Source organism: Typopeltis vanoorti, chromosome 14 (assembly GCF_054136105.1).
Source record: "Typopeltis vanoorti isolate ZY-2024b chromosome 14, IOZ_Tvanoo_1.0, whole genome shotgun sequence".
NCBI lineage: Eukaryota > Metazoa > Arthropoda > Arachnida > Uropygi > Thelyphonidae > Typopeltis > Typopeltis vanoorti.
Genome location: NC_143562.1, coordinates 10555205 through 10662357, shown reverse-complemented (window position 1 = coordinate 10662357; position 107153 = coordinate 10555205). Strand labels below are relative to the sequence as shown.

General features: G+C 36.8%; 1 protein-coding gene across 1 annotated transcript; it reads right to left on the bottom strand.

Moving 5' to 3' along the window:
* Positions 1-27884: 27884 nt before the first annotated feature.
* LOC150099204 (uncharacterized) lies at positions 27885-99891 on the bottom strand. The gene is made up of 4 exons (XM_090404279.1): positions 99684-99891; positions 81669-82895; positions 48542-48585; positions 27885-29462 (listed from the first exon to the last, which is right to left on the bottom strand). Exons 2-4 carry the CDS (start codon positions 82384-82386, stop codon positions 28575-28577), a joined length of 1650 nt encoding a protein of 549 aa, XP_090260405.1. The 5' UTR covers positions 82387-82895; positions 99684-99891; the 3' UTR covers positions 27885-28574.
* Between the last annotated feature and the right edge of the window lie 7262 nt (positions 99892-107153).

Genomic DNA, 107153 nt, shown 5'->3' with positions numbered 1-107153 from the left:
GCATCTAAACAGAGATCAAACACTAGAACTATTTAAATTAATACTTAAAATATTCGACATAAAATGGCCGGGTTTCCTAAACCTGTACACACAACCAGATGAACCCGAAGGCATCGAGGACGAAGATGAAGAGATCATAGAAAGAAACAACACGACCCCCCCCCGCACCTGAGAACCACAGACAGACAGACCTCACAGAAGAACACACAAGCAAAAGACGCAGAACCGCGGACAACCACATGGAAGACGACACGCACCCTCACAAACAGTGCCGGGAAAAAAGGAAAAGTTCCCCCCCGGTAATCCTCCTTGAAAAGAAAAATGGACCAGAGTCGCACAAAACCTGAGAGAACACAACATTGACTACTACTGGGCCAGAAACACTGACGAAGGGGTGAAAATCCAACCAACAACAATCACAGACTACAGAAGGATAACGAAAAAATGATGGACAACAACAGACTACAGTACCATATCTTCACACTAAGCAACGAAAGAAATCTGAAGGTTGTACTCCTACTCCGAGGTGTCACTGAAGGCATCACCTCCGAGGAGATCGCGGCAGACCTCACACAGCAGGGCCTAACACCAATCAAGGTCAGCAGGATGACCAGATCCGACAAGAGACCAATGCCACTAGTTCTAGTGGAAGTCCCCAACATGCAGAAACAGATCCATGAGACAACCACAGTCTGCGGTCTCAGAATAACCACAGAACCACTGAGAAAGAGAGCATCAGCAGCGCAATGTCACTGCTGCCAAAAGTTTGGCCATGCCCAAAAACTATGCAAAGCTGATTACAGATGCGTTAAATGTGGTGAAAAGCACCAAACCATTACCTGATCCAAACCAAGAACCACACCAGCTAGATGTGCTAACTGTGGTGGACTCCATCTGGCCAACTACAAAGGATGCATAGATCATCCTAAAAACTGCAGGAAGGCAAGAACCCCCACCAAAGGCACCTGCTCCCATGACCACTCGAAGATCACAGATTGAGATTGATCAAATCACAAATCAAAGAAATCTAAGCCAAACAACTCAGGAAAGATCACAAACCACACCACCACCAAAACCTATGCAGAAGCGGCTCGCCCCAAGAATGCAGCACATACCTCCCAAACAACCTTCAACATAACGGCAATTCTGACTGCCTTACTAGCCACTATGCTGCAAGAATTTAGTCAAAGTAACCCATCGCCATCCTCGACGAAGAGATTCCTGCAAAGGACCCACTCCATACTAGCAGCCCTAGACAATGAAAAAAACTAAAATACAACCAAACTCACTCCTGAGAGCAGCATGGAATGCCAATGGCCTCACCAACAAGACGCTAGAACTACAAGAGTTCACACACAGACGAAACCCCTACATCACGCTGATCAGTGAGACCCACCTGAGATCGGCCAATAACCCAAAAGTAAGGGGTATACCATGTACCGAACAGATAGACTGGGCGCTAGAAGGGGGAAGGCACAGCCTTCTACATCAAGCCCTACCTCAACTGCAATACTATACCCAACCCACAAACCACCAACCTGGAAATTAGAGGAGTAGAAGTGCACACCAAGAATGCAGGAGGTCTGAAGATATATGCAGCAAACCCTTATTAATTCCGATCTGGACTCCATCCTCGGCTTTACAGACTCCATTATTATGGCATGGGATCTGAATGCTAAGCACACTGCCTGGTTCAGCTCCACAATTAATATAAGTGACCACACTCTACACAACAGCCAATTCGGCCATAGTTGCGGGACCTGTCGTGCCTACCCATCACAGCCCTATTGGCAGATAGGATGTATTAGACATCGTTGTTTTAAAAAATATCAAATATCGGTGTCAGCTGGAAACGTAAATGAATTGTCTCTAGATCATAATCCTATAGTACTCAAACTAGGCACACTAGATCAATTCACCCCCCCCCCCCTGCATTCATTCATAGCATGGGACCAACTACCCAGAGGATATCGTCCCAGTGCCTATCATACACAAAAAGGAGTTAGACATTGCAGTAAAAATCCTAACAGACCAAATCAAGAAACCAATCGCATCCATCTCCAGAACTACACACACATCCATTCAACCAGCAGAATCCCAGAGGGGATTACAAACTTAATCAGGACAAAAAATAAAGCCAGGAAGAGGTTCCATAATACTAGAGCCCCACAAGATAAAACGATCCTAAATAACCTAAACAGAAAAGTAAGAGACGCACTACAAAAACATAGAAACCAGGAGTGGGAAAAAAGCTAACATCCCTAAACTCAGCTGATCATACTATATGGAAATTCTTAAAGATCCTCCATAGAAAAAATCAACCCTTACCCCCCATGCAGACCATACAAGGAATAACACACTTGGATAGAGATAAAGCTGAGGCTCTGGCTGACATCCTGGAGGAGCAGTGCAGACCTGCATATGTAAACCTGAATATTAGTTACATATATAATATTCATAGGCAAGTCAGGTGTACTCTAAGGCAAACAGAGATCTGCGCAGACTACATCACCCCTACCACCCCAACAGAAATATATAACATCATGAAGCACGTTAACTCAAAAAAAGCTCCTGGACCAGACGGAATTACCAACAAAATCATAAAGATACTTCCCAGAAAGGCCAGAGCTCATATAGTCAATATAATAAACGCAATAATCAGACTATAACACTTTCCCACAGCATAGAAAAAGCCGACATAACACCTATAAAAAAAGCCTGGAAATAATCTGCAACTCCCCCAGAGTTACAGGCCCATCAGTCTACTATGCAAAATCGCAGAGAAAGTAATCCTCTCTAGACTACAAAATGCAACAGAAAAACCTAAAATCATCCCCAAATGAATTTGGTTTCCGAAAGGAGCACAGTACGACTCAACAAATACACTGCCTGGTAGAACACATCACACTCGGCTTTAATCGGAACCAGCACACTGCAGCCTTATTCTTGGATCTAGCAAAGGCATTCGACAAAGTCTGGCACCAGGGCCTACTTTACAAGCTGATAAAAGCCAACATACCCATAAACATCATAAGGCTGATGAAATCTTATCGCTCAGACATTCATGCAGATAAAAATGAATGGAACTGTATCATCCAGACAAAAAAATCCTAGCAGGTGTACCTCAGGGCTCTCTTCTGTCCTACCTACTCTTCTCTATGTAGCTGATATCCCGCAAAACCCAAGTACGACCATCACAGCCCTATATGCCGATGATACGGCAATACTGATCAGATCTCTCACCCCCAAGCTGGCAGTTAAAAGACTCCAAGATAGCATCTCCTCTCTGGCAAAGTGATTCGCGGATTGGAGGATTCAGGTCAATCCACAGAAAAGCTCAGCTATGCTTTTTACCCGAAGAAAAGTGCACATTAATGAAGACATCCAACTCCATGGGAAAAACATTCCATGGCAAACAGAAACCAAGTATCTAAGAGTTCAACTGTACAAAAAACTTAGATTCAACAATAACATTCAATTCATCTGCTGCAAGATATCCAGAGCCATAGCACACTTTATCCCATGATCAACTGCAGAAGTAAACTTCATGTACAAAATAAACTGCTAATATACAATATGGTAATACGTCCGGTAAACACATATGCCTCCGTAGCATGGAGTCACACCTCACCGTCTAATATCCAAAAACTCCAGAGCATCCAAAATAAACGACTACGGATGATTTGGATGCACCATGGTATGTCAGAAACACCCAGATCCATCGATAGACCAAAATCCCATACATCGCCCCCCCCCCTACTACATGATCTAGCAGAGAAATATTTCACCACAGCAATCACTCCTCATAATCCACTGATCAAACAACCCTCAGGGTACGATGAGATAGTCTATAACAAACATGGAAGACCAAGAGCAATCCTGCTCCCAGCTGAAATCAACTAACCACATTGCCCACAAAGGGAGAGCATAAAGCCACAGATTATCCCATCCAACAGTTCACCTACCCAGACAAAGGGGAACATAAAAGCATATTTGCTTTGCCCATCCAGTCAGTAATGTTGAATGATATCTTGTCACTAGCATAAATTAGAACAATATTCTGAAACTATCTCTCTCTCTCTCTCTCTCTCACACACACACACACACACACACACACACACACACAGCTGAAACTGGGAGTTTCCAATATTTCGAATATTTCCTGTTTAGAATGAAACATTGGTATGTGTATTTCTGTCCTCATTGCTATGAAACATAATCTATAATCTATACATAATCTATATGGTAAACGATGTATCTCTAGAGTAGGGTGAGCAGACGTCCCCTTTTATAGTCTCTGGTCTCGTTGTCTCTACAAAACCATAACTGATCGCTAATTGTCCCTTTTTATTAACATTAGTCCCGTTTTGTCCATTTTTTGAATTCGTGGCATGCCTTTATTTTTGTATATTCGAATATGGAAAGGATAAATCGGACAAATCGGCCTTCAAAACACACGCAATTTACAAACAAAAAAATACTATTGTTGGTGGTGATGATGGGCAATGATGGTAGTAGTGTCGTAGTTAGAGAATAAGTAGTAGAGGAGATGATGAGATGTATTTAGCGAAGTAGAGTAGTGTGCCCTCCCACGATGAGTCCTTGGACTCCCTGGAGGTGTCACATAATAATAATGATAATAATGTCTCTGCTGGTGACATGTGATAGCTTGAGATCGAAAACATGCATGCTATGACGATTATCAATCGTTATGAACGCACTCTTTCTGCTATAGGACGAAAATGCTGCAACCAGTGGCAGCACTGCTGCATCCGGACGGTAACAAGGTTATTTCGTCTACCATACCAATGTTTTGTGTTTCATATGCCTGTCTGTTAGTAATTGTGAAAGTTAAAGCGAGTATATATTTTGGTGATATTTCATCCAGATTTTTTATGAAAAGGAAGTGTAGTTTCACTCGGGATTCAAAAGAAGAATATCCCTTCTTGAAAGAAGGCGAAACAACAAACAAATTGCAATGTACTGTGTGTAGTTCGGTTTTTTCAATTGATCATGGAGGCAGTTCTAATATAATATAGCATTTGACGAAGCAAAAACATAGATTGGCAGCCGCTGCTTGCAGTTCAAGTCAAGATGTTATTACATCATTTTTCACGAAAAATTCAAAAGGGAAATTACTGAAGAAAGAAAATGCTACTGGCTGTGCTGCTCATGTTGTTCATAATGGTGTACAGACAAGTGCTGATATTTTGCTTATTGATATCGAAACAATTGTAAATAAAATATTTCAGTATTTACACCGTGAGAGTAGAGGAATTGAGGAATTTCTGCGCATTTACAGAAATTGAATACAAGCGTGTTCTAGGTAGTGTACAAACAAGATGGTTATCATTACCACCAGCTGTGAATAGGATTGTTGACATGTATGATGAACTCGGATCTTACTTTTTATCACAAGATATATGCCCTACATTGTTGAAATTACTTTGACATTTCGTGTATTGACTTTTATGAGTGCATCTTGAAAGAATCAACACTTTTGGAATAATGTCTTCATATAAATATAATAATAATATAATGCTGATACTCCATAATTATAATGCACACTTCAGTCCTGTGTACTAAAATTACAATGATATGTTATTCCATTTTTATGTAGAGCGAACCAGATGTGTCCCGTTTTTGTCCCTTTTTTTAATTGCTGAAAAATTCAAAATGTTCCTTTTTTGTTTTGAAAATCTGGTCACCCTGCTCTAGAGTCAAGTGGACATACGTACACTGCGGCACACAAGTTACAGAATAGAAATCGTATCTATCTTAGGATTCCACACCAGTAGTTTATCTATTCTTGACATTTTTGAAAGACTGGATCACACCGAAACAACTGTAGGCAATATTATCAACTGATGAAAACGTGAGGGCTAAACCTCAGATAGGAAACACACAGCGAGGCTCAGACACATACGCTAAGGGACCACTGGATTGTCGAGAAGTACAAAAACTTGCACCCCAATGTTAACACGATCATTGTTTCAGAGGTATATCGAAATTCAGGTTAGTAGTAGGACACCACATAAAAAGTTAGTTTTGGACTCTGATTACAAAGTCCTAAAAAACATAATCACTGGTCTGCAGAGTGCATGAAGAATGTGGTGCACTTATGATCAAGTCAATAAATGTGAGTGTCATAAATGACTGGGGAAGTATCTTATTCTTTAGAGTATCATCCCAGGTATGAAGTTTGGTGTGATAAGTTTAACTGTTTCTCATCAGATGGAACCGAACTTCTGGTTACAGTGAATGGTAGAAACAGCACGTCTCTTTCGAGAGAACTATGCGATACTTCAGGTGTTCTTTCGACAAATTCCCCCAATCATGTTAGCGGCTACATGATTCGGGCGCTACATTGTTGCTGGGAAGCTGCGTAGCGCCCGAAGTATAGGCGAAGTGCGCGGCCGTCGATTGCCAGTATTGCGTCAGCTCGCCTGTCGACGCACGTCGCAAAAATTCTTATTTTATCGCGCTCGTCTATATTGTTTTCTAATATTGTGTTGTGGTATTTCGGAAAACAAGTTATTTCTTTCATAAAATTTGAAACCCTACAAAATGGAGACAAAAAAAAAAAGTCAAACAGCAAAACCTTTTAACCTTTAGTAGAGGCAAGGACAATATTCAGGAGAAAAGTAGTGATGGTATCGAAATTATGCCAAGTACTAATGCTTCAAGTTTAGAAGAAACAAAGAAAAAGAAATATGTCGATACTTTGGAATGTGCAATACAAACCAAAAAAAGAAAAGGAAACTTTGTTAGGGGTTTCGACAAGGACCATTTAAAGCTTGGTTTCATTGTAGCCCCTAGCAGTGAACTATTGCCACGGCCTTTGTGTGTAGTATGTTCCGAAATCTCTCAAATGACGGTACGAAACCTTCCAAACTTGCTCGTCATTTGCATTCGAAGCATAGAGATTTTACTGATAAACCACTGGACGTTTTTCAAAGATTACGTGACCAGATGAAAAAGTCAGAAAAGTGAAATGAAAATGATGACGACTAGTAACAAGTCGCCGTTTCGAGCGTCTTATTTAGTTGCTCTTCGAATAGCTAAAACGAAAAAACCGTTTACTATTGGTGAGGAGTTAGTAAAGCCTTGCATCTTAGATGTCGTACGAGAAATTTTGGGTCCTCAATCCACTAAAAAAAAACTGGAGTATATCTTAAATATAAAGAGCCAATAGGCTTCATTTCGGCGATATAAATATTATTCAAATTAAGGTGATATTAAAGATATTAAATCCCACATTGTTTCAAAACCGAATAAGAAACTCAAAGATTGGAATCAGAGTTTCATGCCGAATATAGTAAACTATAAAAGTATCGGCGGCCACTAGCGTGAGCTAATGCAAGTAGTCCTAGTACGTAGTACAATCTCAGGCAACTCGTTGCAAAGGTGGGGAAAGTTCTGATCGCTAATCTTGGTATTTTCCATAATGTAAAAACACATTTCCTAGGAAATGTATGCTGTTATTACATTATGGTGGGAGGTCACTACCCAGACCGGTTTCAGCCTTTTTTGAGGCTTCATCAGTGAGTAGCTAGACCAAATTAATACCAAAGGGTATAGCGAAAAGAACTTATGTACTCTGCTATACGAGTTGTCAAATAGGTGCAACTATTAAGTTAATTAAATATAAAGAGCCAACAGGCTTCATTTCGCCGATATAAACTGGAGTATATCGCTTTCCGACACCACCATTCAGAGGAGAATTATTGATATGGCCACCGATATTGAAAAGCAAGTTGTAGAGGGGATAAAGAAATCGAGATGTTTCACGATTCAACCTGATGACTGACATGAGTAATCATGCTATCCTACTTTGCTTCATGAGGTATAGTGAAGATGAAGACTTAAGGGAAGAACTTCTTTGTTGCCTTGACTTACCTGGACAGACTAGTTCAGAGATATTTAATGCTGTTGACGGGTATTTTCAAGCGCACGGTTTAGACTGGAGCAAACGCGTCTCAGGGTGTACGGACGATGCTGCATGACTGGACGTTGCTCAGGAGTAGCTGCGAAAATAAAGGAAGTCGCGCACCCAGAAGTTTTGTTCACTCACTGTATGGTCCACCGGGAGCACCTAGCTGCAAAGCTTTCCACTGAACTAAACACTGTGATGAAGGACGGGGTGAACATCATTAATGAAATTTGTAATCGAGCAATAAACTCCAGGCTGTTCACAACACTGTGTGTGAGAGTATGGACTAACACTACCATCTCCTTCTCCATGCAGAAGTGAGGTGGTTATCGAGAGGAAGGGTTCTTGCATGCCTTTTCGAACTGAGGGAAGAAGTAAAGCAGTTTCTGCAAGAGCAAAAATCTGACCTAATAGAGCCTTTATTGAATGAAGAATGCATGGCTAAGCTTACGTATATGGCGAACATATTTAGCCTTCTTAAAGAATTTAATATTTCTCTTCAGGGGTCTTGTACAAATATTTTTACACTGAGAAATAAAATGGATGCGTTCAAGAAGCTGGCTCTTGGGGATAGTCGCGTACAAGAGGAAGATTTAGAAAGGTTTCCACTTTTGGGAGAATTTTTGATTGCTGCTGATGTCAACAAGAAAGTCATAATCAACATAAGTCAACATTTAAGGGCATTAGCTGAAAACTTTAATAATTATTTCCCTGAAAATGAGGATCCTCGTAAAGGTAACCTCTGGATTAATAATTCCTTCTTGGAAGATATAAAATCTTGCGCACTTGATCCTCGTGAAAAAGAAAAGCTGATCGAGTTGTCTTCTGATGTCACTCTGGTGTTCAGACATAAAATGCAATCGTTGTCCTAATTTTAGATATCACTCGAAAAAGAATATCCATTTCTGAATTATAAAACTATCAAATTGTTGGTCGTTTTTTTGGACTTCCTATTTGTGTTAAAAGATTATTTCAGCCATGTCGGTAATAAAAACCAAACAGAGAAATCCAATGGATGTTATTGCAGCGCAGAGCCTGTGTAGCTCAGTGGATGTGACGTTTGCACACCACCGCGCTTGGCCGCACGAAGGAAGTCTTGGTTTCGAGTCTAGTCGGCGACTAGAGGAAATTTTTCTAAGCCTTTTTTCGACCGGTTCCCGAGTTAGTCGATCTCTGGCACGGGCAAGCAGGTTTTTCCTCCCTGAAACTCGGGTTTTTCGTCCTGTAAACTCAAGAAAATCGACCGTAGAACCCACATTATTTCAGACATTAAATATATTGTGTTAGGGTTAGGGACCACGAGATGGCGGCACATTTGAGCCGTCTCTCTTCACTACGTACCGCTTAATTAGTGATAGCCTTGGGCCATCTGTCTCTGATTGGGTACCAGTGGAGATTGAACTGCCCACTCAGTCTCCAAAAGTTAGATAGGGCTAAATGGCCTCGCCTACTCCCGCATATACGGAATAAAAAGGCGTTAGCTGATTTTTTTTTTTTTGTTATTGCAGCGCTTCGTCTCTCAGAAACAACGCTCCAGCCATGTATATCAAAATTTCTAACCTCTAAGCAGCAGCAGATGTCGCACTAGCTAAAAATTGTAATTTTATAACATTGGATTTGATAAATAAAATACTATCTACATTGGTTAATGTGTCTGTCTTAGCCGTCAGCGAAATATATTTCCTATTTTCCCAGGTCCGCAGCTGTAAAAAGGTTGAAGAAAGCTGGTCTATATCACATCCTTATGAAATGTTGAAAGCTGGTTAGAACAGTAATTCCAACTATAGTACATGACTGGTGGTTATAATACAGGAGGAATCGTTTATCTGATTCATTTTATCTCAAACGGATCGAGAATATTCATAACAGTAGAAATATGGAAAAGAGGACCCATTCGGTATTGAAATGAGTGTAATTTGTTTCTCTTGAAAAAAAAAGAAAAAAGAAAAAAAATGTTGTCTCAATGGTGCTTAAAACTAACAATTGCAGTTTCCAGCTTTACAAGAAAAATATCAACAGGTTCCTATCTTCTAATACTTGTTTAAACACAGCATTGTAGATACTGCAGCCTAAAGTCATCTCGCCAACCGGTTCAAAATAAACAAATTAATTAATAAACTATTTAATTTGAAAATAATGGGAGTTGCAGAGATCCACTGGACAGGCGAAGGAAAAATCGACATAAAAATGTCAGCATATTTTACTCAGGAAGGAAACCCCTAGAGTACATCCCCAGGTTGCTGATCGGGAAATGTCTCTCAGAAATGGGTGGTAGGAGGAAAATGAAACACCTCCTGCGGACCAACAGGTATGCAGCAGAGGAATGGCAAGCCGGCTGCATTAATTGCATAAAATCCTCAAAGATGAATAAGTCAATAAATAGATGTAGAAATAATGCTATCACATATGGGGGAGCTGATGTGTCTAACTCAAGCCCACATAGAGTAGACAGCTATGTGGAACGCAAACCGCATATATAATATTTCAACCATCAGTATCAGAATGTTGTACAAGTCGGGCAAATTAAAACTGACACAGAGAAAGAGATCTCGAACTGTTTAGATGGAAAATAGTGAGAGTTGCTGAGACCCACTGGACAGGTGAGGGAAAAATCGACATAAAAATGCAAGCATATTTTACTCAGGGAGGAAAGATAACGATCACAGAGGTGTAGCATTTTATTTATTTATTCATATAGTTTCCTCCCTTCTCTCCCCCATTCCTATTGGGGAGAGTTGAGCCCCCTCATGGGGGTTAAGAATTTTATGGCTGTAGATCCGTGTGTTCACGGGGTCGGTTTGACTGTTTGCAGGATGAAAACCCCCAAGATAAACTGGGGGGAAACAGATAAACTCTGCTGTCCACGCCCAAGACCGGCTAACTAATCACTAAAAATGGCTACTAAACTCAATACCTGAAAAACCTGCTTGCCCGTGCCAGATATCGACTAGCTCGAGAATCGGTCGAAGAAAGGCTTGGAAAAAGTTCTTCCAGTCGGAGACTAGACTCGAACTTAAGTCTAACTTTGAGCGACCAAGCGCAACTTCCACTGAGCTACACAGGCCTTAATGAGATAAAGTTAAAGAGATAAATAGAAGATACTCACCCATCTCAGTTTCAATATTGCAAAAGGATGGAACTACAAGTAGCAGCAAAACAATGAAAAAAATATGGACTAATCATTTCAAAGAAACATTTGCAGCTGAATTTTCATTTTATGCACGCTTTTTTTATACTTGAAAAATTAGTTCTGGAAACAAACATTAAAAAGAATCTTACTGCTTCATAACCGATGATATGAAGTAATTATTATATAGCAACTCACCATTTTTACATGACACCATGATAAACCTATATCATATACACAATGTTGACAAAAATATTTGGACACCTTGTGTGCCATGGAAATTTCGGATCCTACTACATGCAAATATTCAGGGAGCGTCTGCGTGTCTGGTAATAAAAGGTGGGATTGCACTGTACTCGATGCCACGTTCAGATGAACTGACAGACTTCTGTGGGCCAGTAGTCAGGTGTCACATGTGTTCTTGCTTTCCATGACATTTATACTTGTTTCAGTATATCAAAATCCATTGCTTATGCCATTCGTAGATGAATAATTGATGAATTACCTCACTGGAAAACACTCTGGGAAGCCACTGATACACAGGCTATCACGGCTATGTCTCAACATTCTGCATACTAACCTGGAAAATGCTGCAGGGACATCTGTCAGCCCTAGACCTGTCCACAAAGTTGCATGTTGGGTTACCACATCAGAGCTGTTACGAACGAGCCATATATCATCCCCCTCATTGCCAAATAATGTTTGGAGCATTGTCTTTCACACCATCCCTCGACCTCAAGAAAAGGAATGGTGTGAAATTGGAAAAGGGTTCTTGTGGGGCGACGAATCATGCCTCCAAATGTTTTAATTTATACTAGATGTCTTTCCTCTAACTTTTGCTCTTTTAATTAATGATTTACAGAGAGCCTCCATAGCTCAGCCAGTATAGATGAAGCCGTTTGGTCAGAAAGACCTGGTTTGATTTCCGTCAGTGACGTGACGAATTTATCTGGTTTCTTTCGACTAAAGGTGAGTTAGCCAGTCTCATACAGAGTAGCGGTTTTTTTTTCACCTGGAAACTCGGGTTTTTCATCCTATAGAACAGGCAAACTGGCCCATGAACACACGCATCTACAGACACAGGACATACCAGGAGGCATAGGGCTAACCATCTTATCCTTGATTTAGTTAAGAAATCCGAGAATACTTGGAAGGTCGTGGGCACTTAAGTTCATAAAAACTGATGGATGGAATGATTTCTAGATGTGAAGGATCATTCCTTGATTACTATTGGTATGCCTTTTGAACAAATGACCGCAGAGAACTCCTTGAACAACCTCAAAATAATTCTCTTTTAAGTATAGCATGGAGGATGCTTGCCAATTTACCATGTGATGTTTTTAGAGGATGTGCGTTTTTGTTATTCCTGTTAGTTTTCAACATCACATATATACGTTCCTTGTTGCAGATTTTAAAACGTCTCCCAGTCTGACTTATGTATATCTTCTCACATATCTTGTATACAGCTGGATGTTTATAAAACGTCTTTAAAGTAGTGTAGAAAACTTCGTAAGGTGTTGACTGCCTTTACTATTTTTCTTGATGCATTGCCAAAGTATGGCACAATACCGTGTCTTTGAAATTAATTTCTGTTATCATGGGACGGTTAATCAGAAAATAGTTTTAGTATCTTTTCTGAGTATCCATTTTCGAAGAATTTTGAAGTTTTCGTTTGTTGTCATTATTTTTTAGTTTGCTTAAAGATCAATTTTTCAAGTTTTGATTATACCTAATATCAGATGACTTATTCTCAACTGTACAAAACGCACATCACTTACATTGTATGATGGCTAATTCCATATCTGGGAGATATGGAATTAGCCACACATTTGAAGATCTTAATAATAGACAAAGATTGTGAACACAGATTCGACTATCTTGGAATTGAGACATTTCTGGTAACTTTTTCTTGATTTTATTATCTTTTCTATTTCTTAGTTGCAGTTTTGTAATCCTTTTATGTTCCATTTACTTTTTGTCAGAATTTGAATTTCCCATTCCTCTTCTGTCATTTGATTCATGTATGGTTTCTGTATTTAAATTAGTGCATTTCTGATACTGTTGTCTAATATGGGGATCTTGTAATGTGGTTGGTAGTTATTTTCTAGTTTCTTTATTTTTAGCCATTTTGGTTGAAATTGAATTTTTGCCAATACCATAAAATGATCAGAATTCAAAGCCTTGATATACTCTTACTTCTATGATTAACTTGGCTTTAAAATTGGTGACAATGTAGTCAATGACTGACTTACCACCATATATATCTATAATAAATATAGTTTAATCCTTTATCTAAGTGTGAGCAAACAAAGTGTGCACCTGAAAGTATCTTCAGGACTGGGGTAAGGCAGTACAACACTGGTCAACTCGTTGCAAAGGTGGAGCAAGCTTACTTTCAGGCGCACTCTGTTTGCTCACACTTGGATAAAGGATTAAACTAAATTTATCATGGTCTAACCAAGTGAAAATTAAACTTTCAACATCTTTCTCTAAATCCAGAGTAATTAAAAAAAAAAAGGTGGCACAACTTTTGGCAACTCCTATAGGTGGAGATGACCTTGCTATTGTTTCTGCCTGGCAAATCCACATCTGGGCCTGGCTCCCACTGAAGAGACCTCAATAAAGGTCGAAACTAATCTGGGTAGTGGCCCTTTCCTTAATGCATAACATTATACATATCTGCAAGATGTATTTTGCATTATGGGAGATACTAAGATAGGAGTGATGTAAGCTTGCTCCACCTTTGCAACGAGTTGCCCAGTGTTGTGCTGACTTACCGCAGTCCTGTAGATACTTTCAGGCACAAACTTTGTTTGCTCACACTTGGATAAAGGATTAAACTAAATTTATTATAGTCTAACCAAGTGAAAAATAAACTTTCGACATATATATCTACATATTTCATCATCATCAAATTCCTGCCGTGTACCCTCAAGGGGTGTACAGGATATGATAGTACTACATGAAAAATTTACATCATTACTAAATTCCTATCTACAATTTTCCTCCAAATCAGTCTGGTACTTGTCAAGACTCCAACATTATAAAATCTTATATTTCTATCATCTGAAGCAGTTTATACAGTATCAATCCCCCTATATCTTGGTCTTCCTCTGGGTCGTTTTCCTGCTAACCTGGCAGAGAACACTTGTTTTGCTAATCTTTCCTCACCCATTCTATTTCAGTGACCATACCACCTGAGGTTAGCTCTGCTAACGCATTCCTGGAAGCTGACAATGTCAAGTTCTTTCCTAATATCCTCGTTTCTAATATGATATTGCCATCTGTTCACACCTCTAATCTTTCTCAGGACTCTCGTATCTGCGGTCTCTAGTCTTTGGTCAAGTGTTTTACTTTTGACCCAGCTCTCAGATCAATAAGTTAAAACCGGTTTGAACACTGTCTTGTATACAGCTAATTTGGTGTTCTAATTTCACTCTTATTCCATATGAATTTATTGAATTGAATTCTTACCATATCAGCTTTGTTGATTCTGTTGTCTATTTCCATATTTAATTTACCATCTTCACTAAAAATCGTGCCTAAGTAACTGAAATGATTTACTTGTTCCACAGGTTCTCCGTTCATAACGAAGTTGACATTTTCAACGATTCTGCTTATTTTCATCGTCTTTGTCATTTTATTGCTGACCTTCATACCATATCTATTACAGCAATTATTCAATTTAGTCAGGGAATCTTGCAGATAGCAGATTTATTTAGAAGTATAACATCATCCGCATAAAGCAAAGAGCCGACATTAACATCTCCAATTTTGATATCATGTTTAATAACACTTTCCTTCATGTGATCCATATAGATAATGAATAACAGAGTGGATAATGTTAATCCTTATCTCACACTACATTTAACATTAAACCATCTTCCTGTACTTCCTTCAATTCTAAATGCTGACTTACAGCTCAAATAAAGACTAAGTATTGCTTGATATAATGCTCCATTGACACCATATAACCGTAGCATATTGAATAGCTTCTCTCTTGGCACCTTGTCATATGCCTTTTCCAGATCGACAAAACTTAAAATAGATCTTTGTTATATTCCCATTGTTTCTCAACTATTTGTCGTAAAGTGAAGATCTGAACTTGACAGCCCCTATTTAGCCTGAATCCAGCTTGTTCTTCACCAAGCTTTCATCCGCAATCCTTCTCAACCGTTTCTCAAGTATTGTTGCATAAATCTTGCCAGGAACACTCAGTAGGGAAATACCTCTGTAATTCTCACATTCAATTTTATTTCCTTTTTTATATATGATTACTATGAGAGCTCTACTCCAATCATCGGGAATTCATCCAGGCTTTCTGAACTATGCAGTGCAGTCACTGTAAGAATTTTATATCATCATACTTCAGCATTTCTGGTCGAATATCATCTACTCCTGCTGTCTTTCCACATTTCAAGCCTTTGAGATGGCTTTTTCTACTTCAAGTATAGATATCTATTCCTGACTGCATGCCTGTTGAGTGTTTTTTACCACTGTGCTATCACTGCTTGTTTTCATTTAGCAATTTTTCGAAGTAATTACTCCATACTTCAAGGATATCTTTTCTCCCCATTTTCATGTCACCTTTATCATCTCTAACTCCTTTAACAGCACCTCTTTCTTCTATTTCTAAGTTTCTTCAACAACCTCCAGAATATCTTGCCATCTTCTTTATATTTATTTTCTATGTTCTTGCCAAAGCCTTCCCATGATTTTTGTTCAGTAAGTTTTACAGTGTTTAGCTTTCTTACATTTGTCTCTGTATTCTCTAAGAGCACAAGCTGACTTATTTGCCAGGAACTTTTGATATGCCGTCTTCTTTTCCTTCACTGCCTCTTTAACTTCCTGTCTCCACCATGGAGTTCTGGTTTTTCCATCTTTGCAGACAACCTCACCACATGCCTCTCTGGCTGAATCAAACATGGTTTTCTTCAAGGCTTGCCATTGAATTTTGAAGGTTTGGTTGCTCTTCTCAAACTCTTTCATTTTTTCTTCAATAATCTTTGTGTATTTTAGTCTACAGTTCACATCTGAGAGCTGCTGAACTTTTATTCGCTTTAAAACTTTCTTATATGTTATTCTTTTCAATATGAAATTCAATTTTATCCTGCTTAAGACTAAATAGTGTTCACTTTCAATTTCAAATCCTCTGTACACTCTGGTGTCCTGCACCAGGGAAAAAACATCACTATCAACAATAGCATAGTAAATGAGACTTTTCTTATTCCTTGCCTCTTCTCTCCATGTGAATTTGTGCACATTTTTATATTGGAACATGGTGTTAGTAATAACCAGTCCATGTCCTGAACAGAAATCCAACAAATATTTGCCATTATTATTAGCTTTGCTCTTTTCTCCAAATTTTCCTAAAATATTTTTGTATGTCTGACAATCATTTCCTACTCTATATAGATCCCCAACAAGGACCAACTTTTTCTTTTTCATTGTGTCAGTTACTTTCTGTAAAGCATTAAAAAATCCACTTCTACCTCCACTTCTACCTTAGTAGAACCATCTGTGGGACCATAGGTACAAATAAGTCGTATTGTCCAGTTCCCCATTCTCATATTTGCCCACATCACTCTACTTGAGACTGCCTGCCATTCAAGAAGATTACCTCGTATTTAGTGTTGAATACTATGGCTACTCCTTCTTTTCCTTGATCGTTATTGCCTGAATATAATATTTTGTATTTATTGCTCAGAAAGATCTCGCCAGTTTTTGTCTTTTTTGTATCAGTCACCACTATTATGTCGATCTGGTACTTATCTAATTCATCAGCTAGCTCCATTTCTTTGCCATTCAGGCTTCTTATGTTGATAGTACTGATTGGTAACTCTATGTTTTTCTTTATGTTTAAATACCGAGTTTATTATTCTCATATTATTATAAATGACAATCTTACAGTTTTGTCCATTTTGATTAAATGTATTTCACCAAATCTCCCTGTTTGTTTTGTAATTCCTGTTTCCTATTCGGGCATTTAATGCTGGTTGTAAATAGTCTATTATAGTTATTTTATCCATGACTTTCTGCAGTTATTTTGTAAAAGGTTTTTGTAGAAGAAGTTAAGTCTTGTTCTTTCCCCTCTTCTAGTGTATAACACAATTAATATTGTGTCCTCTTAATAAGAGTCTAATTTCTATTAGCCTTTCAGTCCAATAATTATAATATACAATACTGTTATTCATTGATTTGTGTATCATTATTCCTGCCTTTGCTCATTCTTTTTTTACTCTGCTACAGATTGTATATAGTTATCTGTTTCTTGGGTACCTTTTTGCTTTTTCTTTATTTCTGTTACCATATATATCCTTACATTGGCTTTGTTTAGTTATTCATGTTCCTCTTTTTTATATGTCATGCCCCTTACATTCAAGTTATTGAAATTTTCATTATATTATTTCATTAACAAGCCAACTCTTGGCAGTAAAACTTTACATTTATAAAACTAAATATAAACATATATATATATATTTTCAAAATTCATTTTTACTCGGTTGGAATATTATAAAAAAAGGTTTAATGACTATTACCAAGAGAAAGGATGACAAGATATATTAAAAAAAAAAGAAAAAGATACTACTAGTTTACTAGTTTCGTTACATGAACATCCTCAGGTATCACATTCAAAGAAGTATATAAAAAATTACAGAGACTTAAAATTGTACTAACAGAACAAGTATAAAAAACAGTAGCGTGTTTGAAAAAAATGCAAGTATGAGTTCCAAACAAACGAATACTACGCGCTGTCGCAAGTGCACCAGTACTGAACAGAAGCAACGTTTTTTTTTTTTTTTTTTTTTTTTTTTTTTTTTAAATATATCTTGTCATCTTTTCTCTCGGTAATAGTCATTAAACCTTTTATATATATATATATATATATATATAAGTAGCCTCAGTAATTTTAATATCAAATCTGTTAACTTGCACTTGTTGACATCATCTACTAGGTCTTCATTTCGTCTGATCAAGTCTCCTTTCTTACCTTTATTTACTGTTTCCTTTTCAAGAACTTTTATTTCTGTCCTATCTTAGAATTTGTATACAGGCAAACTAGGCAAGAGAGAGAATATACAAAAAAATACTATTGTGGTGGTGGTAGTATTCATTAAGGAGTGATGGTGAGTTGTGTTTAGTGGAGCAGCATGACCTCCGAGTCCTTGGAGGTGTCACATAATAATATTTATCTTCTCTTATGGATGCTCAACCACTATACTTCCCAAAAATTGAGTTTGCATTGATAAATTCTGATTGTTGTATTGACCCTATACAAGCCTCGCTAGCCAAATGGACAGCACATTCTGTTCTCCAACCAACCATGGGTTTGAATCCCACTCCTGCCATGGTGTTTTGAGAATGAAAACACCAAGTGGTTCAAGGAAAAAAAAAAGAAAAGAATCCACCTTTGGTCTTTAGAACAGAGCTTCATTATCTAACACTTGGCCTACCCACAGTACTTGGGTATGACAGGTCTCCAACCTTTGATGGTTGGGAATCACATGCAAATGACTTTTTTCTACCAACTCTTGATATAAGCATGAGTTTGGCACCTTTCCTATTTTGTATTTTGTTTGGAAGGTAACTGCACTGTAATTACATCCCAATGTTTCTGTGACCAAAGCAAAATATTATTGATTAAAGCTAATTTAATTACTAATATGCATCATGAATATAGAATAAGCAAGTAATCATTACATAGTAATGTTTGATCAATAAGCATTAGAAGGTTTAGTGGAAATGATGTGAACATATGGTTTAAATAATGTGAGCACTGGTATAAAGACCACCTGACAAAATTGATAAAAAGAAACTTAATTCTTCATACTTAACTAACTTCATGTGCCATTAAGTACACTTCTTCAGGAGCATTTTTATTTATTTTTTTCTTGGACAGAGCCCAAGTCTTAAATAGCGTAATATTTAGCAACTCATATCAAAGGGCTGCATTTCGCTATGATCTCAATCACTTCCAAAACTTTTTTTTTAAAGGTGTTGAAAGTTTCAAATGTTATTTAATTGATTATAAAATAAAAATGGAATAAACTATTGAATAATATACAAGGGTGGTTCGTTCTATAAGTTTCTGGCCTACTAACTTTTAGAGGTGATAGAAAGAAAACAACCGCATCACTTTTCAGCATAATCTCCCCTTACTTCAACACACTTTTCACATTTTTAGAATTAACATTTCCATGCCATTGAAAAAAATAGTCTGTACTTTTATCTGGAAAATGGCCTAAAACTGCATCTTTCAGCTCATTGTTATCTGCAAATTTTTCCCCTCATCTTTCTTCAGTTTTGAGATGAGGCAGTAGTCACCAGGTGCCAGATCTGTGCTGTAGGGTGGGTGTTCAATCTCTTGAAAGCCACAGTTCTTCACTGCAGCCTTGGCAACAAGAGCTATATGGACTGGAGCATTGTTGTGAAGCAAGCAAACACAATGACTCAACATTCCTCGTCTTTTCTTCTTTATGGCTTGTGCAGGAGTGAAGCATAATAATTCACGGTAGTATTCCTTTCCTCAAAGTCAATTCCCCAGCAATCCCAAAAGATTGTTGCCATGATTTTCTTGGTGACTGACCTTGGCTTTCCTCGAGAGTGCTTTGCCTGGTTTGTGCTACTTCATGGATACCTTTTTGGAAAGAGGATCATAATAAAGGCCCATGGTTTCATACTCAGTAACAATGGATTCTAGCACTTCTCTCTGATTCCCTGGCAAAGCTCTAAAAACTTGCAGGAACAGGTCACACGATGCTACTTCTGAACTGAAGTCATGTGAAGCTTCTCATTATGAATGATGCAAAAGAAGGTTCTTATAGAAAGCCCCAACATCGCTGATATTTCTATGAGTTTCAGCCATCTGTCACTGAGAGAGAGAGACATTTTCCTCGGTCATCACTTCCAAAGGCCGACCATCACAAGGATCATCTTTGATGCTCTTGCTTCCTAGGCGAAACCGTTTAGCCAATTCCTTAATGGTGGAATATGAAGGGGAAGCTTCCCCATAAACACTATCCAATCGCTGTTTGATAGCATTTGGAGAAAGCCCTTCTTTGGTGAAAAACTTTATCACAGTGCAGTACTCAATCTTTAACACTGCAGCCACTTAGTGTGCCACATGTTAGTCAAACTAGTGCCTCCAACTGAATGAGGCAGGCAGAGAGTTGCAACTGGTGCATTAAGTTTCCCATAGATGGTGCTGTCTGTCATGCATGGTGTTTTAAAATTGGCATGAATTTTGTATGTTAGGCCAGAAACTTTTGGAACCTACCTCGTAGAAACTAATTAAGCTAAATGAATAACACAAAAGAGAGAGTACACATAATCAGAGAAAAAAAACCGTGTTATTTAGTATTCTTGCCCTTCTGCGTGCTTTTATTACATATACTTATTAAAAGGAATTTCAGAAGATTTGTTGCTATGCACACCTGAAACATAGAACAAATAGTTCTTTATACTTTTTGGTAAGAAAAAACATACTGATAACTAAAGTCAATGACATGAAAACAAACAGATATACTCAGCATGTAATATAATGCATTACATTAATGATGTCTTAATTTCATTCTTCAGAAAAATAGTTTTTCTACATGTATCCAAAATGTGTACAGGTGGCTGCTAATTTATGCATAGATACAAATTAGCAATTAAGATGTAAACAGTCATCCATGTTAGATAATATGATTAATATTGATTACATTAACACAGGAACATTAAATAGTAGACTTTTGAAAAGGATTTGCCATAACACAGGTAGAAAGTATGAAATGTTGAGTTGTATCTTATGGCAATATACTGATGTGTATGTTAGCTGAGATAAAGAATCTTAAGGATCAAAGCTGTATAACTGAGAGGAGACCTCCACATAGCCTTTAAAGGAATGCGGAGAACTGACCAGGGCTTCTGACCTAATGTCCAATCTTCACCTTCTCGTGGTGCACCCTGTTGGGTATCTACCTGGATACTGAACGAACGAGGATGGATTGGAAATTTGGGATTTAGTTGACCTAATTGTATTCCTATTGGTTAAACCAAAATACAAAATGATGGTACAACATGACAAAATTTCAAGCCGGCTGGGACATCACCCAGTTAAACAAGGCCCCCGTTGTTTTCGCCACTGAACCAGGGTGAACAGCGAAAAGTCAGCTACCGGAACAAATCTGAAAACACACCCCAACTCAACATCACCAGAGTTAAAGATCGACATAAGAAGCCTGAATGGCAAAGAAATGGAGCTAGCAGAGAAATTAGATAAGTAACAGATCGACATATTATGGGTGACTGAAACAAAAAAGACAAAAACTGGTGAGATCTTTCTGAGCAATAAATACAAAATGTTATATTCAGGCAATGACAATCAAGGAAAAGAAGGGGTAGCCATAGTATTCAACACAAAATACGAGGCTCATCTTCTTGAATGGCAGGCGGTCTCAAGTAGAGTGATGTGGGCAAATATGAGAATGGGGAACTGGACAATACGACTTATTTGTACCTATGGTCCCACAGATGGTTCTACTAAGGTAGAAGTGGAGGAATTTTTTGAGGCTCTAGAGAAAGCTACTGACCAAATGAAAAAGGAAAGGTTGGCCCTTGTTGGGAATCTAAATAGCAAAGTAGGAAGTGATTGTCAGACATACAAAAATGTTTTGGGAAAATATGGAGAAAAGAGCAAAGCTAATAATAATGGCAAATACCTGTTGGATTTCTGCTCAGGACATGGACTGGTTATTACTAACACCATGTTCCAATATAAAAATGTGCACAAATTCACATGGAGAGAAGAGGCAAGGAATAAGAAAAGTCTCATTGACTATGTTATTGTTGATAGTGAGGTTTTCTCCCTGGTGCAGGACACCAGAGTGTACAGAGGATTTGAAATTGGAAGTGATCACTAGTCTCGAGAAGGATAAAACTGAATTTCATATTGAAAAGAATGACATGTAAGAAAGTTTTAAAGCGAATAAAAGTTGAGCAGCTCTCAGATGTGAACTGTAGACTAAAATACACAAAGATTATTGAAGGAAAAATGAAAGAGTTTGAGAGCAGGAAGCAAACCTTGGAGATTCAATGGCAAGCCTTGAAGAAAACCCTGATGGATTCAGCCAGAGAGGCAAGTGGTGAGGTTGTCTGCAAGGATAGAAAAATCAGAACTCCATGGTGGACACAGGAAGTTAAAGAGGCAGTGAAGGAAAAGAAGAAAGAATATCAAAAGTTCCTGGGAAATAAGTCAGCTTGTGCTCTTAGAAAATACAGAGACAAATGTAAGAAAGCTAAAGAGCGTGTAAAACTAGCTAAACAAAAGTCATGGGAGGACTTTGGCAAGAACATAGAAAATAAATATCAAGAAGGTGGCAAAATATTCTGGAGGTTGCTGAAGAAGCTTAGGAATGGAGGAAAGAGTGCTGTAAAAGGAGTTAGAGATGATAAAGGTGAAATGAAAATGGGAGAAAAAGATATCCTTGAAGTATGGAGTAATTACTTCGAACATTTGCTAAATGAAACAAGCAGTGATGACAGCACAGTGATAAAAAACACTGACCAGGCATGCAGTCAGGAATACATATCCATACTTGAAGTAGAAAAAGCCATCAAAGGCTTGAAATGTGGAAAGGCAGCAGGAGTAGATGATATTCGACCAGAAATGCTGAAGCATGGTGGTATAAAAGTCTTACAGTGGCTGAACTGCATAGTTCAGAATGCCTGGACAGAGGGACGAATGCCCAATGATTGGAGTAGAGCTCTCATAGTACCTATATATAAAAAGAGAAATACAACTGAATGTGAGAATTACAGAGGTATTTCCCTACTGAGTGTTCCTGGTAAGATATATGCAAGTATACTTGAGAAACAGTTGAGAAGAATTGTGGAAGAAAAGCTTGGTGAAGAACAAGCTGGATTCAGGTCAAATAGAGGCTGTCAGGATCATATCTACACTTTACGACAAATAGTGGAGAAATCATAGGAATATAACAAAGATCTTTATTAAGTTTTGTCGATTTGGAAAAGGCATATGACAAGGTGACAAGAGAGAAGCTATTCAAGACGCTACAATTATATGGTGTCAATGAGGCATTATATCAAGCAATACTTAGTCTTTATTTGAGTTGTAAGTCAGCAGTTAGAATTGATGGAAGTACAGGAAGATGATTTAATGTTAAATCTGGTGTGAGACAGGGATGTATATTATCCCCTCTGTTATTCATTATCTATATGGATCACATTATGAAAGAAAGTGGCATTAAACATGATATCAGAATTGGAGATGTTAATGTCAGCTCTTTGCTTTATGCGGATGATGTTATACTTCTAAATAAATCTGCTACAAGTTTGCAAGATTCCCTGACTAAATTGAATAACTGTTGTAATAGATATGGTATGAAGGTCAGCATTAAAAAGACAAAGACAATAAAAATAGGCAGAATCATTGAAAATGTCAACTGTGTTGTGAATGGAGAACCTGTGGAACAAGTAAAACATTTCAGCTACTTAGGCACGATTTTTAGTGAAGATGGTAAATTAAATATGGAAATAGACAACAGAATCAACAAAGCTGGTATGGTAGGAAGTCAATTGAATAAATTCATATGGAATAAGAGAGAAATGAGTCGGAACACTAAATCATCTGTATACAAGACAGTGTTCAAACCAGTTTTAACTTATGGATCTGAGAGCTGGGTCAGAAATAAAACACTTGACCAAAGACTAGAGACCACAGATATGAGAGTCCTGAGAAAGATTAGTGGTTTGAACAGATGGCATCAATGGCAATATCATATTAAAAATGAGAATATTAGGAAAGAACTTGACATTGTCAGCATTCAGGAATGCGTTAGCAGAGCTAATCTCAAGTGGTATGGTCACTTAAACAGAATTGGCGAGGAAAGATTAGCAAAACAAGTGTTCTCTGCCAGGTTGGCAGGAAAACGACCCAGAGGAAGACCAAGATATAGGTGGATTGATACAGTACAAAGTGCTTTAGACGATAGAAATATAAGATCTGGTAATGTTGGAGTCTTGACAAGTAGCAGACTGATTTGGAGGAAAATTGTAGATAGGAAGTTAGTAATGATGTAAATTTTTCATGTAGTACTATCATATGCAGGAATTTGATGATGATGATGAGGAATACTTTTTTCTTTTCTTTTCTATTTTTTGAGGGTGAGAAGAGTTAAAGAGATGAGTTATTGCAGCAGCTGGTATACTACAAACTGCTTTAATAGATTGAATAAGCTAAACTTGTCAATGTAACAGCTGTGCAGAGATCTTGATAAAAACTGTCACTGATGAAACTTAATTTGGCTTGAAACATGAAACAAATGAAATCCAGTTCCTGAGAGAAATGGACATTATCAGAAATTGTTAATAATTGCATACCCAAGCATTTCACAAAATTTCAAAACTCATTTGAGAAATCTATCTGTCTCAATAAAGTCCAATTCTCTGACAAATGCATATTCCCTTTTCTGTCTTACAGTGCCGTCTCGTGGGGGTGCTTCAACTTTTGAAATATACATATACACTGCAAGTACAGTGTATACATGTGTGGATGAAATATCAAAATTATGGTAAAAATTTAAAAAAAAATTAAATATGAAAAAATATTGTTTATTACAATAAAATTATACAGTTTAGTATAATTCAAAATTACTTAAAAATTCTGAGGTCATATTTGTCAATAACCCCAGTAATGTTCTAAAATAAAAACTATAACAAATGTTATGTCTTTAATTGTAATGTCCAGATATTTAAGGAGACAGAGCAAACACGATAAGCACTACAAACACTCTACTACTGGCACCATTTAAATAGAATGGGTGTGAAAGGTTAGCAAAACAAGTGTTTGATGCCAAATGGCAAGAAAGACCAAAGTCTAGTTGGATTGATTCAGTCAGAAGTTCCTTAGAAGTACAAAATGTTAGAAATGACAATATCGGAGTGCTCACCAGTAATAGACTAATCTATAATAAAATTGTTGATAAGAGATTAATAATAATAATGCAATCATAATCATGTAGTGCTGTCATAGTAACCTGAAAACCCTCCCTTGGGGATACATATCAGGAAATTGATGATGATGATGATGTTGGGTTTGTGTCTGCTAAGATACACACACATTTTCACACCAGAAGGGTCTATATCTGCTAAGAGGATCTTTCAATCCTCAGGTCACATTTTAACTTTCATCCAATATTTGGTTGCACGATTGTTTGTTTTCTCATAATTTTAGAACTTGGTTTCAGAATAGAGCAGTCCTAACATCAACCACAGATGAAGTGTTCTGTCCAGTTTGATCTGTTCAAAGTCATCCCAACTTACTCTAATATGAAAGTTATTAATATAGAGTTGGTTCATCCTTTGCTGCTGTAACAGTCTCCAATCATCATCGAAGGATTTCCATGAGATTTTGGTATGTTGCTGTTGTAACTTTCATTCTTCCAGAACATCATTAATGAGGTTAGTCAATTCAAGCCTGTCTCACAATTGGCATTCCATAGGTGCTGGACTGGGTTGAGATCAGGGCTCTGTGCAGGCTAGTCATATTCTTCAACACTGATCTCATTAAACCATTTCAGCACAGACTTTGCTTTGTGGAGTGCAGTATTGCCATGTTGACATAGGAAAGGGCCTTCATCAAACTGGTGTCATAAATTTGGAAGCACATAATTGTCTAGAACAGGGTTTCCCTAATTATGAGGTGTACCTCCCCTTGGGGAAGTACAGACAGAGTCCAGGGAATACATGAAGAACCTTTTAGTTACATTGTTACAATGAATCCACCTTTCTCAAAATACTAGTTTCAAGTGAGTAACATGGTTTTATATAATTATTTACAGAATTATATAATTAATTTTCTTTCATTTGAACATTTTTATATCTTTATTAAAAACAAAGTTCATTGTATCGTTTTCATTGTTTTAATTTAGATAATCTTCAGAAAAATTGCTTTCACTGCTCCAGATTCTAATGGTGCAATGGCAAAAAGTCTGAGAACCCCTATTTGTCTAGAATATCATTATAGGCTACAGCATTAAGATTTTATATAGAGTGCATTCTCCATCACTGGAAACTAGTAAACTGAGTGAACCATGAAAGACAGCCCTAGACCATGATGCATTCTCACCAAACTTACAGTTGGCACAATACATTTGGGCAGGTAGCATTCTCCTGGCATCTGGCAGATGGTGAAGTGTGATTCATCACTTCAGAGAAATTGCTTTCACTGTTCCAGATTTCAATGGCAGCAAGCTTTACACTTCTGCATCCAATGCTTGATATTGCTCTTGCTGATGCTAGGCTCATGTAAGGCGTAGTCATGGAAACCATTGGTCTTCAACTCCTGATAAACAGTTGTGGTGCTGCTTGCAGAAGCATTTCAGAACTCAGAAGCAACCATGGATAGGCAATTTTTTTTTTTGTACCAAGCACTTCAGCACCACCTGGCATTTCTGCCCTCCAGTTTTATGTGGCCAAATAGGTCATATTTGTGCTGACATTTTATTGGAGTTTTTCCCAAACTGAGTTGTTGCAAAGGTGGCATCCTATGATTAGAGCTGCATCAAAAGTCACTGAGTTCTTCAGTATGGCCCATTTTACTTTTACTGTTGTCTATGAAGATTACAAGGCCATGTGCTTCCTTTTGTAATTATGTAAGACATGGTTGTAATGTATAACAATATTTACTACTACTAAGAAGAGATATCCAGATGGTTTTGATCAGACAGCATATTAATTATTCCATCCATGCAAGCAATGGCTGCAAACATATCCCACCATGACAGATGCAAATCATTAATCTGACTTCATCTGACCTACAAGCTAGTTTTTACACATGTGAACTATTTTTGTTTATCTTATGCTTAATAAACACAATTCTAATGAATGAATGAATAAATGAAGAAGCAAGGAAATATCATTCATGCTTTTCCTAAAATAATTTCAATGTAATTACTGAAAAGTGTAATGTTAAAATCAAATGATACATTTTGCAGTTTGAAAACTGAAATGTTTTACTGGGCCAAAAAATGCATCAACAATATAAAGCTTTCCAAGTTTGGTTGGCTCAGTGGTTGGTGTATCTGCTATCTGACTAAGAGACTGCATTCATATCCTGTTGTGGGAAAGGATGCTTATTTAGGTGGGAGTTGAATTTCACTTCCTAGTGTGAGACTACTGCCCCTATTGGAGGGAAAATGTGGCTTTGAAAAAGTTCCATGTTTGGTTTCCAGACCCAGGGTTTTCAATTTAAAATAAATAAATACATTATTAAAAAAAAATAAATAAATAAAAATCCTTAGCATAATTGCAATACAAATGTACTACAGGTTTACAAAAATCTTTCATCGGTGGGTGGGTGTCATAAAAAATTAGTTTTACATTACAATACCTTGAGCCATTTCAGAATGGTGAAAACATGTTTTTGGAAAATTCAAAATTCTTGGGAAGCATTTAAACCCCCCAAAAATTCTTTCCCTTTTTTTTAAATCTACCCTCATGAAGCTATTCTTCCAATTGCAGCATTTTCCCGATAAGAAATGGGTGACCATTTCAAACCTATCAAGTCACCTATCCATTCCTTTGCTCAGCAGCATGCATATGTAAATATAAATACAGCATTACTCCCACTATTATATTCCAAATTAATTGTATGACCAAATAATTTTCAAAGCATGCCAAATAATCAAGAGGTTGATGTATCCAGCGTAAACAACAATATGGTCATGACTGCAAATAACATGAAGTAGCTCAGAGTCCTAAGACTGCCATATACAAAATCAAAATTACTCTATGAGAAAATGTAGAGTATACTACTTGAAGAAATTGTTAAATATCCATTCTTTATTTCCAAAATATATTGAAACTTTTGCCAATTTGTAAAGTATACTTTAAGAATAAATTTTGAAGATGACATATTGGTATCATATAGCAAGCAATTTTTTTTCTTGTCCTCTCCCAGAATGTTATATGCCTATATTATTATTTTTTTTTTTTCAGTGAAAGAAATGATTCTTACAATACAACAAACTAGAAAAACTGCTTAAAATGGGTATATTCAGTGATGGAGAATAATCCATCCCCAACATTAAAATCAAAATGTAATCTTTCCACAATCATACTGGAAGATACATTACACAATTTAGTGGTGATTAGGCCAGCAATGCAAATGCAGTGTTGGACTAATCACCACCAAATCAACAAATCAGAATAATCTTACCCCTAAACATCTGATGTAAACTAAAAAGTTTTCGCCGTTGTAGTTATCTAATTGATGTGGTTAATCTAGAAAATGTAAACAAATGAATAGTGAAAATACAAAATGAGACAGATTTCAGGTGTAAAAAGTTTCTGATTAGAGTAACCTGTCCATATATTTCAGGATCAACATAGCATAGCATGCACATGACTCATAATTTCATAGTTAAAATATCAACTGCAAAACATTTAACAGAACTACAACTTGTGTGCAAAAATGATTTACCACAAGTTTTACACACTGAAACTTTCTCATTAGTGTGAACTTTTATGAGTTTTAAGACTTGAATGCTGTGAAAATGATTTCCCACACATTTCACAGATAAAAGGTTTCTCATTGGTGTGAATTCTAATGTGTGTTTTAAGAGCACCTGACTGTGCAAATGACTTACCACATGTTTCACATATAAAAGGTTTTTCATTAGTGTGAATTCTAATATGTGTTTTAAGAGCTGTTGATTGCGAAAATGATTTACCACAAGTTTCACAAATAAACGGTTTTTCATCAGTGTGAACTCTTATATGGCTATTAAGATTTGTAATTTGTGAAAATGACTTGCCACAAGTTTCACACAAAAAAGGTTTCTCATTTGTGTGAATTCTCATGTGTGTTTTAAGATTCGGAAACTGTGAAAATAATTTACCACAGGTGGAACAGCAAAAAGGTTTCTCATTAGTATGAATTTTTGTATGTCCTTTAAGATGATGAGCAAGTGAGAATGATTTTCCACAAGTTTCACAAACAAATGGTTTCTCATTAATGTGAAGACTTCTGTGGGTGTTGAGATTTGAAATATCTGAAAATGATTTTCCACAAGTTTCACAGGTAAAAGGTTTCTCATTAGTATGAACTCGCCTGTGTTTATTAACATCAGCAGAACGTGAAAATGATTTGCCACAAGTTTCACAGGAAAAAGGTTTCTCATTTGTATGGAGTCTTATGTGTCTTTTAAGATCATAGGAATATTTAAATGATTTGCCACAAGTTTCACAAATAAATGGTTTCTTATTAGTGTGAATTCTTTCAAGACTATTGACAGCTGATATTTGTGATAATGGTTTATCACTCATTTTAAAAGTTTTTTTTATTAATGTGAACTCATTTGTTGTGTTCAGGCAAAAATGATTTTTCACAAGTAACACCTTTTTTCATTAGCATTAACTCTCAATTTTGTTTTGGGAAGCCAAATTTTTGAAAATATATGCAGTGTTCTGCATTTATATAATTACTTTACTGAATATTAGAGATTTGCTTCCACAAAAGAACATTATATTTTCATTCATTTCAGAGGGTTATTTCTTCTTTTCAATAATGCAACGTAATGCATCTCCAAGTGTTCTGAATTCTCAGTTTCATGTATATGTTCATACGTTCTGAAGCACAATACATTACTTCATGTTTTCAAAATATAAAACTGCATTTATAAACTATCTCTTTCACAAAAAAAGATTATTCCATATTACTTTTCCATTAAGAAATTCGAGACCTCTCAACATGTCTGGAACATTCAAACAATAGAAAAGGATAATAGGTGGATGGAATTTCCTTCCTTCTCTAAATAAAGCATGATCCATCTAAAAGGGAAAATAAAATTACTAGTTTCTCACTGCTCACCATGAATTACTTATCTTAATATATCAAGATTTTGCAGAAATATTTACGTATAAATTAATAACTTTAAACAAATATTCATATTCAAATACTTTATTTTTTTTTTATTTAGCATAATCAAATATCTAATAATTCATACTTGAGGGGAAGATTTAATACTTTGTCCCTGTATTTTCTTTTCACTTTCAACTGGTTTCTAACTGGGGTGCTTAAGGGTCAAAACTATATAACTGAGAAGAGAGGAGACCGCCACATAGCCTTTAAAAGAATTCGGAGAACTGATCAGGGGTTCTGACCTAATGTTCAATCCTCACCTTCTCGTGGTGCACCTGGATACTGAACGAATGAGGATGGGCTGGCAATTTGGGATTTAGCTGACCAACTATATTCTTATTGGCTTAAACCAAAAAAAAAAAATAAATAAATAAATGATGGTACAACATGACACAATTTCATGCTGCTGGGGCGTTGCCCAGTTAAACAAGGCTCCGTTGTTTTTGCCAGGGAACCAGGGCAAACAGCATAAAGTCAGCTACTGGAACAAATCCTAAAACTAACCCCAACTCAATATTACCAGAGTTCAAGATCAGTACTATCAACATAAGAAGCCTGAATGGCAAAGAAATGGAGCTAGCTGAGGAATTGGAGATGTACCAGATTGATATAATAGGGGTGACTGAAACAAAAACGGCAAAAACTGGTGAGATCTTTCTGAGCAATAAATACAAAATGTTATATTCAGACAATGACAATCAAGTAAAAGAAGGTGGAGCCATAGTATTCAACACTAAATACAAGGTTAATCTTCTTGAATGGCAGGCAGTCTCAAGTAGAGTGATGTGGGCAAATATGAGAATGGGGAACTGAACAATGAGACTTATTTGTGCCTATGGTCCCACAGAAGGTTCTACTAAGGTAGAAGTGGAGGAATGTTTTGAGGCTTTGGAGAACGCAACTGACACAATGAAAAAGGAAAAGCTGGTCCTTATTGGGGATCTAAATAGCAGAGTAGGAAATGATTGTCAGACATACAAAAATGTCTTGGGAAAATTTGGAGAAAACAGCAAAGCTAATAATAATGGCAAATACTTGTTGGATTTCTGCTCAGGGCATGGACTGGTTATTACTAACACAATGTTCCAACATAAAAATGTACATAAATTCACATGGAGAGAAGAGGTGTAAATGGAGGCTATTTATTGCTACTGTTATTACTTTTACTATATATTACTTTCTTATTCTGACTATTCCATCTTACTACTGCATACTTCGTTTATCTACCTTTTGCACTACGAGTTTTATGCCTATGGATACCAGAAAATTTATTTGATAGGACTGCGCCACCAGTATCTTTTAATTGGAATAAAACTCGGTAATACGGATGGTTGATTTCTCTCTCTCTATCTCTAACACAAATTCCTTCAGTAAAACTTTACACAAACAGTCGTGGTGAACTTGCATTTAACTATACGCTTCGGCTATCTTACTTGGTTTCCCGCTCTTAAGTTCACGTTTATTTTTTAGCAACAGTGCATTGTAAAATAAACAAGCAGGCAGCACATTATTGACATATAATTAAAACACATTTATTTACAATAACAACAAAGTACATTAAATAAGTGATAGGGACGTTACTCTCTACCTATCCTTATAATTTTGGTATAAAGAAACAAACTTTCCCTTTTCAATTTTTCAATATTAAATGACTATACAATATAATTACTCTGCTATTTCTCTGCTGAGAAAATCAAATTGCCGACACTAATTTACTCATAAAGAGATTAGCTAGCTATGGCAAGTTATCTTACAATTTATATTCCAGTGAACAACAAATCAGAGGACATTCTTATAGATATTTCTAATTACTATGGATAATATTTCTGGGAAAACTCCCATGTTACTCCTCTTAACAAACTATTATATTTACGGCTATTTTGTCTACTTCTGTTTAGGAGTGCCCCTGTTTAAATGTCATTGGCTTTTTGCTCATGGATTCTTAGGGCATTGTAGATGTATATTTACCATGTGGGAGAATTAAAATAGAAAATGGAAAAAACCCGGGTTTTTTTGTATAATATATATATATATATATATATATATATATATATACACATATATTATATTATTAGGGATGGACAGAGTGTTTTTTTATATTTGTGATTTGAAAACAGCAACTGATTATTGGGGGGGGGGGAAGGGGGTTGACGAGGTGCGGTCCGTTTCGACTATGCTTGGTCGTCGTCTGAACACATGAAGGAAGTGGATGCTATGTCAGGTCGGTTAGGTGCTTCTGCTTTTGAAGTGTTTGTGTTATCGCCTATTGGTCGGGGTAGTGACCTCAATTTTATGTTATGAAGCTTCCAAACCTCGGAGATTATGTACGACCTGTGGACGTTGATAGAGTTTGCATCACATTTTATGACTATTGTTTCCGATATTCTAAGTATTGTTTCATTGTCTTGTTTGTCTACTATGATGGCCTTGTCAATCTGTGGGGTATGTTTCTGTTCAAGGGCATGAACAGCTATTTACGTTTTTCCTGTGCTTTGTATTCAATTTTTCTTTTTGATGTTGCGTTTTTTAGTGTTTAAATATTCTGGAATAGGAATGTTACAATCATGGAAGTGTTCTTGCAGTTTTGCCCATAAAGACCTGATGGTGGAACCTGTGTAGGTGATGTTACAGTCTTTTTAGCAGGGAAATTTATAGACTACATTGTGGTGTTCAAATCTTTCTTTTTGTCTGTGAGATTTAGTGTTTTAGGAGATTTGCCAATTATTGGTTTGTGGTGAATACCAATTTGTAGTCAGTATGTTTGAAGATGTATTTATAGGCTTTGTATGTGTTTTGGGTGTATGGTAGTTTGATCATTTTTAGTGTTGGGAAGTTTATTTTGGTACTTGGGTTGCTTTGAAAGGTTTTGGCCGTCCTGTTTGAGTAATTTATTAGTTGTGTAGGATAGTTGTGATTTTTGAAGATCTGTGTTAGTTTTTTTATTTCTGCATTTAGATTACTATGATTGGTTGAAAATTTGTAAGCATTTATGAATTGTGATAAGATGACCGATTTTTTAATAAAATATGGATGGTATGAGTGGAAATGGAGGTAGTTTCTGATATGTGAGGGTTTGTGGTATATTTTTGTGGCTATTTTGTTGTATGTTCTCATTAATGTCAAGTTTAAGAAATTGATGAATTTGTTCTGTTCGGTTTCTATGATGAATTTTAGTCTGTTGCTGTAACTGTTTAGGGACGCTTTTAAGGTGATGTGTGTAGGATTTCCAATGCACAAAATATCGTCCATGTATCTGCCATAAAAGGTGATGCTGGGGGGGAAAGGGTGGAGTAGGAGTGATTTTATGTGTGCTAGGAATAATTCCGCTAGTTGTCCGCTGATGCTTTGGCCCATAGGGAGTCTGAAGATTTGAATATACATTTTGTTGTTGAACTTGAAGAAGTTTGCCGAGATTATTAGTTTTATTAAGTTAATAATGTCATTGGGCGTTAGTTTAGTACGAGAGTGTAGGGTGTGGTCTTACGTGAGTAGTGTGTGTATGATGTCTAAAGTTTTGGGGACGTCCATGTTGGTGTATAAAGAGGCTGCATCCAATGAAGTGAGGATGTCTTCTTGGGATATGGTTAGTTCTTTTTTTTTTTTAAAAGGTCATACGTGTTTTTTATCATGAAGTTAGACATTGTAATTAATGATTTGAGAAGTTTCGCTACGAATTTTGATAAAAGTGCTGTGGTGGTGTTTTTGTAGGAAACTATTGGCCTCATCTTTGTGGATTTTTATTTGTCTGAACATACAAGGGATGCGTGTGGTGTGGTGAGTTGTGTTTTTCATTGTGGTTTTGTCTATTTTGTTTTAATTTTTTAGGGTGTGTATGGTACTGTTGATTTGTTTAATGAGGTCGGGGGTGGGGTCAATTTGTATTTTTTGGTAGGTGTGTTGGTCATTTAAGATAGCTGTTATATTGCTGTGGTAAACGGTTTGGTTTGTGATGACTACTGTATCCCCTTTATCAGCTTTATTGATCATAATGTCTGGGTTCCTTTTTAGGGATAATAGGGCTTTTTGTAAGTTGGGGTGATGTTTGGTTTTATTATTATTTTAGTATTGATGATATTGTTAATTTTGTGGAATATTGTTTCTTTGTTAGGGTCATTCTCTAATTTCGCTTGGATTTTGATAATGATGTCTCTGTTTTGTATGTATTTTTGGGATACGCCAAAGTTTAGTCCTTTGCTCAGGATGGTGATTTTGTCGGGTGTGAGGTTGTAATGCGATTGATGATGGAATTGTTTTTCGTGGGTTTTAAAGTGGTAATATCCGAAGGGTCGGAAGCAGTGCGACTGCTGTATTGGGTGTTTGTTAGTGCGTACCATTTCTTTGCGTGTTGAGCTTCTATTAATAGCGTGTAGTCGTTGATGCGAGATTGGGTATCATCCCAAAAGACTGCCCATTCGTTTGGGGTCAGCAACATTTTCAATCTGTTTTTTGTTTTGTGAATGTATGAATATGCTTGTTGCTTCTTTTTAAATCTGTTTTTTTATGGGTTGTTTTATGAGAGCACGGGATGCCTGGTAGCAAATTTTTTTTGTTTCCGCGAATTGCGTTATTGCCACGTACTGCCACGAATTTTGGTGTGATGTTGTGATCGAGGCATTTTTTGAGGCAAGTTATGTGTATTTTTTGTGTGCTATATATTAGGATGGTTTTTCGGTATGTACCTTTTGTAAAGTTTATGCACTCATTGAATGTGTGACGTGCAACCATGACATATGCTCGTGTTGGTATGTGCGTTAAGTGAATGCTATTTTTAAAGGTGTTTTTGTGATCGAGGAGGGTGGGGGGTGGTAAGACGGTTATGAGTAGAGAGCCAATGATAGGGGTTGTATGGTTATAATATTATTTCTGGGAAAACTCCCATGTTACTCCTCTTAACAAACTATTATATTTACAGTAATTTTGTCTGCTTCTGTTTAGGAGTGCCCCTGTTTAAATGTCATTGGCTTTTTACTCATGGATTCTTCGGGCATTGTAGATGTATATTTACCAATAAATATATTAAGCATAAAGGAAGAGAAATTTACACATATCTTTTTCTGGGTGTTGTGGGTTTTCTTCTTTCTGCGATGCACAAACTACTGCAGTTAGGGTGTTTTGGAAGGAAGTGCGTGGGGGGGGGTTAGGCAACGTGGGAGAATTAAAATAGAAAATGGAAAAAACCCAGTTTTTTTTTTTTATAATATATATATATATATATACACACACACATATATGTTATATTATTAGGGATGGGCAGATTTTTTTACATAGGGTAGGAAAGGGTGAAAAGGGTTGAAAACAGCAACTGATTTTTAGAGGGGGGTTGTGGGAAAAGGGGGTTGATGAGGTGCGTCCGTTTTGACTATGCTTGGTCGTCGTCTGAACATATGGAAGAAGCTCATGCCCTTGAACAAAAACATACTCCGCAGATCGACAAGGCCATCATAGTAGACAGACAAGACAATGAAACAATGCTTAGAATATCGGAAACAATAGCGATAAAATGGGACGCGAACTCTATCAACATCCACAGGCCCTACATAATCTCCGAGGTTTGGAAGCTTCATAAAATAAAATTGAGGTCACAACCCTGACCAATAGGCGATAACACAAACACTTCAAAAGCAGAAGCACCTAACCGACCTGACATAGCATCCACTTCCTTCATGTGTTCAGACGATGACCAAGCATAGTTGAAACGGTCAGCACCCTGTAAATCCCCTTTTCCAACAACCCACTCCCGTTTAAAAATCAGTTGCTGTTTTCAACCCCTTTCACCCTTTCCCACCCTATATAAAAAAACACTCTGCCCATCCCTAATAATATAACATATATGCATATATATATATATATATATACAGGGTGTTCGGGATAAATTTGACATATTTATAATTAATTATATTTTTCCGTAAGTTACATGTATTAGCACACACTTCTCTTCATTTAAAAGGTTGGACCCTTCTTCATTCATATACAAGATGTCAGAAAGGATGGATAGCTGGAACCCACCTGAATCATGGAAGAGAATAACTTGTATCATGATGATTCGTGCCGGCCATCAAAATAATGGTTCTTTTCCGATGAGAAAAACTTTTGCCAGGATCAAAAACACAACACGCAGAATAACAGATGGCTTGCATACAGTACAAAGGACATTCCTCATGTAATGCAGACTAAATTTACCCAAACTGTGATGGTTTTCGGATGTGTATCCTCTGAAGGCAATGTGATGCCTCCGCATTTTTTCCAAGAGGGCCTCAGGTTGACTTCAGATGGCTACGTGGAGTTGCTAAACACTGTAGTCAAGCCCTGGATAACAAGGGTAGCCAATGGTAGGCCGTATGTATGGCAGCAGGATTCGGCCCCTTGCCACACCTCTGGGAAAAGTCAAAAATGGTTGTCTGAAAATTTCTACGACTTCACCAGTCCAAATGTTTGGCCTCCAAACTCCCCAGACCTTAACCCCATGGATTATTTTGTATGGGGCACAGTTGAAAAAGACACCAATCGCACTTCCAGTAATACAAAAGCCCAGTTAATGGATAAAATTAAAACAGTTTTTGCGGCCCTTCCCAGGGAGACTGTAGCATCAGCTTGTTCGAGGTTCCGAAGCAGGATTGAAGCTGTGATCGATGCTAATGGTGGTTATTTTGAGTAAATCTTGTTGATAGTATTGTAATTAACTCTGCCTGTAATGTTTTTTGTCAATTCATTAAATTTAATAGATACAAAGAAGATTTTCTTTTTCCTTACGAAACTGTCAAATTTATCCCGAACACCCTGTATATATATATATATATATATCATACAAAAAAAATGGGTTTTTTTCCATTTTCTATTTTAATTCTCCCACACTGCCAAACCCTCCCTCCCTCACACACACACATTTCGTTCCAAAACACTCTAATTGCAGTAGTTTGCGCATCGCAGAAAGAAGAAAAGCCACAACACCCAGAAAAAGGTATGTGTAAATTTCTCTTCCTTTATGCTACATATATTTATTGGTAAATATACATCTACAATGCCCTAGAATCTGTGAGTAAAAAGCCAATTACATTTAAACAGGGGCACTCCTAAACAGAAGCAGGCAAAATAGCCATAAATATAATAGTTTCTTATTACTATTTCTTATCAGTCCATCTATGATATATCTCTTAGTTTACAAAAAAAAATGTACATAAAAAGATGGGATACACTTACGGAGGCTGTTTGTCACAACACTTTCCAAAAGTCCTGCATCAAAGTCTCATTGTTTTTCTTTCATCTCAGGCCTTAGGTTTCCGTTTGGATAGTCTTGTTTCGGGGGCGCTTCATCAGAATATTTGGCAGGTCTTAGACTGCAATGTTCCCGGTACTCAAAAGTTCAGGCAAGTGTTTTCAGCACACAGGCTGGAAGATCACTCTGGCTTTTGGTTTCGGTTGAATTCCCACAGCACTAGGACATCTGACTGGCAACTGGCATCAGCTATTCTCCCAATCTTTCCTCTGGCATGGATTTGGTGTAAAATCAGATCCTCTGGGTCCGACTGCTTCTGGTTCTCCGCTGACTGCCTCTGAAACTTCTCTGAAACTAGCGGATCTCTTTGGTAGTAACTTTGAAGGTGTTCATATGCAGAGCTCTCAAACCACTTTCTCACACACTTCATCGTAAACAATTTTCTTGTGCTCTTATATATAGCTATTATACAAAGTTTCCGATGGCAAAGCATTGCCTTTGTTTTTGACATTCTAGAAACTTTAGTTAAAACAGTAAATACAATCAATTCCCATAGGTTTATTTGCATTAATTTTTAACATAAAAATACATACAGAAAAATCAAGGTTATTTTTGTAACAGTTCTCATGAGACTTGACCTCTGTAAACATCGATGTAAAGCGCTTTGGTATTTCTAAGCTACATCGGGTTTTACAGAGGCAAGGAATAAGAAAAGTCTCATTGATTATGTTATTATTGATAGTGATGTTTTCTCTCTCGTGCAGGACACTAGAGTGTACAGAGGATTTAAATTGGAAGTGATCATTTATTCTTCAGCAGGATAAAAATGAATTTCATATTGAAAAGAAAACATATAAGAAAGTTTTAAAGTGAATAAAAGTTGAGCAGCTCTCAGATGTGAACTGTAGAATAAAATATAGAAAGATTATTGAAGAAAAAACAAAAGAGTTTTTGAGAACAGGAACCAACCCTCAGAGATTCAGTGGCAAGCCCTCAAGAAAATATTGATTGATTCAGCCAGAGAGGCATGTGGTGAGGTTGTCTGCAAGGATAGAAAAATCAGAACTCTATAGTGGACACAGAAAGTGAATGAAAAGAGTATATCGAAAGTTTCTGGTGAATAAGTCAGTGTTTGCTCTTAGAGAATACAGAGACAAATGTAAGAAAGCTAAACAGTGTGTAATACTAGTTAAACAAAAGTCATGGGAGGACTTTGGTAAGAGCATAAAAAATAAATATCAAGAAGTTGGTAAGATATTCTGGAGGTTGTTGAAGAAGCTTAGAAATGGAGGAAAGAGTGCTGTAAAAGGAGTTAGAGATGATAAAGGTGACATGAAAATGGAAGAAAATGATATCCTTTTAGTATGGAGTAATTACTTCGAAAAATTTCTAAATGAAACAAGCAGTTATAGCACAGTGGTAAAAAACACTCAACAGGCATACAGTCAGGAATACATATCCATACTTGAAGTAGAAAAAGCAATCAAAGGCTTGAAACGTGGAAAGGCAGCAGGAGTAGATAATATTCCACCAGAAATGCTGAAGTATGGTGAATAAAAGTCTTGCGGTGGCTTCACTGCATAGTTCAGAAGGCCTGGACAGAGGGACAAATTCCAGATGATTGGAGTAGAGCTCTCATAGTACCTATATATAAAAAGGGAAATAAAACTGAATGTGACAATTACAGAGGTATTTCTCTACTGGGTGTTCCTGTTAAGATATATAAAAGTATACTTGAGAAATGAGTTGAGAAGGATTGTCGAAGGGAAAATTGGTGAACAAGAAGCTGGATTCATGCCAAATAGAGGCTGTCAGGATCAGATTCTCACTTTATGACAGATAGTTGAAAAATCATGGGAATATAACAAAGATCTGTATTTAAGTTTTAAAGATCTGGAAAAGGCATATGACAAGGTGACAAGAGAGAAACTATTCGAAACGCGACGGTTATATGGTATCAATGGGACATTTTATCAAGCAATACTTATTCTTTATTTGAGTTGTAAGCCAGCAGTTAGAACTGAAGGAAGTACAGGAAGATGGTTTTATGTTAAACTTGGTGTCAGACAAGGATGTACATTATCCCCTCTGTTATTTATTAATTATGTGGATCACATTATGAAGGAAAGTGGTATTAAACCTGATATCAAAATTGGAGATGTTAATCTCAGCACTTTACTTCATGCAGATGATGTTATACATCTAAATAAATCCAGTATAAATTTAGATTCCCTGACTAAATTGAATAACTGTGGTAATAGATTTAGTATGAAAATCAGAAATAACAAGACAAAGATAATGAAAATAGGGAGAAGCATTGAAAATATCAACTGCATTGAAAATGGAGAACCTATATAACAAGTAAAACATTTCAGCTTCTTAAGCACGATTTTTAGTGAAAATGGCACATTGAATATGGAAATAGACAACAGAATCAACAAAGCTGGTATGGTAGGAAATCAAATGAATAAATTCATATGGAATAAGAGAAATTAGTCGGAACACTAAATTAGCTGTATACAAGACAGTTTTAACTTATAGATCTGAGAGCTGGGTAAGAAGTAAAACACTTAACCAAAGACTAGAGACCACAGATATGAGAGTCCTGAGAAAGATTAGTGCCATGAACAGATGGCATCAATGGCAATATCATATTAAAAAGAGGATACTAGGAAAGAACTTGACGTTGTCAGCATTCAGGAATGCATTAGCAGAGCTAATCTCAGGTGGTATGGTTACTTAAACAGAATCGGCAAGGAAAGATTAGCAAAACAAGTGTTCTCTGCCAGGTTGGCAGGAAAACGACTTAGAGAAAGACCAAGATATAGGTGGATTCAGGGCCGGTGTTACCATTTAGATAAACTAGGCAACCGCCTAGGGGCAAGCCATGAAGGGGTGCAAAACTGCAAGCTATGCTTTATTCATACTTTACTAAAATATCAAAATTAAATAGTGATATATGATTTAGGTATCGATTCCTTATCCCTCATGCATCACACTATTTTACTATTTAACTCTTGGTTAAACAGTAAAATAGTGTGATGAAATAGTAAAATTGTTCCTAACATAAATGATTTGAACTTACTGCTATTTAAAATTCAGTTAAGATAAATATTTTAAAACATTAACATTTTAAAATATTAAATTTCGGTATTTTATAATTTTTTTTTTTTGTAAATGAAGTATAACAGAGAATTTTCAAATTAATTAAAAATTTTTATATTTAAAATTTCATTTTAAAAAATATCCAAGTTGTTAAATAAGGTGCGCACTTGTACACTTTGCCTAGGGTGCAAAATAACCTGGCACTGACAGTGGGTAGATTGATACAGTTAAAAGTGCCTTAGAAGACAGAAGTATAAGATCTGATAATGTTGGAGAGTTCACAGGTAACAGACTGATTTGGAGGAAAATTGTAGATAGGAAGTTAGTAATGATGCACTTTTTCATGTAGTACTATCATATCCTGTACACCCCTTGAGGGTATATATATATCAGGAATTTGATGATGATGATGAACTGGTTTCCAAATCATTACCAGCTCCCTCCTAGCATAAAATCATAACACACAAAGTCTATTGAAAGTGCTGAGACTGACTTTGCTTCTCTGGTAAATTATGCTGCCTTGACATATATGTGACAGCTATAACTTCTGCAGAATGTTTATGTGTTGTTTTATTTGGTTTAGATATTTGGACATCTGTGCGGTAAGCCGAGTGGCTATGTGCTTCGCAACCATATGCCTGGGAAAGGAGTGCCCTTTGTTCGATTCCCGTCGCCTCCATGAGGAACTTAAGGATCTTTCTCAGACATCGCCAAGTTAGCCAGTCTTGGGCCTGGAGACCGCAGACATAAGACCTTATCCTTGGGATGGGTACGGCTTAGAAGAGCTAAATAGCTCCATAACAGGCCACGGCCTAATACATGAAAGGAAAAAGATCTTTGGATAGTTAAGAAGCATGGTGTTATTACATATTTCCATATTTCATTTCTTCAATTAGATGCATATTTGATTTTTTTTTTTTTTTTTGGTACAAAAATTGTGAAGATAACAAATGAGATATGTCAATCAACAAGCCTCCGCAGTTCTGCTGATATTCATAATACCCTTTGGTTGGAGAGAACAGAGTTCAAATCCTGTCTAGTAAGGCTTTCAACTTAAAGTGAGTTAGCTGGTCTCATATAGAGTTGGCAGAGATTTTCCCTCTAGGAAACTCAAATTTTTCATCCCATAAAACCGACAAACTGGGCCAAAAAACATACATAATCCTCTACTATAAGAGGTAATCATGTTTCAAAGAAGCAATGTTACTTGGCCATGAAAGGCCAGTAAGTTTAACATAAAAAAGGAAGATGAGATATATGAATTAATAAAAATATCATTTGGTGACAATGCAATGAACTAGGAATGAGCTATGAGTGCTCATGCAATTTTAAACATGAAAATCTCCATTAACCATGATGCATTATTAGTACATCTTTCTGAGAAACTGACTGAAATTTGTAATGATAGATGATTGACTATCCATTAAATATCTGATGAGACATTTCTTACAGTACAGAGCAGAAAACTTTAATTGAAGCCTTTGTAGATGAGACAAGTGTCTTCCACCATCTCTATTTTTTCTGCTAAGTAGCAAAAAAAGTGCATTCGTTGAAAGCAAACTCCATGCCAATGCTCCAAAACATTTTTGCCACACAGAGGATCCCACTTATGTGACACTCTTACATATTATGCATTAAACATAACTAATTTGTTTTTCTTTGGCATAAAAAGATGATTTACTAGCAAGAGCTAACAATTAAAAAAAAAATGTGATCAGGGAACTTTCAGCAATACCAAACTGGAAAAAAACATACATTCAGGCTGAGCTTATTTTAAATGTAGCCGGCCTGGTTGGCCAAGTGGTTTCAACCTCCAGCCAAAAGGCTGGAGGTTGAAATCCCACCATGGGCATGGATGTTTTTGGTTTGTGAAAATATTATTGGTGGTGGTTGGTGGTAGATAACATTGGTGTCGATAATGAAGGTAGTTGGGTTGGTGGGTGGAAGAGTTGTAGAGTAGGTGCCCTCCCTCGATGAGTCTTGGAGGTGTCAAATAATGATGAATATATCATCCTACCAACATCTGCAACATCTGTTTTTGCAATGCAGGTGATGCTATCAAAATTAAATGCTTGTGGCATCAATGGATGAGCCTTTTAATAAGTTACACTTAACATATAAACACATTTAATTAAATAACATGTAAACATACTTAGATTATTAAATGAAATTATTAGATGACATCGCCTTGATTGAAGAAGATGCAGCAAGGCTGGAAAGGACACTGCAAACACTATACACAGAAGGAAAAAGATATGGACTAAATGTCAATTTTGAAAAAACTAAAACGATGATATTTGGACAGCAGGAGTTACTGAACAAACTTACCATTGAAGGATTTCAACTGGAAAATATGGAACACTTCACATATCTTGGATGCCACATGATGCATGACTTGGACCCAAAAAAAAAGAGGTAAAAATTAGAATAGCCACAGCAACAGTCTATCTTAAAAGCCATGGACAAAATATGGAAGAGCTGAGCTATAAAGATGCATACTAAACTGCATATTGTGAAAACCTGCATTTTCAGCAGCATGCTCTATGGATGTGAGGCCTGGGTACTTGTGAGAGAATATGAAAGGAGGATATTAGCATTCGAGAAGAAGTACTATAGAAAGATCTTGAGGATAAGCTGGATCCAGAAAGTGAACAATGAGGAAATCTATAGATGAATACAACCAAAAGAAAACCTGATACAGAAAATAATCAAAAGGAAACTACATCTATTTGGCCATACATGCAGAATGAACGATGAGAGAAAATTAAAAATGTTGCTGTTTGGAATGATTGAAGGAAAGAACAAAAGAGGAAGACCAAACAGAGAATGGGGCGATGACATCGTCAAATGGTGCTGAAACTCTATACACAAACTGAGTCATCTTGCACAAAACAGAATGCAGTGGAAGAATCTTATCAAGATGGCATCAAACACCTATGGGCGTTGAACCCATGGTTGTTGTTGATTGATTGAAATGAAATATATTAAAATCAAATTATTAGCATTAGATTAATGCTAATAATCACATTATTAGCATTATATTAATGCTAACAATGTGATTTTAATATATTCCATATTTTATTAAGTAGATACAGCAATTAGGTGCAATCAGATAACAAGAGCTAACTGAGCGAGAGAAAGAGAGAGAGAGAGAGACACGGGCATAAAATAGCAATATGGAACTTAACGTACTACTAGTTCAAATGATTAAACCGTCTTGCCACATAATATGGCAAGATATAACATAATATGATTTATCACAAATGTCACAAACTGAAATTTTTCATTAATGTGTACTTATATGAGTTTTGAGACTTGTACACATTTTCTTCTTACAAAATAGAAAGCAATGTATTCTCTAATAAACCTCGAATAAGGGAAAAACATACTAAGTTTGTGTAAGAATTCCAGAATAATGGATTGTGAATATGATTTCAACACACATAGCTACTTTAAAAAAATATGCACGTCAGTTCACAACCAAGAAATTTGTAGCACAGGTCTAACATCAACTTGCAATTCCTTGAAACTATAACAGTGCATCAACAGCAGCTTAACATCTATGTAATTAGAGCTCCACCTGACTGCCATCTTCTATTTCACACCTGTCATTCTCTCAATTCCCTATACCAGTCAACTGAAGAGATTAAAAAGGAGGACTTAGGGACAGTTCACGAGCACATAGAATGCAGGTCAATTGGAACTAGGTGCATGTGTGCATGTATGTGCCTAAGTGCGTGCGTGTCTCTCTCTCTCTCTCTTTGGATTAACAGGGATTCTATACTTTTTCTTTGAGTGCCATCTCCTATCAGAGGTCGGCGACCATCTTGGCAAATTTTGAGTGATTCTCAGCCACTCTGAGCAGTCTCTCAGAGTTCATGCCAGTCCAGTGTCTGATGTCTGCCAGCCAAGATTTTCTTCATCTTCCTTGTCCCCTTCTTCCCTTTTATAATCAATTAAAGTATCTTATATTTTTCATTACGAAGTAGATAACCAAGATATGCAGTTTTCCTTCTTTTTTATGGTATCTAAAAGGTTCACACGATTTCCCCCATTTGTTCCAGTACTTCCTGATTGGACGTTTTTGCTGTCTATGGGATTTTTAACATTCATCTGTATAACCACATCTCAAAGGGCTTCAAGTCTTTTTATTGATGTTGTCTTCAAGGTCAAGGAAATTTATTATTATTATTATTTCGGGCGACACCAGGAGTCCTTAGACTCATCGAGGGAGGCCCTAAACATCATGTCCACACAACTATGCGATTACATTCTCACAGTATCTATCATACCTTGCCCTGAACTCGTTCACCGTCATAGCACCCACAACAGACTCTAGCAGCTTATTCCACTCATTTACCACTCTAAAAGTAAAGAACCCAGCTCTAACACCCCTGCTAACCACACAATTGCCCAGCTTCCATAGGTGTCCCCTAGTTCTCCCACTACCAGTCCTGATCTCAAAAATATCCTCTGAATTAATCCTATAGAATCCCTTTAGCAATTTCAATGTCTCAATCATATCTCCCCTTTTCTGCCTATCAACTAGTTTCTGCAACCCACAAATCCTCAACCTGTTCTCATATGGTTCATTCCATAGACCTGTTATCATCTTAGTCACTCGCCTCTGGATCCTCTCCACCTCCTCCCCATCAAGAAGGAACCGAGGTGACCAAATCTGGGCACAGTAGTCGAGATGAGGTCTTATCAAGACTTGGTACAGAGGTACAATAACTTGCTTGTCTCTGCTCGTCAAGGTATTTTTCAACAACCAAGTGAGTTGATGAGCTGATTTAGCTACTTTTGCAATGTGCCCCCTAAACTTCATCTCCCTATCCACCAACACTCCCAAGTCCCTGGCCTCATCAATCTCTTGGAGTACAGTTCCACCAATGTGGTATGCTGCTGCTAATCTTTTCACCCCAAAATGCATAACCTTACATTTTGTCACATTAAATTGACATCCATTCTCCTTAGCCCAGAACTCAAATCTATCTAAGTCATCCTGAAAGACTTTGACATCTTCTGCATTCACTATTGCCCTACCCAACTTTGCATCATCAGCGAACAAATGAATTGTTCCACTTAGATCCTTCCCTATATCGTTAATGAACAGATTAAACAGCAGTGGTCCAAGAACAGAACCCTGCGGCACACCACTAGTCACAGGCCGTCTTTTGGACTCTACTCCTGAATAAACTACTCTTTGATATCTCTCCATCAACCAAATTTAATAATCGAAAGTTCATGAAGCAATTTAAATATAAATAAATAATAAATTACAAATTATAAAATATATAAAAGTATCAGATGGCTTACAAATAGGTTCAAGGAATATTAAAAGCTTGTATGGAGTTGGAGCATTTGAAGAAATGATACATGAGCTAAACAGATATAAAATGGATAGTAACAATACAAGAGACACAATGGACAGGTGAAGGAAATTTAAAGAAAGAAAATCTTTTGCTACTCTATGGTGGAAGTAATGCTGATAAACATGAATTTAGAACAGGCTTCATCATTAGGAAAAAAATTGTGGCCATCTCTGATTGAATTTGAGGCCTTTAATAAAAGATTAAGCAAGCTAAGAGTAAATGCAAAATGGTTCAAGGTAACCTTTATTAATGCATACGCACCTACAGAAACTGCAGAAGAGTCACTAAAAGATATATTCTATGAAAAACTGGAATTAATTCATGAAAAAATTCTTCCCTGGCAGGATACAATAATTTTATCATGTGATTTGAATGCAAAAATTGGAAAAGAAGAAATTGATTAAAAAAAAAAAAAACTATTGCCATCCTGGTTGGCTGAGTGGTTAGCGTATCTGCTCTCCAGCCAAAAGGCTGCGGGTTTGAATCCCGCCGTGGTCATGGATGTTTGTGATTGTCTGTGAAAATACTTGTGATGGTGGTCAGCAGTAGATGGCATTGGTGTAGATTATAAAGGCAGTTGCGGTTGGTGGAGACGGAGAGCTGTAAAGTAGGTGCCCTCCCTCGATGAGTCTTTGGACTCCCTGGAGGTGTTATGTAATAATAATAATATTGGAAACGAAAGCCTTCACAAAGAGACAAATATTAATGGAGAAAGACCACTTAATTTGGCCACATCCAAAAATTTAATAATAAGCAGCACTATGTTTATGAGGAAGAATATACACAAACCAATATGGAAATATCCTGATGGTCATACATTCAATCAAATAGACCATATCATAATAAATAAAAGACTTAGAAATTGCAATCAGAATATACAGAACTTCAGGTGAGATAAGTGTGATAGTGACCATTTTCTAGTTGGCGCAATACTTAAGATTATTAATATTATTATTATCAACACTCGACCTCCATGGAGCCAGAGACTCAAATTGCTGAAAGAGGAGAGCCGAGATCTAGTTGCTGAGAGAGCAGAGGCAAAGCACTGTTACCGAAGAGAGTCAGAGAAAAATTGGGAGAACATCTGATGCCAAGTGGTGGTTGGATGTCCTAGTGCTGCGGGAAGTCAAAGGAAGCCAAAAGCCGCAGAATGATCTTCAAGCCTGAATGCTGAAACTTCTTGCCTGAACTTTTGAGCACCGGGAAGATTGCAGTCCAAGACCCGCCAAATATTCTGACGAAGAGCCCCCTGAAACAAGACTCTCCGGAAGGAAACCTAAGGCCTGTGATGATAGAAAAACCATAGTGACTTTGATGAAGGACCCATGGAAGGTGTCATGATGACAAAGAGCCTCTGGTGTCCAATCTCTAATGTACATTCTATTCGTAATCTAGGAGATATGTCATAGATGGACTGATAAGAAATAGTAATAAGAAATATCTATAAGAGTCCTCTGATTCGTTGTTAACTGGAATATAAATTGTAAGATAACTTGCCATAAATAGCTAATCTCTAGAGTCCTCTGAAGTGTTGTTAACTGGAATATTAATTGTAAGATAACTTGCCATAGCCAGCTAAACCCATTATGAGTAAATTAATCTTGGCAATTTATTATTTCAAGCAGAAAAGTAACAGAGTAATTATATATATTGTATAGTCATTTAAATTTGAAAAGGGAAAGTTGTTTCTATATACCAAAGGCATAAAGGATAGGCAGTGAAGAGTAACCTCCCTATTGCTTATTCATTGTACTTTATTTTAAATCTAAATAAATGTGTTTTAATTATATATCAATAGAGTGCCGCCTGATTGTTTATTTTATAATACACTGTTCCTAAAAAAAATATTGGACTTGTGAGCAGGAAACCAAACGAGATAGCCGAAGCGTATAAAGTGCAAATAGACCATGACCGTTTGCGTAAAGTTTTACTGAAGGAATTTGTGTTAGAGAAAGTGAGAGAGAAATCAACCGGCCGTATTACTGAGTTTTATGCCAATTAAGATATTAGTGGCACAGTCTAAAAAAATAAATATTCTATTATCCTTCGGTATAAGACTCGTAGTGCGAAAGGTAGATAAACATATTACGCAATAGAATAAGCAAGAAAGGTTACGAGAGAGAAAGCGCGCATTGCTAATTAGAATAACGGTATTACAAAGGTGCAGTAATCAAGCAGGCATATTAATAGCAAGTAATAGCATCACACATATTACACTTCCTTTAGTAAACCCACGACAGCTGTAGAGTACAGCTTGTTTGTCTACCCATTTCTGTATGTTAGGTCTTACCAACTTCTCTAAAATCTTCACTACCACACCAGAAATACTGATAGGTTGGTAGTTAGACACATCAGTTTTTGCACTACCCTTGTACAATGGAACTATCATACAATCCTTCCATTCCTGTAGTATCATTCTGGAGCTAAGACTCAATTAATGGCTACATCATTGCAAGGTAGAAGAAAGCAAGAATCCACCATCTTATTTTCCAAACACTACATAACATGGAAGTTGAACTAAAGGACCATCAATTTAAGAAAATCATCTCTTCTAAGAATTGGAGAGCTGTCCCCAGCAGAAGAGATCACCAGGATCTCTCAGGCCATCAACCAGCAAAATAGGTACTTGGAATCTGAAATTCATGAAGCAAAGTGGAAACCTAGACATCTTAAAGATGGTCAGATAGCGAAGATTTCAGAATGATCTATTTAGGTTCCCCAAATGACATAGCAGATGTTGGATTCCTGGCTAGTGATGTAAAGTCATTAGCCTCTATATACAGTAGCCAAGTCATGAAATTACTTTGATGCACACAAAATTTGTTTGCTTATGCTTGGATAAAGGATGAAACCAAGAATATACTTTCTTGGCATTTGAATTTTTGCTAGGCGTAAATGAAATTACACCTAGATTAGAAATCAGTTTTTAAATTTATTTAATTATCAATTTAATTCTGAAATCTCACCAGTAATTTTTATTACTTGAAATTAAAAGACCAAAGAAAGTTTATTTGTGAAGCTCTTTACTACTATTAATGAAAATAAAAACATCAAACTCAGCTTGTACTTATGTTACAAATAAATGAATGCACTTACCAGTGTTCAAATCCTTGCAAAATGAAAAAACTTCATAATTTTTGCTTGGCACTAGTAGACAGTTGCTCTTCTCTCTAATAGAAAAGTTGTCACCAAACTACCATATGTGTATCAATCAAGTAACTGATTTAACTGGAAGGGATGTCAGCAAGTACCTTATCAACGAAAAATACAATTATCAGAGATCACAATTACAAAAACAAATACCATAGATTCAAATAATTCCATTCAAAATTATGATATTATAATAAGATCAATAATAATTTAGCATATGAATGTGTGTAATATGCCTGAGCGAGTACAAAAGACAACAAATCAGAATGGGATAGTTAGTATAAGGCATCAAAATAGGGATGAGACAAATGGGCTTCTGCAATTCATGTATACTAATGCCAGAAGTATTAGGAACAGGAAGGAAGAATTTTTGGCCTTGGTTGGCACTTCCAGGCCACAGGTTATTGGCATTAGTGAAACATGGCTGACAGAAGATGATATAGCTAGTGGGATTGAATGTGAGGGGTATGGTGTATTCAGGAGTGACAGGGAGAATAAAATGGTGGGAGGGGTGTTATTGATGATAGCTGATGAGCTACAGCCAAGGAGAATGGAAGTTGAACTGTAGGATAGAGAAAAGAGCACATTCGAGACTATTTGGTGTGAGATTGAAACTAGCCGAACAAAATATACAGTTGGGTGCTGCTATAGATCAGGTGATTGAATAGATGGTGGAGATAGTATGCATAAACAAATAGAAGAAATGAGTGGAAGGAGAATAATTATTATGGGATATTTCAAGTATGGTAACATTGATTGGAAGGAAGAGAGGACACATGGGAGGAAGGAATTGGATTTTATGCGGTTATTAAGGGATAACTATCTGCGACAGCATGTAATGGAAAATACTAGGGATCAGAGAGTGCTTGACCTAGTAATTGCATCTGAGAATTCCGTTGTAACAAATATGACCACGTTGCCACCAACTGGTGAGAGCGATCACAGGGTCTTGACTTGGGAGGTGGCTAAAGGTGTGGAATTTACAATTAAGACAGGGTACATGTGGAATTATTGGGTTGGTAAGTATGACAAGCTTAGGAGTTTGATTGGTTATTTTACATGCCATGGCATGTAAAACTGCAAGGGCTAGATGTTGATAGTGCATGGGAGGCAGTTAAAAAGTGTTTGCATGAGGTATACCTAGAGTATACCTCATGCAAACTGTATACCTAGAGTCCGAATAATAAATCAAGCAGGGATTAAATGGATGAATAACACCATTAAGCTTGAGCTGAAAAAAAAAAAGAAACAACTATGAAGGGAATTTAAGGAGAAAGGTGACCGGCAGGCACATGAGCAGTATAAAGCGCAGGCCAGAAGGGCAACGTGTGTGGAAAAAACAAAAACAAAAAAGGATTACGAAAGAACATTAGCCATGCATGCTAAAGAGAATACCAAACATTTTTTTCGATATGTTGCAAGTAAAAGAAAAAATGTATATAGCAGAAGAATGCCGATGGTAGGGAGGTAACCAAATCAGTTGATATAGTTGAATTACTGAGCGAGCACTTTGCAAGAGTATATCATCCAGGTGGTGACACTGCAGCAATGAATGAACCGATAGATTTTACGGGAATTGTGGTGAATGAAGTGGAGGTCAATAGTCTATTACAAAACCTCAATGTCAATACATCTGTGGGATTGGATGGTATACCAGTTTGTGTTGTACGTGAAGCGGCTAAAGAATTGTCAGTGCCCTTGACCATTTTGTTTAATTTGAGTCTAGGGTCTGAGTTAGTCCCGAGGGGGTGGAAAGAGGGAAAAATAGTTACACTGCATAAAGGAGGTCCCAAGACTTCTCTTGTAAATCACTGACCGATTAGCATATCAGGAATCATTGTCAAGGTCTTGGAGAAATTAGTCAAGAGAAAAATACAGGATTGGATAGATGAAAATGGGATACTGTATGGGGGACAACATGGTTTTGTGAAGGGTAGATCACGCCTCAGTAACTTGCTCACGTTTTATAATACAGTGACGGCTGAACTGGATAAGGGTTTACAGTGATTCTACTGTACCTTGCTAAGGCCTTTGACAGGATACCACATGGAATTCTAATCAATAAACTGTAGCATATGGGGATGGATATATTCCCATATGAGATCAATGGTGAGATGGATAGGAGGGTGGCTGATGGAGAGATATCAGAGAGTGGTTTATTCAGGAGTAGAGTCCAAAAGACGGCCTGTGACTAGTGGTGTGCTGCAGGGTTCTGTTCTTGGACCACTACTTTTCAATTTGTTCATTAAAGATATAGGAAAGGATGTGAGAGGAAGTGTTCACTTGTTTGCTGATGATGCAAAGTTGGGTAGAGCAATAGTGAGTGCACAGGATGTCAAAATTTTGCAAGATGATTTGGATAGTTTGGAGGACTGGGCTAAGGAAAATGGATGTCAATTTAATGTGGCAAAGTGTAAGGTTATGCATTTTGGGGTGAAAAGATTAGCAGCAGTATATCACATTTGTGGAACCGTACTCCAGGAGATTGATGAGGCCAGGGATTTGGGAGTGTTGGTGGATAGGGAGTTGAAGTTTAAGGGGCACATCACAAAAGTGGCTAAATCAGGTCATCAAATCACTTGGTTGCTGAAAAATACCTTAACAAGCAGAGAAAAACAAGTTATTGTTCCTCTGTATCGAGCCTTGATAAGACCCATCTAGACTACTGTGCCCAGATATGGGTGCAAGGGTTTATTCTTGATGGGGAGGACGTGGAGAGGATCCAGAGACGAGTGACCAAGATGATAGTAGGTCTATGGAATGAACCTTATGAGAACAGGTTGAAGATCTGTGGGTTGCAGAAATTGGTATAGGCAGAAAAGGGGTGATATGATTGAGACATTCAAATTACTGAAGGGTTTCTATAAGATTAATTCAGAAGATATTTTTGAGAATAGGACTGGTGGTGGGAGGACTAGTGGTGAAAAGCTGGGCAAGAATGTGGTTAGCAAGGGTGTTAGAGCTAGGTTTTTTACTCAGAGAGTGGTGAATGAGTGGAATAAGCTGCCAGAGTCTGTTGTGGGTGCCATGGCTGTGAATGAGTTCAAGGCAAGGTATGATAGATACTGTGTGAATGTAGAATTGTTGTTCTTGATATGATGTTAGGGCCTCCTTGATGAATCTGTCGACTCCTTGGAGTTGCCTGTAATAATAATAATAAATAAAAGAAACTAAATGAACAAAATAGTAAATGTTTCTCATAAAATTAGATGAAAAACAAAACACACCAAACTATTGAATGTATACTAAAAACCAGCAATAATGATTAATTAGAATAAACAGAAGGGGAAAAAGGTCTACAAACCCAAATACTGTAACTGTCAGAAAACCATGACAAAACCAGCTGGACAAACACATCAATACCAGAAAGTATGAAAGAAATATTTTGGATATTTGATTATTTTGATTTTTCTTGTTGGACAATAAACCCAAGTTTTTGGGAGAACTTTGCCATCTCTGTATGAGACTGGCTAACTCACTTTCAGTTGAAAAGTCCCTGAAAGAGGTTCTTCAGGTCCTACACAGGATTTGAATCCAGGTCTTTCTAACTAAAGGGCATCATCAAAACTGAACTACAGATGCTCATGAAAGAAATAAAGAACCCAGTGTGAGAATTTCTGCAATACCATCAGCATCAGATGCTAAAAGAACAAATTTAAACACATTAAAAATTACACCAACCATAAGCTAACACAAAATTAATCCTAAACCATAGACTCTGATGCTCAATAATGATTATGTCTTTTAGCAGTTTTCTCCACAGTTTCTTCTATTATCTGAAAAAATTCTGGAAACTTTCTTGATATGCACTTGCCACATTGAATTGTAATGTTATGCAATCCAGTTCATTTTTTAAAGAGTTCAAATCAGCCAGAACTACCATCAGAAACTTTTATTGCATATTCATCATCATCATCTTTCAATGAGGAAAGTAGAGTTAAAGCTTTAATTTTAATGTATAGGTACTTAGGGAATTCTTTTTCTGTTAGCATTCTATCTGAATTGATAAAAGTCATTCTATTTCATAGGGCTTACATAGCCCTTAGAAATCAAATTTATCATTTGTGTTTATCACTTGTTTCAAAATATTGTGCACTGTTGCCTCATTTAATCAAGTGCAATTTTTGCTTTTTTTTTATTACTACACTCATATCTCTTATTTATTGCAAGTTTTTTCTCTAAAGTGATAACTTTTCACTTCTTTTTTTTATCTTTGGCACTTGCTATTCACCCTTCCTTTCATCCAGTTGTTGAATGATAACTTTTTAATGTAAAAATGTTTATATAAGGAGTAGACAATTAGTCAATGCACTTATTTAACAATGGCTTGAAATGCTTACTATGCTCACATTACGTATGACCATTCACTCTGTTGCCATGGTAAATGGAACTGAGACTGCTCATGAAGTCACAGAAATTGAATGCATCATTTGAAATTATAACGAAACTCTTAGCAAAAACACTGTTAAGTGAATTTTTAACTTATGTTAAATCAAAAAGCATGTAAAGTGAGGGTTTCCTGTACTAATGTACTATTGGTTTTACAACCTTTCATGGATGGGAGTCAAAAATACGTGACATGCAGGTTCAGTATATATATTATCTTACAATTTCAAACTACACTAATCAAACCTGTCTCGATAATACTTGATAATGCACTAGCAAGTAGAAAGATACTTAGCTCTCTAATATACTTTCTTTCTCTTTCTTAATCCTCCTCTTCTACTTTTTATAGTGTTGAGGTAAATATTCTTGCAATCTCAACCATACTTGAGGATAAGGTGGTTAGTCCAATGCCTCCCAGTGTGTCCCATGTCTGTAGATGCGCGTGTTCACAGGGCTGGTTTGCCTGTTCTGGGAAATGAAAAATCTGAGTTTCCAGGTGAAAAAACTTCATATCTCCATATGAGACCAGCTAACTCACTTTTTGTTGAAAGAGAATGGATAAAGGTTCCTCACAACACTGATGGGAATCAAACCCAGGTCATTCTGATGAAAGAGCTTCAGTCAATACTGACTGTGCTACGGAGACTCTCTAATATACAATATAGAAAATAATTTAAATAACAACAATAAACTTATGGTGCTTCATTTAGTCCAATACCATCTTCCACTGCATTTATTTATTTTTTTAAAGATGTTTAATGAGGAGAGGCAAAAATTTGCTTCCCAGTGATGAAGTACTTTTATCAGAAAGAATACATGAGGAGGAAGGTATTTAAAAATCTTTTATCTTGTAGTTTTCAAGGAGAGCAGTTATATACAGGGTGTTCGGGATAAATTTGACATATTTATAATTAATTATATTTTTCCGTAAGTTACGTGTATTAACACACACTTCTCTTCATTTAAAAGTTTGGACCCTTCTTCATTCATATACACGATGTCAGAAAGGATGGATAGCTGGAACCCACCTGAATCATGGAAGAGAATAACTTGTATCATGATGATTCGTGCCCGCCATCAAAATAAGGATATTATGACTGCTGCCCAATGCTCCCTGAATACAGTAAAAACAATCAGGCATGAACTAGAGACTTGCAATGGTGACTACGAGGATGTAGCAAGAAGAAAGATCCCTAGCAGACGATCTGATTGCGTTCGTACAGCAGAATTCCTCGCAAATCTGCAGGAACAGGTGTTGAAGAACCCTGGCATTGGAATTCGGGCTTTGTTCGTGGAGTTGCTAACTGTAGTCAAGCCCTGGATAACAAGGGTAGCCAATGGTAGGCCGTATGTATGGCAGCAGGATTCGGCCCCTTGCCACACCTCTGGGAAAAGTCAAAAATGGTTGTCTGAAAATTTCTACGACTTCACCAGTCCAAATGTTTGGCCTCCAAACTCCCCAGACCTTAACCCCATGGATTATTTTGTATGGGGCGCAGTTGAAAAAGACACCAATCGCACTTCCAGTAATACAAAAGCCCAGTTAATGGATAAAATTAAAACAGTTTTTGCGGCCCTTCCCAGGGAGACTGTAGCATCAGCTTGTTCGAGGTTCCGAAGCAGAATTGAAGCTGTGATCGATGCTAATGGTGGTTATTTTGAGTAAATCTTGTTGATAGTATTGTAATTAACTCTGCCTGTAATGTTTTTTTGTCAATTCATTAAATTTAATAGATACAAAGAAGATTTTCTTTTTCCTTACGAAACTGTCAAATTTATCCCGAACACCCTGTATATAATGAATTATTGACTCGGTTAAAATACATATTGCTATTTGTGTTTTAAATTCGAAACTAGTTGTGTTTTACTATTAAACCCCCTTTTACCTAACTCTCGGTTTAAGTCATTCAACTCTTTTCACAATATATATATATATATATATATATATATATATAAAGAAATGTTGAAACAGTTTAAGTTAATTAAGAATTCTGCATCCAAGTTTTTGCACATTTCCCAAATTTTTCCTAAACATTTCACTGAGGTATTTTCAAAAAACATTATTGCCAACTTCTGCCTCACTTAATATTAAATTATAAAAATGATTAACAGATAAAAGTAAAATACATTATGAAAAATCAGTATGTGCTAATAAAAAAAAAATAAATAAATAAAAAAGGACAGTTTTCAGAACTGAGCAAGAAATAATACAAATGAGTAAAATATTTCTGGTGATAAAAACTATCACAAGCTATCATTAATTTCAAATTATTCAGTCCTAAAGAATTTGGGAATATAATGTCTGAAGAGCTAAATGGAAATTTCCCATTTTGATATTGGGTTTAATGTAATTTTCTATCATAACATAATACATACACACACTATGAATAACCTAGGCAATAGCATGCACCCTTGTCTCACAAATGATGTTACAACAAATGATCATCCTATATCTTCTTCAATTCTGACTTCAAAGCTATCAAAACTATAGGATCGTTTTGATAGCTTTTCTCTCAGCAACTTAATTTATGCCTTTACATCGCCGAAGTGAAGCCTATTGGCTCTTTATATTTAAGTTAATTTATGCCTTTTCCAGATGTACAAAACAAACATCTGTATTAAATTAAACTTGCCAAGAAATTATATTCTTGTTTAATACTTCATCTAAGTGTAAAGAATCAAAGTTTGCTTACACTTGCACAAAGTGTAAGCAAACAAAGTATCATCACGATTAGGCTACTTACACACCTGTTTCGACCTTTATTGAGGTGGAATCAGACTCAGAAGAGATACCAAGGTTATGCATAATTGACAGTATTATGCATATCCAAAACGATGCGTGATTTGCATTATGGAATACTAAGGCAATTAATGCGAAGTAATTAACCTCTATTTCCATCACTTGTTTCGAAAAAAAAATTGATATCATTGGTGTCCTTGAGAGTTTCTTCACACGTTGAAACAGAACGTTTACTTAATATCTCCTTTTATTTACTATTCACTTACCAATCTAAGGATCCACCTTACTAAGATTTATTTTTGAATCCTCTATTAATTTATTTCGTCTGTTAAGTTTGCAAAAACTTCTTAAAACAAAGTTCTCTGGTCTTCATTCTCACACTTCCATTCTCTTCCCCATCTCTCATTCTTGTTTTCTCTCCGTTATCCAGGTATACCAAACGCTCTCTGTCAGCTGTCAATCGTCCATCAGTCTCTCAGTGAGCATGCGCACCTGTTCTATTAAGCGGCAAGCAAGAAGTTACTAATGGCTATTACGTTATCGTTAGCGAAAAAAGTGAATGTCTTTATACGATGATCGACAGATATCACAGTACAATTAACAGCTGTGAATTATAATAAAGAACCACTGAAATTATTACAGCTATTAGATATCTGATAAGTACATTAATTTAAAATACCTGACACTTCTTTAAAAATATTAATTTCTAATCGAGCACATCGAAGTGATGATCATACATGGTTCCGAAACCAAAATTAATAAAATACACTAATATTAAATAAACTAAGGCCTCTGTAGCTCAGTGGAAGAGGCGCTTGCGTCATCTGCGCTTGGTCGATCGAAATTAGACTTAGGTTCAAGTCCAATCGTCGAGTACCGACTGGAGGAACTTTTCTAAGCCTGTTTTCGACCCGATTCCCGAATTAGTCGATCTCTGGCACGGGCAAGTGGGTTTTTCCTCCCGGAAACTCAAGAAAATCGACCCACATTATTTCAGACAGTAACCTATCCTGTTAGGGTTAGGTACCAACGGATGGCAGCACTTGTTTGCCAGCCTCTTCATTGGTGGCTGCCTATAATTAGTGATAGACATGGGCCAGCTATCTCTGATAGTCTACCGGTAGAGACTGAACTGTCCACTCAGTCTCCAAACGCTAGATAGAGTATAAACGCCTCGCCTACTCCCCATAAGGGAATAAAGGGCGTTAGCTGATAGCTGAACTCATTTAGGTTGAGAGTTTTTGACTTTGACGAGAACGGACGCATTTTAGATTGATCCTGATTAGATTGCATATAAGGTTTTTCAGGAATCTCACAATTCACTGGCTCTGATACAGTTTGATTCCTACTGTCTCCCCCTCTGCATGAAACATGCAAGAGGTCTGATGGCTAGCAGGCCCCACCTGCTATGAGGACCAGTGGTGAATTTATGGTATTATAGGGAGGTAGAATCCCAATCTGTAGCCAAGTAGATTCTTGATGCTCTTTTTCCCTATTTCAGGGCAGTTATCTATAAAATTTTGTTGCTGTAGACACCTGTGTCTATGGGATTTACTAGTGGTCCCTCAAAAGTCCACAGAATAATCTGTAACCTGCTCAGGACACCTGAGCAATCTCAATGCTTTCTCTATCTGAGCCTTTATACATTTTTCACCTATTGTTGTCATGGCAAAACCTCTGAACGCGGCCATATTTGAGGAATTCCTCAGATTGAGAAAGCTGCTGAGTGATAACTGGCCAGGGAAAGCTTTTTGATACATCCCCCCCCCACTCAGCAGTCACAGAAGACCAAATGGATGTTTTAAGTGGTGAACACACCACTCAGATGATTAAACTTTGTACACTCCCAAAATTTAGAAGAAGATACATCCCAAGACAGCATCTATCCAACCTTGGAAACAAATACAGAATTCCAAAGAGTGAAGAAGAAGAGGAAAATCTCCACCAACACCGAAGAACCTGAAACATCAGGGATGGAGGCACCGAATGTACCTAAAGAAAAGGTACCACTTATCTTAAGGGATAAAGATAAAGGGATTCCTGTCTCATCATCCCTCAGAAAACAAAACATCACATTCTCATGGGCCAAATATTCTGATGAAGGAGTTAAAATTCAACCTGCTTCAGTCATGGATTATAGACAAATGACCAGATTCGGTCATTTTTCTATAATGGGACAGCCAAAGGTATCACTCCTGAAGAAGTGATCACTGACCTCACAAGACAGGGCCTGTCCCTGGTTAAAGTCAGCAGGAAGCTCAGGTCGGATAAAAGACCAATGCCTTTGGTACTGGTGGAAATCAGCGATATACAAAAGCAGATCTATGAACTGACAGTAGTATGCAGACTCAAAATATCACCTCAGCCATTTAGGAAAAGAGCATCTGCAGGAGAGTGTCATAGATGCCAAAAGTTTGGGCAAGCCCAAATATTATGTAAGGCAGCCTTCAGGTGCTTGAAGTGTGGCGAGAGACACCAGACCATCACATGCACTAAGCCACACTCAACCTCAGCCTGCTGTGCAAACTGCAGAGGACCTCACCCTGCCAACTACATGGGATGCCTTTCCAATCCAAAAAATCGGGGATCAACAAAAGTCAATCTTGCTCCTCCATGTAATAACGTTTTAAACAACCAAGCAGGTCGTCCCCCAGTCCGAAACACCTCACTTTCAGCCGCACAGGAAGGAATAACTATGACCAAAACATATGACGAGGCTGCAAGAACTAAGCCTCCTACATTTCTCGAGCTAGAAAGCTCCAACATAACATCAGTTTTAACCGCCTCGCTTGCCACCATGCTGCAGGAATTCAGCAAGACATGTCCCTTACCATCTTCTGAAAGGGATTCCTGCAAGACACTCAAACCATTATAACAGCCATCTGTCATGAGTACAAAATTTAAACCAAAAACTCTTAAGATAATGGCCTGGAATGCAAATGGATTCATGAACAAGGTCTTTGAACTTCAAGAATTTGCGACTCATCTCAGTGTTGATATCATCTTGATTGGTGAAACACACCTATGACCAGTTAATAATCCAAAAATCCGTGAATACACTATGTACAGAAACGACAGAATTGGCACAAGAGGTGGAGGCACAGCCATATATATTCAGAGTTACTTGAATCATAATACAATAGCCAAGCCCCAAACAGTAAACCTGGAGATGACCAGTGTGAGGTACATACCTGCAATGCTGCGAGTCTCAAGATCTATGCTGCTTATAATCCTCCGAGTATTCTTCTGCTGACAACAGATCTGGACTCCATACTTGGTCCAAATGACTCGAAAATAATAGCAGGAAACCTCAACTCAAAACATCTTGGTAATGCTCTTCAATTAACACCAAAGGCAACACACTATTCAACTTTGCAATGCTCAACTCTGTTGTTGTGGCCGGTCCTACCAAGCCCACCCACTTCAGCCTTTCAGGTAGCTCAAATGTACTAGACATCGTCATCTTTAAAAATATAAGATATCAATTCAAATTGGAATCAGTTAATGAATTATCATCTGACCACAGTCCCACAGTGCTTAATCTAGGTTCATCAGATTAATTCTCTCCTCCACAGACATTCATAACATGGGACAAGTTAGCCAAGGTTCTTTCCAATCATATTGGTCCGGAGCCCAACAGCAGTAAAAAGGAAGAGATAGACTCAGCTGTAAATAACCTAACTCTACAAATGCAGAACGCCATAGAATCAGTCAGACAATCCACTGTCTTCCACCCAACCAACCGTAACCCAGAAGATATCATGGAGCTAATCAGAACAAAAAATAGCTCCAGAAAGAGATACCACAATACCAGAGCCCCACAAGACAGTATTGAACAACCTAAACAGACAGGTCCGGGAAGCTCTTCAAAAACACAGAAACCATCAATGGGAAACCAAATTGATTAACATCGATACTGAACATCATTCTCTCTGGAAATTCTTAAGAGCGATCTGTACCAAAAAGCAAACCAAGAAAGGGACAGTTTACAAAGATGAAGAGAAAGCGAAGCACTAGTAGATAACCTTGAATCTCAGTGCAATTCATCTTATACAAATCTAAATATCAATCTTATATACAAGATTCACCATCATGTTAGGACAACCTTATGACAGAACACTGTTAACTCTGAACATATCACTCATACAAATCGACAGAAATTATAAATATCATCACCCATCTAAACAGTAAAAAAGGTCCAGGACCAGATGGCATAACTAACAGAACAGTAATACTATTCCCAAGAAAGGCCATAGTCCATCTCGTCAACATTACAAATGCCAGATTCCAGCATTTCCCTACTACACGGAAAACAGCCACCATCATGCCATTGAAGAAGCCAGCAAAAAATCCTCACCTTCCCGAAAGCTATAGACCCATAAGCCTGTTGTCCAGCCTCGGAAAGGTGACAGAGGAAGTGATCCTCTCAGGATTCCAAGCTGAAACAGATAAGTTAGGAATTTTGCCTAATGAATAGTTTGGCTTCCGTAAGACCCATTGTACAGCTCAACAAGTACACCAGCTGGTAGAAATCATTACTAAAGGCTATACTGGAAATTCAAGACAGCTGCCATTTTCATCGACGCAGAGAAGGCGTTTGACAAAGTATGGCATCAAGGCCATCTTTACAAACACTGATAAAATTTACCATGCCAATCAAGTTAATAAAAAATAATCCACTCTTACCTGAAAGACAGATATATGCAGGTAAAGGTCGGCGAAACGGTTTCGATCAGACGCAGGGTCTCGGCAGGCGTACCTCAGGGATTTCTCTTCTGGCCCTCTCCTGTTCTCAATCTACATAGCGGACATCCCTCTGAACCCGAGAACAACATTCACTGCATTATATGCAGATGATATGCACTGATGGGAAGATCTCTGAGCCCAAAACAGGCAACTAGAAGACTTCAAACCCATTTTAGAAAAGTGGATGACAGACTGGAGGATCCAAGTTAACCCCCAGAAAAGTTCAACGATACTGTTTACTAGAAAGAAAATCCATAACATGGAGGATATTTATTTATTGGGAGTAAAGATTCCATGGCAGACTGTAGTTAAATATCTTGGAGTGATTCTTCATGGTAAACTCTTATTCAGCAAACATATAAGTTATATTACCTCGAAGACATCCAAAGTCTTAGCACAGCTTGACCCTATGATCAACAGACAAAGTAAACTGGACACACATTCAAAATTAACAATTTACAAGATAGTAATTCGACCGGTCATCACTTACGCATCACCCGCATGGAGCCATACCGCAAATACAAACATTCTGAAACTTCAGAGATTACAGAATAAGTGCCTGAGGATGATTCTGGATGCCCCGTGGTTTATTAGAAACTCCCAGATCCATAGAGAAGTTAATATCTAGCTGAGACGTTCTTTAGCAAGACAAGCAACCATCCAAACCCGTTAATCAAGGAAGCATCGGAATATAATGAAGTGAAAAGTTACAAATATAAAGGACCAAAGTCTATCTTAAGTTCACTTGAACACACCTAATTTCAATGGGCGGGCATGTAGCTCACTAACACTCCATTCAAAATTCTTTCATTACAGACAAAGGGGAATATGAAAAGCAATTTTGCTTCACTCATCTAGCCAGAAATTTTATTCGTTATTCTGAGCTCATCTTCAGCTGAAAAACCTTCTAAAGATTTTTCATATCTCAAATGACGATCAAACCCACTGAATACTACAGCTGCTTCCTTTCCCTGACAATTACTGCCTCACCTGTTTCTTTTCTTCGTTTGGGTGAAAACAGTTGTATCAGTTTACTTCTCTAAACTGCTATCTGCACTTCATTTCTGTTAACTAAATTTATGGCATGTACTTCTGTTCTAAGATGTTGAATTTGAGTTTCGAGTCAAAGCCTTTTTTCGACCGGTTCCCGAGTTAGTCGATCTCTGGCACTGGCAAGCAGGTTTTTCCTCCCGGAAACTCGGATTTTTCGTCCTGTAAACTCAAGAAAATCGACCGTAGAACCCACATTATTTCAGACATTAAATATATTGTGTTAGGGTTAGGGACCACGAGATGGCGGCACATTTGAGCCGTCTCTCTTCACTGCGTACCGCTTAATTAGTGATAGCTTTGGGCCATCTGTCTCTGATTGGGTACCAGTGGAGATTGAACTGCCCACTCAGTCTCCAAAAGTTAGATAGGGCTAAATGGCCTCGCCTACTCCCGTATACGAGAATAAAAAGGCGTTAGCTGATTTTTTTTCTGACTTAGAAAGATGAGCAAGGGAACTTAAATTACAGATAAACCCAGAAAAAACAAAACTAAGCATCTTCTCCACTGATAGAAAAATAGACACAATTACAACCCTTAAATCAAAATATATAATACCAAAATAGAAAAACCCGAGTCTCCAAAATGCTTAAGCCTAACCCTAGATACTGAACTGAGATTTACAACACAAATTACAAACATTTCTAATGAAGCTCTTAAAAAGCTTAATATCATCAAAAGGTTTTGTGGAACAAAGTGGGGGTGCACAACCAAAGACACTCAAAACTACATATACTGCACTCATACGACCCACTCTGGATTATGCCTCACCCATCTGGGCTGCAGCTTCTACTAGCTCTAAAGAAAAACTTGACAGAATACAATCTAGAGTAGCAAAAATTATTATAGGTGCAGTCTCATCCACAAATAATTTAAAAGCTCAACCAAAGTGTGGGCTTGACATATTAGAAGACAGAAGAAAACTCATTATAGTTAAATTTACTAACAGAATTAGGAGCCAACAACTGGATCACATCTCACTCAGGACTTTCGATGTCTGGACAAGAAAATCTAGAGTAAAGAGATCATCCACTTTACAATACGATCATGAAATTAGAAACACATCGGCTAAGAACACCTGTTCATTGAAATAAGCAATGAGCCATTGCTTTCCACTATTCTACTAAAAAACACATGATAAACCTAAATCTCCTAGAATCTTATTCAAAAAAAGGATTCACAGGAAGAATATAAAATAAAATGACTTGATAATATAGATCACTTAAATAATCTAAACCATGTCATTGCCTACACTGATGGATCATCTGATGAATCACTCAACTAAGGAGGTTTAGGAGTTTTTATATCTCTTCCAGGGAGGCGGGGCAACGCAAATCAAAACTAAAGCTGGCAAAATAGCCTCAAACTTCACTTGTGAATTCACAGCCATACTAAGTGCTCTCAAGTTCTATCTCTCTGATACAGTAATAAACATTACAGAAGGAATAACCATCTACAGTGACTCAAAATCTGCGCTTGAAGAATTAAAAAATGGAAAAACAATTCTCACACTGGAAATTCATGAACAACTAACAACGTTAATTTTGAAAAATAAGAACTGTACACTGCAGCGGATACCAGCCCATGTAAATACTGAAGAAAATGAAAGAGCAGACAGACTAGCCAGAGAAGCTAGACATTTACCTCAAAAATTACACCCACTATCACTAACTGATGCTAACTCTGTTGCCAAAATTAGATTGGTAAAACAAATATTCAAGAAGAAGAATGAAATCAGCGAAATTAATGAAAATATAGGAATAACCACAATCATGAGACTAAGGACAGAACATTTTAAAGGCATGAAAATTGAACCAGACAGTAGTAGGAACTATGAAGCATGCAAGAACTGTCCAGGAGTTGAACTGACACCTGACCATATCTATTCTTGTCCAGAAATTGCTGCTACTCTACAGAGAATTGACAATAACCCTAAAGAAAAGCACTACTCCAACAAAGTTCAACAGATTTCCGAAGCAGTTCTACAGATCTACGTTCATATCTAGAAGCTCTTCAATGGATTCGACAAGAACAACAACAACAACAACAAATCACCTAGTATTTAGCACAAATAGAGTCCATTGTCTTAATAGAGTCACTCAATATTCATAATTTATACACTGTTTCGTTAATAATATTTGCGCTTTATCCATTAGAATTTTCTAGAAATCCAAATAACAAATATCATATTAATTAAAGATATGTGCAAGGATGTGAAAAATGTACACTCCAATTAGTAAGTATGATTCTCGTTGCCACTATTACAGCAATATTTGTACCGTTCTTGTCATCTTTTCATTGTGTGGCTGAACTTCAACTTTATCTTCTTCAAGTTTTTTCTACTTTCAATAATAATAACTAGATAATAACCTGATAATAACTAGACTACTTTACAGAGATAGCAGAAAATGCAAACTTTCATGCAATATGATACCGAATAATAGCAGTACCACACATTTCTGTATAATCAATTTAAATTCTTATACTCAAATATATTTGGAGTAACATTATACGTTAATACGCATTACTACACATCATCGTCATCATCATCATCACTAGTCATGGGCTCACTGCCCGTTGATGTCTGATGCCTGTTTCATTATCTTCTTCACCTTTCTTTGTCCAGTGCACAGTGTCACAGTTTTTGTACACCATTCCACACCAGTCTTTTTATACCATCTATCCATTCTCTGTATGGTCTACCTCTTCTGTTTAAACCATCCAAAATACCAAACATAAATGTCTTTATCTTCCGGTCCTCACTCATTCTACAGATGTGTCCAAATAATTGCAGCTTCCGTTTTATAATCTTCTGCGTTAGATTCTGTTTTGGTTGTATCTTCTGATAGAGCTCTTCGTTGGTGATTTTCTGTACCCATCCTATTCTTAGAATCTTCGTGTAACAAGTTCTTTCAAATGACAAAATTCTTTTTCTTGATTCCTTATTTATTACCCACGTTTCAGATCCGTACAGTACACCGCTGAAGATGTATGTTTCCAATACGCTTAGTTTTGTTTGCAGACTGATCACTTTACTTTTCCAGATGTTATCCATGGCCTTCAGATTTGTTTTCTTCCCTTTGCAATCCTGATCTTTATTTCTTTTTTACAGTCCAAGTCATATGTCAGTTTACTTCCCAAATATGTGAATTGTTCTACATTTTCTATATCAGGCCCAATTACTACACAGGCACAAAGCAAAACATATATTATTAACTTTAATTCAATTATATTACTCTTAAAGCTCCAGCCACAAGGCTCTGGTTTCGAATCCCGCCATGGGCATGAATGTTTGTGATTGTCTGTGAAAATACTAGTGTGGTGGTGGTGGTAGGGGCCAGTAGATGGCGTTGGTGCAGATGATGATGATAGTTGTGGTTCGTTGTAGTTGGGGGATTGAGAGGTGAAGACAGAGAGTTGTAGAGTAGGTGCCCTCCCTTGATGGGTCTTTGGACTCTTTGGAGGTGTCATGTAATAACAATAATAATAATTATTGTTACGATAAAGAACCAAGAGGCTCTTTTTTTCCGCCGGCGTAAATTAAGTTAAGGGGATAATAAATCCCTCATTATTTTAAAGCAGGATACGAAATTCGGAGATCAAAATCTAAGCGTTTGATGCCGAAGAACTTACGGCGAGTTAAAGCGTGAGTCAACACCTGCTGGTACAACACTAGGGCAAACTAGGGGTAAAGTGGAGAAAGCTCCATCATTATCCTTAATATTTTCTCATAACGCAGCTCCTAGGAGATGTATTATTGTTTTGCATTATGAGGAGAGGTCACTACCCAGACCGGTTTCGACCTTCATTGAGGTCTCATCACTGAGTAGGTAGACTTCGATTATACCAAGGTTTAAGTGAACCGAACTTACATATCTTTACTATACGAATTGGCAGAAAGGTGTACCCATAAGTTTGGTTCACTTAAACCTTGGTATTATCCAGGTCTACCTACTCACAGATGAGACCTCGGTAAAGGTCGAAATCAGTCTGGGTAGTGACTTCTCCTCATAATGTAAAACAGTAATATATCTCCTAGGAGTTGCGTTTTACATTATGAGAAAATATTAAAGACAATGATGGAGCTTTCTCCACCTTTGCTCCCAGTTGCTCTAGTGTTGTACTACCAGGCGTTGACTTACACTTGAACTCGCCGAAAGTTCTTCAGGATGAAACTCCTAGATTTCGATCTCCGCGTTTCGTATCCGACTTTAAAATAATGAGGGATTTATTATCCCCTTAACTTAAATAATAATAATAATAATAATAATAATAATAATAATAATAATAATAATAATAATAATAATAATTATTATTATTATTATTATTATTATTATTATTATTATTAAAAACGAAATGAACTGTCTGTTTTGTGTTTGGTCTCAAGTTTGGTCTTGTGGGTTTCATGGAAAACGTGAGTAAAAAGAATGGAAGGAGGAATTCTTAAAATAGTAATAGAAAGTAAAGCTCCTAGGAAAAAGAGGAAAGGATAGACCACCAATGAGATGGATGAATGGTGTATCTGGAGTCACTGATCTTCAGAGAGTTAAAGCTTCCAGAAGAGCATACAATTGGACCATCTGGAGATGACTGGTGTGGCACATCACCGATCATTTGAGTGACATACAGCATCATTTGATGTCCAAGGATTAGATGGATGAACGGGTTTCTTGAAGTGGAGAGGATTCCGATACGACTGACCAAGCTAGTGACAGGTCTATGGAATGTTCCCTGTCAATACAACAAAATTCCCTTCAATAACTAACATGATCCTGTCTCTTCTGTTTGCCCAAGTTTTCGAAGCCCACAAACCTTTAAACTCTTCTCAAAGAGAGCATCTGCAACAACCTTTGTTATTCACTTCTAGTTGCTCTCCATTATTCCTTCATCCAACAGAATCCAGATCTGCATATAGTAGTCCAATGTCAACTTATTAAAGGTTTATAAAGGGGAATAATAACCTCCCAATCCCTGCTTATCGATGTGTTCTTCAATAAGCATGTAATCTGACGGGCTGTTTTAGTCAATTTTGCAATATATCCTTGAAACCTCAACTTCCTATCCACAATCACCTACAAATAAATGACTCATCAGTTTTCTAGAGTTCAGTTCCATCAATGTAGTATACAGTTCTGATCTCTTCTTCCTAAAGTGCTTTCTGCTATTTTAATAAACTATCGCTCTTCTCATCATTACTCCATCAGCAAGCAGCAAAATAGGTCCACTCAGATCATTTCCTATATCACTAATGTACAGATCAAACGACATATGATCAAGTACTGATCTATGCAGCACATTTCCAAGTCAACAGCTTTCTTCAGGATTCAACTCCTTCCATAAACCATTCATCGATATCTCAATTAGCCACCACACTATAAGCGAAATCGTCAGATTCATATCCATCTCCATTTGCTCCAATTTCTGAAAGAGAATTTCATGTGTAATCCCATCAGTTGCCTTTGCAATGCTCAGAAATATAAATAAGTCATTTTCTTTATCAACCTCAATTACAACTTTATTACAAAAAGTAAGAAAATTACTAAGAGAAGACATCCTTCACAAAATCTGAATTCTGTCTTTTCACTAACTTCTCCAATACCTTAACCGCCATTCCTGAGATAGTGACTGAACAATTATTTTCTACTTGTTTTGGAGCCTCCTTTCTGCAGTGAAACATTTTGCTCTCTTCCTACTCCATTGGCTCCTTCTCGGAACTGAGGTATTAATTGAACAGTTTGGTCAAATAGGGTGCTAATTCCCTTTCATATTCTCACAATGCACACTTCGATATACCATTTAATCCCACGGCCGGCCGTGCTCGAATTAAACTTCTGAAATCCCACCTTAAGCATCATCATTTTTCAACCTCCATCAGTGAATCACATCTGGCACTGCAGTATCCAATCTGCATTGTAGATCCTTGCAAAATAATCACTTGGTAATTCAGCAATTTTGGTTTACTTTCATTACTTCCTTAAATTTATGCACTTTTAATAAAAGTCATTCTTCCATAGTTATTCTTCCTTTTACCTGCGGTATAGAAAAGAACTCTGAGATTTCTTTTGGACTAATCAGCTAGTTTCCGCTCATAATTATCTTTGGCTTTTCTTACAATACTGATCTCAACTATAACCTTTGACTGAGTTGAATTAACAAATTCCAAAATCTGATCTCTTTGTTTCGAATACTCCTGGCACTAGTATACATAAGCTCCAATGCCTCCTTCATTCCACAATCTCTCTTACAACTTGTGTTGTTTATCGAACTAAAGAACTTGGGCGCAACATTGAACATTATATTCCAAATATTTTTTTCTGTATGTTGCAAATAAAAGGAATGTTCATGGAAGAGTAAATATATCTATATATTTACTAAGATATATTAGTGTATTCATTGATATTTAATAAATACCGATGGCAAGGAGATAACTGAATGAGGCGAAATAGTAGAGTAACCAAATCATAAGCTGACCATACTACCGTTTTGAAAGGGAGAGTACAATTTTTTCATATTTCCCGGCCATCCCGTCGATTTAATAAAATTGTCAATTTTGTCCCGTTTTTAATAAAAACTATAAATATACTTTAATATTGGTCAGTCATAAATTATTATCCATACCATATAATCGTATATCAATATCATGGATATAAGTAATTTGTATAACCATGGCATCGCATTGTTCGATACTAAATATTGATATCTGCAGTGATTTTATTCAGAGAAATTAAAAAAAAAATACATGTTGGCAGCACTTGCGCTTCTCAGAAGCGGCGTCTGTTCTGCTGTACCGTTAATTTTTGTTTTACCTGTATGCTAACCGGTGGCTTTGTTATTCAATGTCGGTGGTTTAAATTTCATAATTTTTAAAGTTTTGAGTTTTATTTTTAAAGCTTATGTCTATCCTTGCAATGCCAAGGGGGCGAAACTGCACTTTTAATAACGATCTCCAGAAAGAATTCAAATTTATTCAAATGGACAAGAAGAGCCTGTGTGGCTCAGTGGATGTGGCGTTTGCACACCATCGCGCTAGGCCGCACGAAGGAAGTCTTGGTTTCGAGTCTAGTCGGCGACTAGAGGAAATTTTTCTAAGCCTTTTTTCGACCGGTTCCCGAGTTAGTCAATCTCTGGCACGGGCAAGCAGGTTTTTCCTCCCGGAAACTCGGGTTTTTCGTCCTGTAAACTCAAGAAAATCGACCGTAGAACCCACATTATTTCAGACATTAAATATATTGTGTTAGGGTTAGAGACCACGAGATGGCGGCACATTTGAGCCATCTCTCTTCACTGCGTACCGCTTAATTAGAGATAGCCTTGGGCCATCTGTCTCTGATTGGGTACCAGTGGAGATTGAACTGCCCACTCAGTCTCCAAAAGTTAGATAGGGCTAAATGGCCCCGCCTACTCCCGTATATACGGGAATAAAAAGGCGTTAGCTGATTTTTTTTTTTTTTTTCAAATGGACAAGCTGTGTAGTGATGGAACAAAAGTGATATGCCAACATTGTGGCATATCACTTTTGTTCCATCACATTTATTAGTATAGAACTTTTCCTTGTCCTGCTTGATGGCTCTTCTGACTTCTCTATGTAATCTCTTGTATTCTTCAGTCCCTGTGCCACTTTGGTTTTCCAACCGTCTTCTTTTCATTAGTTTCCATGTTGAATCTGATATCAATGGGTCTCTTGGTCTTCTTATTGGGCTGAGATACTTCTTCGCTGTATCCTGTATTCTCACATTCACTCCTTCCCAAAGCATTTCTGGTGAGTTCTCCTCATTGGTCTCGAAAAAATCATCAAACCGAGTTGATGTTCCTTCTGTGAATCCATTAGGAATTAATCTAACATCCAATCTAGTAGGATGTGCCTGACCTGGAAGTTTTCGGAGTCTTAGTCTTACTTATGTAGCGACAATTAGTGTAAATTGGAGCAGTAGAGCACTCAGGATTTAACCTTGGATTGGGGGCGAGTTGAATAGACGATTTGAGAATACACACTACGCATGGCATACGACCTATGATTGAGCATCTGCAGTGATCGCTAATTCATAAGTAGTATAGAAATAGAAGACATGACACAACATAAATAAAAAAAAATGAATTTTAATTAGGAAAAGATTTTTGAAAAATTTTCGTTTTTTTTTCCTTTTTCTTTGGGGGGAAGGGCCCGCTGGCCCTCCTCCCATCTGGGTGCACAACTGAATTGGAGGCATCTGAAATGAAAGCGACCCTATCCTGCATAATGATAAACAACTTCCCTCCTGCATATATTATGAGACAACTGAAACAGTGCATCTGTAAGATAAAAAAAATTGCAGTGAGTCTAGGAGGAAAGAGTCATTATCAACTGAATTCCTCTCTGGACAGCATTAAAATGTTTAGGTGTACCATTATTAGGTGTATAAGAAGAGTAGTTGGATGGGTATCAAAGAGCATCTTGAGCAGAAAAGAATGTCTTATTTTGCAAATAAGATTTAACACAAAGCATTGAAACTACCACAACAGTTATATTTAAAACTTTGTAAAATGCCTCCCCCACCGGCGCTCAATGAAGAAGGGACATAATATACCCTCAAGCGAGTCCCCTCTTGAAGGGAAACGCGGGACATGGTAACGCTCGGAGTGAACGTGTTAAAACTACGATAGCTACGAGATACACTGATATTTTGTATTAGATTATATGTCATTTTTGGAAAAACTTATTGGTGACTGCTAAACTGATTTCCGGACCCGCTAACGGAATGACCCCAGGGTTGAACTTATGCGCAGGGTGCACAAAGCTCCAGCCGGGGACCCAAAAATTAGGGCCTAAACAACGAAGCGGGACCCTGGAGCGCTCTAACGCCTCGGGAAAAGTTTAAGTACGCCCTACTTACGCCTCGACGTTTGAAAAACTCTGCCTTAGATACTGATTCCAATACCATCCTTCTGTTATGCAAGAACAATCTGGTCACCTTCAATGCCACCAAAACATGGTTTTGTCTTTTCATTCACCAAAGGGATCTCCTCTGACATATCCTTCCCTCAGTAATACAGAAATCACCAGATGGGATTTGAACACTCGCTTTCTTTCTCCTTGGATTGATATTTACATCCAGCCTCCTTCTGCTATAAGCTTCCTAACAAACTAGACATTCTTTTCTGCTCAAGTTGCTCTTTGACACCCATCCAACTACTCATCTTATACACCTAATAATGGTGCACCTAAACATTTTTAACACTGTCCAGAGAAATTCAGTTGATAATGACTCTTTCCTCCTAGACTCACTGAAGTTTCTTATCTTACAGATGCACTGTTTCAGTTGTCTCTTCTACAGATACTTTCATGGTCGCTGCTTCAGTGAAATTTCAACCATCTTTACTTTTGAAAGAGCCACCCTATCTCACTCACTGTATCTAAAGTAATGGAGAGAACCATCAATTCTCAACCCCCTACAATACCTCGAAGGCACCCACCTAATAAACGACCAACAGAATGAATCTTGTCACTTTCAATGAACAGATCTACTCATATATATATATACTGTATATATCACCCATTTCTGGACAAATGCCAGGGAGAAGTTTGCTGAATATCAAGTGGGCACACTTGATATCTCCAGAGCTTTTGACTGAGTACGGCAGAAAGGTTTATTAAGCAGAATCCCATCATTTTCTTTTTTTTAATATATATCTGATCCACACACGAAAGGCCACAAGACCTACAGCACTAGTGCTGTGTGGACAAGAGGAATAGAAGAAAAGGAGGAATCTGTTCACATTTTGCTTGAACAGGAAAACAGGCAGTAGACAGAATGAAAAAGGAGGTAGTGAAGGTGGTTCAGTGAGTTTTAATAATATTATTATTATGTGACACCTCTAGGAAGCCCAAAGACTCATAAAGGGAGGGTAACCATTCCACAAATCTCTGTCTCCACCAACTTCAACTAACCACAACTACACCACCGCCGACCACCACTAGTATTACCACAGACAATCATAAACATTCATGCCTGTAGCGGGATTCGAACTCGCAGCCATTTGGCTGGAGAGCGGATATGCTAATCACTCGGCCAACTAGGCCAGCATAATATGGACTGGCAAAGGGTGTTGGTTAGCAGCGGCTTTTGTTTTAATGATTTTGGAGGAGAGTGGAAGAATAACAGTAGCCAATTCAGCAGAAGTGTCCATTTAGTAGTCGCGTCCCCTAGTTTGTAGTGACATAATAATAATAATAATAATAAGTAAACGTTTTTTTTTTAATAGTGGTGTTACTCTCTGATTATAATGACAAAAAAAGCAGAAAACAGAAATCAACTTTACTTAAATATTACTGTAAAAACTTTACTGTATTTATATTTAGGAAATCAAATAATGTTTTTTGTTTGCTCATTTTATAAGGGGGTAAATTTTAAGAAATAATAAATTAGTATTACAGCACTGAAAGTTTCGAAAAGAAATTACACTCTAGTAGCACTTCACGTTCAGTTCTATGCACATTCGTACTATTGTTTAAAACTTCAGAGAATCACTTCTATCACACATCCAGTAGACAGATGTCATAACTGGCAGTGTTGACAGCAGTGAAAAGTCGACTTGTGGCACAACCACAAAAGAAACTATTGCATTAAACTGCATAATTCACATTATTAATAAAAAACGATACAAGTCTGAAACGAAATAAAATAATTAGCAAAAAATTATTTTAAGAGATTTCAAAATTTTAAAAACTAGAAACGTTCCATAAATTTTCTGAGGCACCCTAGGGGCAGTGGTCCACCGTTAAAAATCACTGCATTAAAGCATCTGTAGAAGAGGACAAGGAGAAAACTAACTTCAAGACTTCGATCCCTCTCTCAGAGATGTGAGAGAGGGATCATTAATTAGCTGGACGGCTCTCTTCTGGATAGAATCAAACAATCTTAGAGGATTTTGGTGCACCACCCCAATTATGGGAGCAATATTCCATGGCTCGGTATATTTGGGCTTTGTATAGAGTTAGCAGCTGTGAAGTAGTTTGCTTGTGCAAAAGAGTACACCCAAGTTTTGTCAGCTGCAGAAGCTATAGTTGAAATATGGTTGTGCCAGGAAAGATCAGAGGTGCAAGTCAATCCAAGAAGGGAAATCTGGTCGTGTTTGGATATCTCAGTATTACTGAAGGTAAGGAGGGATGCAAGCTTTCTTACAAGAAAGAGCATGCATCTTTTTCCTGGGTTTTGGTGGCATTGAAGTTTGTCCCTGCCCCACTGGGATCTGAGTTCAAGTCACTAGTCATGGTAGATCTACTAGAGCACTAACAGGTTTGTTAAATGAAAAGGCGGAATGAAGTGTACTGCTGTTGGCAAAGCTATAGATAGGACTCTAAGTCTGTTAGAGCAGGTCATATATATATATATATATATATATATATATATATATATATATATATATATATATATATATACATATGAGGAAGAGTGGGTGAAAGAACAGAATCCTGCATTGGTGGAGAAATATAAAGAGAGTAAGCTGTCCACCATAATACGCAGTGAGAAAGTTGATCCAGTTGCAGAGTAAGGCATAGGATGGCAGTTTGATGAGTAGGCCCCCTGTGCCAAACTCGATCAAAAGGGAAACCACGAGTTTCTCCATGGTCTGTATCCATATGTGGGTGATGAAGTCTCATTTCGTCTATCCCAGGACTTCTGTAGTTGGATTGCTAGCTGTCTAGATGCACACTATCTGTGTGATGCAAATTTAACGAAGATAAAATTTGATTTTTAAGTCATGCAGTGAAAAATATATGAGAAGATAAAGGGTAACTATAATTTGTAGAGCATGTCATATCGAAACCGCATTAAGTACCACATTATACAAGGGTTACCTGTATTTCGCTATTACAAACTACAGGTTTGAAAACTGTGGTATTAGTATATACATATTCTTGTATATTCCAATTGACTCTGCTGTGCACCAAGGGACAGTTACTCCCATTTTGTTTCGTCTCAAAGTATTATTTATTTCACCAACCTGCTTTCGTATCTGCAGGTAATCTACAGAAAAATGTTTAACTGAGACATGTTTTTGTTTTCACCATTAATAAAGAAGATTTGAAACAAGCCAAATGTCTGAAATCCTTAAAAGTTCACAAAAGCGGGCAGTCGAAATTTAATATTGAGCAAGCAAAAAAAAAAAAAAAAAGCGTTAAACAAATCCAGTGGCGGCCGGTGAAAATTTTAAGTGGGAGTGCTGCATATATACAGAAAAGAAAAAAAAAGAAGAAAAAATTCTTAATCATTAATCAGTTTATTAATAAATAAATTTACATATTAAAAATTGCTTTATTAAAAATATTTCACCCTCACCACGAACACACACCAATAATAAAAGTTTCGTATCTGACAAAAAAAAAAAAAAAATACAAGCATACAATTTATCTGTAGCGACACTGTTCAGAGAGCAGTATCGGATTCACTTGTGTGTAGTGACAAGTGCAAACGAATATCGGCGCATCTAGTTGCAATTAGCCGAACGCGATAATTCCGACACTGAGTTAGATCACAGTACATTTGTTTCGTGTAACGATAATTGAAATATAAATTCTTTTCATATTTTTTCAACAGTGACACTCCTTATAATTCAGCCTTGTATCTATAATAAACAACTAATTATGTTATTTTAACAGAATAAAATAAGATTTACAAAAAATAGTTTTTTATTATTAATAGTTGTTTATAATAAACAACTAATTATGTTATTTTAACAGAATAAAATAAGATTTACAAAAAATAGTTCACCCTCACCACGAACACGCACCAATAATAAGTTTCGTATTTCAGAAATAACGCGCGGTAGCATACAATTTATCTGTAGCGACACTGCTCAGAGAGCAGTGTCGCTACTGCTCTCTGAGCAGTGTCGGATTCAGTTGTTACGTGCAGTGACAAGTGCAAACGAATATCGGCGAGTCTAGCTGCAATTGGCCGAACGTGATAATTCCGCCACACTGCGATCTAATGTGGCAATTCCGCCACATTAGATCGCAGTGCATTTGTTTCATAATCTAAAGCGTTAATCGAACAATTTCAATTATTAACTATTCGATCAATGTCGAAACATAAGCAGTAACCTTTAACATGTTGTATTATATTTACATATTGTTGTAAGAATTATTATTTATAAACACAAACAAAATTTAATTTTTTCCCTTGGGAGTGCTGCAGTGTTCAGTACTTATGTACAAGCTTGCACTGAACAAATCATACTTCACCACAGACGTAAATTAAAGTATGTATTTTATCTTTAAAAAAAAAACATGTAAACATACTCAAATTTCTTTTTCTTTAATTTTTAAGACATATTCAAAACCAGCAAAATACATGCCACTTCAGTTACCAAACATCCAGATTATCTAATATGTGGAATAGAAATATCATTCATGAGTTATTTATATACACAAAGACTGTATATGTTTTAGCATCATCTCCTTCACAACACAAGCCATTACTGATATATCAGTAATGACTGTTTTAATATTAATAATCTTTCATATTTTGTTTGGAAAAAGAGATTGCATGATTTCCATTGCTCTTACTCATACTTCCTACATGCAGTTCCATATGAATAATTTGTATAAGTCATTTATGCTTTTGAGATTATAACCTTTCAAATATATTCATTTTTACTAATAACAAATATTATTATTAAGGCCTCCAAGGATTCAAAAGACTCATTGCAGGAGGTCCTTCCTAGAAAACACAGTCTATCAAGACTCATCATGGAAGGTCCTGATAGGAAACACAAAGTCCATCATACCACTCCTTAAACTCATTGACTGCTCTCGCTCTCATCACTATCAGGCAATTGTATCATGGTTCAACCACCCTCAATGCAAAGAAACCACTTGTCATCCTCTTGCTCACAGTTTCCTTTCGTAACTTCCAGGGATGGCACCTTGTCATCACTCCTTCCTGCTGTTCAACCAAGTGAAAAAACTCCCCAGTGTCAGCCCTGTAACCACCTCTAAACAGTTTAAAAGTCTCAATCATATCACCTCTCCTTCTTCTATCCACCAAACTCTACAGTTCACATTCCCTCAGCCGATCCGCATATTGTAATTGTACAGCCCTGAAACCATCTTTGTTATCCACCTTTGTACCTTGCCAGTTAATTTATCCCCTTCAAATCCTGTAGACCAAATCTGAGAACAATAGTCCAAGTGTGGTCTGATCAGGATCTTATACAACGGAATGATAACTCTTTTATCTCTGCAGGTCAGAGTCCTTCTCATTATTGCAGCAATCCTCTGTGTTACCTTCACCACCTTTGCAATATGTCCCCTGAATTTCAGGTTTCTATCAATGATCAACCCCAGATCTATCGTCTCCCCTACTTCCTCCAGTACAGCACCTCCAATAGAGCATGCAGCGTCCCATCAATGTTTCCCAAACCTCAAGACCTTACATTTTTCTGCATTAAACCGACACCCCATTTATTTGCCCATCTGTCTAGCTTATTCAAAATCCTCTTACAGGGTTACCACATCTGAACTATTACTAATAATCCTTCCCAGCTTCACATCATCTGCAAACAACTGAATATCCCCCTGCAATCCACTGACAATGTCATTGATGTAAAGATTAAACAATATAGGTCCCAGTACTGAGCCCTGTGGGACCTCATTTGTAACCCTCTGCCTCCTTGAAACTGCCCCACCATACACAACTCTCTGATACTTATCGGACAGCCAATCCTGAATCCAATTGACCAACCTGACATCCAAACCTATGTGCTTATGTGCTGCAACTTAAATATCAGCTTATCATGTGGCACCCTGTCAAATGCCTTCGCTAAATCCAAGAAAATGGCAGTATATGCCTTTCCCTCATCTATTGCTCTTGTAACTTTATTATAAAAGGCTAGCATATTATTAAAATAAGAGCACCTCTTCACAAATCCATGTTGACTCTCACAGATAAAATTACCCTCATCTGCCCAGTGCTGTATACAATCCCTAACTAATATCTCCAAGATCTTACAACTACTGATAACACACACACTGGTCTATAGACACTTCCAGTCTACTACCACCCTTATGCAATGGCACTATCTTACCTTCCTTCCATTTTCTGGGCACCTTTCCCATAGCCAGACTTTCATTGAAAAGCCAGGTCAAGGGAGCTGTCAGTTCTTTAGCACATTCTCTCAAAACTCATAGTGAAATACCATCCAGTCCCACAGCTTTACTGACATCCAGAGCACTCAGTATTTGAAACACGTTTTCCTCCTGCACCTCTAAACCTCGAACCTGTACTATCCCTCTAGTATTAAAATTTACTCCTCCAGGATAAAATACACCAATAAAGTGTTCATTGAACAATTCCACTATGTCCTCTGCATCAGTCACTCTATTCCCATTTTTATCCCACAATGCCATTCTTCCACAATCATTTCTTCTCCTACTGGCCACACAGCTAAAAAATTCCCTAGGATTTTCTTTGGATCTTAGGGCCAATCTCTTCTCAAATATACCCTTATGTAGATACCAAATGACAGACGGGATTCAAGCCCAGGTCTTTCGAACAAAGGAAAATTATTGCTACTGAATGAACTATGGAATTTCATGTTTACCAAGATATAGTTTGGATTTACTGTGTAAATTCAAAGCTTTTCCTTTCAAATATGCTGCAACAATATGACTAACCAATTACAACCCCTAATATTAACACACGAGATAAAGAATGGTTACACCAGAGGTCAAGGGTGCTTCTAAAACATAGAATGTCATAAATATATATAAATCAAATAAAAATATCCTAGAGGAAGAGAAAAAAAAGAATTTTGTGAGTGAAACTATTCTGGACAAAGTTTTTGATTTCCAACCTCATATATAGTTTTGTAAAACTGTATTTCTCATATTCATTTTAACAGAAAATGTATGAATATTTTAGACTCTCCCCCCCCCCCCTTAAGTGACTGAGAGGGTTGTTTGGAATTCTGGTATATTATGGGGACAAAAAATGATTCAGTGACACATCAAAAATATTTACTTAGTTCCTGTAGAACTAGGAAGCTTAGACTTTGCATGGATGTGGCCTTCTGCATGCAAATAATCCTGTCCCATTCCAAAAATGGAGAACTCCAAAATTTTTGAAACTTAACGGTAACAGCATATAATCAGAATCTACCAAAATATGCATAAGATGAATTGCTGTGCACGTCATGAGGGATAAGTCAATCTCATACTATTGAAGGCAGTGAGCAATGCTCATATGCCATTAATACTGCATGTGCAACTCCACAGAGTCCCAGGACTTGTTACAGGGAAGAGTATTCTATACCACCCAATCTGTCTCTCAAATGTATATTTCCCCATTAATTGCACAATATTCTATGGTCAATTCCTCTTCTGTGGGAGGAAAATTTTGAATTTCTAGAAGAAACAAATCTTGTATCATCTTCAACTGAAAAAGCACTTTTAAAGATTTCTTGCATCATGATGAGAATCAAACCCAGGTATTTTCTCATCAAAAGGATACAGCATTCATCCAGCTTCAATATGAAAAGTATAAACATTTTTCCAAATTTGTAAATGTATGTTTCACCTAAAGTAGAGAGAACAGCAATTCCCCTATTTGTAACTTTATGGATTCATGACAGCCAGATTAATGGACTATATACAAGCTGCTAAGTGAGTGAGTGAAATTTTGTATGGAGATAACAGCCAAAGAAGTGGAACCTCTAGAAACACACAAGAAAAATATTTTTACATTATAACATCTTTTTTTTAATACTAAATGCAACCATCAGTTAAATGGCGAAAATATTACCATAATAACAAAAGTTTTCTAAATAAATAGCACACTCCTCATTTTGCAAGAAAAAATAATTCTCAAATTATTATTATTTCAAATAATAACTGCCATTATTCACAACAAGAATGAGAGAAACTAAATGAGAAATTCATTATGAAAATTAAATGAAAGTGTTTATTTTAAAAGCACAGTAGCGATTTTTTTTGGGGAGGGGGATTATTCAGGTATCAACTAAACAAAACTGCATTTTTGGTGATGAAATTAATCAATTCCCATTTTGTTTAGCTTTTTAATACTGAAATTATATACAGTAAAATATTCTGTTATATCACATTAGGGAAAAAAAGTGCATATTAGCCTGAACAAGTTGCAATAAACTAATTTAAATCATTGATATTAAAAGCATGCCGATTATGTTATAACATTTGAAAGAAATTTTAATGCTATCAGAAAGCTGATTAAGATTTCTTTGTATACAATTTTTTGATGCACTTTTAACAAAAATTACATATTCCACTACATGGGTATAATTCTGCTATAAACATTCTTTGAAAATAACCTGAGTGATAAACACATTCATGAGGATTAACAAGTGAATATATGCACAGTACAGAATATGAACTTCTGTACTGTGAGAAAAAATATCTATTGATATTTTTAAAGGATGAATGCGGATGACCTTGGCAAAAGTAAAAGGTGAAAAAAATGCAGTGACTGATGTGACAGGGATCAATATGAAATTAGAGGCAGAAGAATTGGACATGACTAGAATACTATGGAATCTCAATGTAAACACAGCAATGGGACTGGAGAGATATCAGCCTGAATATTATAGGAAAGTGCAAGAGAAATGACAGTGCTTTTAACCAGGCTATTTAGTCAAACTTAAGTCTCCCAAGGAAATCAAAAAACGGGCAAACATTTAGCACTTCAGGAAGGTTAAAGTGTTGGAAAAGAAGTTGTTTAAGGTTGTAGTCATGAAAAAAGACTGTTCTGTGAAGGGGGTCAAGCAGGTTTGCATTTGCAGTTGAAATGAAAGAGAAGATATGCAGGTTCAGTGTACTGTAACTGTACTCTAAAAGAATGTTGAGCAGTTGATGCCTGTATTTTAATAGGTTTAGTGGAAAGAAAGGAATGATGGATGCCATTTCAGATAAACAGCACCCCATGGAACTACCTATGGACTTATCTGAGATAGCAGTTTAAGTGATTTAGTGAGAGAACAGGCTTCCATGATTAGCTGAACTGCCCTCGTCTGGAAAGTATTGGGAATTTTTAGGTAGGTTTTTGGTGTACTTACAATATACAAAGAGTATTATTCTAAAGTTAAATGGATTTCGATATGTAGAGGGTTAGTAACCAGGCAAATGAAAAAGTAGCACCTTTAACAGAAAGAGATGCAATGTTTTTAGAAGCTGAGGAAACCACTAGCATAATGTGTTTATGCTAGGAAATGCTGGTGGTAAATTGCAGTCCAGGAAGACAGATCTGATCTTGTCAGATGAGTCAGGTATTATCAAAAGGTGAATAGATCTTTTGCAAGCTTCAGTGACAATGTTGACGTAGTTCAGCTCTACTTAACACATTTTTTAATAGTAATGATGTTACTGTTTTTTAGTACCTTTATTTTTAATATGATTCTGTCAATGATGTTTCTTTCCTAATTTTTTTGTACTTTCTTATCTATGGTCTCATCTTTGATCATCTATTTTATTTCTAATCTAACTGTGAGATCTTTAAGTTTAAAATGGTTTAAATAATGTCTTGTTCAAACTAACTGTTTTTGCTAACTTGTCACTTTATTCTTATAAATTTAATGAACTGGCTCAGTACCATCGCAGTTTTGCTTATTCTGTTATTTATTTCCACATTTTCATCTTTCTCTGTCAGGACTCCATTATTGTAAAGTCATATGTTTTGGCTTTTAAAGGCTACTAACTCAAATGCACTTAATTCCTGATTTTCCTCTGGTTGTGTTTTCCTACCATCAAAGATCTGTTTCTGCCTTAACCTCTCCTGTTTCCATTAAGTAACTTGCCTTTTAAAAGAGTTAAAATAATAAGAAATATATAAAAGTTATTTGTCTTAATACTGTAATTATTTTGTAAAATGTATAAATCTAGTATTCACATATCAGTCACTATGTGTGTTGCCAACTATTGACACTGAAATTTAACTCAACTGTTTGGGAAGAACTGACCTAGCCATCTATATGATGGTGAGGCAGTTCTTCCCTACCATCATGTAATAATACAAAAATGTACTAAATATATAGAAAGTGAGCTCTTGGTCATACTCATGATCCCAAGCTATATGGATGTTGTAATAAAGTACCTGAAAGAAATGCTTTTTTGTTTACTAGCTTGCCAGCAACTGATCACATATGAATCCTTACATATGCAAACTAATGTTCACAGTAAAAATATCCATAAAGATATTATATTAAATAGGTTGCCACACTATGAATGACAGGGGAACTTATCTTTGTGGGAATTTTTGCATGCATCTTAAAATCAGCTAAATGCAGTATAATTTATTATATTTAAAAAACAGACCAATCTTTGTTCAAAGTTACCGTTTGCAATAAGGCAACAAATAATGGTTAAGCCAACGTTATACCAATTAATATGCAAGTTGTATTCAGCAGAGTTAAGGAAATTTTATGCATGTCTTACATATTATGCCAATGAAAGCAGAAAAATTTGACTTAACAAAAAGAGAAAATAATTTTCATTTCTAAACAGATCTGTTAAGTTTCATGAAATATTTGATCATATTCGGTGCTACCTGTACAGAAATGAATATCTGGTAGACGATTCTAGAACAACCAATACCTGAATGTTTGTACAGCGGTATGAATAACACTTGTTTGGATTTCTTATATAATAGCTGTTACTCGTGACAAAACTTACTCTAAGGATGGGTGAAATATAGGTTAGGAATGTTTTTCTTGAATATCTGTTACAGTAAACTTAAAATATTTAACTGTGACCCAATAAACAATGAGGAAAATTTAGATTTAAATTTCACAGAAATTTTGCTGTGAAACAGTTTCTAGTTAGTATGAATTTTTTTAATTTTTCTAAGAGTATCAAAGTAAGAAAATGATTCAAAAACATCTGACTACAAAAAAATTTCTTATGAGCGTGGACATTTATGTGGTCTTAAACTTGAAAGCTGTGCAAATGATTTACCACACCTTTGACAGATATAAGGTTTCTCTTTAGTGTGAATTCTAATGTGTGTTTTAAGAGCTGGTGATTGTGAAAATGACCTACCACAAGTTTCACAAATAAAAGGTTTCTCATTTGTGTGAATTCTCATGTGTGTTTTAAGAGCTGGTGACTGTGAAAATGATCTACCACATACTTCACAAATAAAAGGTTTCTCATTTGTGTGAATTCTAATATGTGTTTGCAAATTTGATAATTGTGAAAATGATTTACCACAAGTTTCACAAAGAAAAGGTTTCTCATTTGTATGAATTCTTATGTGTGTTTTAAGATTTGCCAACTGCGAAAATAATTTGCCACAGGTAGCACATCGGAAAGGTTTCTCCTTTGTGTGAATTCTTGTATGTCCTTTGAGATGATGAGGGAGTGAAAATGATTTACCACACGTTTCACAGATAAATGGTTTCTCATTAACATGAAGACTCCTGTGGGTGTTGAGATTTGAAATATCTGTAAATGATTTGCCACATGTTTCACAGTTAAAAGGTTTCTCATTAGTGTGAGTACGTTGGTGCTTATTAACATCAGCAGAACGTGAAAAGGATTTACCACAGGTTTCACAGAAAAATGATTTCTCATTGGTGCCAATTGTAAGACTACCAAGAGTTGATGCTTGTGGTAATGATTTATCACACATTTCAAAGTTAAAATGTTTATAATTAGCCACCTTTTTCGTTTTGAAATTATGTGAAAATGATTTTTCACAAATAGATTTATCATTAGCATATACTCTCAGTGTTTTAGAAAATCACCCTTTTGAAAATATTTACTCTAAGTTTTGCAGGTCAAAGCTCAATTTTTCTCTGTATGACATTTAGTGAATTTTAATGTTCTACACTCACCAAAGAAAATGTTCTGTAGGAAGTTTTAAAACCATTTTTCTTTTTCAATAATGAGAAATGACATATCCCTCAAATATTTCACTGAATTCTTTGTTTCATGTATATGTTCTTCAAAATATCTGAAGTTTAACATGTTATTTCATATTCTCAAAATAAAAATAAAAAACTGAATATATATAAATCATCTTATTCAACCAAATAACTCTTCTCTTAGAAACCACACAGCATATCAAGAATAGTTTGCACTAGAGAAAGATGACAAGTTGGTGGAATTCCTTGCTTCTGTATACAAAGCATGAGCAAGCTGAAAGGAGGAAAAAATTATTAGTTTAGATTTAGATAATTATCAAAAATAATGATGACTGCTATATACTTAAGTTACTGTAATTTTTTTTTATTATCCCCCCACATACACAAGTTGCAAAAAAGCTTGCTTTCACCAAAAAGAATTGAACTCTGGTCTCTGAGGTAATGGCAAGCACACTATCTGATGAAAAATATCTGGATACACTTTCATAGCAGATATGGCTATATACATACAACCATAACTCAAATGGTATAAAAGGAAGCACAGTCTTCCAATCTTCAGAGACAAACATTAACAGTAAAATGGGCTATTGTAAAATGTGCTCAATGACTTGCAACACCATCATAGGATGCAATCTTTGCAACAACACAGTTTGGGAAATATTTGTTCTGCTGCAGCTATCTCTATCAACTGTAACTGATGTCAGTGAGAAGTGGAAATGTCATGGAGCAACAACACAATTGTGATGTAGGTGACATAAAATCACAGAGCAGGACCACTGAGTGCTGAAGCAAGTGGCATGGAAAAAACAAAACAAAACACTTGTCTCAGTTGAAACACTCACTACCAAGTTCTGAAATGTCTCTTCAAGCAATGCCAGCCCTGCAACTGTTCATTAGGAGCAAAAGAATGTGGCCAAGCACAAGCCTAAGCAAACGCAATGTCAAATATCAGATGGAGTGGTGTAAAGCTTGCTGCCATTGGACTCTGCAGTAGTGAATATGGATATTCACCATCAGGTGAATGAATATTCACCATCAGGCAGTCGAATAGACAAGTCCACATTTGGACAATGCCAGAATATAATGGATGAATACATATATTGTACATCAATAATTCTACTCCCCAAATATGTGGGTGTAGGAGGTATCATGGTCTGGGACTGTTTTTCGTTTTTTAAGTCCCCCCAGTTCCAGTGAATCTTAATGCTGTGGCCTATAGCTACATTCCAGACAATTCGATCTTTTTGGCAACAATTCAGCAAAGGCCTCCTTTTCTTATCAATATGACAATTACCCCACTACACTTAACACCTGATCTCACTGAAAACTTGTGTGTGTGTGGGGGGGGGGGGGGAGAGTTGGACTGCTGATTATGAATCAGGCCAAATTGCCCAACAGCAACAACACAACTCACCTCACTAATGCTCTTCTGGAAGAATGAAAGGGAATTAGTGCAGTGCAGCAACATACCAAATTCTAGTGGAAAGCCTTTCCAGAAGACTGAAGGCTGTTGTACAGAAAAGGGTGGACTATCTCCATATCAATGTTTTTCATACTGGAGTGAAAGTTGGGATAGGCAAGTGTTTTGCTATTTTTAATTATATTTAAACTGTTGAGAGGTGGTTACAGGGTTGACACTGGGGAGTTCTTTCGCTTGGTTGAACGGCAGGAAGGAATAATGATAAGATGCCATCCCTGGAAGTTACGAAAGGAAACTGTGAGCAAGAGGGTGAGGAGTGATTTCTTTGCATGGAGGGTGATTGAACTGTGGAATGCATTGCCTGATGGAGTGGTGAGAGCAAGAACGGTCAATGAGTTTAAGGAGTAGTATGATAGACTTTGTGTTTCTTAGGGGGGACCTCCCCTCGATGAGTCTTGACAGACTTTATGTTCTTAGGAAGGTCCTCCCACGATGAGTCTTTTGACTCCATGGAGGCCTGAATAATAATAATAATAATAATAATAATAGTACATACTAATGACTATACTACTGAGGATATTAATGCATAATGGTAGTAAGCACTAATATTCAAACATTTCCAATTAGTTTCTTTTATTTAACATAATGAAATATTCAATAATTCATAATTCTGGAATGGATTTAACAACCCTTTTCTCTCTCTGAATTCTTTTCACCTTTCAAGGGATCTCCAAATCCATTACTGACTAATTTTAATTCAGCTAATAATAATAATATAAATGCCAAATCAAAAACTATTAAAAGAGTTATTTCTCTAATTTACTATCACTTCATGAATTACAGCTTGTTGTAGTGGAGAGTTTGTTATAGTGAATTTCTTTTAGCTTTGAACCTATGGGCAAAATGCCTTAAATTTCAATTTATTCACTATTTTTTAATGGGGTGAAGATAAACCAAAGAACTTCAATGCTACCAAAACATAATTTTCCAGCCAGCAAGAAAGATGTCACATTACTTACTCTTACTTTCCATAACTCAGATATCAAAGCATCAAAATATTTCACTTTTTGGGTTGACCTGCACCTCCAGTCTACCCTGGCACAAACACATCTTCAGCCATAGTTTCTACAGCTACTAAAAACTGGTATTTCCACACAAGGAACTACTTTTCATCTGTACAATTGCTAACATTGAATAAATCCTGAATCAACTGAAACATTTAACACTATTTGCACATTTCTGGTGGTGAATTCAACACTTCACTAGCACTACATGATGCTATTTAGAAGAGGGCAATTAGATTAATTGATAACCCCTCTCCCCTCATAGCCATTCTGTTTCCAACTTATGAATAGAAAAAATAAAATAAAATAAAAGCAATGAGTCATGCAAAAGATTTTTGAGTGGCTATGCCATCTTAATGGATGAATACATATATTGTATATCAATAATGATGCAACATAGAAGATGTGTCAACTGCTTACTGGCCTGAGTGGTCAAGTGGACAACATGTTTACTCTCCAACTTACAGGGTGTGAATTTGAATACCACACATCACAGATGCTCATTATTTCTTCAAGCATCCCCTATTCATTAGCACTAGTTAAAGACTCATTATGAGAGGCCCATACACTGTTATGCCTCCTATATTACCTCTCCATGAATTTATTCACTGATCAAGCACTCACAAGCATCTCTGGCAACCCACCTTCCCAAGCAAAGTCTAGTCCTTACACCCTTACTAACAACACTCTTACTCAATTTCTTGGGGTAAGTGACTCCAGGAAATTCAGGAAATTGTGTAAGAGTGTGACCCCCCTCTCTATTTCTGTATTGCATTGAAAAAAAGGTCTTCTGTGTCAATTCTATAAAACTCCTTTAATAACATGTTTCTACTATAGTCCTCTTTTTTCTTGCCTTTGTAACCCACAGACCTTCAATATATCCTTGGAAGGAGTATCCCACAGAGATGTCATATTCTTGCTCACTAACTTTAGATCCTCTCCACCACTTCCACATCTCCAAGGTGACCAGAGATCTGTACACAATGATCTAGATAAACCTTGTAAAGAAGAATAACAACTTCCCTATCCCTGTTTGTTGTTTTTAACATCAAATTCATCTGATGAGCTATTATGGCCACCTTTATAATAAGTCATCACTCTAAACTTCAACTTCCTGTCCCCAATCATGCTCAAATCCATTGCCTCATCAGTTTAATGCAGTGCATTCTATAGCACACAGTATGTAATCCTTTCTTCCCAAAGTGCAGGACCATACACTTTGCCACATTAAAATAGCAGCTGCTATCCTCTATCCATATTATTTAAGGCATACTGCAGGATCACCTTCAGTGATCATAGTTCCTTCCAGTTTTGCACACTGGCAAACAACTGGACATTTTTTCCTTAAAAACATTACTATACCATTGATGTACAAATTAAACAGCAGTAATAAAAGTAGAGCACAATGATACACCACTTGTCACCTGCTTTCTACTAGATTCACTTTCCCCATACACTATTGCCGGCCTGGTTGGCCAAGTGGTTAGCGTATCCGCTCTCCAGCCAAAAGGCTGCAGGTTCAAATCTCGCCATGGGCATGGATGTTTGTGATCATCTGTAAAAAATACTAGTGGTGGTGGTTGGCGGTAGATGGCATTGGTGTAGTTGTGGTTTGTTGTAGTTGGTGGATTGAGACAGAGAACTGTAGAGTAGGAGCCCTCCCTTGATGAGTCCTTGGACTCCCTGGAGGTGTCACGTAATAATAATAATATTCCTTGTGGTATGTCCAACAGCCATCCTCTTATTTACATCACCCTCCATTCACCATTTGCTCGAATTATGTAAGAAAGTTCCATGTAGTATCTTGTTGAATGCTTTCACTAATCCAGCAACATTACTGTGTATCCATTTCCTTTATCCAAATTAGTTATCACTTTATCATAAAAAGTTAGCAGATTACTAAGGCAAGAACCACTCTTCAATTTCAATCCATGATACCATCTACAGAACATACATTCTTGTCCACCATTTCCTGAATTTTGCCTTTTACAAACTTCTCCACTACTTTAACCACCACCACCACTCCTGTAGTGGTGGTATCTAAATTGCGACCTTTGTCACAGAGTCTCCTTTATGTAATGGAAAACTATTTTGCCCTCTTTCCACTCTCTTTGCAGCTTTCCAAGTGTGAGACTTAAAAATTAAACAGCTTGGACAGAGGATTTGCCAATTCTCTTGCACATTCTCATAATACATGGACTGATATCATACCGTGGCCATTATTTGCATTAAGGTTCTGTGCTACCCTAAGGAACTTCAATTCATCCACTGTTATTCTTACATCAGTCAATGTCATGTCTGGCATAGCAACATCTCCACTTGCATGGTATTCTCTTTCAAAATGATCACTCAGTAACTATTTTGTTTGCTTCTATTACCTCTTTACCATAACGATTATTTATTTTACTCATTTTTACTTCAAAAGAATTGGGTTTTCTTTGGCCTACTCGACCAACTTTCTCCCATAATCTGCTTCTGCTTTCTTTATCATAAAGGTTGTCCTTCTTGAGTCTGCTTTATACTGCTCATGAACTTACTGATCATCTTTCTCTTTATATATCATCCAGAACTTTTTCTGCAATAATAAATTTAGTTTAATCCTTTATCCAAGTGTGAGCAAACAAAGTTTGCACCTGAAAGTATATTCAGGACTGGGGTAAGGTGGTACAACACAGGGCAACTAGTTGCAAAGGTAGAGCAAGCTAACATCACTCCTATCTCAGTATCTCCCATAATGCAAAACACATCTCCTTGTGGATATGTATAATGTTATGCATTAAGGGAAGGGCCACTACCCAGACTAGTTTTGACCTTTATTGAGGTCTCTTCAGTGGGAGCCAGGCCCAAGTGGAGATACTAGGCAGAAGCATTAGCAAGGTCATCTCTGCTTATAGGAGTTGCCAAACGGTGTGCCACCTTTTTATTAAATTACTCTGAATTTAGAGAAAGATGTTGAAAGTTTATTTTTCACTTGGTTAGACTATAATAAATTAGTTTAATTCTTTATTCAAGTGTGAGCAAACAAAGTTTACGCCTGAAAGTATATTCAGGACTGGGGTTATTTCTCTAAATCCAGAGTAATTTAATAAAAAGGTGGCACACCATTTTGTCCAAAGTGTTCAAAGAGACTTTCTCTCTCCGCCCTCTGGTGACACTCCTTCAGGGAAAGAAAGTTCTTTGTCACAAAAACCATATTGTGACCTTGTGAATAATTCTTTTATAATTCCATTCCATGGTCTAATTTATAAAAAACATTCTTAGGTTTTTTCCAGTAAGCTATTATACTTGAAAAAAACCTAAGAATGTTTTTTTCAAATGCAAACTTCAAGATGTCTTGTGTCGGAAATCATTTTCATTTTTGCTTGTAAACTTAAACCCTCCTTAGCAAGTTCTCGTTCTTTTTAAAATTTTCTTTTTATTGCACAAAATACACAATCTGAGGCAAATCCAAGAATCATGTATGATCCACATATTATATGCACTGGCAACTTATATTCAATGCAAATGTGTGCTGGCATGTATTCTATAAAACAGTACAAATATCATTTCATTAGATCTTCCATCAGTCTTCATTTCTACATTTTAATTTATATTTGCATCTGCTGTAGAAATTCTTAAAGGCTGATTGCACCATTAACCTGGCTGTTTAGTGAAACTCTTGCAACGGAGCAAGGTTTGCGAGGTGTGGAAAGAAGGTAAGGTAGTACCATAGATAAGGGTGGTAGTAGAATGGAGGTAACAAACTATAGACTGGTTTGTATTTCTTCTGTGGCTAAGATTTTGGAAAAATTAGTAAGAGCTCATATACAGAATTGAGAGATGAAAGCAATATCATTTATGCAGGCCAGTATGGATTTCTTTAGGGTACTCTTGTTTTAGTAATCTGGTTACCTTTTAAAACAGAGTAGCCAGAGCAGTGATGCATACACTGATATTTTTGGATTTCTGAAAGGAATATAACAGGATGATGCATGACAAATTAGTATTTATGATGCAGCATAAGGGTTTAGATATCAGATTAGTGGATTAGTAACTGGCTTTCTAATGATTTTTCAGAGTTGTATATGGAGGTGGGGAGAAGTATCCCAGAGGGCAGGTTACAAGTGGATTCCAGGGTTTGGTATGGGCCCATTACCGATGATAGTGTCATTAGATTATAGGGAGATATTCAGTTGTCTGCAGATGACGTTTTTCCATGGAGAGTGGTAAAAGCATGGAATGTATTGCCTAAGAAGGGAGTGGTGAGAGTGCAAATGGTGGATGAGTTTGAGGAGTGGTATGATAGACATTGCATTGTTTAAGGTTGCCTTCCTATGATGAGTCTTATGATTCTAAGGAAGTCAGGAACAATAATAATAATGGAACACTAGTATATTATAAAAATTATGACTCCAAGTTACATAATTCTAATTTTTTCAATACTTCCAAGAGTATGTTAGTTAACTTCAATGAAGATATCTTCAAATAGTCTAATTATTGTGTTCAATAACTTGCAAGTTTATTGTTCATTACTGATGTTAACATTATTTAAAGTTTTTGGACCATGAGTCCTCTTAATGCTTATTGGTACTTTAGCAATCTGAATGTTCCAAGTGCAGGTAAACTTCAACTAAATGTCATCTAGTACAATCATGCAGAACAAAGGAAAAATTCAAATCCCACTGTATATGGATGTTTGTGTAAGTCTTCAGGTAGTAGATGATTTTTGTCATCCAGTGTGAGGTCATCCCGATACTTAAGGATATATTAACCTTTAGTTTAGAATAGGTTTACTAGATTAACTGCTCATCTACCAATGGCAATAATGTATTACAGGTTTGTGGTCCTTAATGGATGAGATGAGCATATACCTACATATATATGTATATATCAAAAATTCCACATTTGACACCCATAGACATCGTAAGGTCACTCCACTGGGTTTTGGGAGTGAAGCAACCCTATCACTTCTTCTGCTACAAGAAGTTGTAGGGTCACAGATGTCCTTTCCACACAGAATTAGCAGGTCAATCACAAACATCCTTGCCCATAGTGGGATTCGAACCCACAGCCTCTTGGCTGGAGAGCAGATAAACTAACCACTTGGCCAACTATGCTGGCTAAACATACTTGTACATATAAATATATATATATATATAAATTTATATATATATAACTTTTCAGTAGTCATTATGTGAATGTTTATAAATAATGTCTTGCATATACAGATTGACAGCATTCTAAGATAAATTTGTCCTACACTGAAATTTAAAGTTAAAAAAAGAAAAAAAAAAAGCAAATGTTTTCCAGTTTTTGTCTATAAAAAATCTCCAGGTGAAAGCAATATAAGTTCTACATGAATATATCCTTAAGTAATTCATTTTTAATACTAAAATAATTATTCAAATGATTATGCTTTAACTTGGTAAAATTGCCAAATAAAGAAATCTGTGAAAATGGTAAACATAAGAAAAATATAATTACAGGAGGTGCCAGAATGAAATTTCTTGTTTGACTTACATTTACAGAATTTATAGTACAAAACTCATGATGTGGTTATGGGTTAATTACATTTTTGTATATAAGAAACAACTATTAATTAGGTAATCCATGGTATCTGAAAACCTATCAAGGGAAGAGTTGAGTTTTCAGACACCATGGAGTACAAAAACTTATCAAGAGAGGCATATTCATTTCACACTAACACACTTCACCTCTCTTTAGAGGCATTCAGTGTCAATGCACTTGCCACTTGTCAGGCAACATACTCTACTTATTCACTGCTTTACAAAGAGAAAAATCTGCTCTTTGCTCTCTATTAACCATACTCAATGACAACCCTTCATTTATTCCCCCTCTTACCATCTTAATCACCCTGAAGTAATTATGGCAGTTATTTTTTATTGCTTTTTATAACTTTGCATCATCAGCAGGAAACCATGCATCTTTCTTCATAGTATTCTTAATATACAAGTTATTATATTGAACTTACATGAAAGTTAGGACCAATCTCAGAATGCCTTGCAAATGAATTTCTTTTCGGTCAATTGAGTGTTCATTTTTTTCAGTTTTATGGAAGGAAGTTTCCAGGAAAAAGAATTCCTGCTACCCATATATAAAATTGGTTAAACTCACTTCAGATGAAAGTCCTTATGAAGATTTTTTTTTAATGTTTTGAGAGAGAGAGATGCATTTGAACTCGAGTCTTTTCAAACCAAAGGACTCCATCATTAACTGAGTCACAGAGGTTCTAAATCTACAAATTAAATACTCAAATCAGATGAAATACACAAATATAAAAATTAAATACTCAAATCAAATCCATGTCACAAGGTAATATAATAATTTATATAAAGTGTACATGTATATAATTTCATCATTAGATAGAAGACAGCCTGAAGTATTAATGACAATTTTTGAGGAGTCAAACTGGTTATTAATACATATTTTTCTTATTCAATACACATTTAATGTGTAGTGTAGTGTAGTATTCTGTCAAAGGCTTTTCAAAGTCCATTAATTTCACTATGTAGCTATTGTGTTTATGAACTCATCTGTAACTATAATTAATAGAGACCTTCAGAGACTCAGGGACTCATAGAGGGAGGTCGCATATCACCTACACTAGCTGTCTTGCCATTTTGTGAATTCATTCAAACTACCTGAACTCACAACTTCCAAAGGCAATCCATATCAATCATGCACTACTCTATAAGAGAAAAATCTAACTCTCACCCAGTTCTTCACTGCATTTCATTCTCCATTCACCTTTCATGGATGCCCAGTTATCCTTTCCCCACCCTTCATAAAATGAGAAATTTCATTTACTCGTATCCTGTATGGCCCTTTCAGAAATTTATAAGTCTTCTGCTCTAGTGTCTGCAGTCCACAAATTCTCAATCTGTCTTCATAATATGTATTCCACAATCCTGATATCATCTTTATCACTCTCCTTTGTAATCTCTCTCTCTCTCTCTCTCCACTTTATCAACATTACCATGCAAACTATCACAATCAAACAAAATCATAATTCCCATAGTCGAATCTTATTATCTATCCATAACTAAATTCTGTTCTAAACAAAAATAACTAACCACTACTCCAGAAATACTAACTGGCCTATAATTTGCTAGCTCCACTTTGGCACTTAACTGGTTCAATGGGATTATCTACCTTATACTCTGTTTACATTCCTTAGCTGCTGTGTCCGAGTTACAACTCAAACAACATCTTTAACATGTCCATTTTGTTATTCTCTCTTTTACTTGTTACATAACAGAAGAACTCCTTATGATTTCCTTTAGCATACCGTAATTCTCTTATAATCCTCTTTGATTTTCCTTAAAATACTTGTGACTTTTCTCGCCTGAACTATATACTGCTGAAGTTATAGCTTTTCCTTTTCATTATAATTCCTCCATATCAGCTTCCAGTTCATGCAGGTCTTCCTATTTACTTTATTCACAGGAATTACTTACAGTTGTAGCTACGGCAACATAACATATGTCTGAAATGATATTGAGAATGCTGTGTTGATATCTTCTTCTACTGATGATGAAATCCATAAGATCACTGTTAAAATAGCAGACATTACAATTGTGAATGTATATAAACCACCTGCAACTGTTTGGCCAAATGATGTTCTACAGACATACTCCCACCGAACGGTATACTCTGGGGACTTCAACAGTCAATATACTTCTTGGAAATACGATTGGAATGATCAAAACGGGGAAATATTAGCTGAATGGGCAGATCAACACTGTCTCCACTTAGTTTTTGATGCCAAGGAAAAAGGCACCTTTAAATCAAGAGCCTGGAATACAGAATATAACCTAGATTTCACATTCGTCTCCACTGATAGTGAAAATCAACCTCTACAGACTTTCAGACATATTCTTGAGGTTTTTCCAAATAGCCAGCACCGTCCCATCTTTATGGAATTAGGAGCCCAAATATTTGGGCTCCTAATTCCATTCAATGATGTTATCATTGAAAAAATTCAATGATAACATCATTTCCTAGACCAAGATGGAATTTCCAAAAAAACTGACTGGGAAAATTTCACTGAGGATCTAGACGTACGCCTTAGAAGAATTCCCCCAACTCACAAAAACTATACACGGTTCACTGGAGTAGTTATAGCGGTAGCAAAAATATACATTCCTCGAGGAATGTGTATTTTTGAAAAGAAATTTCGAAAAGAATATGTGCCTGGATGGACCAATGAAAGCGAATTCCTGTATCGGAAATTCCTTGAAAGTATGGATCCCGAGATAGGAGAAGAACTGCTCCATAGTCTCAACGCTGCTCATAGGGAAAAGTGGATTCAAATAACTGAAAACATAGATTTCACACACTCTAGCAGAAAAGCCTGGTTGCCTCCCTATCCCAAAGAAATCTCGTTTTGTTCGATTCAAATCAGATAGCTGCTTGTATTGTTTCGCTTTCTAGAACTCTGACAGATAACGAACATACTCTGTAACTCAAAAGAATTGACAATTCTCTTTGCCTTTTTCCCATGAGGAAATATCCTTGGAATTTCAAAATATCAAAACGGGGAAGGCTCTGGATTTGATAATATTCATAATAAATTCCTGATATACTGTGAACCTTATGCAAGATTGTGGCTGGCTAAGTTCTTTAATGATATACTTGAAAGTGGCTGTGTTCCTAAAGAATTTAAAAGGGCAAAATTCATTGTTGTGTTAAAACCAGGTAAGCCAGCAGACAGAACTGAAGGCTATCGCCCCATAGCCCTTTTAAATGCAACCTACAAATTGTTGGAGAGACTATTCAATAGGATCAGTGAGAAAATTTTAGAAAGTGTTCCAATAGAACAAGCAGAGTTCAGAAGAGATCACCGCTGCACAGATCAAGTTCTCAGCTTAACAACTTACATTGAAGCAAGATTTCAAAGATGCCTGCAGACTACTGCAGTCTTTATTGACTTAACAGCAGCTTATGATACTGTTTGGAGGGAGGGACTCGTATATAAATTTCTTAAGGTCATCCCATGTAAAATATTGGGTCATCTCCAAAACAAATTACTATGTGATCAATATTTCAGGGTAGTCACCAGAGGATGCATCAGTAAACAGGTTGCTTAAGAATGGATTACCTCAGGGCTTGGTGCTCACTCCACTGCTTTTAAGCCTTTACATCATAGATATTCCTGAAACAGCCAGCAGGAAGTTTGCTTATGTAGATGATCTAGCTTTGCTGATCAGCGCAAATCTATAAAATAAGAACTGAAGAAATATTGACAAATGATCTGTCGGTTTATGGCAGTTCTATAAAAAATGGAGATTAACACCAAATTCTGGTAAAACCAAATGTTCTTGCTTTCACCTCAATAATAGGCTTGTAAATCAAAAACTAGAGATATATGCTGATGGAACATTAATTGCGTTTAATCCGACACCTAAATATCTGGGAATAACTCTGTCATAAACAGCATATGATTAATATCGCTGCTAAAGTTCACACCAGAAAAAACATAGTTCAGAAGCTTTGTGGTACAATATGGGGCTCAAGTGCCACAACTCTGCAGTGCACCGCCATGGGTTTACAGTGCAGCAGAGTATGGTGCACTGTATGGTGTCTCAATAGTTACTATGTCAATAAACTAGATGCTCAACTTAACTCCACTCTATGTTTAATAACAAGTTGCATTAGGAGTACACCCTTACAATGGCTCTCGACGTTGAGCAATATTGCTACTCCGGAACTGCAACGACAGGAAACCTTGCTTCGTGAATATACACCCACTGTCCAAAAAGGAACCGAACTTTTCGAAAATAGAAGAAACTATTGGCGCAACCTGTTGTATCTTTTTTGTTGTCGAAAGCGGCAACCTTCATTAGTGTTGTGTCAACAATCGTTACTGGTGATAGAACGTGGTGTTTTGAGTATGAGCCTGAAACAAAGCTCCAGAGTGCTGAGTGGAGACCACCAGAAGAGGGGCATCAAATGCTGATTTATTTCTATGATTCCAAGGGCATTATCCACAAAGAATTCATTCTGCCTGGCCAAATGGTCAATGGTTAGTTTTATCTCGAAGTTTTGAAGCAATTGATAGTGAGAATTCGATGCGTACGGCATGAATATCGTGATGCAGGCCGCTGGTCAGTTTTGCATGATAATGCACCATTTCATCTTTTGAACATTGTGAGACAGTTTTTGAGCAAAAACCAAGTTTGTGTGTTGGATCACTCGCTGTATTCACCTGATTTAGCACTCTGTGACTTCTTTCTCTTCCTTGACTTCATTTGCCGATGAAAGGAAAGCGATACAACACCATTGAAAATATTCAAGCAGCAGTAACCACGACCCTAAACAGTATCCCAAAAACTGATAGAAAAAACTCATTTAACGAATTAATTGACCATGTCAAATGCTGTATCAAAGCTGAGGGAGAGTATATTGATTGAAATAAATGATTTGAATAATTATAATTGGTGTGTTTGGCCTTTATATATATATATTTATAATTATAATTGGCCTCTGTTTTATTTTCTATCAAAAGTTCGGTCTGTTTTTGGACAGAGGGTGTAAAAGAATTTTAAATAACCAAAACCTCCCAATACATGAATTTATTTAGCACCTCCGTAGCACAATTGGAAGAACGACAGTATGTTGCGCCCTTTGATTAGAAAAGGCCTAAGTTCGATTCTCATCATGACAGAAGGAATCTTTATACAGACGTTTTCAATCAAAGGTGAGTTAGCCAATCTCATATGGTGGTAGCAGGGCTTTTTCATCCTGCATACAAACAAATCGGCCTTTCAGAACACGTGCAATTTACAGACAAAAAAAATACTAGTTGTGGTGGTAGTGGTGGTGGGTAGTAGATGGCATTGATGTAGGTGATTGGTAGTAGAGGTTCTGTGTAGTAGTGGATACGGAGTTGTACAGTAGATGTCCTCCCACAATGAGTCTTCGGATTCTTTGGAGGTGTCACGAATAATAATAATAATTCCAGATGCTTTATCTAATAGACTAAAATCCAGAAGACCTGCCATAAAAACCACCCATAATCTTCTTAGCTAGAATGACAGTATGGTAAGTAGGTGGGATATACTGTGGTTCCAAGCAGTATCACCTGAAGTTCGTAATTACATAAACATCTTCCAAAAACCATCTAGATTTGACCTGCCCAGGAATATATGGACGACAGCTAATAGGATTCATACCGGCTATGGTGTATGTGGAGACTTACTTTCAAAGTGGGGTAAGATACCAAATCCCCATTGTCCTTGTGGAGCCGAGACCCAAACCATTCACCATATAGTACAGGAATGTGAGATGATGGCATTCCCAGGTAACTTTAAGGATATCTTTGCCCTATCCCCAGAGGCGATCAATTGGAAACGTTCAAGCAGCAGCAGTAATTCAGACCTCCATGGAGTCACAAGACTCATCATGGGAGACCCATCCTAGAAAACACAGTCTATCGTACCACTCTTTCAACTCACGACTGTTCATGCTTTCAACACTTTATCAGGCAATACATTCCACGGTTCACCCATCCTCCATGCAAAAAAACTACCCTCTTGCTCAACAGGGGGAAGGAGCGAGGACAAGGGGATGGCCCCCTTGTCCTCACTCCTTTCCCCTGTTCCACTAAGTGAAAGAACTCCCCGGTGTCAACCATGTAACTACCTCTCAACAGTTTAAAGTCTTAATTATATCACCTCTCCTTCCATCTACCAAACTCTGCAGTCAGTCCACATTCCTTCAGCCTATCTTCATAACTAACATTGTACAGTCCAGATACTATCTTTGTTATCTACCTCTGCACTGTTTCCATGGTTAATTTATCTCCTTCAAATCTTGAGGACCAAATTTGAGAACAATACTCCAAGTGTGGACTGATCAGGACTTTATACAATGAAAACAACTCATCTCTGCAGGTGAGCATCCTTCTCAGTATTGCAGCAATCCTGAGTTGCCTTCACCACCTTTGCAATATGTTCCCTGAATTTCAGGTTTCTATCACTCATCAGCCCCAGATCCAGTTTATTCAAATCCTCTTGCACGGCTATCACATCTGAACTATTACTAATAACCCATCCCAGCTTCACATCATCTACAAACAACTGAATATCTCCCTGCAATCCATTAATAATGTCATTGATATAAAGGTTAGACAATACAGGTCCCAGTAGCCCTGTGGGCCCCCCACTTGTAACCTTCTACCTCCAGGTTACTGCTCCCCCATATACAACTCTCTGAAACTCATTAGATAGCCAATCCTGAATCCAGTTCACTAACACATCTAAACCCATGTGCTGCAACTTAAATAATGGCTTATCATCTGATACCTTGTCAACTGCCTTAGTAATATATATATATATATATATATATATATAAAAGAATATTTTAAATGCTAAGAGGATAAACTGATAATACTCAGTATTACTGATGTCTTTTCTTCCAACATATTACTTCAAATTTTACTATCTTAAGGCCCCCTCTACTTTACTGCTTTGTATTTCCCCACACATATCCATTCCTTAAAAAACTTCCATACTTGACAATTTCACATGTCGTAACGTAATGATTGCTCTCTCTCTCTCTCTGTTCTGCTTTCATTATTAATACTCTTTAATTAATTTAAACAATACTCATTAATTAATTTTCAAAATATAACAAACTCTTCAGCTGTCAGCCTGGCCACACTCATGCCAACAAGTTTTGGACAATTTGTTCACTGAAAACTAATACCATAAAAAAATTCATTTTTTTTCCTAATACCTCTAGCATTAATGAACAAACATAAGAACCTCCTCAGACTTAGAGATAATCTAATTTTTTAGTGTCCTCTGATGTAACAATTGGCTTTCTATTTTATTCCAGCAAAAACTCACTATCAATATAGAATGTACTTGATCAAATTGATGTTCAGAGTTGTCCTTGCCATGCACTACCAACTCATGATAACTCATGCTATTATTATTGCATTTCTCTCCAAGTCACATTTGTCTGACACCGGTTGAATTCCCTGATTAGGGGCTTTCGGTAATTTAATGCAGCTGGCTTGCCATTTGTCTGCTGCATTCCTCTGGGAGCAAGTTTTTTTTTTTTTTAATTTTTTTTATTTGTGTGTGTACACATGTGTTTATAGGGCTGATATGTCTGTTTGTGGTACGAAAAACTTACGATTCTGGGAGAGAAAAATCCTACCACCTTTGTATAAGACCAGCTAACTCACCTTAGTTGAAAAGACCTGAAAAGGGTTATTTGCATTCTGGATGTGATTCAAATCCAGGTTTTTCTAAAGGGGTGTGTCTATACTGAGTTGTTATGAAAGCTCATGCTACTGCATTTACTCTCACCAGAAGTATATTCTTTATGAAAAACCTCTTCAACATTCACATTAGCAGCTTGTTTCCCTAACTACTCTTCATTAAATTAACAGTGACTATAAATTGCTTAATACCAAACCCATTTGACTGGAAATTATCTTTCTGATATAAATCCTTCCCTCAGAATCATTTTATGCCAAAACCATATCGTCTACATAATTATATATTGAATCAGTAGAAATCACAACCTTTCTCGATTCATTATCTTGTATACTCTATATATGCATAATCTTACTACTCATGCTGTTCAGTTTCGCTGTTTCTTACAATTCTTTCATACTCTCTCTCTGATGCCCAATTTATCATCTATTAGAATATGACACTAGTAATGCAATTATCTCTTTCATAGGGCTGGCTCTACTGTCGGTGCAAGACGTGTATTTGCACAAGGCGACAAGTTTTTTGGGGCGGTAAAATTGGCATAAACTATACGAAAAACAAGGAGGGTGATGGGCGGCAAAATACGCTACTGTACGGGGCGAAAAAATTCCTAGGGGTGGCCCTTTCACAAGCGAAAGTGATGAGTAACAGATTACCGTGTAGTAATAAATTACCTTGTTCTCTTTTTTATATAAAGGTATGCTCTATTTGTTTATCAGTAGTTGTTTTGTTTCAAAATATTTTGACATCTGCAGTAAATGCCCGAAAAAAAAAAAAAAAAAAAACATTTGTAACTAATATCCTTTGGAAAACTATACACATGTTAAGTTAAAAACCATTACTTTTAAACTTCATCGATTCTGCTATGCCGATACATAAAAAAAAAAAAAAGTGTTTCGTTTCATTCGCATAATTTCATTTTTAACGAAGAGAGAATGCTTATGAAATGAGTCATGCCATTTGTACTGCATTTAATAGAAATTTATTAGTTAACGCTTATAGTAATATAGTCCAGTAGTAATCTGCATGACCATCGCTTGAACACGACGCCTACGTTCTAAAGCCAAACTAAAGAAACAGTGTGATTTCCGCTAGTAATTCTCAATTAATAAACGAGTCCGCAGAAGTGACAACAGGATGTATTCTAACAGACCCCTTACCCTGAAGTGAGTCACATGGAATGCAACAGCATAGATTGTAATCTGTTGGATGGAATTTTTGACTAAACAAACAAATCAAATAAATATCGGTTGGTGTGCTATCACACAGTCAAAACAAACCAAAGCTGTCCGATTTCATAAATACTGATTAAAATATACACCAAACATTTATTATAAACAATCCATCACCTAACATTTTAACTTGAATATGTGCTATGTTAGAGACACTACAACCCACAGATTAACTACAGTAGAAATGGGTCTCTTCCTTTGGTTCCAGAGGAACCACGAAGGTAATTCACAGTAAAAAGTAACTAGATAACTCACAATGCCCATGGTTATCCATAAAATATAATATTATTTTCTCCACCACTTAGTTTGTTTTACTGCATCAGGCATTCCCAAACCTTTTCAACTGACGCCCACTGCAGAAGTTGTCTTAGCCACTTCATCTCGCTTTCGATATTATTTAATTATTAACAAAAAAAAAAAGTCATAATTTAAAAATATGTGAGATATGAAATTACGGGATGTGTACTTTTTGTGTATGTGTGTGAGAGAGAGAGATGCAAACATATTGAGGAGGAGGCATAAAGCAAAATGCAAACGAAAGATAGAATGAATGAATGTACAGAGAGTGATATTTAAGAAAAATTTGAGGAATTAGAGAAGTTAGAGTGAGGTGTAAAGAAAGAGCGATTGAAGATGTGAAATGGAAAAGTGGAAGAGTAAAGAATTAAGTAGAAGTGGAATTGAGAACACGATAAGAAGGTGGTGGTGGAAGCGGGGAAAGGCAGGACAGACAAACAGTGAAAAGTGAGGAGATGATAGAAAAAAGATGAGTTTGGAATAGCAAGGGAAAAAAGTGTTAGTAAGAGCGGGACGATAGAACTCGAGACAGGAAAGAGAATGAGATGCCAGTATCTGTGAATCAGCGACTGTGAGGAGTACACAACGTATAGAAATTTGATTATTCAAGGTAAGTAGCACAGAATGTTTGATTACGTGTTTGCGAGAAGAAATCGCCTCCGTAGCGCAATTGGAAGAACGACGGCACATTGCGCTCTTCGATTGGAACAGGCCTAAGTTCGATTCTCGTCGCGACGGGAGGAATCTTTATCTGGACGATTTTAATCGAAGGTGAGTTAGCCGATCTCATACGGAGGTAGCAGGGTTTTTTCCCGGAAACTCGGGTTTTTCATCCCGCATACAGACAAATCTGCCCTTCAGAACACATGCAATTTACAGACAAAAAATACTAGTTGTGGTGGTATTGGAGGTGGGCAGTAGATGGCGTTGATGGAGATGATTCGTAGTTGAGGTTCGGTGTAGTGGTTGAGACAGTTGTAGGTGTCCTCCCGCTATGAGTCTTCAGACTCCTTGGAGGTATCAGGAATAATAATAATAATAATAAATCAGCTAACGCCTTTTATTCCCTTATAGGGAGTAGGCGAGGCCTTTTAACCCTATCTAGCTTTTGGAGACTGAGTGGGCAGTTCAATCTCCACCGGTAGCCAATCAGAGATAGCTGGCCTATGTCTATCACTAATTATAGCAGCCACCGATGAAGAGGCTGGCAAACAAGTGCTGCCATCTCTTGGTACCTAACCCTAACAAGATATGTTACTGTCTGACATAATGTGGGTACTACGGTCGATTTTCTTGAGTTTACGGGATGAAAAACCCGAGTTTCCGGGAGGAAAAACCCGTTTGCCCATGCCAGAGATCGACTAACTCGGGAATCGGTCGAAGAAAGGCTTAGAAAAAGTTCCTCCAGTCGGAGACTAGACTTGAACTTAAGTCTGACTTCAAGCGACCAAGCGCAGAGGACGCAAGCGCTACTTCCAATGAGCTACACAGGCCTTTAGGAATAATAATAATAATAATAATAATAATAATAATAATAATAATAATAATAATAATAATAATAATAATAAAAAATGATAGGGCAACTGACTATGATCATTGAGAATAATTGTGGAGAGTATGTAGCAGAAGAATACGAAGGGGAATTGTAAGTGCTTTTCTACATTCTGACAGAATATTTATAAGAAGATTTCAAAAGCTGGAATGTATCTGGTGATAAGGAAAAAATGTTTAATTAAACTGAAATAGTAAGCAGGGGATGGTGATTATAATATCACAGTTCGAAATTTAACAATGGTAATATACAAGGAGCAGTGTCATAAAAACCAAAGAGATAGTTTAAAGTGTCTACTTTATCATCATATGGCACTTTTCAGCATAATCGCTCTCTCTCTCTCTTTTTCAATACATTCTGCCATTCGTAAAAACTGTTTCAAGCCATTGTAATAAAACTTTCATATCTAACCATTTACAAACGTATTATTTGTGCTGCCCATAATTTTCAAAATGAATACTTTCGAGATATGTATTCAACTCAAGAAATGACCAGAAGTCTGGTTGAATGAAGTCTAGGAGAAATGGAGAGTGCTACAAAATTTGAAATCTGATACCCTCATTAGCTGCTAAAGTTCACTAAGTTGTGTAATATCCCCTGGTAGAATAACTTGGCAGAGCTGATTCTCAAATTGTTCCATTTCTAACAGATAAATATGGTTTTTTCCTTCGTGGAAATGCTTTTATCCGCGGAAATCGAAAACATCGACCATTAACCATATTATTTCAAAACTATACCAGTTAGTGTTTAGGATCACAAGATTGAACATTTGCTGTCCTTCTCTCAGCCTTCAAAATAATCATTAGCCATGAGCTCAGCTATCGTCGAAGTACAAGAGTAGAGACTGGCATTCACCCATTTCCAAAACTTTGTTCAGGGCTGAAAAAGGTTCTTCCCTTTGGAGAATAAGAAGACATTAGATAATTTTTATTGACCTTATTACAAGTTCTGTACAAACTCAACGTACATTTTGTTGCAGAAAGCAGAATGTTTTTAATGTTCTTTTCTGATCACGCTGTAACAAACTAAACAGAGTTACAAATTCATCATCATCATAACACTAATTATGGGTATAGACCATATTGGTCTGTTCTGGTCTCATTATCCATCCAATATCCTTTTTGAAGTCTACCCTACCTTCTCTTTCCAATTGGAAAGAGAAGGCAGGTTAAAAATTAATTTATAAAAATAGAATGATAAAGATAATTCCATTTTTATTCGGTAAATACAAATATGTACATGATATATTGTATGCACTACATATATCAATATGAAATGAAAGAAACGAATAAGAAAATGTTTTCAATTTCGCGATTTTTGTGATTTATATTAATAGTTTGTAGAGTACTTTATGGGATATGTTTATTTATGACTGATCGGAAATATGTTGGGACTTCTGGTGAGAAAAGTCATTAATCTATTATGACCAAAAATCAAATCTATAAGTTAACGACTTTGATGAATTATTTTCTAGTGAAGCTATTGTGGATGTTATTTTAGTGCGTGAGGACCTAATGACTCACTGAGTAGTAATATCCGTGAGTAGTATTAATCTGCAGGAATGGGATAGAAAGTCGATTACACAGGCCTTATCTCTTACTGCAGTAAGATATAAAAACATGAAGGGAAAGATAACATCAAGAATCAAGGAATCAATCAATGAGCCTAACTAAATAATCTTAAGTGCTAGAGGAGCTTAAGACTATTAGTTAGGTTCAATAGTTATTGAATGAGATTTCCTTTCCTCATTCACTTAGACACCATATATAGAATTTAGTCATGATAGGAAAATCGCGATCTTGCTTAGTTACAGTAATTGAAATGCAGTCACGTCAGTTAATGCTACAAGCGATAAAGACAGATAGCGAATTTGTATATTCTACTAGTCTGCATTAAGGTGCTAAGTATATTTGATTTATAAATCAACCTACTTATCTTTTGTTAGATTAGCAGACACTCAACCACATTTCAGAATCAGGGCGATGTAAGTATAGTCAAGTATTAAGTTGTTCGTTATTTTCTACCTGAGTTATGCACACCTAGTGAATTGTTCAAAATCTTATACAGGAAATCGAACCCAGCTTTCCGGTCCTATTTGAAGGATCTCCTGTTTCACATTTGAGTGGACAGTAGTGGTTCTATGATGTATTTGGATACATCATGGAACTACCTGAGTCACTAGTATAGTTCGGCCAAGCATACATGAGCATCAACCAAAACTACAATGTCTGAATATTGCTTAGTAGAAGTTGGACATATCCGTTTATCACCAGTAAAGGATTTGCTACAACATAATTATGAGCTTTACTACAGATGTTCTACCACATAAATATCAACCTGAATCGTCATAAGACAGCCTATAAGAAACGATATCGTCATCATCTGAGAAAGCTGGTGCAGACAAACACTAGTGGGTCATTATTGGGCAGAGATGAACAATACATATAGTTTATCCTATGAAGTAAATTCCACCTTCCTGTGGTGTGGCCTGTTTCCAAAAGAGATTCTGGCGTTTGCAGCAAGCATTCCCCTGTGCAAAAGGATATCTTCTTAGTTGGAGGAAATATAGAAAAGAATGTAAGAAGAAAAGGTAACAGAACGGCAAGGAGACTGGTTGCTCGAGGTATGGGTTTTATGATCAAGAATCTCTGACTGGATGTCTCCACTCGTCCTTTCATCTGAAAGCAAAACCAAAAATTAATAACGAAACCGACAAACAATGACGACAACACTGCGAATGTAATAAATCTCCCTCAATAACTGTCCATCCAAACAATTCAACACAAAGACAATATTCCAAACTTACAAGTATCCCTACAAAAAAAAAAAAAAAAAAAATTATTTCCATGTCCAACTCATCAGAAACATCCCCGGCATAAATTCCAAGATAAACGGGTTTTATCATCATTAGTAAACATTCGAATCAGACCCCTTCTCTTACCAGAAATCCAAATTACAGCTACAACCAACCAGAGTTCACCTTCAATGCCCAAATTATACTCATGATTTTTTCTCCACAACTTCATTTCACACCTGTGCCTTTGGACATTCTAACATTGCATGCCAGAGAATGCAAAATATAGAATCCCCTGCTTTTGACCTCCTCTAGCTGAAGGTTTCTTTACCCCATTTTGTAACATTCATCAGTTGCATTTAGTGGTCTCCAAACTGAACACCACAAAGACTTCTTGACATGCCTCTCCATGAAACTCGATCATCTGCAATCCAGCTACCCAAGCAGCGAATTCATCACCCTGAGTGACATGAATATCCACAACTCCAACTGGCTCCCTTTCTTCAACACTACAGTTCAAGCCAGACACGATGCGGAAGCTTCTGCTATATGCATCGATATAACGCAAATACTACCAGCTACCTACCTAAATTCCAGATAATATCATCCACTCTCGCAATAACTTGATCTTTTTTAATTAGTTCTTCTAGACATGCTGTAGAAGTCGCCTATCGGCAACTCAGACCACAATCTAGTGCATGTTTCAAGCATCACAGAACGCCCCTCCTCTGATCACACCCAACCTCCTGTCCACTGACACTAGAATGGTACAAAGTGGTATGATCTCCAGAACTAATGCTCTTCTTTCCGATGGCATGACTATTGCTTCTGTTCTGACCCAGAAACCTGCACTAAGCAAGTCTCAGAAATCATCCTGTGGCATGAAGATATTCATCCTGCATTATATCCAAAATTCCTGTCCGCTTTTTAGTATTGGTTCAACAGATGTAGGAAAATAGTCAAAGATAAAATCTAAGCTTAATTATTGTGAAGAATTACAAGAGATAACCAGCCGCGTTTTCGGAACATTAAAAAAATATGGATTATACATAAACCTACAAAAAACAGAAACAATGATAACCTCAAAAATCAGACATTGAATTCTTAAAGATACAAAATGGCAATAAACAAATTGAGAATGTAAACAAGTTCACTTATCTAGGAAGCACGTTGAGCCAAGATGGTAGCTCAAAAACCGACATTAAATACCGAATTGCTAAGGCAACCGTGGCCCTACAGAAGTTAAAACCATTGTGGGGAGATAACAGAATCGTAATCACAACCAGACTAAGACTAATTGACACCTTGGTGAATTCTATCCTCTTGTATGATTGTGAGGCCTGGACTTTATTGAGGAGAGATTAGAGGAGACTGCTGTCTTTTGAAATGAAAACTTACAGATAACTTTTGAGAATTCCCTATACCGCTCACGAAACCAATGAAAATATCAGAAAACTGATCGATTCAATAAACGGGAGATAAAGGGAAAATATTCTGACAGTCATCAGAAGGAGACAGACGAAATGGTTCGGACATGTGGAGAAGGCTAATGGCATTCCAAAGCAAGCACTAGAATGAATCGTTCCGGGATCAAGGGTTGGTGTGAAGGAATGGGCAGACCTCCATTAAAATGGACAAATTCCTCCCTTTCTCAACTGACATCAAGAACAAGAGACCGAGATGATTGGAAGAGGCAAATAAAGAATATCACCTACCAGCCATGAGTGACCCAAGTCCATTTAGGACTATGGGAGAGAAGTGATTGTATCAAGAACTTAAGCTTCATACTCAGCCTATTCAGAATCATGCAATAAATGGGAATCAATTATCAGCAAATCTAAATCTAGATTCATAAAAGCCACTAGCAGAAAACTCGTCTTTTGTCCAAACGATAGTGGTGCCTTCTGGTCTCTCGCAAAAGCTATCGGAAGCAACTTCTGCTCATCTCCACTCCCATCCAGATGGCACCAGTAGTGTAACACCCAAAAAAAGCTGACCTCCTAGCATCACTCCTTTCCTCTAATACCTGCATAGATGAAGAAGGCAAATCATCTCCTTAAGTACCAGCAACTCAGCACCACATGCCTCATATCCCATATAGCGTTGATGCTGTCCAGAAAAGAGCAATTCGTCTCATCGATGATCCTTTCCTGACAGATGCAATGTTTCTGCTCAGTGTCTCTTCTACAGGTACTTCTATGGCCACTGCTCCAGAGAATTGCCAAACATCTGTTTAAACAAGAGCAGCTGTTGCCCAACATCCCTCTACAGTATAACTGCAAATTCATTGAAATTGTTTCTCCTCTTCTCATTTATTACATCTACCTGTGGAACAGCCTTCCTCATTATGTTTCACAATTTCAACTTACAGATCTTTAAGAAGAATGTCAATGTTTCATCTTTCTCAACCCTCATCTACACCTCACACATGACAGTGATGTGCTATAGATTCTTGTTCGAAATAGGTTTCAAACGTTTACGGCCTGACACGCAAAATTCGCGCCAATTTTAAAACGCTGTGACAGATAACACCATCTATGGGGAGGTTGGTGTAATAGTTTCAATTCTCTATCTGCGTCACTCAATTGGAGACTCTCGTTTGACTAATAGGTGGCACGCGAAATAGCTGTAATGTTAAAAATTGAGTGGTGCACTCAGATAAAGTTTTTCACCAAAGGTCTTTGGTTGGATGGTGTTTATAGGGAAGCCTCACCTTTCCTACTGTATATCACTGACACTGTGAAGGGGCTAAACAGTTTCATCTAGGAAGGAGCAGCATCGCAGGTGATCCTCGTGATGGTCAGCATGTAGAAGTGATGACTGAGGAAAATGTCTCTCTTGTTGAAGAGGAACTGCTCAATGACGACGGCTGAAGCTCAAAGAAATCTCACAATGTTGGCGCTTTATATAACAATCGCCTTTCGCATTATTCACAAGAAGCTTC

Excerpts from the sequence above, each read along its gene's own strand:
- LOC150099204 (XM_090404279.1), bottom strand. The coding sequence starts at position 82,386 with ATGTGTGATAAATCATTACCACAAGCATCAACTCTTGGTAGTCTTACA. Across the intron at positions 48,586-81,668 it reads AAGTTTAAGACCACATAAAT|GTGTAATTTCATTTACGCCT; the intron begins GTCCACGCTCAT and ends TTTCTAATCTAG. Across the intron at positions 29,463-48,541 it reads AAAATTCAAATGCCAAGAAA|GTGTTACTTGTGAAAAATCA; the intron begins GTATATTCTTGG and ends TAATGAAAAAAG.